The sequence below is a fragment of the Scatophagus argus genome, chromosome 6 (genome assembly GCF_020382885.2).
Source record: "Scatophagus argus isolate fScaArg1 chromosome 6, fScaArg1.pri, whole genome shotgun sequence".
Taxonomy (NCBI): Eukaryota; Metazoa; Chordata; class Actinopteri; family Scatophagidae; genus Scatophagus; species Scatophagus argus.
In genome coordinates, this window is record NC_058498.1 from 10217940 (window position 1) to 10362118 (window position 144179).

At 41.6% G+C, this 144179-nt stretch overlaps 1 protein-coding gene across 8 annotated transcripts; it reads right to left on the reverse strand.

The window, feature by feature from the left end:
* Positions 1–49733: 49733 nt before the first annotated feature.
* LOC124060262 (ephrin type-B receptor 3-like) lies at positions 49734–108768 on the reverse strand. 8 transcript variants are annotated; one of them, XM_046390986.1, is made up of 16 exons: positions 108010–108767; positions 78464–78528; positions 73416–74088; positions 69880–70035; positions 68529–68864; positions 66017–66141; positions 65203–65365; positions 64543–64651; positions 62847–62899; positions 62384–62602; positions 60126–60373; positions 59343–59558; positions 57926–58075; positions 57354–57553; positions 54521–54676; positions 49734–52379 (listed from the first exon to the last, which is right to left on the reverse strand). In XM_046390986.1, exons 1-16 carry the CDS (start codon positions 108071–108073, stop codon positions 52271–52273), a joined length of 3042 nt encoding a protein of 1013 aa, XP_046246942.1. In that variant the 5' UTR covers positions 108074–108767; the 3' UTR covers positions 49734–52270. The 8 variants fall into 8 exon arrangements, with proteins under 8 accessions (XP_046246942.1, XP_046246946.1, XP_046246943.1 ...); XM_046390990.1 differs by having other exon boundaries at positions 62468–62590; positions 66005–66141; XM_046390987.1 differs by having other exon boundaries at positions 62384–62590; positions 66005–66141.
* Positions 108769–144179: the final 35411 nt, after the last annotated feature.

Genomic DNA, 144179 nt, shown 5'->3' on the forward strand with positions numbered 1-144179 from the left:
TCTCATCATGCTAAGCGGGAAAACATTTCAGTAATGACATATAAATATCAGTCTTTTTTCTTTCATGCATCTTTTTAAAACATGTCACAATGCTTGATGAGTGCTTCATCAATTTTTAATGAATGGGCACAACTGAGGTTTGAGCCATGTTCTCGAAGGGGAGCTTTCAGTGGCATTTGTTTACTTAATTAAATCATGAGAGTCATCTCGAGTGTGACAGGTGAGCAAAACAGACGGTCGAGGGTTTCTTCCCCTAATCCTATGGAGACACTCGCATCCAGAAGTCTGGCACTAATGATTTCATTAACATGGCTAACAGGGCATCACTACACCTGTTCACAAGCGTTCCAGCAGGTACCTCGGTAACCTTGAGACAACGGTTCGAAGCCCCTGCCAACACTCTTTTTGTTTTATGACTACTGTCTCAGCTTTTATGCAGTTTTATGAAAAGCTACAGCCTGCATCTTTGGATTTTTTTCTTCAAGCATCTAGCGAAGGTCCCACATATGTGCTGCAGTCGCATCTCCTTGTGTTTGGTGCCGCAGTGATTTCAGGTGTATTGCTGTGCTTTTACAGAATAACTAAAATGGTAAATCTGTGGTAAGTGTCCTGCTGAGGGTAGGGGGAAGAGGTGTGTCCAGCTGCATTGAATTTTTGATTTTGCTTTCAGCCTCCCTGAAATAGCAGATGCGTGCCGTTTTTCACATGAAAGAGATAAATGAGTACCAAAACTTTAGACACCAACAGCAAAGTATTGCAGATTGCATCATGTTAGATCTCACTGTTTAAAAGAAATCACACCCATCTGGCCCTGCCAAATGAATCATTTGCATTTGAAATCTGACCCTTATTTTCTTTTTATTGATGTCTTTTTTTTTTTTTTTAATGATTGAGCTCTAAATTTATCAGTGTTTTTTTTTTCCTGATGCTCTTTTTGCCTTGATGTCTCGCATAGCTCGCTGTGACTCTGAGTGTGTCTCTCTCTAGACCCCTTTTCTCACATTATCTGCATACTTCAATGGTCTGTAACTTGTCAAGAAGGCCTATCTGTCTCCTAACGCACTCGTCTGGCAGTCTCTTATGTTTCCCCCCTTCCCTGCCTCAGAATGTGATCGATAGCCCTTTAGTCCCCCACCCTGTTGTCTTCACAGGTGGATATCATTAAGAGATAAACAGGCAAATCAGGAAATCATCTGCCCTCCGTATAGACTGAGTAGTTCAGAACTGTTAGACACATTCACCTAAAAACAACACGCATTCACATACACAGAAATATAAATTGTACAGATGTAGCAATGCACACTGACAACAACACTCCAATTTGAAGGAACCATTTTTGAGAAAACGTTTATTTTCTTTCATGCAGATGCAAAACGTTTATTTTCCTTCAGTGCAGTTTATTTTCATCATTACAGCGATATGTGAAGATATGACCAGCAGCCATTTAGTTTAAAACTCAAAGGCTGGATACAAAAGGAAACAACTAACCTGGCTCCGTCCACACGTCTAAAACACACAAATCAAGACTTTATCTTGCTCATTTAATCCTTACAAAATCAAAAAGTGTAAAAAACACATTGTGATTGTAGAAATGGTAATGTACCAGACTATTTCTTGGCCCAGTACAATTAATTCCTGGAGTTTCGCCATCACTGTGAGACTGTTGGGCCACCAGCTGGTAGTGCTCGAGTTTGTTACTTTTGGACAGATCGAGGCAAAATGTTCCTCCATGATTCGCCTCAGTCTCTCTGTGCTAAGCGAAGTTAACCTGCGGCTGGCTCTCGCTACGTATTGTACAGACATGACTGTTTATCAATTTTCTGAACTAACTACTGTCAAGGCATCACATTGTGTAAGTGTATTGTCCAAAATGTCAAACTATTGTTTTAGTTTAATACCAACAGACACAAATAACTCATTAGCAAAGGTGAAGAAAATTAGCCAAATTCCCTTCCCATTTTATAGAAGAAGAAGAATCAGCTTTATTGACAGTATAAATATTTTTGCATACACACACTGAATTTGTCTTCTGCATTTGACCCATCCTTAGTTGAACACACACATGCAACACCCGGCAAATTACATGCTCAGGGATGTTGTCCATAAGTCTTTGCTACTGGCTCATTTCCAAAGCCCCTTGGGTGCTGTAGTTGTTAATTGCTAAAAAAACATTGATATTACAATAGTTGCTAATTTCACAATTTGATTAATAAATAACCACTTTGTAATAAGAATAGTAAACCCTGGGAACATATGGGTGGCAATTCAGGAATATGGGACTGAGAGTGGAAGAACTTCCTGACATGAGAGTGAAAGTCAGTAAAGATTTGTTTTGTAAAAAAAAAAAAAAAGTGAAGAAAGAAGAAAAACTTTACTTGTGGTTGTATTTTGACTGGACTGATATTCAGCCAATGAACTTATGTTCCACTAAACCAAGAAGATGTCTGCTTCCAGAACAGCTCTAACTCTAACTTCTTTTTTAAAAAATAACTAAAACAAACTAAAACAATCTGAAAGTGGGTCCTTCCGTGGCTTGCTGCCAGTGAGGATACTCTTGTGAGTTTCATAGTGGGAGCACATAACCCAGACACTGCATCATACTTTGTCTAGTTCTTATGCACAGACCTCACTGCCTCTAAAGAAAAGCTCCACTTCAGTACAGTAAATCCTGATCCTTAATCCTGGTTTGTGGTTGATTGCAATTCTATTCAATTCCACTATTGTAACTGCATTCTTTTGCAAAATGTTGCTTTAATATCCATGCAGGTTATAAACACTCATTAAAATGATGTGAGTGATTGAGGTTCTGTATGAGTTTAGTGACAATTCCCTTTTATTGTACATTTGTTGTTAAGTTTTTTTTATTTAGGTCATGGCTAATACACAGCAGAAAATTAAGTTAAGACTGTATCAATTCGAGTTAAACACAATCTGTTTGCTCTGTAAAGTACAATGAAAATTTTACTGGGTTTAAAGCTCACTGAACGTCCTGGGGGAACAGTGGAACTTCCGAGGTGATATTATCAGCTCCAGGTATAAACCAGGACTCGGTATGACTATCAAGGTTTTCACAGCAGGTTCACAAAGAGACCCAGCTCAACCTAGAGAGTGGATCAGATCCAAACTGCTGTGTTTTGTGAATCCAGCTGTGCCTGAAGAAAGAAGTAAGTCAAACCTCCTCAGAACAAGCACCATATTCAGAAGTGGCATGGGTCTAGATCCATGCTGATATGCAGCGATAACAGGTTTATCACACACACACACACACACACACATGCACATGCACATGCACATGCACAGACATACAGTCACCCATGTATACACATGCACTCCGTCAGCTCTCACGTACACACACACCATCTTTCTGTCTCTCATACAGAAACACCCACATGTACACAGACACGGTCAGCTGTGTGAGATCCCATAACAGAGCAAACACTGTCCAGCAGACTACCTTGGAGGACAGAGAAGATATTTGCTTCCCCTAGTGAAAGGACTATTATTTTAATGGGCTCTTCTGTTTTCTCAACCGCTAAGGTTGCAGAAGAATAACGAAGGCTTCAGCACCAGAGATAAGAACAAGAGAAAGTATACTGCAAGAGGAGCTCAGTGTTCGTTTGTATAACCTGTGTACGGGCAACCGTCGTCGATGTAAGCGAGATTAAAGTGTTTAAATCTTGCAGAGAGTTTTTGGAGTGGTCGTGTTATGCCTCGCTACTTCATTACACTGCATGAGAAAACACAGTAGCTTCCAAAGAAATGCTGCATAATGCATAACTGTATTACTCTAGGGCTAAAGCAACTAGTTGTTCATTTGCTCAGAGGCTAAAACTCCCATCTGTATCAGAGTAATTTCCCTTTGATCCCAATTAATTGATCCTTGTTTGAACATGGAGTCACAGAGCACTGTCAGTGATTCCTACTTGTTTAAGTGTAAACACAAATTCAGATGACAGAATAAGGCAGAGATATGACTTTGACTCCCTGACATGAGAGGAGGTGAGGATGTCTACGCTGTCTGTGTTATCTGGAAACTGCAAGACTCTCCCCATGCTCTGTGAGTCCAACTATGAGAGCGATATATCAAGCAGGGAGCAGTGGTGGGAGTGTCTGCCAAGGCCCAGGTTCACTATTTCTTCTGTTTGACTTGGCCCACTGACAAAATCATCATCTTAAAAAAACAAAAAAAAAAACAAAACCCAAACTTCAAAATGTTTTTATTATTGGCCAATATCTTTATCTCTCCTACTCCTCACAACCAAGCTGTCAAAAATCATGTTGGAAATATGCTGTTTGGGGGTCAGATATGAGCTGCTTTGAATCATGGACACAATGCTGTAAAAATACGCTGAAGGTTGCGTTCTGACTTTGCTTCTCTGACAAATGTCGGTGATTTCCAAACACATGTTCACCTGGCAAAAGTAATGCACTCCCTCACATTCATACCACTTGCTATGTCATATATCTAACACAACACTTGTATTTACTTTGTGGAAGAGCATTGTGATGCCAAACCATTACACCTCTTGTGATGTATCACTTGATTTGCAACATTTTTTTAATTTCAACCACTCCTTTTCCTGAGTAAAAATCATAAGAAAAACTGTTGTTGAGCAACAAGCAGACCTTAAAGATCGACAGTGAACCCTAAACCTGCCTACGGGACTCTTCATTCAAATCAAGCTATTATTTCCAGCCCAACAGACCACCCGTGTGGTGTGTATATTGCACTTGGTGGGGTCTACATTTGAGGTTGCTCATTTAGAGAACAGTGACCCCTGTCGAGTTTTACTCTCCCGGTTGGAACGTAAATCTAGGTGGTGTCTTTCAGAATGCAAATTTATGTGTCCCCACTGGCAACTTAAGCCCTGCTCCCTTTTGAATTGGCAACACCACCAGCTGGTGCGTCCTCAGTCTCGCTGAAAGAAACATTGTCTGTGGAGCATTGAAAAAGTGCTCTGCGTTTAAAAACCTGCCCCTTATCCTGACAGAAGTGTAGGCAGAATGGGTACAGCTTAAGCACTCTTCTAATGTGTCTTTAGAAACACAGAGACCGTCTCTGTCACATGCACTGTTACACTAGAGGGTTTATTAAACAAGGGATGGTTTCCTATCGCTGGGTCCAAATGTATTCCAGGAAGGAAAATGGAGTTCAGCCCAGTCTTGCAGTGCATGCACTATTTTCTTTGAGCTATTTTGTGGTTATGTTCCACACCACTACAGGTTGGCGTGTTAATGGTTTTGCAACCCACTTTTATTTATCTGATTGTGGGGAAATACACCCTTAATGTGTCTGGTAAAAGACGCCTATTAGAGACAGGCCTCTCTTTTTGGTGCATTAGAGTTAGGGCAGTACACTTCGAAAAGACAAAATATTAATTCATTCAACTTACCAATTTCAGACTCGTATACTGTCCGAGTCCATGTTACATCAGGGCAGATATCCATGTACTCCACTTGTTAATTGTGTTGTGAAGTCAGGGTATTCTCAGATGTCTTTAGTCACGCATTGAGTGATGATGTGGTCTCTCACACTCACTGTACCAAGCAAAATACAGTTCTAGCAAATACAGAATGCCCATGCTGGTGTTTACATGCTATCTTCTGACAGTAGAAATGTTAGAGAATAGAAGTGAAGCCACAGAATACAGTAATAAATCTTTTGAAGCAGGATTTCTCAAAGTTTTGCTGGACCTTGTCCTTGTTTTACGGTCCAGTGGTCACTGTTTTGAGTTTTTCCTGTAAAAATGAAAAAAAAACACATTAATGATTTATTTCAACCTGTATAATTATAATGTATTCATGTAAAACATGTCAAACAACAATCAGTATAGACAAAAGTGCCTGACCTCACAAATGCTTGGCCCCATGAATGTGCAAAAAATTCCAAAGAAATACTCCAAAATGTTCAGAATCAGAATTCCTTTATTTATTTATCCCTGGAGGGAAATTGTTGAATTCTTGTTGTGGGAAGCCTTCCCAGAAAACTATTATAGCTACAAAGCTGTCTACGTATTTAGAATGCGATGTCAGTCCCTGTTGGTGTAATGGACTGGTGTCCCTATATTTTTGTCCATATCAGTCTTGGAAGTCACTCAGAGCTACATCCGTATGTCAGTGTGACTCCGAGTTTATGAAACACTATTATCATGTCATATGCTTCACAATTCCTGTTGCTGACTACTGTTGTGAGTGCATCTGTAGAAATAAAAACAAATGCCTTATGACAGGTGGTTGCTTTGAGTTTGTCTGTTATGACTGCACATATGAGCCTGTCAGAAAGTATTATGTTGATGACTAAACATTCAGACAGCCTGCATGTCCTTTCCTGTAATTCCTTACTTTCAATAGAAGCAACTTTAGACAGACTGCCTCCTTTCTTATGAGAAGCACAGATAGAAATCTTGCACAGCGTCTCCTGGATTAGTCGTTACTTCCAGGAACAATTTACTTGTTTTGTTCAGCGGCAGTCATTTTAGAATGCTGCCACAGGGCCAATTTAAATACCAAGCAGATTCATTACTTATATAAGACTCAAATAATTACACGGTCAGGCACAGGAGCGTTTGAATATGCCCCAAACCTCCCGAGGGTATTGTACACAAAGGGTTTAAAATAGAAAAGTAAACGAACTCAAAAAACTTGTTTAATCTGGCCTTAGCAGTTAGCTCAGTTGCTCAAATTTGAAGGCATATATTAAACCGAGTAAAGAACAAGAAAAGGAGATTCAAAGTTCTGAAATACGTGCATAAGTCCTGTGTGTATTTACACCCTGAACGCAGCTATTACTCTCAATTTAAGGAGTAATTATGCTCACTAACTCATGCTCTCGCTAAAGAAAATACCCCTCTGTGTATTGGCAGGATTTTTCCATCCTGAGTCATGGTTGTGAAAAGTACCAGTTAGGGGGGAAAAACTGGGTGGAAATACTTTTATGTCAGTGAAGGAAAAGAGTTTCAGTGTCTTTTACCTGAGTTGACCTCTAAGTCTTAAAAGGCTTAAAGAGAGGTAACAGGAAGTGAGCTGTTACAAAAGTTATTCAGTTTTCAAAGAAAACAAAAAAACAGAAAAGATAAAGAAAATCAATACCAGTACAGCAAGGGCTCAATTGTACAGGAGACCACTCACCTTTGACTTTGACACTATTTTTTGTTACATTTTAATAGTAAACAAAACTTTCTCATCTGTCTATGGCTTGTTGATGGATACAAACTAAGAAATGATGGAGTCTGAGCAGATTATTTTCCTCCTTTTGTTTTGATTTTTGTTAAAAGTCCCTGTAGTGAGAACTTTGGCATCCTGGGCTTCTGTGAATTACCAGTAAAATACAGTTTTCGAGTGAGTAATTGTCTGATGTACCATGTGAGTGCGAAGGTCGGACATCAAAGCCGAAATCCACATGTTGGTTAGAGGAAATTAAAGTGTCTTGAGATTGTCTCATATTATGTTGTGTTAACAGCTGCAGCATCTGGCCAGCTGAAGGAAAATGTCATCCAGATAAAATCACTGATATGTTATTCGTGTGATAATATTGCACACCAAATTACCGTGGGTTCATGTAACTTTTTCAAACATAACACCAGGTTATGCTCACTTTGTGCGTGATGGATCTTGTTTCAACAAACAGCCACAGAACTGAGACATTTCAGAGAGCTTTAACAGTGCTAAATAAATAACAAAATTGTTCTCAGAACAGCTGATAATTTTTTCGCTACTTCTCATGTTACATCTTTGTGTTAAACGTATCAAACCCCTCACTGTATACATATCGACATATCTAGGCTGAAAATAACACGGCCGTGAATAGGGCAATGATCACAAGACACAGCTGAGGGAGAGAAACAAAGGTTTATCCAGCACGATGTGATCAAACCGACATTTGAAGATAACAACAATGAGGGAGCAAGAGAGAGCGTCAGACACCGAGACATTGTTCAGATTTTTTTTTTCCTTAGCTATGGGAGTAAGCACGGAGACTTCTGCATGTCTAAACAGGTTTGATCCTATCTAATGTTATGCACTGAGCGCTGCATTATATCTCCACATTCTGTAACACGCTGATAGGATAAAGATAGACGAAACAGTGTGGGCCTATTTTCAAATGAGGATTATGGTAAGGTTAATGTTTTTTTCACATATTTAGCCGTTTAAGAGACTTTATGTGCGTAAATACGTTGTTCTGAGCTAATTCTTAGTTGTAATTAAAGGACTTATATGTATGGAATGTTTGGCTATTTTGGCTGCCACACCCCCACAAGCACAAATGTCTGTTCCTTTACACTATGCAAACCACCCACATACCCACGTAACAGAGGTGGACCTCGCAGAATATCCTCACCTTCAACTTCAGAGCCCCTAATGTTAATGGATACGTGCCATGAGAGTACGGTAGAACAAAAGTGGTAGGGAGTTTTGGTCTCGACAGTATCAGATAAAACAAGAACACAGCACTTTGGGTGCTGCGGGGCTGCAACAGCAAAAACAACAACAGGCAGAGAGAAGGTAAACACAACAACAAAGGACATCTCATTGCAAAAACTCACTGTGACTCAACTTTTGGCCAAGACAGTGGGCCATTATCAGCTTTTGTGTGAGCACAGGGTCTGGCAATGAGCAGCTGATGCAATTTGCTCATAAACAAAATGGATTATGATTTTTTTTTTTTTTTTTCCAAAGACCTACCTGAGCCAGCCTACAAAATGCTGTCAAAACCATTTCATAAATGATTAAGTTATATAATGTAATGACAGAATATTGTGGAAGGGCTGTTATGTACAATATTTATGTTTATAACAAGACATAACAGGACTCATAAAGTAGGGTGATCAGTTACCAAGTTACAGTCACTTTTTCAGAGTGTCGGTTACTGCTGTTTTGGCACGTCTCATCCAGACACAGAGGGTCCCCTTTAGCGTAACAAAATGTGACAGTATGGGATGAGAGGAGATGCAGGGGCCTTCACTGTACCTCAAATGTGAACCACATTGACTTCAGAAGAACTGCAGAACATTTGCACAAAGAAACACAATATCAAAAGAGAGAAAGTTCCAAAAATGGTGTAGTTTGGGGTTTAGTGGTGGGTCACATGCGTGTCAACCCAGGAAACCAGAGTTTGCATCCGATGCAAAAAACAAACACAAGTCCCAAAACCTAGCCACTGAGTTATATTTAGTTACATCTCTATGTAGTTACATCTCAAAACATCCCAGATGCATTCGCAAAATATTTGGCAGTGACTGTCATGATGTCTCCACTTTTCTTGCTAATGAAATTTTTTGGTTTGTCTTGACAACTATGGGATGGACTACCTTTGGTACATGCGTTCATGGTACCACATGAATAAATCCTGTAATGACTTTGGTGAATCCTCTGGCACCACCAAACCTTCCGCTTATTCAGTGAAATATGTTAACCTACAGATGTAATGATTATTTTTTTTTCTTTCTTCTTGCTGCTTTGCCACTTTGTAATACAGTTCAGGATTTACAGTATTTTCCCTGAGCCCTGAGAAAAAAAAATCAGTGTGTGCCAGGCAATAAATATGCTACATTCTTCATTGTAGTGCACCAAGTAAATTGAAGCTGTCGTGATGATTATTTGAATACCACAGGGGCGATGAATACAGACACAATTTACTCAATCTTCTCTCCTTTCCACAATCCAGCCTCATTGCGCCTTGTTTTACTTTTTTTTTTTTTTACTTTTTTTTTTAACTGTTGGTCTTATCACAGCAAAAAATGCTACAGTGCGTACTTTTGTGTTTCCTGATTCCAGATCCGTATCAGGCAACAGTTTTATCATTCTCACCCTCTTCTCTGTCCCGCATGCATTTTTTTTTTCTTGACCCGCATTCGCAAATCTCTCATCGCCCTGCAGTACAGTAGCCACGTGAAAGTACTCGGGATGGTGGGGGGAGAGACGGGAAACGGAAGGATGGATGGAGCAAGAGCTCAGAGGTCTACCGCAGCGATGACGGCTGTCCACACCTGTCGAGGACAACACCCATCGTGTTTACAGGAAACCAGTTTGACTTGCTGTTCAGACTTGTGGTTCACAAACATTTCTGGTCAACAGTCAGAGTGTGATTTTTCTCACACAAGCTTCTTTCCTCAGGTTGTCTCATCCTGGCGTTTCTGTCCATCCATCATCCTAGAGGATCAAACAAGCAAAACAAACAAATGTGGAACAAAATCAACCTCACCCTCTGTCCTCATTGAAACTCACTGTCCTACATGTTGTAACAAAAGACCATTATGGCACTTTGTTAGACCAGAAGATGAGAATTTGAAGAAAATGGTTCAATTGTAGAGCGTAATAATTTAGCTGTAAAACTGCCAAGATTTCACAAACCCCCAGAGCCACTTCATGTCATATTTACCCTCCTGCCCAGGCGTCAGCAAACACAAACATGTCATTTCCTGAAGTAGTTAATTAGTTCACTTTCATCTGTTTTGTTTTGTTTTTTAAATAATAACGAAATTGATTACATAACTATTCAGTGATCAGTTTATGGGGTTTTTCATTTTAGAACTGAATAGATCAAATACACTCTAAAGTTCAGGTTTAAGCTGTAGCCTACAATAATTTAAAAGGTGTCATAGGCTTGACATTAAATAATTAACACGTTAAAATAACTAGAACTGTAGGAGAAGAACAGTAAGTTGAGTGAGTTCATGTTTTGAGTCACTGAGTGCATTGAATCCAACAAAACTAATGACAGACTCTCATTTTTTTCCCATGTCAGCAGTCACACAGGTTCATCACCTGCTGAGTGGGCGTCAAAAGCTTCATAATACATAAAATTGATTAATATTTATTAATATTTATAAACTAGATATAAATCATCAGTTAATATATCATTTGTTAGACGTGTTCGCTGATGATTTATTCTGCTGCTGCATTCACTTTGTCTGGATAAGAGCATCAGCTAAATATCTGAAACGCAAGATAGAAATATAAGTTGAATGTCATCTTCGGAGCCTTTCAAGGTTTATTTGTCTTTAACTCCTGGCAATATTTGCTGTTTTGAGTGAGGGTTTAAAGATGCTAGATGCTCTTTATTGGCGTTTTTTATTCAAAGGCTTGATTGAAGCTCACTGAATGGTGATTGAAGGGTTGCCTTCCAATAAAAATGTGTCATGATGAATATTATTAACTCAGCAGGCTGACAAGCAGAGCAGCGCTGACTGTACTGTGTTAAATGATGTTCAGTGCTGTTGCTGGATCTGCAGAAATGTACTGATATGAGTGTGTGTTTTCATTCAGATTCATTAACTTTGGTCTTATTTTCATGGTTTGGCCATCATTTCTACTTGCAATAGGACATGAGAACCCTGCTACATTGCTTCAAATATGGATAAATGTGGAGAAAGATACACAAACAGACATTGAAACAGATTTTAAAAATCCACAGATTTGAAAAAGAAAACAATGGCAAAGAATGTGACACTTATACACTGACTTGTTGGCTCAGCTTAGTATACATGATGTATTTTCCCTGCGTAATGAGAAATTATTAACACATTTTGGGTGGACTCATTTTAAGTTTCAGTTTTAAATAAAGAGGTTTGGACTAGCAATTTGGCTGAAACTGATTACAACCTGCCAGATTGTTTGCCTTCTCATTTCATGCCCCATCAGACTCACTATGCTTAAACATCTTAGTAATTAAGTATGTTATATTAAGTACAGTACACAGTGTTATTATTACCAAAGTTATGACCCAACAAAGTTTTATAAACTCCAAGTCATACTCTAAGGTCCATCTGTCTGCTATCAACTGTTCCCATCAAGTACAAAAGTGACAGTCACAGACTATGAGCAATAGTGGGAGGGAGCGTAAGAAGAGGATAGAGAGTACAATACATAGTCTCTTGTACCGCCTAAAGCAATACATCTCCCTGGAGAGCACTGCTGACAACAAGACATAAAGATAGAGAGAAACAGAACAAGAGACAGAGAGAAAGGAAAGAGTGAGAAAGGCAATCACTTGTTACAGGCATGAGATGAGAGCATGCAACACTTAGACATTTCACATCACTCAAACAGACATCTTCACATAAGTACAAAATCACTAACATCAGCCGCGTACAGAACGAGTGGGGTAACACCTTGTAGCAGGAGGTCACTCATGATTATTCATAAAGAGCCCTCAATGGGAAAATTAATGCAAACTTTCTGAATTTCACAGAGGAGAAAATGTTGCCCTCACATCTGTTAGAAGCAGCTGCTCTCACAGTTTATGATCGAGAGAAATAAGTTATGGGTATGGCTGGGTCTTTGGGGCGAGAGGATCTTGTTTTGGGTAGTTGGTTTCCTTCTATTCATATGACATAATTTCAAATGAATCAAAGACTCTAAACATGCTCACATGGTGAACACTTTTGGGAACCTGTCATCACAAAAAAAAAACAACAACATATTTTCACCCACTGTAATTTTAGTGTGACATATCACAAACGCGTCTGTTTTCTCTGCATAACTTCTCTGCTGTTAATATGAAGTTCTGTGTAATTGCCAGCTCCAGATTTAGTCGCATTTCTTTTTGCTATGCCAGGATTTCAAAGCATTAGGAACTCGCTGTTATCAGATAGACATCTGTGTCCATATAAGTAACACTACCCCAAAGTATTGGGACACCTGACTTTACACCAACAGGGACTTTAATGACATGGCATTCTAAATGCATAGACAGCTTTGCTGCTAAAACAGCTTCCACTTTATTTTTGCCCATTCATGCAGTAGAACATTTGTGAGGTCAGGCACTGATGTTGGATAAAAAAAACTTGGCTTGTAGTCTCTGTTCCAGTTGAAATTGGCCTTCCCTACCCTAAAAAACAGCCTCATAAAGAGGTGTGTCTGAAAACTTCTGTCTATATTATGTATTTGGTTTCAGCTTCAATCCATTTGCAATGCATTGAAGTGTGGTTAACATAAGATGGACACGTATTCAAGAGTTTCACACAAGTTATTTACATGCAGTGTCATCCATGCTGTGGTAGCAAAAGACAATTGTTTAGCCAGATTTTCAAAACTACTTCATTTGGAAGTAAAACTGAAAGTTAGCATACCAAAATTGCTGGCAGGACCTCTTTGTACAGGAAAACCACAACAAAATAAGTAAGGTTGGTCAAAGTTGAAGCAGGAAGTCAGTCTGTAAACTGTGATGGATGTTTACAGTTTGGATGATAACTTTACTGTTTGTCTTGGAAGCCTTTTCAAAACTCATTATGCTAATCTGGCCGATTTGTTGTTAGTGTAACTTGATCTCAGCACTTAATTTACTGAGTTACTTTTTAATTGTTATCAACAAGAATGATGGACAAGTCTACAGAAATGACATCTGAGCTGTAATAAATCACAGTCATGCTTTAAGCCTTTTTTACTAAATTGCTGAACTGCTTAATATTCCAATCCGGCTCTATTTGTCATCTACATCTATGAAGAATTTCAGGCTTCACAGGAAGGCTTTGCTCTTAAACATGTCATTATGGGCTTTGAAACAGCGTCTGTAACTGCAAGCAGCTGTCTTGGTTTTCTTTGCACGTTTGAGTGACGCTTGCAGATTGACACTGACTGACTGACTGACTGCGCCTCTGGGAGACTAGCAAAGGGTGTGAACCAGTGGGTGTCGGTGTGTGTGACTGTATCTGTCTGAGCATGCGTCTCCGTGGTGACAAAAGCATGGATGTTTGTCAGGTTGACAGAACATTCTTGTCCATCAAGGTGCTTGGTTATCTGTCCTTAAACGCCTGTCAAAGCAGTTGATAACGTCAGATTTGATTTAAATATTTGGTTTAAACATTGCTGCTCCCTCAGAGTTGAAATTATGTGGGAAATATGACCTTAACTTCATCCCTTATTAATGACCACAAACACATACATTCATGTAAATACCTCAAATGTATAAATTAGCAATTTCTTTTAACACCTGAATAAACTAAGCAGTGCACAACTCACTGTTGTATTTCTGATACAATACAACACTGAGCAGTGCAGAATCCTGTGTCATCCAGGATTTAGCTTTGTTGCTTCAAGCAGCTCAACACAAACATTTAAAATTGCTGTAAGACACCCATGTATTGAATGTGGTTTGAGTTGTGATTTGAAAAAAAGAAAAAAAAAAAAAGCATCTTGATGTTTTTGCCCCCACAAAAGACCATTGAAGCTCGGCTTTGTTCCCCTGCCAAATCATTCAGGTAACTATGCACTGGCAGACAGACATAAACAGACCTTGAATGATGCAGACATAGATACAAACACAGACACAAGGCAAAAGCACGACAGAGACATGCATCAGAGGCAGAGCTGCTCAAGTAAGCTCATTAATTTACAGGACAAACATTCGTTCAATGGCAAATTGAATAAGAAGAAACTGTGGTTGGATTATGCTACATAACAGACATTTACTGTCTATAAAGGAATTTACCATTTATAGTAAGTGGTTGTAGTGTTTGTGGTGTCTGGAAAGGGTCTCAAAGGAAGCAGCAATGAGGATTCTGCTGGGACAACAAACCCTTCTTAACAAACACATGTGAACATTGTGAACATGTGAACGAAGTGTTTCAGCAGGTTATGAAGGTTAGAGAAGCTTCACTGCACATCTGTGTGAGAGGTAATGGGAGAAGTATTTTTTTAAAACCTGTGATAGCTCTACGGAGCAGTAAAACAAGTAAAGCAAGTAAACATGAATGTAAACAATGCAGGTTTCAAAATGTTCAAATGCTTTGTAAATGTTTAATGAGAAAGGAAATGTGGTCAGCGTGTTTGCTAGCCCCTGAGGATACACAGAAGTAGTGAGTAATGTTGAATGTAAACCTAACTTTTGTTTGTTTCCAAAAAGACTCCACAGAACCCCTTTAATTTGATTGGCTGTTGCTAGTCATCTGCTCAGCATCTGAGGAAAGTATGACTTCAGTGCTATTTGAATGCAAAGCCTCATTAAAAATTCTGGTAAAATATAGCTGAGTTTTAGAAAGCACCATGTAACAAAAAAACAAACAAACAAATAAAAACAAAACAAGCACCGGACAACATACTGCACTATGTATGGCTGTTATATTCATCTGCCAAGCTAGCTTGCCTGGGTTCAGTATTGCTTGTTTGACTAGAGATTGGTGATTTAATGAAATAAATAATCTAAATTAATAATTAGCGATGCTTTTTGCTCTTACTCCGTTAAAACATAAAATTATATGAAATTAATGAAGGGTGAATTCCATTTAGCTGCTTTAGTTTTAGGGTCTTGGTATTGTATATGAAGTCCAGTTGAATGCAATTTTAATGTTTCACACTGACTTGTAACCTTGCAAGGTCATCTTTGAATGTGTGCCTACAGGCACAAACACAGACACACGCGTACACACACACACACACACAATACTCGGATACACACATATGCAGCTTTTTTGCGTGGACACTCACACACCTTGCCCACAGCCAGTGTGGTCCAATTATAGGAAGGGCCCAAAGTCTTGGTACATCGGAATGAGGAGAAGAGGATTAAGACCTGAGAAGGAGAGAAGGCAGGAGTGAACTGGCAAGCAAGTGGCTGACAGGCCCTTCAAGCATCATCCTGCCCTCCCTGCCTGGGCATGTTCTGGTGCAACCTGTCTGTGTGTGTGTGTGTGTGCGTGTGTTTGTGTGTGTGTGTGTGTAGTTGTGGGTGCCACTTGTCATAATCTGCTTCCTGTACTCTCTGCTGCCAGACCTACTTGTATTAGGGCTTTCTGGGTCACAAAGGTTTGGGAAAATGGCCGCCAGATGGAATCTGTCAGTACTGAGGTTTTGACACTATTAATAGAGAGAATCTTGATTGAAATTTTCTTAAAGTAAACTACATTATGTTTGCTGCATTTTAAACATGTTCACATGCATCTAGAGATTGGAGCCCCCCACCTCCCCTGCCAGTCACATACTCAACCACATAAACACACATGCACACTGTATTTATTTATTTTTCTCACAAGCTGTGCCTGGAACAGATGGCTAGTTTCACGGGCATGTTTGTGAACTTCTGGGTTGGGTCAATCAAACTGTTTCATTTGGGCAAAGTCTGAGGGAGGAAGCACATAGAGATAGAAAACAAAATATAACAAATCACGCTCTGTTGTAGTGCTCTGCACTCACTTCCTTTTCTCTAAATGAACTGTTTTGTTTTTTTAAACTGAAGTCTATTAAAAGCGGAGTTAACTTTAACTTTTTTACTCACTTTGTCACAGTCAGACTTCAGCAATACTCTAATATTCATACCTATTAGTCAACTAGCTCTTATGGAATTATTTGAGTATGTACATCACATGATGCAATGTTTAGCATCAGGGATTTTGACTTTGTCACCCGCAAAACTAAAGCACCAGCTCAGCACGGCAAGGAGTAGGGAGTGACGATAATGACTTCCAACCGAGGGGAAGGTACACTCAGAGCCTACAGGCAGATGCTGGGGTGGAGCAGGAGGCTTTCGAAATCCTGCAATGAACAGCAAAGGCAACAGTAGCAGTATAGCAGCATGAGTAGAACATTCACAAACCTGGATATATAATGCAGTAGGATATACTGTAAGTCTCACGAGTGTAGTGCCAGACTTGAGTTGACTCCCTGAACTACCTCACAGCCTTAATTTCCACACATTCAGAAGTGAAAGCAGTTCAGTAACTATTCCTCTACTGTTAGCTAAATAGCATTCTAGCTTAGAGGAAATTTGTTTTGTTCGAACATACCAGAGGTTAATAAATAGAAGGAGTTCTTGGTTTTACCGTGTAATAAACTGAATCTGAAAAGGTCAGGTTACTTTAAAAAGGTTTAATGTGGAACTCGAATGTTATTTTTCTCTTTTTCTTACAGTGCACCCTGATTGTCACTTTTTGCTGCCGTCAAATGTTGATAAAACAGCATTTTCAAGTAAGCTTGCTGTTTTTTAACCTTGGCAAGGACCCAGCAGAATATTCCAACATGACTTGGGTTGGGTAATGAGGGTAAACTCAGGTAATGTCAGCCAGACTTAAGTTCACCTTAAATGTGACCTTTCTTATCTGAGAAACAATAGCTCGTTAAGGTACACTTTACCCTGAATGAGCTTCTCTAAATTTCACAACTTTTGAAACTACCTAGAAACTGGAAGTGTGATTACCACATTTTGCTCTGAGTTGGACCAGGGGCATAGGTCTTATTTTAGACATCAAGCTGGATGAGAGGATGAGGAGTGAGTGGGAGGGGTCAGGGCTGCTCTCCTTGCCCTGTCCCTTCCCTTACCTGACTTACCATTTCCAAATCTCTTTTTAAACCAGTTTTCACATTGTGTTTGGTTGCAGACCCAAAACAAGCCAGTCAATCAAAAATGTGTTAATTACTTCCAAGTTAGTTAGGGATGATTCTCTTTTGCAGCATACACTTTGTTGCAGGTGGATGGCTGGAGCCTATCCCATCTGACAAAGGGTGAGAGGTAAAGAAAATATAGAATTTCACTGCTGTGTGGGGTTTCCATGAATTGAATGAACTACTCTACCACCAAATATTCTTTTGATCAAATTGGAATGGTTCAATAAACACTGGTGTTTTCAAAAGATTATTAAATGGTGGGAAAACGTCCTCATCGTGCCATCTTTCTCCTGACTTTGCTGAAGGATATGACGAATTTTGTGCCTACTTTGAGAACATTTGAGTGTTTGTTTATAGCCTCATTGTTCTTCTTGGTAAAAAGCAATGTTAACAACTGAGTGTTTGTTTATAGACTCAATGTTCTTCTAGGTAAAAAGCAATGTTAACAACTGTACGTAAACCTGTTTTAATCTCTCAGATTGTCAGTTGACCCGTTGTGAGTAGAGTTGAACAAGTGTGCTTCTGACAATACCAGCGCCAGCAAGCTGCCACATGTCTTGAATTACATTATTTTCTCAACTTTGCTGTATTTTCTAGGCAGTGTTTAGTACACTGTGGTGTTTGGCTGTGAGCTGCCACGGTCAGAATCAGCTTGAGTGTGTTTGTATGTGTTGTAGGCTTTCTAGCAGATTGTACTCTCCAAGGTTGTGCCTATGGGGAGCACACTAGGAGAAGAAAATCCCACTGAGACTGCCATGGACACAAACACTTGGCAGTATTACAACTGTCTTGCTCCAAGGAATGGACTGGAATGGTAGTGCATGTGCAGGAAAAGAAAGATGCCAAAGGATCTGCTATCACAGTACGTGATACTGTATCTATAAACAACTTTGTAAGACTTTGCAGCCAACACAGAGAGAAAGAGCTGACCCATTATAACGAGGACAAGTCATGGTGATGAACAAAGAAGTCTAGAGAAAAACAAAGGCTGGGAATGTCGTAAATGGCCCTGAGGTTTTATGATCCCAGAGGGCCAAATTTGCTAAATGGAAGTTCTTGCAGCAGTACACGCTGTCTGTGAAATTGGTTCCCTTGAGACGTGATGCCTGTAAATGTCACTGTCCTCACAGGGCTCACATCTTCACGCAGCAGGAAGGACCTGCCATTGGCTCAGGGTCAGATCTCAGAGGAGATGACCTGTCTGTGTCCTGCCCCAGCTTGTTCATGCCTTCCCTCTTCAAGTCCGTCTGTCTGTTTTTGTCCCTTTCCTCTATCTCATATTCTTCTCCATCTATAACACTCTCCCTCTTCCACTGCCTTTTGCCTCTTGCTTCTTTCTAGCGCACTCTTCTCTTTTATAGTTACTTCGCACTCTGTCCTTCTTTGTCCTTGTTTCCATGGCTACTGCCTTCTTCGAATGAGATGGAGAGGCAAGAGGACTGATGGAAGATACAGGGGACTATGATACTCTTGCCATTGATCACTGTCCTTCTCCCTCTCCCTCTTAAATCTTTATCTCTTTCAAGTCTTCAATTATTTGCTGCCAGAGGAAAGTAGCGCTGAACTAGTGCCAGACACGCCTTCTTACTGCCCTGTTTGTCGAGTAATTGTTTTAGTCAGATCAAAAACTTGCAAAAAGTCACTGGTGTTTGAAAGTGTTGTCAGTGTTGTTCGAGGCAGACTTTCCTGGTGTCCAGAGAGCATTTGAAAATTATTTAGCTGGTATTACTAAGTAATCTTGGTTGTAGGTATATGAAGATGTATAATCTTTATGTATCAGGAAATGCCAGCAAGACATGGGAAAAACCCAGAAGAACAAAGGCTCATGAAACATATGAGAGAGGAAGACAGGGGATGCATGGGAGAGGAAGACAGGGGAGCAGCAAAGGAAGAACAAGAAAGGGGAAAGGGATGTGCAAGTCTGTGATGCAGATCAAAGTCTAGGTGATACCCAGGGAGGGAAAGGAAGAAAGAAAGGATGAGAAAACACACACAGTGTGTGTGTGTGTGTGTGTGTGTGTGTGTGTGTGTGTGTGTGGTTGTGTATAACCACAGAAGGAGTGAGGCCTGTAAAAAGAAAGGGCAGTGATCAAAGAAGAGATGAGCTGATGGAGAAAGAAACGGGGAGACACAGGGAAGAGTGGGAGGTGTAGTCAAAGCCACAAGGCCTTTGTGCACATTGCAACTTTATTGTTTCGTGCACACATCTTTATGAGAATGTTTTTCTTTCATGATCTCCTCTCCTTTTTTTTTTGTTTCTGGCAGATGCACACACCCACCCACCCACACACCAACAAACCGTCACCACCTTTCATACCAACTCTGCATCTGCCAGGCAAAGGAAGCACCACAGCCATAAAAAGATGTGGTCACACTGTGCCTTACAGCTATGCCTTGTTATCCTGAGCATAGACGAGCCACATCCAGAAAAGAAAACATTAACTGATGTTGCAGATGCCATACCGCCTTCCTGCATTTGCTGGGATTGCTTAACTAATGAACGGGCACCAGTGGAGGCCGAAACGAGGGAACAGCAGGAAAGTTTAAATACATGTGGCTCCCGCACAGTAGCAGAGGAAGTTATTTACATAATGCCTCCCTGATTACCCATCTCCCTGCTTTCTTGCACTTTTATGTGTTGGTCTTGTGAATGAGGTAAGAAAGAAAGAAAGAAGTAACATACACAAGATTGTGATTTCCTATGTAGCGACTAGTTGACTAATGTGATATTAATTTGCAGCTCATGGGGAGAGGATTTGCTAATGTGGGCTGAATCTTATTTCCTTACAGGTTACACGGATTTTTCCAAATTTAAGGCTTTATATTGCACAAATTTATATGCAGTAGTGTAGTACGGTCCATGTATTTTTGTTGACAATAAGTGCATTGAACAGTAGATGTAATTAGCACTACTGTTTGGACTATAAAGTAATTATTATATTTCTTTGACGACTTTAATGTTTCATAACCTGCAATTCTTTCTGCAGTTATCAGAATGTCCCAAATGAAATGTTCTGTCAACACACAAAAATAGTGAAAAATAAAAGGAGGGAGGGTGGCATGATATATTTTCTATCCTCTTTGACTAAAACGTCAGCTACTTCTAATGTACAGGAAAGAACTACTTATCAAAACATAAACACACTTTTTACCATCTTTTTTTTTTCCCTTACCATTTCCCAAATGTACAAAATTGCTCTGAGCAGGGAGGCTCTCAAGGGTTTGTTTCGAATAAAAGTTTTGTATTCCTTTCATTCAAGTTACAACCATAGACTTCCATTTTATAAAGCATTTTCTCAATTTGCTGTGCTACAATCTTTCTGGTGCTGGTGAGCGTGCGTCTGTTATCAGAATGCAAGCTTTTGAGTTTGAGTTTGTCAAGATGGCATAAAAATGGCAAAGCAATACATTTTTGTTTCAATAATGTCTTCTAAAGAAACATTCACGATTAAACTCCAGCAAAAACGGTCCTATTACAGTGGCAAAGTCCATTGTAGTAAGGCACTGTGTCTGGCAGATGGGTAAATTTTCTTCATATTTTCCATCATAATTCAAATGATCGTGTGGATGTTAGCGATTCCTTGGTATCAAATGCTGACTGCACTCCGACCTTTCAACTGACATCTCACTTGAATCAGCAGGAGCGTCCATGTGTCCATTTATTCTCAAAGGAGGTGTCTGCTCCTTTACCCTTGTGCAAAGACTGAGCCCATTGCAACCGAGTCAGCTAATGAGTAACTCTTCAAATAAGCAATGATATTCCAAAATTGACAATATTCCATTTTAATGGACCTATAAAACCACAAGTAGAAAATTATGGAAATTTAAATAATTTGCGGTCCATTACTTTTTATATATTGTTTTTGACTCATTTATATGTACTAAGAATAAATCACTCTGATGCACTCATGCTGTAGCAGGAGTCCTTTGGGGTCTGCAAATGACCTTTTTTGGTAAACATTGGGTCATAACCTTATACAACAAAACATTCAAATTTTTGTGGTCTTGTTACAATTTGAGTTTTGGACTCAGTAAGTTTAAATGTGTGGTCAGGTGCAACACACTGACACACACACACACAAGAGCCATTAAGTTCTTGAGAATAGGGCAGATTTTGTTTGACAGTTATCCCACTACGGTCACCCCAAAATAGCATGGAGCTGGAGTGCAACAACAAGGCCGTTAGCTCACACACTCTCTTAGCAGAGGTCAGTGCAACCAGCAAAGTTGTCTTATATGACAACACCTTCAGAAAGGAACGCTCCAGAGGCTCGTTCACCAAGGCTTCAAGCACCAATGGCACCACTCTTTGCATAGTCCCAGCTGAGGCACTAGAAACAGTAGATGATTCCTGGAATGGAAATGCCATTCATGGACAAAACGAAACCAGTGACCAAACTTGCCAGTTACCTAAGAGAAAAAGAATAGTTGGCATCAGTTTCATGTACATTTTTCAATGTATTCTGCTAGGCCATCCTGTTTGGCTAGCTGCATTTACGCAAATTTTAATAGCTGAAAATGTGGTTGTGATAAACAACAGCATTATATGTTGGATCTAGGTGAGGGCGGTGAGAGAACTCCATTTAACTTTCAAAAGAGACCATAGACCATGGATGTACTCCAAATGGTTCAAGAACAGCTTTCAGTTTACTTGTTATTCTTGAATACTGTTTCCTTTTGTATTTATGAATTCAGCTGGCATGTGTGGTTGTATTTTGTTTGAGTTGACCCTTTATCCATGTTTCCAATGATTTTACCATCGACTTAACCAGGTTGTAATGAAGTAATGACATTTACAGTACACACAACGTTCTAGGTTACGTGAGTAACTGAGTTAAGAAGGGGATTCTCAGTGGATATAATTAGAGCAAGTGTTAAAATAGGCACACTAATTCACATTATCTACGTCATATGAGACGATCCACCGCCTCAAACCCGGGTCCAGCTTGAGTCACTCCATACTTGTCTTTTGGTGGTCAAATTCTGTTTACCCAGATGATACTTCTACCCAGCAACTGAACACCTACAGACAGGCAGGAGAACATAACTCACAAAGGGCACCGAGGGGCCAGCCTTGGCCTAGAGGTTAGATAGCCCCACAGTTGCTGAGCTTCTCTTTACACTCCTTATGAATGATGCATGGCTGGCTGGAGTTTGGGACGGTGAGAGGAGAGAGAGTGGGAGTGAGCAACAGCAGCCATAGAAGCAAATGAGCATTGATCAAGGGCACTACAATTACACTGACCTCAGCTAGTTCCTTCCAGTGGGTGCCCCTGGAGTGGAGGAAATGGCCTTAGCCAGATGAAAAGGGCTTGGTGTGTCTGTATTTATGTGCATTAACAAGAGGGAAGCCTGTAACTGTAACTTTAGAATTTTTTTTTTTCCGTGCTTGAATTTAAAGTGCAAAACATGTTTCATAGGTCTTGGACTCTTAAAACATGGAAAAAAACAGTAATAGAAAACAAGTTCAGCCAGAATCTGAAAGGAAAGAAGCTTTTTTTCATTCCAGAAAAACATACTGAGTACACGTAAACATCCACGTTTTGTTTTTTCAGGGGGTTTTTTTTGTCCAATGGCGGAAATGTTGTATGGTAATGCCTAAAATGGCACTGTGAGTAGGTGACAGGGATGAAGTAGGATAAGAGGGGCTTGGTGAGAGAGTGAGAGTGAGGTGTGAGATAAAAGGAAAGGATGGGAGGAATGCGAGAGGGAAGAGGAAAGGTGATACGGTGGGCTGGGGAGTCGACAGATTGATGGATAGCTTCGCTGCAGATGGATACTGAGCAGAAACAGAGCTGCAAAGACACACTTTAGCACACACACCTACATGCATTATAAACAGCACAGTCACCAGTTTTCTGTGCACACACACACATGTGAATACAATCACACTGGCACATAAACAGATACTCTAATCCAAACGTGGCATTCAGGTGCAGACATATAACCCATAGTACTTCATCTCTCTCCTTCTGTGCCACGCATGTACACATGATTAATGTGTATCATGCCACACAAGGTGGACTAATAACTGTAAACAAGTATCACCACGGGTCCTATCATGCAGCACAGTAATGGTTATTACCATCATCGCTCTTCTTATAATTATCTAGGTCCATCATTAGAACATTGTTCCAAGCCAAATGTACCCGTGGCATTGCAGAAATACACAAGACCCCTCTCAGTTTTACTCGTTTAAAATCCCCAGCACATCTGGTCCCAAGGTGTCACTGCTGTGCATTAAAGGTTTCAAGCTGATCTGTCAAAGACCGACAAAATATTAACACTTGGCTGGGTATGTTTGTATCAAGCAGCAACGTACGCAACAAGACATCTGTTGATGTGTTGTAGCGCACGCTGGTGGCAACTGTGCAAGCTGAGTGTACAATAACCACATGGGGAGCAAGGGTTTGTGGGCTGTAAATGCCAGGGAAGTGTGTATACTAACCTAACAAAAACCAATTGTGAAATTCTGCATGTAGCCTGATGTGTTTTATTTTGAGACTGAACAAGCAGAGAAATCTGTCTCTGATGAGGAGACACAGCCCATGTTTGGTTGGTGTGTATTAAGTTCCCAAGTGCACATTTTGGAGATCAGAGCTCCTTTTAAGTGTTACATTCATTTATCTGCCAATATCAAAATAATCTTTTTTAGGCATTCAAAGAATGTGTCAGTGGCTTTTTACTTTACACACCTCAACTATGAAAGCTGTTGGTCTGAGAGAGACGGGAAACATGATTTATTTTTTTCCTTCTCACTTTTTATTGTCTAAATTTGCCATCCTGGCAATCAGAGACGTTCGGTCCATGATTCATTTCAGTTTATGCTGCCCTTTGACTTGAAGGCTGCACTTTATTTCTTTTACTACCCAGTGCAGTACTGCTCCTGCACAGCCTATCCTGATCAATACTTATGCAATTTGATGATGTGCTAAGTGGAAGGAATGCACAGGTATATTGGTCAGTGATTAGGCTTCTAACCGTTATGCTGTCTTCAGAAAAAAGGTTGAGATGTGCAGATTTACCTTCAATTACATGAAACATTTCTTTGTTTCTAAATGCAACTAATCTGTTAGAAGATGACTGTTATATTGTTGAGTTTGGTGCCAATAAGGTATTAAAGGTATTAAATTTCCAATCATAATGGCACTTGAAATGGTTTACCACTGTATTTTTAAGCATTACATCCATTACCTTCTAATAGTAATACTAATATTCCAGTTTCAGAGACCAGCAGAAAGAGACCAACAGAAAACAAAGCAGTCTGCATTGTTTTCACATGAACAGCCAGGACAAGGCCTCTGAAGTTGTCATGATGGTTTGCCATATGACAGGTGTAACCATTGTTGGCAACTTTTCAAGCTTAGCTGACTAGCCTACTCGGTTGCTGCTAGTATCCATGTTTTCCTGTTTCAGTCGAGAAATTAGAAGCTCTTTGGTCACTAAGGCCCAGATAATAAACTCATTCACTGTAAATTAATTAACAGGGAGGCAATTATGTAAATTACAGCATGCATACATACACAGTTCTTCATATATAGTATGCTAAAGCTGCATTTATTAGTGTGATATGTAATGTTATCCAATGAAACAAACCAATCACCCAAACAAAACAGGGCCTCATATAACTATTTATATGTCACGTATATATACCTTTGTTTATTAGAATTTGTTGATATTCTCTTTTTGTTGATTTGAGGATACTATTTTGTCTCTACAGGGATGTCAGGCTCAGCTACAGAAACATTATTGTTCTGGAAGGGATGCACAGCAGAGGCCAGTGCCCAGCAAACATTTTGGCTTTAATGAGGTTTCTCGTGACTCTGTTTTCCTCCAAACAAGTTAGTGGAAAGCAGTAGAATGGGAGAGCTCATGGAAACACAAGCTATAAGCTGGACTTGATCATGCAACAATACAAAACCCACACTAATAACTCCTACTCACTGAATCACTCTGCCTTTATTGTGCCGCAGAAATCCTGCCATTAAAATGCAAGTCATCTTTATTCTCCTGGACACTTCTGATGTCTGGTTCCCTTTGAGGAATGGTGGACAGAGGCCTGCGCACGGTTGATTATGCTTCAGAAATTTCCTCCCACATATTGTGAACATGAGGGTGGCAAGGCCATAGTTGATATTGAATAATAAAAGAATTTAGGTTACCAAATGTTGATTGCTTGAACTGAGACTGTATATTGAATAACACAAAGGTTTTGCTGCTTTAATCTTTTTCTTAAAGCTGAATCACAGCTTGCCTAGTATGAAGACCCTCAGCCTGATAGCCTCAGCATGTGAAAAGCTGCCTGTAAGTCGGCTTGTACACGCCGCCTTTTTCTGTCCTCAGTCACCTTTTGCCATAAAAACACCTGATGAAATTTCAATCTTTAACTGCTACCAAGTACATAGTCTTGCTTTCATTCTTCCTACAGTCATAGTAAGCTCACTTTGTAATGGATTAATATGGCAGCTGACCCAGAAACTACACTTACTCAAGATGATGAATATCAATACTTTCTACTTGACATAAATACACAAGATAAAATTAATTGCTTATATGAACAAGACCCCAAGAGGCAGAGAAACAGCCAAAACCCATTATAGGACCTCAGTGGCAACATGAAACACGTGCTTGTTGTTTCTGCGTAGTGTAGAGATGTATAAGCAGACATGCGCTCTTGTCGGTACACACAATCACATGTAAAAAGATGAATGTAATGTACATGCACACATAAGCTACACACACAAAGAATCAGCCACGTGCTGTTTCGTCATTAGTGGTTCTAAGGGGTGATCCTGCTGCAAGCTGACTAAAATTAGGTCATAGTCATACAGGATGGCTTCTACAGTCTCTGCTGTTACCCTCAAGTTCCACCACCCCCAAAGTTTTCCTTATGGGCTGAACCTTTGGCGCTAAAATTAAATGTTCATATAATGTCTGTTCGGGCTGTGCAGTGAATTAGTTGTTGAACCAAAATCATTCAGTTGATCGTTTAGTACATCAAAAACCAACAACTCAACATTCACAAAATTCCTTTCGATGCACCTCCTGTGCTCTGCCTGATCTTAGACAAGTTTTTACTGTATACAAAAAGTAATAAACATTTAATTCCATGATGAAAAGCATCTGTAGGATATTAACCAGCACTGTTACTGGATGCTAAGTAAGAGCTCACATTCAATTAAGGGAGTCAACTTAAAATACATTTTCACTCTCCTCCTATCAGCTCATAAAACCCAAACAGGCTTAGAATTTCCTGCATTGTCAGACATTTTTGGGATGATTGCTTGACTCTATGTGCTTGAATTTGGGTCATGAATTTGAAAACAAGAATAGTACCCAAAAAAAAAAAAACGAAAACCCTGATATTTCTTTAATAATAAGAAATCTCAGTGTCTTGGATTCTGCATCTTCCCAAATCCTCAACTGTGCTGACCTACCTGCTGCTAGTAAAACAGAAGTCTGAGAAGTCTGGAACCTCAGTAGGCCAGTAGAGTAGAGTAGATCTTTATGGCACCCTCGACCAACTGCCTCTCACTACACACTGTTGTATGTCATTGTTATATGTCTGTCCATTACTTCATGTAAACAGGGCTCTGAAAAATGTTGGACTCGTCTCTTTTAACTGTGGAATCTATAAGCACACAGTCATTCAGTCATCGATTACCCTCTATATACAGAACAGAGTGTAAATAATGAGATACACTTGGCATTTTTTAGGCAGATGTCATAAAAGAGGTTGTTCTGACGTCTTTTGGTATTTCAGGCTTTAAAATTCCCAAGAACTAGAGTAAGTGATAGCTTATTTCTTGGAAATAGATTTCCATTCCTTCAGCCATGGTACTTTATATTTGATCAAAATACACTATATAGACAGAAGTATTGGGATGGGGCTGTTTTTCAGGGGTTGGGCTCAGCACCTTACTTCCTGTCAAGGGAAATCTTAATACATCAGTATGCCAAGACATTTTGGACAATGCTATGCTTCCTACTTTGTGCCAACAGTTTGGGGAAGGCCTTTTTCTGTTCCAGCACATCTGTGCCCCAGTGTGCAAATCAAAGGTCTTGATCTCAACTCCATCCAACACCTTTGGGATAAAGTATAACAGAGGTTGTGAGTGGAAGCTGTTATGGCTGCAAAGCTGTCTATGTATTTAGAATGCAGTGTTGTTAAAGTTGGTGTCATGATGTCCCGATACTTTTGTCTATATGTCGTTCAAGATTAATTCCTGTTAGTATTGGTGCGTCATTAGAACAAAATGATTGGCAATACCTGTGCCGGCCAAGACGTGTTTGTGGACTTTACAGAGCAGCTGTTGGACTAAGCTGCTTTTCACACCACCAGCAAGAGAAACACATGAAGCCTTTAGTCACGGTGAATTCAAGCTGTAGGGGACCACTGACTGCTTCTGTGAAAGTGTGAATGTAAGAGTATTTGTGTATGTACATTCCACTGTGAGATATTGCAGTGTGAACACATCTGTGTGCACACTTCTTTATCTTTTTGTTTGATTGATTATTCAGCAGCCTGTCAGCACCTTTATATTTTCATATCTATCATTCTCTTCTGCAGATACACACACATACGCACACATATACACAAGCCATATCGTTGGTGAAGGAGGCCCAGCTAATGGCATATTAGCCACCTGTGGGCAAGCCAAGTGCTGTGTAAATACCCTGGGGAGAGAGGGGATGAGCAGTGCCACCCTGTCAGCTCTAATCTAGGAAGACACCTAATCTCCACAATCCCCCGCAGGGCCTTTTTCATCACTCCCAGATGGACAGAAATGGTACCTATAGGAATGCCATGACAGCATCACTGTAGAGAATACCAGGAAATAGTCTGGGCCACAACAGGCATCAAATTCCAGATCTGAGGATTAATTAAAAACTGCTGTCAGTGTGCATTCTTTGAGTTACACAAGCGACGTAAATCAGTTCTGCTGAAGGTCTTCACGTTTTGGCTACAGAGAAAGGTCTTGTTTTAAGAAATAATCTTTCATTATTTAACCAAATCAACCATACTCATATTTTTTTTTATCATTATCACATTCTGGTAACTGAGATAAATCACTTCATACGATTGAAAAAAATTATAATTTTTCACTGGCTGTACGTGGATATTCTATTGTAAAATATCCATCACTCTGTACTTTATACCTGATTTATGATGATACGGTTTATTCTCTTATAAATGACACATTTTCTCTTAGAAATTCTCATAGCTGATTTTATTTTCAAGGTTACGCTTGAGGGACAACTGATATCAGCCATAAATTCCAAAGAAATCATTTGTCGCTTTCAGTTAATCCTTTAAAGTGTCTGTGACGATCCACAGATGTGTGAACGCTTCATGTGATATTGTAATTTTTAACACAAACATTTCATCTCACAGTTTTAAAATGGAAATACTTAAGAGATCTTCTGTGGGTTCTTGGCAACTATTTGGCATTATTTAATGATTTTCATTCATGTAACAAAATGGAAATTAATCGACAACAGTGTGGAGACAAGGATTTAGGAGTCTTCAGACTGGTTTGTTATGGTCCATGTGATATTCTTATCTGACCCCCATATCTGTGAGAGCTAATGCAGCTTAGGATGCCCTAATAAATCATTTAGTTCAGGTTATGGAACAGACAGATTGCGAGGTCAGATCTCGCTTTTACATGTTTATCTGTTGTATCAAAACACATTTTTATGCACCAGGAAACAGCAGCTTTGCTAACCATTTGACAAATATTTAGCTTCACTTTTAGAAGATACTGTAGTTATGGTGTTTTGTGATTTTTACTAGGTGGAATTATCAGTGACAGGATTTTCTATTCTAGTATAATTTATTTATTCTTGTTACAACAGATACTTTTTTAAATTTCAGCTTACATGCTCTTTTCATGTTGAATGTTTTATATCCTATTAAGAACACACGGCCATTCGTGAAGCGGTTTCCATTCAACATCCAACCCACAAAGATTAAAATTTCAGTACAGGTTGGGGTTGGAAAAGGAACAGGAAGTAAATAAATAATACATTTCTCTGAATCCGATCCTTGTAAAATCACACCTCCAACACTTAGAATCAGATGGTGTGTAGATACAGTCTGCAAGGACAGACATTTAATAATTGAACTGACTGTTACTGAAGGACACCTAAATGCATTCATCTGGTATGAGCTTTCTGCTAAAATGACTGGCCAGTAACAAGTAGTGAAGAGCTGTGGTTTGTACAGGAACAAGCATTTATCTGTGGAAGAGCTGAACCTCCTAATCCAGTTACTCACACCCAAATGTTACTAATAGCACCGCTACACTTCAAATAGCACTTGAAAGGTGATTGGGGGAGGTGTGGGGACAACAAGCAATTTGCATTTGTCAAGCACTGCTCTGCCAGGTGGAGTGCTAATGAACATTTCTATGATCCATTTATAGGGATCTTGTTTGTGCATGGCCGTCATCACAAAGTGCCACTTGAGACTGCGTGTTTGGATGGCTCCATCAAAGGGTTAATGGAGACAATGGTTCTAATCAGTCAGAAGCAAACAGCTTTCTCTCCGGCAATCAGGTAGGTAATGGCCTTTAGGGATGTCTAGTTTAAATGTATCATTGTGCATCAATGTCATAACAACAGCCTCATGTGTAATATTTAACAGGCACAAGAGGAGGTATTTTAGGAAGTTTGATGGTCCTACTATGACTCCCATAATTATTAAATAAAACTGCATAATGCTCTTATAATTAAACGTGTGATTCCATACCACCTGAAGAAAAATCCCGCAAGTCCCATAAAGAAAAAATACTTATTTTGTCTTTATTTTACTGAAGTAAACCAGCTCTTACCTTAGATCAGGATATAGTCAAACCGCAGTGCATATCACCTCCATTATCCCCATCCATCATATGTAAACCAGTGCAGCCCATTACATTCCCTTTATCTTGCTCTACCAGTTCACAAATGCCAGTACTCCTCCTCTCCCTTCCTTGTGGGATGGCACATTGACAATTAGACCAAGCAATATGTAGTCTTTGCCGGCTATGTAGGCCACCTTTTAACCAGTGTTTGAGATTGAGATGTCAGGGAGTATTACAAGGTAAGCTGACACAATGCAGGAAGCACACACCTAGGTGGCTTTTTGCTAAACATAAAGGGAGAGTGGGGAGACATGCGGGCCCAGTCTGGACCTTATTAGGTTACCTTTAGTCAAGAGCCAGTTGGCAATGAGTGAAAAAGAAGGTGAGTAGTTGTGTGTAACAAAAGAAAGTGTTAGAAGCCCTCTGAGATGTTGAAAATAGATGGAAATGACAACTCGAGCATCACTCTATAGCCAAGACTTCCATATCATTTGAAGTTTCATCTATGTAGAATGTACATAAACAATATTAATATTTTAATGATTAGCCCAGGGTTTTTTAGATACAGCTGGTTCGCCCAAACAGTGTTTTTATACATCAGCTGTCTCATGGCTTCTTGCTTTGACTGCATTATTACATCTTCTTTGGCAACCATGGAAGTGAAATCAGTGACTGCAATGACCAATCAAGATCTTCAAAAGGATTGGATGCACATGTTTAACCAAGTTCAGTGGCTCGTCTTTGCCTCAAACTCCACACAGATTCACATGTTAATGGAACTAATGACTGAATCATTTGAAATGACTAAAACAGTCTTAGCCGAAGACGAAAACCAAGAGATGATGATTACAGCAAAATGACACAGACAGCCATTCAGCTTTACAAATTAGGTCGACAATGCCAGGTTATCTCTGTAATTGCACAGCAGTTATTTTGCGCCGCATGAATTTCCACCTCATAGAGTGAACGATATATTTATGTCACAGCCATAATATAAACACTTGACAGGGGGTAAGTCTTAATGAGTCAACATGGAGAGCTGTTAACTGTGCAGTCGTGAATGATTTATAGTCATGGGGAAGATAACGGCCACTTAAGTTAAAATATTACACAAGACAGTTTATCTCAGTTCATGGTTCTGCTGTGTTGGTCCTTTTATTTATTTTCGTCTCCTCCATTCAACCAATATTTTTTTCTCTTTATGTTCCAGTTTCTATTACTGGTATGTGCAATACATCATGCCCATAAACATATACACAGTGAGCAGTAGATAAATAAATAAATAAGTAAAAAGAAAAAAATTAATTAATTATTAGTAAAATTGTGAAAGATCAGCGGCAACCGGTATAAAATAATCATAACACGAAAGAAAAAATACATAATGATGTAAATGGAGGGCAGTGGGTAGTCAGCAAATTTCCCCATTTGGAGATTAAAGCAGCATCAATGCCCATTGTGAACATAGATTTTCTGCTTTACTGTGTGTGCCCTCTACTCTGTGGTAAATACTTGAATGAGGTCCCAGTGTTAGTCATGTGTCCCCTGCAACCGATGGGCAGTGATATGCAAAATGGGACCGATCTGCTCAGGAGACAAAAAAGGAGACAAAGCAAATGTCAGACTATTTCTCTGAACTGGGACTGGGACTAGGGGCTCAAGGGTGGGGGCTTGTTGGTGTCATGCAGAGGTTGTGCTGAATTTGTGTGTGTGTGTGTGTGTGTGCTGGCAAGAGCTCAAGTGTGCAAGCAGATGTGCGCAGACACCCATCAGTGTCCTTATGCATGTGTATATGCAATTATCAGATTCATCAGACCCTCAGTTACCTTGTCACAGCTATCTCCTCCTGTCACCCAACCATCCTTGCAAACACACACAAGCCTCATAAGGCTTGATGCTTAATGCATGGGGGAAGGAGGGTGTCTGGTGTTACTGTGGGGCCCTAAGCCTGTTAATGACGCCGGGCACCAGAAGCCCCACAGATGGCTAATCTAACCATTGTCTTCCTCACCCAGCCCTTTCGAGCAGACTCCCATCCTATTGGCCCCCCATGCAGCATGCTACTGTTTACCCCTTTCTAACCAATTCTAATCCTGTTTAGCAACATTCTCAGAACTCTGAATGGCCTTTCCCCCCCTAGCCTCTCCCCTCTCCTTTCTCTCTGCCCTCCTCTTTTGTTTTTCCAAATGATAAAACGGGATGGCTGGGTGAAGAGGGGCCGCGGTTATCCTCGCTTGTCTTTAAGGACAGATAGGGCCACTGGGGAAGGGGCTGGGTGGTGCAGAATGAAAGCATGAGGGTGGGAAGACCTTGGAATGTTCAGGGTTTCTTTCAAGGCAAGTTCATGCCCCCAGCTAATTAACGATTATGCTTCATAGTTCTTGCGTTCACTAATATGCCGGGATGATGGATACGGTGCTGACATCTTCAGCCTCCTGATGCTCTTCCCAGTGCCTCCCTCTCCCTTTTCTCACATAGTCTGTCACTCTAAGCCCGCTGCGTCATTCTGGGCCCCAGTCTGACTTACTGATATACCCAGAACTCCTTTCCCCCTTTCTGAAGGGAGTGGTGTGTGTGTGTGTGTGTGTGTGTGTGGTTATGTGTATATGTGCGTGAAGACGTTATTGTATGTGGCATATAAAAAGGTCTCATTTGTAAATCCTTTACTTCTAAGCGCACGTACGCATAACTAAATGACTACACACACTCACACACACACTCACACATGCACGCATGCTGTCTCTAACCTCTACCAAAGCGGGAATGTCACAAAGCAGCCTAGAGAGGATCAGTGGATTGGGCCTGTGTGTTCACTTTGCCCTCTCTGCTACTCTTTTTCACTTTTGTTTCCATACATATCAAAGCATTTTTCAGTTCTTGTGCCTAGCCTGCTAATATGACACATTGCCGTTTATACTGATTTGAATAAGTGGATAAGGGGCACAAAGGCCCACACAGAATAGGGAATGATTTGGAACTCTTTCATCGCCCGCTGAAAAGGACATTGTTACTGTCCGACCTCACCGCCGAGCTCCAGAGGCGTTTCAACAGCGCAGGGAGATTACAGGCGACGAAAGAATCCACTTAACATGTTTTGTTTTGTATTTTTATCTTTTCTTCTCCTCCTATTTGCTCAGCAGTGAACATATGAAAAGGAGAAATTATACACAAATGGGATTGCTGTCTATCTATTGCGCCCAGGTATTGGCACGCCACGACTTCAAAGGCCACCGTAGTGCTTTGAAGTGTTGCTTGAAGAGAGACACCTGTTTTCTTTTTCTTTTTCTTTTCTTTTTTTTCTTGTTGTAATAATTGTTCAACACAGTGATACTTAACACCCCGCTGAATGACAGGCTTGGATTCTGTGAGCATGACAATCGGTCCAGGTCACATAATCTTCGTATCCAGTGACGCGGCACAGGGGAGCAGCAGATGAGTGCCAATGTAGAGCTGCAAACTGTGATCTGGACTTTCATGATTTTAGGTGGAAAGGAAAAATCACTTAAACAGACTAATCCATTTCTGAAAGCTTTTCATTTAAACAGCGAATCACTTATAGAGAAACAAAAAAGCGAAATGTATCAATTAAATTTGTATATAGATATAGCCTATTCAGTTCCGCCTTTCACCAAAAACATGAGCGTGTTCAGTGAAGTCACTCTTATTGCACTTTTATGCACAAGAATACGAACATATTTACCAGAGCTGATAACAGAAGTAACTTGTGAGCCATCTCACTTCCTTATCACTTCTGTTGAGAGCTGCTCATGTGCAGTAGACCTTCTCCTAACATGAACCGTCATTTTCCCTTTGGAAGCCATGTGAGAAGCAGTTCGGGTAATCAGGAAAACCTACTGGTCAGCCTACATGGTTGCTGTCTGTGCATATCATTTTTTTTTGTCCTTAAATTTTTCATAAGACACCTTGAGGCAGTCGCGTTGTTAAAGGGTTGTACCCATACCTGTGACTTCTCTGACGTGCCCGTAAAGATGAAAATAAAAAGGTTTTATGTTTCTGACCTTAAGCCAAGAAATGCACCTGCACCATTCACAAATCTAAACTCTCAAATGGTTTCTCACATTCCCTCTTCTATCTCCTTGCCTCATCTTCTTTTCATGCGGCATATGTTTCTTTCAAAGCAGCTTACAGTACTGAAAGTTTGTGCATTTTTTATTATGAATGGCGTGCAAACGCTGTATGGAAGAAGTGCATGTAAACCTTGGAATGTCATCCATTGATTTGTGGATGAACGTTTTGAAACCTTGAGTTTGGCATTTTGACTGTTGCCATTGTATTTTTGGAGCCAGAGGGCTATTTAAATGTACACGGTGACATCAATACACATTGCTACATCTGATTTACAGGTCATGCAACTTTTTAATCACAAGATAGTCATATGATGAATCACACCATGCTGTATTGTCTATTTTACTTTAAATGGGACAGTATTTAACAAAACGAACATTGTGCTGTATTTAAGAAGGTGGAACTAATGGTCGAAACCATACAGTTATTACTAAACTGTTTATTGAGGTAGAAAATCGAGTGAGAAGTAGAGTCATTTTCTCATACGCTTACATACAATCAGATTTCTTTCTGAAGCCAAAGGAGTCACCCCCTGCTGGCCAGAAAGAATGCATGTTTCAGGCATTTCTGCATTAGCTTCACTTTTCAGACCCAAAGACTTTGTTGACTTCCTTTATGCATGTTGAAATTGATGCCCTGCAGGAATAAAACCTGTTCTCATTTTGCCTTCTCTCACTTTTTTGCTAAATCATACAACCCTAAATCAGAGAAACCATTCCCTGCACAGACTAATAAAATGCTTTAGTCTAATAAATCAACTATGGATATTTTTAATGTTGGCTTTATGTTAGTCCTAGCACATTGTGTAAACAAACAAACAAACAAACAAACAAAATAAAACAGCAAACACTTTCAGATCCAGTGGATGAAATATTAGCTTTCATTTGGTGTCATTCATCTCAGTCCTTACCTCCATGACACTCCACAATCAAAATAATTTAAATTTGCCTCACCCACTAATATAATCCACATTATTTACATTTTAAGACATTCTGATTCTGCTCCTTTTATTTTATTTGACCAATGGACCGTTACAAAGGTATCCCTTCCTGTACAGACCTGTAAAAGAGCACAGCAGGCCAGAAGCATCAGCAGCATGAATCTTCAATGTGCTTTCCAAGCTTAGAAATTGGAAGGCTCCAGCACAAAGAGAAGCTCTGTTCCCCCACTGATGAGCCAGCACAAACTGCCAGTCCCCTCACTGAATCATTCCCCTAGTAAATGTCCTTCACCATCGGCTTTTATGCAGCACAGCTCCCTCGCCCAGACTTCAGGCACTGTAAACGGCAAGCAGGGTCAGAGTAATTGAAATCATTAATCGTGTTTTATTCCACTTTGGGGCAAAGTAAGCTTGAATTGGAAAGAGGTAGGTAATAGCTTTGGATAATGTACCAGTCTTTGAGGGAAGTGAAAGAAACAATATTGAGTTGTATAGACTATTGAGTTTCAAAGGTGGAATAGGTGTAGATTATGTGCTATTATGGTGTCATAATAAAATCACTGATTTACCTGTTTCAATTAATCTCATAATGTATTTATTTTTTTAAAAACAGTCACCCTCCCACACACTCACACCTTGGTATCTTTTGTTATGAAAGAAAAAATGCACAGATGTACAGCAAAGGCAAATAAGAGACTAATAGTTAAAAGCATAAAAATAACTGGGCAGGTTAGTGATTCACAGTGTGGCGCTCGGGCTGAATTCAAACAGTTGGAAGGATGGACACCCCCATCAACATCTAAACTTTTGTGTCGAAATTAACATAACTTTTTAACTCTGTCACTTCCCAGGAGCCACAGCAGTTAACCACTATCATACGCGTCTAGACCGGACAGGACTTTAAAGTTCAAAGGTGACTGTCTAGTTGATTGCACCTCCACAGAGCAGAGCACCCTGGGGTGCAAAGACGCAACATGTCCTGTACCCCCATGTGAGCTGAACGGTATGCTGACCTCCGGCGCCACGCTCCCAGTTTGGCTACGACCTTGTGATGTTCCCCCACTGGTTCAGACAGGCTTACAATGTCAGGGTATGTCTGACCTGTCTCCATCTCACCATGCTCGAGTTTCAACATCGATAGACACACTGCATAGGGACTCTAAATGTGGTGGCCCGTTCATTCCCACGAAAGCTTCTCGCCATGCACAACAAAAGGTCGCCTGGCCCTTAGCACATGTTCTTTATCATTTTTCTCTGCCTTTGCCTGGCCCACTGCTGGCCCACTTGAATAAAACAAAAATATATTATTGAGGCAGCATTTGAATTATTTTTATAATTCAAATGGAATAACTCATTGAGTAAATCTTTAAAGATAAAAATGTTTATACATAAATACAATGTATGATCGAGAAACCACCAGTAAAGGTTACGCTACACATAATTTAAAAGGCAATGCAAGCCACAGACACTGTTAGAGGTGGAGTAAATGTCCAGGTGGTGCAAGTCTCTATATTAGAGAAAATAATTAGTTCAGGTGGGTGGATGACCAGGTTTCCTGGTCTCCATAGCACCCTCAATCTAACTAATCTAGACTAGTGCATGTGGCTCCTAATCTAAAAAGGTCAGATGGCTTGGAAAATGCAGGAAATCATGTTTTTTATTATTATTATTATTATTATTAACATAATTATGACATGGACTTGCAAAATCTATAGTAACAGCAAGGTTAGGAGTGTTTCGGTTATTGGCTGGAGGCCCAGAGAGGATGTTTTTTCTCATCCTCCTGTTCCGAAGCTGGAAGGTTTCCTCATGACAGGGCAAAGCATGCCTGCACCCTGACACTGTGTGGCATGGCTGAGCAAGCTTTAAGCTCTAACTGGAGATGGAATGGGATTGCTTTGCCTCCCATCGTGCTGGCTGGCACACCTGTCCTTATCAGGTTAAGTGGCTTGGGACAGGTTAAATTGAGCTCACTTCTTGGCCCACAGGGGAGTCTAGCAGCAAAGTCAAGAAAGAGAGTGACAGTCGCTCCTGAGGTGTAGTTTCTCTTTTTAGTTGTTGAAACAGTCCGTTTATGGTTTTGTTTATTCCATTTGTTTCGTGTGTATCTTTATCACATAGTTTTGTTCAAATGGAAATAGGGTTTGTCCTTGATGACATTAAGACCCAAGCATAGTGAGAAATCGGTGTGTTGAAAGGGTGCTGTAAATACAACACATAGTTCAATATAAATAAAAAGTTCAATACACATGTGGAATAGTATTTAATGTTTTTACATTAGTGAAAGTTGTGATAGATAATCATAAGTCAAAACACTACCAAATTGTAAAAGCCAGAAGTGGTACTAAATGAAGAGCAGTTTGGGAGCCTAAAGAGCCAGCTCTTCTTGCTAAGCTTAGCCAGATGATCTGGCTTATTACAAAGAGGCAGAATTCCCATCGCAACAATTTAATATAATCAAATCAATTTAATGACAGCGGAAACCAAAGCCAGGTATAAAAGACGTCATGTGTGTGCCATGATACGATGTGACAACTAGGAGAGCTAGAGGATCCCTTTTCAGTGATCTTTGAATATGTGCTTGAACACATTTTCAACCTGACGTTGATGATGTCTGAGTTCCCGTTGTCCTCGGACATTAAAAAGTGCATTCATCTGTAAGGGTAAGTATTTTTGACAAGATGAAAGACGCACAAGGCTGGTGTTTCGTGCTGAGCAAGCTAAACCAGATGTGTCATTAAGAAGGGTTGTATATACCATATTGACTATGCTTATTTTACCAAATTGCTCACGGTTTGCTGCTCACTGGTATGTTTTCATTAATCCACACTTAGCAAGTTAAAAATTACAGTAATTAGTAATAAAGAATAACATAACTTTACACAATGGTGTAATAAAAATAAATGAAACTATGACTTCAATTCAGCTTGATTAAATTCTACAGATTGATGACACGTGCTCTTATTGCCAAACCCTCAGCTGGCAAAGTATTCATTCACCTCAACAACTTTTCCACCTCACACAAATTAAGTTTAACTTTCAATGATCTTGAATGAATACAAATTATCTTAAAAGTGCATTTAAAAAGACATTCCATCTTTCACAAGGTTAAATGTTTTTTATACCTACCACTGATGAACCCCATCATACCATAATGAATTTCCCACCAAGTAATCCGAATAGCCTTTCTTCTGAACAGCAATTATATGACTAAACCCCTTCCAAGAGGTGTGTGAACCCATTTTGTGGCCTGATTGAAAGCTATTCATCACAGTTGGCAGTCTCCTCACCTCTGAGCCGTGCACGTACATGTGCCACTTCTCGGTTCTCCGTAAAAAAAACTTCTTTCATTTCTGAACAGATCATAACGGTCTGTGCCTGTATTTACTGCTCAAGGCAAGTTAAAGGCCTTTTAGCTCTAATGTGGTACACGCTCAGTGTACCTCAGGGAATAAATACAAACGTTTTTGTGGACGTGTCGATGGTGTCAACTGAAATGTTCTGTTGTGCTTCTGTCTTTGGTCATACACACAGCACCTAAAGTTGGAGTCTCCGCATATTAATATGTGTTAAGCACAGTAAAACATGGAAGTTATTACTTTGTACTGTGCTGAACAAGGCAGCTAAATAGAAGGGGGTACCTCAACATCAGAGAGACAGTAACAGACATAGGTGTATGGAAATGTGTAGAAAAACTGTTTAAATCTATATACTTGTAGATAAGCAGAGATATGGAAGGAAATGTAGGAAGCATTCAGGTGTGCATGCATCACATCACACTGAAATGGTGGGAGGAGATAGACAGTATTGGAGAGATAAAGCATGTGCATTGTATGTCCATAGGCTACAATAATAGCATGCACTCTTAATTTCCTCAATCATGAGTTTGTGTTTGCAGGGAGGATCAAGAGGAGAGAGTCCGTGAAGAATGACAAACACGATCGAGGGAAGGAACATGATAACTATATGTCATAATTTCTCACCACAGCTAAACTCCATTTTGGCAAACATGACCGCTCTTTGACCCTTGGAGCAGGGGGCAGATGGTGATGAGGATTAAAGCAAAGGCAACAGATGAGAAGGGGGGGGGGGGTCAAAGAGGAGACAACAACAAAAGAGGAGAGTGGTGAAAGATTAGCATCCCTTTCAGAGGTTAGCTGTTTTTTTTTTCCCTATATGCCATAACAAAGACATATTACCATAATCACCGCTTCTTCACTATCATCAAATCGATTCAATTCCCCTCCGCTGTTCTCAAAGTCCTTTGGGAGAAACATCAGTATCTTTGTGTTCAAGGTGAACCGCATTTGTGTGCAGGAATGTACGTTTTGTGAGAGTGTGTGTGTGTGTGTGTGTGTGTGTGTGTGGGGAGGTCTATGAGCACTGTATGTATGTGTCTGTGAGCATGTTCCTGAGCAGAGGCAATAATGTGCAGCAATAATCACATGCCCAGTGAGGAGCGTGTCCTGAGGAAAAATCCGCTCAGCTAGTAACCACAGCCATATTATCTGAGCTACACACAGAGGCAAGGTAACAGTGACAAAACTCAGCTTTTGACAGGAAGGTTGGCAGTTTAAATAATTTTGCGAAGTCTGAACGGGAATGTGTACGAGATGCCTGCCTCTCAAACCCACTGTCGTTACTATTTGAGCAAGAAGATGTTTTAGTGTTTTAATTCAATTCAATTCAATTCAATTTAATTTATTTATATAGCACCTTATACAATCAAAATTTTCTGTAGATGCTTTACAGAGACCCAGAGCCTGAACCCCAGAGCAAGCAGACAGTGGCAAGGAAAAACTCCCCTTTGACAGGAAGAAACCTTGAGCAGGACCCGGCTTGCAAGGGAGAACAAACCTGCTGATAGTCGGCCGGGTAAAGGGGGAGAAGAAGAGGTAGACAGGACAGAGAGGATGAGAGAGAGAGAGAGAGAGAAACATACATGCAGTAAACATCATAAATTACAAAGACAGACATGACAGGTTGGAATTCTGAAGACTATATATTGCATGTATTTGTTTTTTAGCTGATATGTTGTTTAAATTAGTTATAATAGCACTACATAGAAGAACAACATGGATAGATGTTGATTTTACCAGCCATTAGTACCAAAATAATGCATTTGAGTCTGCTGTTGTAAATGTGTATATCAGATTTAATATTACCACAATATCACAGTTCAGCTTTGCAAAGCATCAGTTGTAAACATCACATTTTGGTATCAGCCCTTGAGAATCAGAAGTACAATACCCTCGTTTTATGTGTACCCCACTGTTATACACAAATACACCACTGAGAATTTATTGACTGAAAATAAAAGCATGATTTTGATATCCTATTAACATATTGGACCTTCTTCTTCTTCTGCCAGTAGTAGCAGACATCTAGGTTGGCAGGTTTACGATAAGTAGGCACACCAATAAAGTCAATTCAATTAAATTTAACCAAACATTCGCTGTATCAGTTGCACAATGAAAGAGCCCAAGGCTTTTGTTTTCATGCAGGTACTGTAAAAACAATTCTATGAATGTGATATATTCATAGTCAAGGGCTGGAACATGGCAGAAAATCAAATTAAAGTAAAATATAAAATTTTACTCTTTGAGCTGAAGAATGCGGCATATTAAATTGGTGGCTTTTTAAACCATTTTGCAAGGTGCAGGTGCCGCATCTTTTTACTTCAGAGGTACACGGTGTGCTAGAAGTGATAGCTATTGGGTTGTGCAGAGACTGTGCGTGTCTTCCAACTGTCTGCCATGCCTCTCAGCCTGTGTGATGGTTTTTATCACATCACACGGGAGCACTGGAGCATGTGTGGTAGGAGGTGTTCTTGTATTGTTGTTGTCAAGCATGTCTAGATTTTTTTTTAAAACCTCCCGCTAATCCTTTTTTCTGCTCCCGTCGGGGAGGGATGATGTTCATATGTCAACACAGCAAAACAGTCTCCTCTGTAGACACGCACAGTTTTGCAGCTGAGTATGAAGACACGAAAGTAAACATGAACAGCCAGAGGTATGACCACACACAGTCATGTACAGACACACACTGTGGTCACAGGTCTGATGCAGGTGCAACCATCTGAAGTACACAAAATATCACAGTCTGTGTTCAGCAAAGACACTTGAGCGTTTGTTAAAAAACAACAAATAAATAAAATGTCAAAATCTCCATTTGACTATGATGTCACACTTTGTGTTATTAAAAGCTGCAATAGCTGAAAATCACCGGCTTTGTAATTAAATGGTCCTCTATAATTGCACACCGATATTCTCCAACGATCGAATGTAGGATTAAGGGGAGCGGGATTAAAGCTAGAACAGAAAAGCAGAACAAACAGGACATCACTGCTATTAAAATACTGATACAGCCATTTCCCCTTCAAGTTTGACATTTTCTTCCTCTTCTATCAACACTTGCAACATAGCACTAGATATTACTGCCTCGCACATTAGCACATTCTAATCTTATTACAGAAGCTGAGTTTATGGGCAGCCTTTGATGTGTGGAACATAGCTTTTATTTCACATTTTCCATGTGTTTAATATGACGGCTCTAACGATCTAGAATGTAATGAGAGGTAATTGCCGGCGCTAACTATGCCTCTATCGAAAAGCTTTATTGTTCTTTATTGGACACCATTTACACCCTGATAGTGCACTCTGCTAAATTAGGCTTGATGCAAATCTTTGCTAATGAGCGATATGTGAGCACTGTGTGTTTAGGCTTGTCTCAATACAGCTATTAAAGACAACGTTCACTGGTGTAGCATGAGGGCAACAATGATCTGTACAGCGTGAATGTCTGATTAGTTTATTTAAATCTGTGTCTAGTTTAACAGAATGATGGCTTCTCTGTTTACCAGCTGTCCTACATTTTTTGCTTTCACAACTGCCCTCCTCCTTCGTGAAAAAAAAAAAAAGAGGGCAAACTTTACCCAAGATGCACCACGATCTGGCCTTTCTATGACCTCGTCCGCCATGATGCGAGTGTCTGGCCGCGGGCGGGGTCAGTTATCGGTCACTTTTGTCCAATCAGAAGCCTGTGCTGCAGCTGACTGGCCGTGACTGGTGCTGAGACGGAGCCTGGTGACGCGATTGGAGTAGCGTGGAAGAGGAGCGAACGCGCAACAAACATTAACGGAAAAAAAAGAAATCCGACAAAACATAGCCGGTCTCTTTATCTGTAAAGTCGAACAATGCCCCGCTTTTCATTATTCGTGTTATTTTATTGGACAGAAAGCGCTTTGGCTTTCCTGCTGCGTGTGCCCTGCACTCAGCGGCACTTTTTTAAATTTTTTTTTTTTACCCTCAGCCTTTGTTTCGTGACAACTCTGGGAGACTCGTACTGTTTACAGGTCATTGGCAGTGCAGAGAGGTGAAGCCAGGCCATAATGAGTTGACACTTGGTTCCACATAAGAACACCTCACTGGCCCTCGAACCCACACAGCTGCGCGGCCCACAAGAATGTTAGCACATTATCCAACACCCCCCCCATTGCCTCACCTTTGTCTGCCTGCCACCTGACATTAGACTGCTTCACTTTGGGCTTGTTAGAGGCCCTTAGTGAGGTCAAGGGGTAACACTGGACACCTGATGTTAGTTTTTGAGTGAGCAAAAATATTAATTTGCCCCCTTGATCTGTTTTTTACAGCCTCATTGTGATCTTGTATAGGATCAGGATTGTTGAACTACTGTATTTTTTTTCCCCCAGGAAGTACAATCTCAATTTATATTACAATATAATATTATAATATAATATTATATATATATTTATATGCATATATTTATTTTCAGCTTCTGGAAATTAGTGTAAGGTTTTGACAGGGAAAATACTTCCATTTTCCTCTTTCTGTCTATCCTCCATCTCTCTATGGCTTGAGTTTTCATTTTTCCTTAAATGAATATCATTAATGATATTTTGCACTTTTGCTGATGCTATGGTTATAAGTACATGATGACAATATTTTCTATTGCTTTAGTTAGCGAATTTGGTCATTTTATTATTAAAACTGTTCCATTTTTTCATTGCATTTTCAATTCACATTGTGTGTTTTTGATCTATTACTTACTACATATTGTCATTGCTGATTTTACATTGGGGAGATGTTTACCTTGCCACACTTGTTTTCTAATGTGAACACAGTCCCGAGGTGCTGCATTGGGCCAGCAATATTCTACAGCCTGTTTTCCTTAGACAGTGATAATCAATCTGTACATCTATAATTAATGCATATACTCATTTTGAAAGGCACACAATGTTTATTTTCCCAGACAAATAAATATGCGTTTTGACAGGGGAAAGTGGTCACGGAAATAAACTCATCTTCATTCCGTTTTGAATGTAATAGAAAAACTCATGTGGCCAGCTAATGTAATGCATTTTTGAGATGTAAAATCTTGACAGTTTTCCAAACCCCATCATTCGTTGTGGTCACAGAATAATACAACCCTTTACTGAATTTTCAAGAGAGAAAACAAATAGTCTGTCATTATTGCCAAGCTTGGATGCTGATGTATTTTATCTTGTGTAGTATGTTTGCAATAAGGAGAGATAAGGCAGAAGCTGAGAATGTGCTCTTTTCAATTTCATCTTCTTTTTACATGGCCCTCTCAAACTTCCTCAAACATGCCAGACTATTTTCCCTCCGTAAATCAAGGACAGTGGGGAGGACGAGGTGTGATTGCTTTCACACCCAGGAAGTAATCACACCAGACCTGCCACAGCTCTGATTAAGACTGATAAATATCGACAAGCAGTTAATGAGATGTCAGGCGGGAACAAGGCCCTTCCCTTCATGCCTCCCGATGACACCAATGGAGAGGAAAAATGACCTCGACTTTGCAATGTCATGACCGTCATTCATAAGTGCAAAGCACATTAATTATCTTTAGTTGGAGAGCAGATTATCAATGGTGCAGCTGGATTGTTCGCATCAAAGAAATAGTGGCCAGCAGATGTTTGTTGGGGTATTATTCTTCATAATTACCTCAGCTTACCTGACAGTGATGATTCTCAATTTTCATTCAGTACAATATTTTTTGAAGTCAGCAAACCGTTTCTGCAGCCAGGTCAATTAGGCAATTAAAGGATTATCTGAAAATGTTCGTATCCTACTGAATGCAAGTTGACGCTTGTATTGGTCTAAAACTAATTTCAGTATCAATATAATTCAAATAGGTACAGATCTACATGTCCACAGAGAGATTATTTATGGTTTTCCTTATAATGACAGCGCTAGTTGTCTGAAAAGTAAAAATGCCTGAAGTCTTTTGCAAACACTGCAGTGCATAAAGCTCCCATAACGACACAGAAGCATAAGCCTGCTTGATGTCTGCTGAACTGTGATGAGGACACGAACTCAGCAGGGGGCTAGAAGAAAATAAATTCATTATCTCACCAATCATCATGTATACACTGTTGTATGTGGAAGCTCTGTTCCCCCTGAATAGCAGGCTCATGTCGGTGCGGTTTCATGCCAAGCCACGTGATTTATGCATTATGGCACTGGTATTAGGCTGTGTTTACAGTAAATTAAGGCTCTATCTTGATAACTGCAGCCATGAGGAGTTCTTATCTTCCCACAGCGGCATTTTGATGTGCTTGTTCAATGGCCTCGCCGTACCTGAAGGCCGTCATACCTCTCACATGTGACAGATTCCCACCAACTGTCCAGCTTTGACCGTGAACTCCAGGTCACCCCATGGTCCCCGGGTGCAGTCCTGTCGAATATTGTTTCCCTGGCAGACATACTCAACCCATCAGACAGAAAGACCATGCAGCTGCACCCAAACACCCAACAATAGGATGCTTGTTCTAGGACAGAAAAGGTCGGGTCCCCTTTTTGGGGAAGGAGGCGATGTGAACGGGTGGTCAAATATTTCAGGGGTTTTGCAATAGGATAATCCTTTGTGATGTTCCTTTGAATAGGAGCAGTCGTCTGCAGATTTTGGGAACATTTGATGAAGTGAAAATCCACCCTTTCACTACAGAAATATTTATTTTCTGCACTTCACTAGCAAAAATTGAGCATTCATGTTCTGCTTAAACACATTGGCTATTTTTCAAAAATGCCTTATAAGTTAATATATTAAAGAAAAGTCATATAATTCTTAACTTTTTAATTAATTGATTTGTAGTCATGGCTGGCTCGAATGGCAAGACAAATAAAGGGAGAAACATACTGAAATCATTTCAACATAATTAATGTATTGTTAAAGTAATAGGAATTAATCAAATGCCGAAAAACCGTGGGACGTAAAAATTAGTTCAGCTCTGAAAGTGAGTGCATGTGTTACAGTGTGTGGGTGTGGAAGTCTGGTATACAAAAAAAAGGAAAAAGATAAATCAACAGAGTGACGTGTGCAGAAAGTCTGGATTGAGCTAAGCTAATCAAACAGGAAATTTAATTAGCACTGTCACAAAGACAGCAAAATAATACAACAACAAAAAGAACAGTGATAAGTGACACACCGAATGCAAAGACTCCACCACTGGAAACACAATTTAAGGAAATTAACGACACATTTTGAAACTCTTTGAGGCAAACTACTCTGATGACTCATATCATGCAAACAGCTTGTTTTTTGTAAAATGTTTATGTATGCTTGTTTCATAGGATAATTATCTAAAGGACGTAAGCAAAGGTGCAGACAAACACACACATACACACAGGCACACACTCATGCTTCTTTGTTGGAAGCATTTGCCAATTAGCAAGTTGTGGGGTTGGAGTGGTAATTAGGCTTTCCAGTCGGCTGGTGTCTGTGTACAGCTTAGCTGAGACAGGTCCGAAGCTAAACGCCTCTCTATTTGTCCAGCAATTATGTCAGGTCCCCATGTCACAGTAGAGACGTGACCAATTAGCTGTGCCAAGCTAAAGTGAAAGAGAGGGATTATGGCAGAGGAGACAGGAGAGGATGAAAAAGTAGACAGTGAGCGGGTGTGGGGCTGTTAGCCGGATGTTCGTAAGAGAGGCAGAGTGAGGGATCGTCTGTAGGGAATAAGAGAAAATAAAGGGAGACAGACTTTGGCTTAAATAATGAGGAGAAGGAGTGGGTAAGGAGGGTGTAAAAGGGTATGATCATGTTTTGCACTGAACCTTGTCCTGACCGACATGTGGCAAAGACATGCTAATGCTTAGTGATGTTTATGCAAATGCTGCCTCACTAACAGGTTAAGATATTGATCTTTACTGACACTTCAATAATTCTTATATGACATATTTTGACGAAACAGGCCTGCACACAATCAATATTTTCCAGCTTGCGGTAATGTGACACTATGTCAACAGCCATAGGAAAGTATACAGTGCTCCAGTTCATCTTGGAATTGGTCCATATTTACTTCACACTGACAGATTATACTACATATAGACCTCTGAGGGAGCATTCACTGTCTGGGATAATCAAAACAACTCCTGTGATATGGTCCCCACTCTGGTTAAATTCGTATCTTCACATGGGGTTTTTAAGCTTCCTCTGGTACCATAATAGATAAATATAAACTTGATGCCAAATGACAATAAAAAATATGAGAACATTTGGCAGGACCTTCCATACTTGTCCAGTGACTCCATCATCTGACAACATCAGTGGAAAACAAAAAATTGTAGTAGTTTTGGAAATCTGAGATGAAATTTATTCTGCCTGCTGTAACACAAAAAGATATAATCCTCTGTTGAAACTTCTCCGAGTGCAACTGGAGGGGGGGGGGGCTTTTCGAAAATATCTGCTCTACCCAGACACCGAAACCACCCGATCCAAGACTCTGTATTTAATTGGACAGGGAAGGGGAGAAGAAGGGAGCCAGGGGACAAGGCGAGGGGAGGATGAGGTAGAATCTATGATCTGAGCATCTTTCCCTTTTTTGATGGAAAACAAGAACCGGTGGCTCAGCGCCTGCAGAGATGAGTCAAGCTCATATAAATTAGTGGGCTTGAAAGACAGTATGTGGGAGCTTTAGTGTTGCATTGTATTGACATAACTCTGCTTGCAAACTTTTTGATTTGATTGTGACAACATGTCTCACAAGCTTTTAAGGCTGACTGCATTGTGATGGTGACATTTGAGAAATTATATCTGATTTAGAATTATGCCGCTACACTTTGATATGCTTCTGGACGCACACGTGCAATTTAATTCTAAATTCTGGCAAGCTACTTAAAATTACAGCTGCAATCATGGCAAAGAACTTAGCCACTAAAGGGGCATTAGAAATAGATGAACTCTTGGTTTACTAGGATCAATAATCCATTCATCAGGTACCTGCAGCTATAAAGATGAAAGAAGGCATTAGGAAAAAAAAGAGTACACAGTGTTACTCTAAATGTCCTCAGGCTTTTCCGAGGCAAGGGGAATAATGCAGCCTAACATGTCTAAAACACAAACATCAAGTCAGAGAGCCTTGGATGAAAATAATCCCTGTTTACAGGTACACTGGGGACATTAACAGAAACGTTCAGAGTTAAACCTGGAAGTGTGGTGCATTTACCTGAAGCAGATAGTTTGTCTGAAGTGAGGCTTTGGAGTCAGCAAGGAATGTTATTATGGAAACTGCTGAAAAAAGTTTTGGTCATGATTATAGAAGCAATGCGATGGCCATAAATGATAAACAGGAAAAATGAATGTTTTTGTCTTGAGCAGTTACTTGACTGGAAAACAAGTGTGTTGGCATGGTACCTCATAGAAGAACATTTTAGTTCGCATGGATTCCAAGCACAACATAAAGACTCAGTCAGGAGAACGGGTCACATTTCTTAAATAATTTAATTGCAAAAGGGTCTTTTAAAAATATTTCTACAAGAATGCATCATCATTTTTTAGTAATTTGTTGTGTATGTCTGCACCATTAAATACATCTTAATGCTTTTCAAAGAGGAATTAACAATTGCATTTCTCAGCGCTTTACCCCACCCCCCCCCCCCAACCCTCCCAGTTCACTACACATGTACAGTACTGTCTGAAACATATCACTTCCTTGTATGAAAAGAGGGGGTTTTCAAAAATGACCAAAGACAAATGTAGAGTGAGCTTGTTAGAAGAAAGAAGAAAAGAAAGTACTGTATATACTTATTTAAAACAGACAACTGAAGAAAGCAAAGTTAGCAAGTGGTAAAGGGTTGCGGGCAAGTTGGGGTGTGTTTGTTTGATGATCAGTGGAGGATGAAATACAGGGAAAGAAAGGTGGAGGGAATGTTGGGATAGTTTGAATCCTGTTGGCACACATAGAAATAACCACATCTAACAAGGCCTAAACTCTGCTAATCAAAGTGTTGTCTGTATAACATGGCAATCATTATTTATTTCACACTCTCTCTCTCTCACACACACACACACACACAAACATAACAGTTCATCTTGGTTTCAGCAATGTGCAGTCAGAAGGATGAACAACAACAAAAAAACCCCACCAGAAAGTGTGTATCTTTACTCTGCGTGAATGTTGAATATTAAACACTCCCATGAAACGTGTGAAAAACCCACTGAAAGATTAATTGTTTGCAGTTGATGTGGTGGCAGTTTAATCATTCTAAGATGTGCAACAGTGCCAGTTGAGCTCATCACTCATGTCTGGTTGACTTTGGTGAACGCAGCTACAGACCCCAGTTCACCATGTGTGTCTCATCAATAGTTCATGCAAGCTCCAACGCGCTGCCATTTTTCATGAGTGGGCATGTCTGCCATCTGATTGTGTTTAGCCCCCATATGCCCCCCATCTCTGTTTTTTTCTTAATGCTCATCAACTGTGTCTTTCTTGGTGCCACATGCGACTTTGCAACACTGAGGGCTTAGCTGATTGAACGACTGAGCTGAGTGTAGGAAGAGGGAATAACGTTGTAATGTTCCTTGGGGACTCTGAGTGAAAGTGAACATCTGATTGCATTAATTCTACTCCTCTGTCATCTTTCAATGTAGACTCTATCGCCGTTTTCCAATCCAAGTGTTGGTTTGATTTGGAGAGAAACAACATAATTGTGCAGAATTCTGCTGGCGCTTTCAGCACTGTATCGTCATGATAACAAATCATGTTGACATTGACAAATCATGTTGTGATTTTCAGCCATTGGATACCAAATCTGATCTGACATTCTGACAAAAAAAAGTAAGGATACAAGACTTATTTCCTGTATAGTTTGAGTACACAACAGATACTTGATTGTGTACTACAACTGTTATAGGTTAGTAAGCCCTTTACAGAGTGTACCAGCAGTTGTGAAAATGTCTGTATGTGGATTAAAATGAAAGAATATCAAACATGTTGTTGTTTTGCATAATTTCCTCCATGACTTTTTTTGAAGGGACTTAAGAGAGGCTGACAATAGTAATATGGCAAGACACACTGCACGGCCACTAAAATCATGCTATCGTTATACACCTGACTAGTAATATTCACATATTGCATTGATCAGCTCCAACTCAAACAATATGGAGACTGTCTGGAAGATCACACCAGTGACTGAGCCCCAGCCATTAATCCTCCACATTCAAACACCCCTCTGTGTGAAGCACAAATAGTAGGGTCTCCGTGATGCAGCTGCTATCATTTAGGATGTGGGGGGGGGGGGGGTCTGCAAATTTTGCCTATCTGTGTGCCAGGGCTGTTGATCCTGCACTGTACTAATCATGCAGCAGCCTGAGCTGAGACAGGATGATTGCAGGTCAGACAGGAAATGAAGAGAGATAATGATAGGTCAGCCTGCCGTATGTCTGTCCTCGCTGCCTGCTCGTATCCTTGCGATGCCAGATTGGCTTCTGCATTAATCGACCTGACAAAGACCAATAGCTTTCTGTTCTGACAGCTCTGGATTCTCTGATGACCGTTGCACACTGCAGTTCTGGTGATGGAGCTCTGCCTTCGGGACGATTGGGGATTGATTGACAGATGGGCTGCATCATCTCTAGACCTTCTCCCTAATGACTCTTTAACACTTGAACATAAGATTGGTTGGGATTGTTCAAGCTGATTTTTAAATACGTCAAATCAAAACACAAGTATACCGCTTGTTTTTTGAGATGCAATACAGTGGTTTGCAGGAGGTTAGAAGTTGACAAAACAATGTGCCTGGAAGACGATTAGCAACAGCTCAGTGCTTCATAAATGCACTTTATGTTGAGAAAGAGAATGGGTTGGGGAAGCTTATTAATATCCAGTTCAGTTGGCACACACAGACTTGAACACACCTACGAAGACACTCACACGATAATGGACGGAAAGCAAAAAGGGTGACGGATTATTACCAGTGGTCAAACCTTTGGTGTTGTTCATCTGTTCATCTCTACTTCCTTACTTCATCCCCCTGATCTTTCCCTTTGCTTTCTGTTAATTTCGCTCTGAATCAAACATTTCACAACGGCACTTCCATTTTTTCAAAACACCATTTTTCTTGTTATTTGTGGTATTTTTGTTACAAAACATGTACAGGCTGTTTAGAACAACAACAAAAATACAATATCCAATGTATATGCAGTTTCTTTTGTTTAATATTCATCAATTTATTCGGTGAATCCTCTTGGAGTTTTCTCTTCTGATTGTTCCAAGTCCACTGTCCCAAATGGCCTGAAGTCCGTCTGTGTGTTGGTGAGGGATTGGGGTGGTTTGGCGGTACAAATAAATACATAGGGTGGGATGTCAAGAAATTAAAACAAGAATTTTGATTATTTCTAAATCCAGATAATAGTAAGTAGAAAGTAAGGTGTCCGTCATGGTTTCTCTCAGTTTCTGCATGATGCATATATATAATTATATATATATATGTATGTCCTAAGTTCATTTTTTTGGATTCAATAAAAAAGAATGTTTAACAGTTGTCCACAGAATATAGCGTAATAGTTTCAGATATATTTGCTCCTTGTCACAGTTCAGTTCATGCGTTAATTCTCCACGGTGGCAAATAGCGGAAGCTGTATGGTACAGTATACTTGTGTGCAACTTGACACACCCTCACGTCCAAGCACGCTTAATAACACATACACGCACACATGCACGCACACACATACAAAAATGCACACAAAAGGCCAAGTGGTCTTTTTTTATCATGTTGCCACAGTCCTCGTCTCCCCTTAATCACATAAAGCGTCCTGTGGGGGTACTTAGGTTTGACCGGCCATTTTGAAACCATAAATCTCCCAAAAATGTGTAAGAAAGCCAAGAAAAGAAAAGAAATTATGTGTGGACAAACAAAAATAAAACATTTTTATGTGTAAAAACACAGTTGATGAGCAGGTGATCCCAAGCTGTAGAACTATCCTGAGTCACTTTAGGTCAGGATGAAGGTTGAAGAGGTCATCTGGTGACCAAGTGAGGACTCAGCAGCCAAAACAAGCGTCCAAAAATGTGGCTGCCCTCCTTTGACCTTTTTGACCTCTGTCATCCTCTTGACCTTTGATCTCATTTTTCCTCTTCCACCACCTCTCCCTTCTCCAGCAAGTGCCCTTTTAGATAACACACCTTCAATATGAAGATGGAGAACGACACACACGTGCACAGTAAAAACAACTTCTATCAGGGAAAGAATTGTCTCTATCTCCTCTGGGTTCTTTTTCTTTTTTTTTTTCTTGTTTTGTTTTTTTATTTTTTTTTACATGTGAACTTTTGTTCACTTTTTTTATACCAGGGTGGGTCATTCTTTACTATGTAATACGTCCATTGAAGCTGGGTTAAGAGGGGAGGGACTCTTGCATGAGGATCGGAGTGCGATGCTTCAGTTACAGGGCTGAGGCCAACCTCACTAAAACACACATGCATGCAAACGTCAACCCACACCAGAGCTGGTGAGGCACGCATGGGATATAAGGGGGGTTAACTCTTCTTTCTCTTTCAAACACACACTAATTCTGACTGGATGGGGGGGATAACGATGACAAATAACAACAAAAAAAAATGCAGGAACAGGAAATGGAAGTGGTAATGAAATTAAGAAAAAAAATGAATCAGAGGCACTGCAAGCCAGTTTCATAGCGTCTAATTGGCAGAGATGGGTCAGGCAGCTAGGGTTTTCCATTGGCTCTCTCTGGCACTGTTCCTCCCCCATTTTCCTGTCTAGCTGTCCTTCGACTGCATCAGTCCGTGTGTGTGTCCTGTCGCTCACACCTGGACAGGAAGTGTTTGGTTCATCTGTAGTCTCATGTCCTGAATGCTACCAAGAATCTTCTTCTGATGGCCAGCCAACGTTACCCCTATCCGCAGCAAGTCCCTGTGGTGAGAGAGAAAAGAAGGAAGTAAGAACAGGTGGCTCAGTCATAAAAATATAAAAGCAGACAAACATGACACGTCCAAAGTTGAAGTGCAGATTTCACTTTTCACCCTCAAGTAAACACTTAGTCTTCCAGGTGGGAACAGAGACAGGCAAGCATTTTGGCAGTCATCCATAAAATGGTTGACAGAGAGAATGTCAACAAAATGGGGACACTCATACAGCTATAGTGACTGCAACATACTTCTGTTGCCTGGCAGGTGGGTAAGAGGAAGGGTGTCAAAGGACCATAATGTGATAGTTAATGATTAAAGAGTAAACTTAGCTACTGTTCAGCAGCTGGTAGACTTCACAGAGTCCACACAACTTAGCTATAGAAACAGAGAAGCAAAAGATCTTCTTTTTCTAAGATACTAAACAGATTATTCAGGAATCTGCCAGACATACTTAAAACGGTTCTGTGTGTCAGTAAATCAGCTTTAATTTGCCCACTGTTGCACAACATTCTTCACTCCTTAAAGATATCCAAGCATAGTCCATATACAAGCCATATTGGAAAATGTAAAGCAGTCTCTCAGCCATGGGCCAAGGCCACAGTTGATCCTTACAGTAAGAAGAAAGCCTTAACCTCATGTTGAGGATGCAGTGGGAAAATATGAAAATGTTGACATACAGTTGACATTACTACACCCTTTAAAAGGCCTCTGAGAGCACACCTGCTTTGGTTGTCATTAGTCATACAGCATAATCTAATCACCATGGCCTTGTTGGTTTAACACTGCACAATCATATCACAAAAACCTCTCTTTTCCGCTCGCTTGTTTGATTTCCCCAGTTGATAGTGGAGGAGAGAGCGGACGGCGTCTGGGGCAGTGATTAGCTGACTGTTGGGGCTGTGCCACAGTCTGCGTCCTCTCAGTTTAGTCACACACACATATACACACTAATACTGGATAATCTAATATTATACGCAGACACCAAACACTCTGCTTGTCTGAACGACTTTGTGGCCCCATCCATTGTAGCACAAAGGTGTGCACCTAAGCTCACACATGCACACACACACACACCATCACAGTACGTGCATGTTCACACACACACCCAAATCCACACTGCACATCCATCGCCTTCAAAAGCCAAAGAAGAGTGCATCACCACAATTTCACACAAATAAATGGTGGGGTTTTTTTCCCATATTTTGCCATCCCCATCAGTGCAGCGATGGAGGATGAAATGATAATAAATGGGCACCATTAGAGGAATTACTGGCCATTAAGGGCAACAGAGAACCACAGTACGCCACACCTGTCAGCCTGGCCAAATTGAAACAAATTACCCCCACCTCCATTGCCTATTATGGAGCTAATGAGGATAATTTATTTATCATTATAATTCTAATTCATTTATTTCATCATCACTGGCCTCCAATTTCCATGACTTACATTACATCATTTCCTGTTTGTAAACAGGGCAGAAGGTGGTTGAGACATCAAGGTCAACTGGATTTTGTAGTGATGGAATCAGCTATAGGAGTTGCTGAAAAAATGTACTGCTTCTGTTTATTGTAAGTTGTTGATTCACATTCGAAGCAGGTGATTGTTACTGGCCCCCTCCTGATTACATAATCCCCCTATTTTACAGCAAAACTATCCTGATTGGTCAATTACGCGCCAAATTACTGGAAAAGCATGGAAGATCTTGTGTTTTGTCATTTAGTATTCACTGCATAATCTCTTGGTCGTGTCTTTTGTCAGGTGGTGTTGCAAAAAATCTTTTCTTTTCCCTCTTACATCTTGGATTCTTTATACGCTACATTATTTGTGCATAGATACTGGAACAGTAAAAGGCCTAATACTACATGTCTTTAAGGCATGATTTATCTTCGTAGCACAATGAATATATTTCTGAAATGTCCACTAAATTTACCCGTATAGTAAAATATATCCTTTTTTATCCTTTAGTTATTCTTTCATGTCCAAGTCTTCTCAAAGCTTCTTTTCCACAATTTATCATGTTTAATTTTCCATGAGACTATTTTTATTCCCTTAAAGTCAATCTGTATAACATTAATTTGACTCTCAAACTCAACCCAATCAATCACTTTAGGCCTGATTAGCTGAATCTACTCCCTCTCCACTCACTCTGCTGTCATCTGGGCCACCAGGTCAAAGGAAGCAAATCCGGCGTTGACGAAGTTGTCACGGTAGCGGCTCATCTTGATGGCATCCAGCCAGTCCCCCACAGTGGTGAAAGTGGTATAGTCTGGTACACAGCGGTCAAGCAAGGGCTGAGATACCCTACATTTGGGAGAGGAAGGGAGGATGGACAAAGAGAAACAGAGAGAGAGAGAGGGTTAAGGTCGTCACTCTACTGCCTCTACCGGCCAACCTCACCCCTAAATGCACCCCGCTGAGCGCCACCTCTCCACCTCTCCATCTCTCCACCTCTCCTCCTCTCCTCCTCTCTTTTCTCCTCTCCTTTCCTCCACATGTAAGGAGTTGTATGCAGGGTGGGTGGGGGTGTGGGGCTGTGTAAGTGGGGGGGAGGGGGTCGCTTTTACGGCCGTGGAGAGACTGGCTGGAGGCTTGGGTGGTGGATGCTGGCGCTGCAGCTGGTGAGGCGAGTTGGTGTGTGTTCACAGAGCAGATGTCAAATCTGATCTTAAACAATGACTACCCACGTTGTAATTTACAAAGAGCCAGATCAGATTTAAGAAACTGTAATCATTTGCTATCATCGCACAACATGCGTCATAGCAACCAAGATTTTTTTGGTCAACATCTGTTATGTAAGAATGTGGAATGTTTCCTTATGAAACTCTTGATATATCTCTATAGCTCTCTTCCTGTTTTTCTTGTTGCAATGAGATGTCAGTGAGTTGCATGGGGACTGGCAAAACAAACAAACAAAAAAATCCACATGAAATTTGTTGTTGCATTTAAAGCACTTTGACTCATGGTGTATTTGAGGCAAAAATACAATTGAAAAATATTTGTAGAATGTAAACACAGATGCTGTTCGCATGTGTGTGGTTGCTTGGCAGGACTGACTCATGAACCTGTGGGCTCGGGGAGCACACGGAGAGAGAGTTTGATTGTGTGTATATAAATATGCTGTTTTTAGTTGTGTGATAGGTGTGTGTACGTGCGTGTGTGTATATCCATGGTTCTGCACACCTGCTGAAAGTGCAAAAGGGCCTTTCTAACGAAGAGAGTGTGTGCTGATCAATGCTGAAGATAGACAGGCCACCTTGGGAGTTTTAATAAAACTGTGCTACAACTCAGAGCAAAGTGGAGATGATGAACAAGAGAGGAGGTGGAGGGGGAGATGGGGAGGTGAAGGCGGAGAAACAGATGAGGGAGCAGGCAAAATGAAAGAGCACCACTGTCTCCTCTCTGCTCTCTTGATCCCTGTCATCCTTTTTGATAGCATTAGATTCATTAACAATTAAAGCAGGAATGAGGAGAGAAAGAGGGAGAAAAGAGAAAAGGCATGGAGGGGGAGTTAATAACGGTGATACAGAGGCTCCATTGAGTGGTGTAGATGGAGTGATTTTTAATAAGGCCTGCGCTTCGGAGCCCAAGGCCTCAGGCCGTTGTTAACGCCAGGCTCTGGCTTCTCTTAATGGAGTATTGTTAGAGCTCCTCTAAAGTTGGCTTCTAAAGGGTGCAGAACGTTGTTGGCCACATGTGAGCCACAAGCAGACACACAGCAAGAAATCTTGTGTGCCAGCTAGTGAGACACTAACAAGCCCGAATTTAAAGAAAGTGGATGGATTTGATGTAGTTTCTCCAAAGGGCTGTCCGACTGTTTTCCACTTTTAGGGTTAGAGAGTGAATGAGGTTAATTTCTCAAGTGTTAATTTCAGCATTTACGTACACTGAAATGCCTAATGCAACCAAGGCTGAATTACTCAGTACGCTTTACACCTACAACGTGCAGTCACTTCAAGTACACATAACACACCTCGGAAGACTTTTATGTCAGACAGTGTTAGCTAATATTCAGCCACCCCTCAATGCTGAACAGGACGACGCTATCATCTCTCACTTCTCCCTTGTTAAGTTTGTCGGCAGGAGGCCACCTCTCCGCTGGCCCGTTTAAAATCTCGTTAGTGGCTAATTAAAAGGCTCTCCCATCTCTTTTTTGCATCGCCTTAATCGAGCTAATTAACCGCAAGCTTAATCTTCTAAGAACGTCACTCCGGTGGCCAACCGAGACCCTAGTTTCCCCCATGAGCCCAAACCAGGATTGTCTGCGGCCCTCCCTCAAGACAGAGAGACCCTGATGCAGGGACGGATAGGTAGGTCAGCCCCCTCCCTATCACTCCAACTCTGCCACCATCTATCCTCTAAATTCTTTCCAAGAAACAGGTTCCAGGCAGAGGTAGTGCAGCTAAATGTAGATGTGACATCATTGATTGAGCTCCCAGTTGGCAGAGGAGTCGCTTTAAGGGCTGCATTGAGCTTTAGCAATTTGGATTTGCATAATGGCCCAGGCTGCATTTGTGAGAACTAAAGAGTTGTATGGGAAGAAATGTGCACTTTATAGAAGAGATTGTTACAGCTGAGTCAGAGTGACTCACGTACACTGTATCGGCTTGGATAAGGAATATTTACACAATGGAAATCATTATCAGAGTTGCTCCGGCATGGGTGCAAATGAAATGGTTTGGCCAGTACTCTCAAGGCGGAGAAATCAAGTGACTTCATTCAGTAAAAATAATAACCTGTTACTGTAAACTATCTTGAGAAAACCAGGGAAGATTTTTAGAAATCAGTCAGCGCACACTCTGATGCCTTGGCTGTAATTAGTCATTACTGGCCTTTATGAAAAACATTAATCCATCTCATAAAACTCAGCTTCACCAAAATAACACAAGATACAGCATTTGCTCTAGAGCTTTTCTTGACAGGGTTTTCACTGGACTCAGTATGACCAGCACACTTTTTATATCACAGTATTACAGCTTACCCAGTGGACTGTGTGCTGTTGGTGACCACCTTAAGGCTGGCAGCATTGCGGATAAGCTTATCCAGCGTGGCCACAATCTGAGTGAATTTGGGTCGCAGGTTCCTCTCTTTCACCCAGCAGTCCAGCATGAGCTGGTGCAGTGCTGTGGGGCAGTCCATGGGTGGGGGCAGTCGATAGTCCTGCTCCACTGCATTTATCACCTGAGGAAGGACGACAGAGAAATTACAATCAGTTCTAATCACAGAGTATGGTGTAGACGGGGGACGGACAAGACAAGGAGAGAGATGAGTCGATGAAAAGAGCGAGTGAGGGAGGATAGAAGAGGATGAATGAGGGAAATGATAGGACAATCAAAGATAAAAAGGAAAAAATGCTTTAGGGAACACATAGAAAGAAGGACCACAGACAAATTAGCTTTGAGGGGTAATTGTGGATACGTATGCAGAGAGAGGATGGCTTTTGAACAGTGATAGTAAGTCTCTACCTCTCTCTGTCTATCTATCTATCCATCGAGTCACATTAAGTATGCATACCACATTATGGTAAAAAAAAAAAAAATCATATCAGCTTACATCTTGATTGCTCATGTCCCAGTACGGCCGCTCGCCATACGACATCACTTCCCACATGACAATGCCGTAGCTCCACACGTCACTGGCCGAGGTGAACTTCCTATAGGCAATTGCCTCGGGAGCTGTCCAGCGAATGGGGATTTTTCCTCCCTGTGGATATGCGAATGAGTAGGTGAGCATGAAATACTGGGGGGGATGGAGCACAAACACAGAGTCACACACATACAACAGGAAGAGAGAGGGTGAGAATAACGTAGGAAATTGATGATGCACAACACATGGGTGCATGCTGTCAAACACCACATACACACAAGATTAGTAGCACAGTTACAGAAAATGATATGTACAAACACATGAGGTTATAAGAATATTGAATGTGCTACAAACTGTATTTTTCAACATCAACATATCATAATCATGGAATCATTTCATATGTTTACCAGACAATTTAATGAGTGACATCTTGTGCCAGCAGTGTCTCTCAAAAGAAAAAACAAAAAAACACGTCTTCCAATCAACACCATTTCTTCCTGTCACCAGGAGTCATTCCTCACTCTTCATTGGTGTTTTTGCTGTTTCGTTTGAGTTAATAAACAAGTTAGACATGTTGGGAGTGATTCTTCAATCAGCTATAATCACTTGTTTTATGATCTGTATTTTCAATATATTTAGAAAGCTTTAACTTGTTTGCACTGACAAAAGAGCCCTTTTCCTGTTCTGGGAAGTCAAGTCAGGCCCAGAAACACACAAACTATAAACTACTGATACAGGCCAGAGGATGTTGCCTGTCTTTGAACCAGAGCTCATGTTCATTTATGACAATTGCATTCATTCTCAAAGGATCCTTTCCTTTGGGCCTTAACCTGCTTTTCCAATTTTACATGTTGTCATGTGACAATAGGAGCCAGAAATTTGCTCATATTAGGTATTTCATTGATTTTTCAGATACAGATCTCGTAAAATTCCTGGAAATCTGCTGCAGCTTCTAGGGAAAAGCACTGCAACATGTCCAAGTAAAAATTTTACATCCCCACAAAAGTGTCTATAATTTTCCCCTTTGGAAGCATTTTCAAGACTCCAAAAATAAGACACAGACATTAATTCAGCCGAAGTATATTTGTCTTTGTCCATTGTTTTTAGTACTTATTTTTCCCACCTGCACCTGTCACTCACCAGGAGAAGAAAGAAAACTCTCTTTATACCCAAAATGGTCATGTCATGTGGGAACAGACTTGACACAGATCTATTTTCCAGATACACTCATTCTTGGCAATTTTTGTGATTCATTTGTAAAGGGGACCACAATTAACACAGTGATGTATTGATGTTAAAACATTACTTGTAGCACCTTTAAACACTGATTTCAAACATGAAAACACTTCAACAAACACATACACACATTTATATCTTGACTCACCAGGGAGCTGGTATAGGTGGGATCTGTTGGGTCATCCTCCAGAAAGCGAGATAGGCCAAAATCAGACACCTTACACACTAGATTACTGTTCACCAAGATGTTACGGGCAGCCAAGTCTCTGTGCACATAGTTCATGTCTGACAGATACTTCATGCCTGCTGCGATACCACGCAGCATGCCAACCAACTGGATCACTGTGAACTGACCGTCATTGAGCTGGCAAAAGAAGAGACAGAATGACAAAGATAAATTTGATTGCAGATCAAGGTTGCTTTTCTTTTTAAAAGAAATACATGTTTATCTCTTTTTTATTTCATTTGTCCTATTTTTCTTTATTTTGCCGTGTTTCGTCACGTATTATGTCCTCCTATACTCATCTGCCGTCTCCCATCACTTTACAAAGTGTCTTTACCTATCTGTCTCCATTCCTCTCTTCTCTATATCTCCTTGTATCACTCCCCTTTCTCAGGCAGACAATGTATGATGTGACTTTGAGGCAGTGATTCATTGGAGACTGATCTCTTTGTAAATGTCACCAATTGCCACAATGCAGAATCTGTCAGATATCCATTGTGGGCTCTGCAGCAGAGCTTAAGAAGACCTTTTATGGCTCCAAAGAAAGTGAGATAAATAAAAGTAAGATCAAGCAGATTTGGATGGGTTTATTTGCTCGACAGTGTTGCAGTATTGATAAAATCACAAACGCAAGCTTATAGGTTGTGGATAATAGTAGACTATTCTTGTGTGTTGTGTGATTTTGGGGTGCCTGGTTTTTTTCCTCACCCTTAGGAAAGAGTCTAGTGCTCCATTCTCCATGAACTCAGTCACAATCATCACTGGGCGGCTCTTGGTGACCACACCTTCAAGACGGATAATGTTGGGGTGGTCGAACTGGCCCATGATAGAAGCCTCGGACAGGAAGTCTCGTCTCTGGCGGTCAGTGTAGCCCACCTTGAGTGTCTTGATGGCTACAATGATCTCCCGGCGCCCAGGCAACTTGAGCCGACCGCGGCACACTTCCCCAAACTCTCCTGTGAGAGCCCAGGTGAGACAGCCAGAGAAACAGCAGAGAGAGAGAGAGAGAGAGAGAGAGAGAGAGATGGAGGGGAGAGAGGTATGACGGAAGAGTGGAGGAGAGTGGGGGAAAAGAGGGGAGAGGGGACAGTTAACTGGTTAGAACCAAGGAGCCAGGGAAGGGTAGCAGGAGGGGTGGGACAGGGGGAACTGCAAGAAAAGACACAACTCTAGGCCATTGTCAAGGGATGGTGGCGATAGGGGAAGCGTACAGTGACTTTGTACTGTTAAGCTACAAATAATAAAGGAAACAGCATGGTGAGTGTGAGGCACAATGACGGAATATGAGATGTAGAGTTGGGGAAAAAAAATGCAGGGTGAAATTTAAAAAAAATGTGGCAGCAGGGTCAGACGAGCTCAGGGGGACCGAGGGGGAAGGGGAAGGATCGGGGGGTGTTGGGAGTGCTGGGGGGGGGGGTGGGGAGGGGGGAGTGCTAAGCTTCAGAGTGGCTGGAGAAGCGGGCACAGGAGGAGGAGATAGGTGGAGAGAGAAGCTTGGGTGTTCTTGGGGTCATGGACGCTTTACGTTTAGAGTCTACACCAGGCATGTGCAAGAAGGCAAGACAAATTAGGTGATGAGAGCAATGTGTGTCAACATAGATGCAAAGGTGATTAAGTAGGGGAAGTCGGGGGAGAGGGGCCAGGGGATGGAGGAATGGAGGGATGGTTTGAGGAAGGGGTAGAGGAGAGCAGGGGGACAGGGAAGACAGGGGTTGAGGGTTCATCACTTTAAAGGCGAATGCTGGGAAGCGACGGGTTTCAAGTAGTAGCCTCAGCAGCTGTTGTAGTAGTAGTAGCAGTAGTAATGGTAGTAGCAGAAGCAGTAGTAGGGACTCCCATCTCTGCCATCACAATGTCCTCCATTTTGGTTCAGATACAGTTCTAAGAAAATCACTCTCACTTGGGACAGTCCTGCAGCTTTTGAGCAGAGATATTACTATCAAATATATCAAACACAAAAAATATTCTGCTATCTATGACATCAAATGTTGAACAGGCTTTCTAAAGGAAGGGACACAACCACATAGTGGAACAAGTGTAAGTGTCAGGAACAGGGGTAAAATATAGTGATCCAGTAGGAATCCTCTTTTATAAAGAGGTTCTTAAGACACTTAAAGGTGAGCAGGGTCAGAGACATCCAATCCTGGACTAGAAACATTTAAATATCTTATGCCCCAACCAGATAGGATTAATATCTCAGGTGGATGTAGTATTAGCCATGGTCCTTGGTAACAGGAATTGCTCTGATTCTTAGATTCCCCTAATGAGCTTTCAATAAAAACTTGACCTCAGAAATCAAATAATAGGTTTGTATAAAATAATGTAATTAAATTGTGCAAAACTCAAATGCATAGGACTGCTAAAATTCAAAATTTGGACAAGGGAAACTTCATGTCAATACTCAGAGCATACCTTAAACACAGAGTGTCTGTATAAGAAGTAAAAAAGCGGAAGCAAAAAAAAAAAAAAAAATGGAAGGCCAACAAGTGTGCCTAAAAACAACAGGTCTGTAATTAACCAGAAAAGATAAGACAAAGACCACACCAATGCACCAAATTGAAATGTCTCCCTGAGAAATAAATCCTGACTGAATGGGGCTTTAAAATCTGCTTCCATTAGATTCAGAAAGATTTTTTTCAATTAAGAATGACTGCTGTATCATATTTAGTTCAACTAAATGAATCTCCTTACACAGCATCTTTCTTGTTCCAGGATTGGGCTTAGTTTTTGGGACATGGGTAAAATGATAATCCACCATACAAAAGGTATTGGGCTATTCTAAATGCACTGGCATTGCAAACAATGTAGGGTACTCAGACTGTGAGTCACACTAACTTAAAGAGGACATATTGTAGCTAGTAATGCTTAAAACACAGTAAAGTGCTGGGGACATCTGGGGTTCATAACATGTGACGAGTGAGGGGTAGGAGCAAGGAGAGGGCTAGCGATGAATTGAGTGAAAGTACCGCTTTGTGTGAAGTCCTCTAACGGTATGGCCTGGAGGTGACTAGCAGTCTTCCCCCTGTAGCTCAGGAGCTTTGGTGGGTTACCTGCGCCGATGACCTCCTCGATCTTCACGCAGGAGACATCGATTTCCTTGGCAAACTCTCGCACTGCCTCATTGGGATCCTCATAGGTGAAGGGGTCAATGTAGACCTTCATTCCCGGCGTTACTATTGGGGATTCAGTGGCAAGAACAGGAAAGTGAATTTATGCTATCGAACAAAAATTCAGTTTACACTGTGCAAAGTTCTGAAAACATGCTTTAACAACCAAGTGTAGATCAAAGCGAGATTCTTCTTAATAATTTGTTATTGCACTGGGTGATCAAGACAATTCATGTTATGTATGTTAATGGTTTGAGATGCTGAGTTATAACCAAGTTTAAGTATGTTGTTGTTGGAGGCGCATGTCAGCAAAGAGACTTACTGTACTGCTGCAGTTTCTCTGTGTACTCTGACTCTGAACCATTTCTCTGCTTCCTGTTGAGACAGATGAAAACACAAAATGAGTCACGTGGCCTTCACACAGCATGGTGCAAATACTGGAAATGAACAAAGGCATGAGGAGAAAACAGATCCCTAATAATGTCTGCAGAGATGTAGCCGCACCATGATGTGGGTTGGTGAATGTGTCTTTATGCATTGGAAGCAAAGGATACATTGTAGATATAGATTAGATCAATGTCTGGTTGTAAAATGATTCATACTTGGGGACTGCAATACGAGTCTAAACAAAAGGCTATCATATCATTGTCTGAAGAAGCAAGTAAGAGCCATTTACTCTTGGTAACCCCAAAACGAACAGTCAAGACAAAAGCTGACACAAACAGCAAGCTCAGCTGTCTTGCCTTCCTTGCCCTTCAGACATCACACTGTTCATTTCATTTCAGTTTATCTCTTATTTTCTTCTCATGGACTCTTGCTCTCTTGCTGTCATTCTTTCTTTCCTTTTTTTTTTTTGATCAAATTTTCTACTCATTTTTTTCCTCCTTTATGCAGTCGTTCAATTTCTGTATCCTCTTCTTCTTGAAATGTGTCCCATCTACACTGGAGGTGGGGTGGTGGTGGTTGGGGGTTAAAGACGATGAGTGAGGGGGCTGGGTTGTTGAAATTATATGTTAATGTGCTTCCTTTGTTGTCTAACCAGTAACCAGGGCAATAATACCCGATGGTGATTTGCATCTCATTTCAAATTCTTATTCTGTTCCGGAATATGCCAAAGCTCTGTGTTTTGTATTATTACGATTTTCTGTTTCGTCTTCTGTGGCAGTCAGAGCAGTGGCTAAGCCAAGACCCTGAGAGAGACACAATGTAGCGGTGTGAAAATAGAAGAGAACGAAGAGGCAGGAGGGAGAAGGAGAGGAGGGGGAGCCAGGGAGATTATTATTCAGTCTAGCGTGACCGATACCCACGCTTGTCAGCCGCTGCCTGAACTGGCTTGTGGAGCAAATGCAGTGGGCGCCAGTCAGCAGTGGGTGCCAACCTTTCACACATATATACACACACGCATTGCGTTTGCTGCTTGACAAATGAGTAGTATAAGGATAAACGAGTGTGGTTAGACCCAGCTGATTCAGTGTCAGACTTTTTTGAAAGGTCTGAGCAACCGCTCGCATCTTCCCAGTCAATTGAGCCCAGCAGACAGGGGCGCATCTGGTTTCTTTGTGGTCGGGCATCCACGCAGTTGATTCTGAGTGCTGGGCCATGAGGGCAGGCCTATCAGGCCCAACAGCTGCTCCACCATGCTGTGTCCAGTGAGCAAAGTAGCATTTTGGCCAAAGCTGTTTACTACTCACAGATTCAGAGAGCTAATCTGGCATTCAGTGGCCTCACAGGTGGCATAGAAATCCGCTGAGACTGTTCTGGGTTGGTTTGGAGGACATGCAATCAAAGCTGACATTTAAAGCTATCGCAGTTTTGTTCAACTTGAAGGAAAACTATTTTCTGCAAATGTGTCTGTAAGTCCTTACTCTCTGAACATATTCTGTAGACCAAACAAAAGTTAATTAGTCGTAGAAGTGTTTTGCCACGTTGTTATTTACCATTGCTACCCAAGTTGCTCAGGCTCATCTTTCACACACTCTGAATTTTTGAGAGATTGATGGAAAAGTTAAGATTCTGACCTGAGGCAGACAATAGCAATGACCACAACTGCAATGATGAAGACCAAGGTGGCGGTGGCTGATCCCACGATGAGTGGTAGCTGCTCCTGCCATGACTTTGGAGGATCAGCTTTGGGTTTATGGAGAAAAAGTGGTTAATTGGAGAACTTATTACGAACATACACCCACACTTCCTGCAGTCCCTTTGTAGAGCTGAAGATGCCACTCCATGTGCTCTGCCTTAAGTCTAACTAAGGCTTATATGCCTCACACCTACTTCAGAATTCTCGCTTATATCAAGAAAACAATGCCCTTTTGTCTTTCAGAGAGCAAGCCTGGAACTAACAAGTACATCTATGAAAATGTAAGCTAGACAATTTTTTTTTTTTACTTTATCTTCTTATATATGAGTATGATTGTAGAGCAAGACTGAGACTGACATCTTGACTGATTGCGAAGAAATGGTAGATTTGCACCATGAGTCAACTTTTTTTCTTTTTTTACAAGGATTCAAGTTCTTCTTCCATTACAAATAGGCATAGTAGCTTCTAGCTCTGTAAGCTTTTGAGCCTCCATTATGTTCATAAGCTTTTGCACAGCACCATTATAAAGGTATTGCAGCTAAGCTACAAATATCTCAATATATCCCTGGGTAATGAAGTAAGTATGAGAGTAGCATACTTTGCAGGTTTGTGCTGAAGTCGGCTGGGCTGCTGTAACGGCCGTAACCAGCCACTGTTCGGGCACGGACCTGTACCACATAAGGCGTACCAGCCTTGAGACCTTCAATGCGAGCGTTGCTGCGTTGGGCAGTCATGGTATGGGCAATGGCCTCACCCTGATCCTGCAAAGGCAAAGAAAAGGATGAAAATAATGCCAAATAACAACCCCATATGCTGTCCCATTCATCATAATCACCCCTCTGATCTCTACCCTCCCTAAAATGGCTGTCCAATCAAACCATATAGGTCAGTGAAAAAAATTTGGAGACAAGAGCAAGTGAGAGAAAAATGGACACTGACAGATTGTAGCCAGTGTGTTAATCTGATGGGACAAGACCACAAACAGCACAAATATACACTAAGTGCCTTTGTTCTCTACCTCAGACAAATCCAGTCACAACTCTCTGGGCCTCTGGAAAATACAGAAACTTTCTAATGCATGGATTGAGAGAGGATGGGGGACAAGAGGGAGGGCGAGAGGGAGAGATGGAATTAAGAATACAGAAAAGGGCAGAACATAATAGAAATATGGGAAAGGACTGGGAGGAGAAAAAGAGAGACGAAGGAGGGGTTGAGGAATGTAAAGAGGGAAATAAGTAGGGGAGGATGATCACACAAGCTAAGATTGGAAATGGTGAATTGCCTCACTGCAACCATGTGTTTATCAGCAGAGGCATTGTTTTCCACATTTACAGAAACACAGATGAAACAGAGAGCATGCAAGTCAACGAAATTGGATTGAATTAGAGGCGTTGACTTACATTGCCGCTTACCTTCTCATGGTACTTAATCTCATAATCCAGAATGATTCCGTTGGGTTTCTCTGGAGGCAGCCAGGACAGACTCATGGTACTCGCTGTGGCCGCCATCAGGTGAACTGTAGGCACTGCAGACGGAGCTGCACAGGGCAAAACAAATAAAGGAAAATCCGCTTTATTTATCGTTTTCTATATTATGTCTTTTCAAGTTCTATGCCCTTTGTGTGTCCACAGAAGCCCAGATACAATGTCTTAGACTGTGGGCTTTGTGAAAAGCTTTAGCCAATAGTTAGTATGCAGAACCATTCCCCACTAATGTTCAAATTCTCCCTCCTGGACAACTCAGGGAGGGAGAGGGGATATCTAATTCTCCTGTGACAAGAGAATCAAACTGCAAAACTGATGGATAAGTTTCTGGTACATGCAGTTCCAGCTGCCATACAGCAAGTGTCTGCAATCTTCGGAACAAGCACACACTTACAGACGCCGAACACTTTTAACTGTACTCTTTTTGAACTTCTGCTGCACTTTTTTACCCCACGCTTCAGAGGAAGTCATGTTTTCCTTATAGCCATCTTTGTGGGTGAAAGAAGAAACTATATGTATTTTGTAATGAGCATGTAAACATGCAAATGTGGGTAGACTATATAGACTGCGCCATTTATACATATAAAGAGAACACGACAAACAATGCATGCACTGGTTCATGGAGACATAGTCACAGAAAAGTATAAACATACTGGCACCCCACCCACCTGAGCTTTGATGCTTTGCTCATATGTGCCTATTAATGGCCAAGCGTGTCTGCCTCAGTGTCTCTCTTTCTTCTTTTGTAAGTTCAGGCTTGTTCTGTACCTCTGACTCACTCCCTCCTCTCAGTCTACTCCATTGCTTTGGTTTCATAACTTCAACTGTATCTCCAGTGGTATCTTCTCTTCAAAATGAAGTTCCTCACTTTTTTCTTATACTCACACAATCACCTTTAATTTCCCCGTCCTCTTCAGCTCTTCACTTTTCATCTTCCTTTTCACCACTACAGATCTCCAGCTCTGCTCTGTCTCAGTCTCGTTCCCTTCCTTCAAGCTTTATAATCCCCAGTTTTTAGTTCTTTGATCCTCCCCCTTGCATTTCCTTTCTCCCTCCTGCTTGTGTTTGTGAACAGACCTTCTGTTTCTCTCTCTCTCTCTCCCTCTCCCTCCCTCTCCCTCCCTCTCCCTCCCTCTCTTTGCATCCCAAACCTTCCCTGCCTCTTTCCCACCCATGCCAGCCCCATCCACCAAGGCCCTCCACATCTCTCTTTCTCCCCCAGAAGACAATGCTTCCTGGACAGATCCCCTGGTTACTCAAGCCAGAGGATTAGGGGCCCTCCTCTGGGAGAAGACATTGCAGTAACCATGGAGGTGGCCTCTGTGGCTTATCACCACCCTGCTATTTATTTTGCTTCTTAAAAGGTGAATGCACAGACAGGGATGGTCCGGGGACTACACCAGAGGATAATCTGATCACGGTTGATGCTCTCTGGCCCCCTCCTTTCCCTTTACTACTTCTCTGCACCCAACTGACCCCAAATACCCAAAGGTGGACAGTGGCCCCCGTGAGCCCATTGCTGGACCCCTCATAAAGTAATTATGCCCTCACTTGGGGCCTTTGCGTCCTAGACCCTCAAACAGAAGGCATTCCTAAAGCTTTTAAGGGCAGGAACACAAGGTTAGGGGTGAGGAGGACAAGTGCAAGAAGAGGGAGATGATGGAGAAAGGAGCAAGGGATAATCCTTGGTGTTGTCTAAGCCTGCAGAAATTTAACATAGCGACTAAACACATCCAAGGCACAACTTAAGGGCCCTGGGAGAACCTCAACAAAGAGACCAACTCACAAAAAGAAAAAAGGAAGAGTGAGCTCAACAACATTGATATTTAGTAAGGTCATTTAAGATAAACGGAACCAAGTAAACTTAACAATATCTTAACAAAGATAACCCCCATACCTATGTATCTATTTTAATTTGATGGTATTTAATTTACACTGTACATCTTAGTGTTATAAGAAGCACATGTAATTACTACCCCAAGTTATTTTATCCATGCATCAACTGGGTTTCTCCTGATCCCATAAAATTTAATCTCAGCACTGATTGCTATATTGGCCTAGTTACTGTTGATGCTGTGGGCTGGAGGAGCGGTGGGTTGGAAGCAGTGGGCAGCTCAAATACTGAAGGTTCAACACTTTGAATACACACTGCCTCGCTATTGCTATTTGTAGCAATGTTAGTACAGAGAATGCTGTGGGCGTGTGAACAAGGTCTCGTTCTAAGCTCATTCAGAAGAATGTCTTCCTTCTCCATTCCTGTTCAAAGGGAAAATATGTAACATACTCCTACATGCATGCAAGAAATTGATCTCTTCTTCTTAAATGCAGAACATATACTCAAATCTTCTTTTGTATCTTTTCCAGTCTTTGAAACTTAGCAGTGCCTACAAGTTCAATATTGATCTTTGACAGATAACCACGCGGCTGCAGCTATACCTACCGGCCTGATTTGTGGTGATGTTCACTGTAGAAAACTGAGGTGTATAGGGGCTCTTGTTGGAAACACCATTGACCGCCTGGATCTCGAAGCTGTACTGTGTGTGGGCTTGTAGGTTACGGACAGCCACGCGGCGCTGGGTCAGGCCGAGGTGGCGTGGCGAGATTTCAACATTGTCGTCACACCTTGAGCACATTCCTCGCTCCGGCAGACACTTCTTACAGATGACATTGTAGAAGATGTCTTCACGACCACCCAAGTCACGTGGATCGCTCCATTCCAGCACAAGCGAGGTTTCGTTCACACTTGAGATGACATTGCGTGGTGCCGAAGGAACAGCTGCGAAATGGAGGTAAAGTGTGGATGAGATGAGGAAAATAGGTTTGGATTGGGAAAGAATTTAATCTCCATGCACAATAGGTGTAAAGAAATTTGCCTTGGTGACAGTGCAGAAACATACTGACAATAGACAGAGATTCATATTGCCAAATACAGTTTACATATCATTATAAACACAAACATTCATTATTCCATAGCTGCTATCAACACAATTCATGGCCCAAGAATTTTTTTTATGCTGTGATATTAGCACATTTTTCGTGCATTAACAAGAACATTTTTCCCCTCATAACAAGAGACTGTTCCAGCAGTTCTTCAGAAAAAAAAGAGGACAGGAGTTCAATTTTGAATTGTATGCTCATTTCCACTGTGTGTCTGTGTCTATGTATGCGTGTGTATGTGTGTAAGTGCTGGGGGGGAGCGAGCGAGACAAACTATTGGCAGAGCCTTGGCAATTCTTATCCAATTACCGGCGCCTTATCTCTCACTGCACTGTGGGAGAATCAGACCCCCACCCCAGCAACAGAAAAAAGGATCTTCTTCTCTCTTCACTGACAAATGAATTAGTTCCTACGTGTGCATCTTTGCTCTTAACGAAGGCACTGCTACTTGAAAAATTCCTCCACTGTCTGTTTGTAAAGGGGTGGCAGCCTTGAGAACAGATAGCCTTCACGGAGAGGCGTGGGAGGGGTTTGATGATAAAGATTTGGATAACGTTGGGGAAGCAAGCACAGTTGTTTGCCATACATGTGGTGTGGTGGGAAAAATATTCCTAAAGGCTTTTTATCAGCCATTAAGGGCATAATACAAAGACATAAGTTTGGAAGAACATTCACCACAAGGTCAAGAATTTTGTTTGATGGCTACTTATCGTTTCATGACTGTCTGAATATGAGATATGAAGCCCTTTCTGTGTTTTGACTGGGGACATGAACATGCAGAAGTTGTCTGTTTTTAAAAGAGTTGCAATAGCAGCATTTTGTTATACATTCAGTTGAACAGAGTCTTTTCTTACTGGTGCACGCGGAGTCTGGAGAATCTGTATCCGAGCGGTAGTAACCGTTTCGACAGGAACAAACACTGGATGCTCCTGAGCTGGCGCGGCTGTTGGCTGGACAGGGCAAGCAGAAGCCATCTCCCTGTTTGGACTTGAAGGTGCCAGGGCTGCAAGCTGATGGCAAAAGAGAGAAAAATAGAGGAAGAAAAGTGTGAATAACAACTGGAAATGTTTACACTGAATTTAATTGTTTGGAAAATAGCCATGGAGCAGTTAAAAGGCTGTATAGTTAAGGTTAAATTATTTTTAGTACATGTATATTAGATTTGCGTGACAGACATTTTCCATCAGTTAGCCTTCTCATTATGGAATGAAAACACAAAATCTTACACTAATCCCGAACTTTGGTATGCACAACATTCACAACAGGATGTAATCTCTTAACTATAATGGGTAATTATATGGTCACACTGCCTGCATTGAGCATGTGTTTGTTTATGTACGTGACTGCCTGTGCACATGATTTGTTTTTGTACCCTCAAACCAACATGTTCCCCTTTTCTTCACTTATGGAGACTGCATTTTCAGCAGACTGCACTGGAAAATGAGAGGGGTTTTTGATCAGCGTGCAGTGACTTGTCAACCCAAATTTCATACATGACCCTCAGAGCCAAAATGCTGGCATGTTGCTTTCATCCGAATTCAGTCTTTTATGAAATATAAACATACACACAGAGAGGCATACATAACACATGCTGTGTACACAATCATGGGTCTGTGCCCCACTGTAGAAAGATATATGTCTGTGTACACACCTACATCCACCATCCTGTCCTCAATTAACTTAATGTTAAGAGCGTTTGCATCCAACTGTCTTGAAGATCATTCTCTGTGCAAACCACCTTAGCTTACCTAAACTGATTTTTGATTGGTGAAAACGCAAAATCAAATGAAAACACTGCTAGCCTTTGTAAAGGCCCTATCTCAATTTATGGCAGTTGTCTAGACATTTATAACTCAGGTAATAAGTTGCAGACTTACAGGGAAACACTGACAGCGGCACTGTGATCCAGAACACTTTGGCAGGCTCGTTAAAAGATGAATGAGTTTGCCGCAGAGCAGGTAAGACAGGCAAAGTTTACAGGGGCCAGTTGATTAGCTGGCCCACTAGTACTTTTAGTTCATCAAAGTCAAGGATACACTGCTGTGTTTGTCCCTCTGAAGGATAATAATCACCACAGCTCCTATATTTGTTTTTCGCTCCCTGTTGAAAACAGCCAAGGTTGGAGGTCAAATATACAGCAGATCACTTCCTGCCCCTGCTGTTTTCCCTTTTTTTAAAGTTCAATATTAGCACAAAACTGCCCGTTGACTGATCAGTGTACATTAGCACTGAGTGTATTTGTTCTTCCACCATTAATCAGAGCGATCCACACCACTGGCTAACAGGAAGCACTGCTCGATAAAGAGATAAGAAATGACCTCGAGTTTTAGCAGGTGAGAGCACAGCTTCTTCAATTTGGCGTCGTGACCCTTGCAAGTCCATTTAAGATGATTTAACACAAAGTAAAGTTCAAGCTATTTCTCAGCTCACAAGGTGTGAGGATTGGTTTTTAAACATGTTAACCTAATGAAAGGTGTTGAGATAGCGTTTCCATTAAACAAAGTTTTTATTTTTTTAAGGAAGGGCTAGAACTGCTGATCAATCACTTCCAGTGAGGAAAAAGGGTCGTCCTCTTCCTTTCATCCATTTTCCCCTTAGAGGAACCACTAAAGAATGAGAAAAAGAGAGAGACAAGGGACTAGAGAAAAAGGGGAGGGAGAGGTGGAAGAGGTGGCAGCATAGAAAATGCTAATCCTGCATGCCCCCCTTTCCCCACTCCCCTGTGTCTTATCCTCTCGTGCAGAACATAGAGCTTAAGGAACTGATTTGAATGTATGCTGAAACTGGAAAGTGTGGAGCATGAAGAAAAAAAGTGAAGAATATTGGGAGTGAAAAATGTGCAATACAGGAGTGGAAAGGCAAAAAAAAAAAAAAAAAAGATTCATCGATTAATATTAATGCAGACATCTTTACTGTAACACTGGTGAGGTATTAATGAGAGCAATGGCCTTCAGACTAGGAAGGAGAGGGAGAGGGAGAGGGAGCTGAAGGAGATACTGCATGTTGGAACCAGGACAAAAGAAGCAGAGAAAAGAAGATCCATAGCCAATACATGGTGAGAAATGAGTACATGGTAAAATAGTGGCCAAGGAGAGAAGACCTGAGGAGATGTGATGTAAGAAGAGAAGAAGAAAGGGAGATGTTTCCCCTTGTGGTTTCCAGTGAAATCCTGATTAGAGAACATTTTATCAAGGCACAGTCACCAAAGCTTTAACCTTGAGCTGCCAGGAACAAACACATGAGTTTTTAACCACACACAAGACTTTAAATTTACTATCATCTCTCTCTCTCGCTTTCGCCACACACACACACACAATAAGCATACATTCTAAATTTAGGGTCTGCCAATGTAAAGTATTCACTTACTCTATGATTCACCAGTATGAGCGCTAAACAAAAGATCTCTTCAGCCTCATCGCTCTCTGCTATGAGAAGAAGAATGAGCCCTCTGGACTCAGGCAAGCGAGGATGATGCACTAGCCATACTTAAATTGTCCATGCACAGACACCTCAAACTCAGCACAGCTGATCAATAACCCTGCCAGCTCCCATCTCTCTGCCACTCTGCTGTCTCCATTTGACCGACACATCCTAAGCCTGATTTTTCCCCCTCATACCCTTTAACACGAGCACATTTTCCATTATACTTCCCACTCCTCCAGCTGTCACCTGTACTTCATTTTAGCTGAGACCTTGCTGTTTAAATTCACCTTGCTCTCAACCCTTGTGAACCCGTCATGTTTTCCATCAGAGCTGAAACCATCATAAGGCCTCCCAGCTCTCAAAATGAACAGTCTCCCCTGCATTTCCATTTATTTAGCAACCAGCTGCCAGGCAAAACTGAGGTCAGAGGAGTGAACAGCTGCCTGCTGACAGTGTTGACACTGTATTACTCTAACTTGTAGTCATTGGATTAATGTGTCAGACAGTACAAGGTAAATAAACGGCTTATAATAATGTGGCAGCTGGACAATCTAGTGATAGAGGCTGTAACCTGTAACCAAAACAATACTGATTCAATCTCTCTAACAAAGGATTTGTCGACGTGCTCAGATAGAGCGTCCTTCAGCAAGACTTTGACCCCTTACAACTCACTCATTGAAATTCACTCTGCATAGAACCATCATATACTATGTGTCTAAAATGCAAATGTAACTTTTCTCTGCAGTAATAATGTGATACATTATCGATTGCCATGGGGAAATCCCCCAAAAACCACCTTCCAGGAAGGCAAGCTACAAAATAGCTGATTTATAAAAATCAGTTAGGATTTGAACCTTGTGAACACTTTTGAAGTGTGTTTCTCTAACTTCTAGATCAATCCACCATCACAAACACTGAGTTATAAAATCCTGGACTTACCCAAAATAACTGTTGTGAAAACACTCACCTTGACATTGGCTATCCTTCATGGCTGGTTCAAAACCAGCTGAGCAGGTGCAGGCTCCCACAGGAACCATCCACTCGCCATCTCCGTTGCAATAAAGCTTCAGTGGCACAGAAACCTCCAGAGCGTTGGGGACGCAAGTTCCTGGTGCAATAACTAAGGATGTTGCTTCGGCACCAGTTGCTGTCTCTGGGAAAACAGCAAAGTTGGCAATGGTAGTGGAGCACTTCTTGTAAAAGACCCTAACTGAGATGAGTGACATGCAAGCACCGAGGTCCTGGAAGGCCAAGTAGAACCCAGCTTTGGACAATGGCCCAAAACTTCTGACTTTTGTGTTTACGCGTCCAGACTCAAGCATGGAAAAGCTCTCATCCGGGGCAATAGTGTCCACCTTCACATAAGGGTTCTCCATCCAGAAAGGGCTGGTGGCTGTGGCTGAATCTGAGTCAGATTCATAGTAGAAGAGGTTGAAGGTCTCTTTGCAGGAACCTGGGATGTTAGGAATGCTGTTGCAGTCGCGCACTGTAAATTTCATCTCCACATATACGCGCAGCACATCCTTTCGTGGGATGAAGTCACTGCGTAGCCAGTTGTTCTGGTTGAGCTCACGAACATTGCAGACTTGGTATGTCCGGATGGGGTTCATGGCGTCATCGTAGCCGCTCACCTCTTCCCACTGAAAGGTATAACAGAAACATCATTAGGTTAGAGGCTCTAAATATTTGATGGCATCTTTAACAGATACTACCTTGCAAGATAATGAAACTGGGCAAAGATTAGGACCTCGAGAGAAAGAAGCAATTGGTATTTTTTTCAGTCCTGTTTGGTTATTTTCAATTACATTCCCTTGCTGTTGCCATGCTACCCCTTTCATTTCTAGTTAGTGTAGTGAAAAGCCAGCGACAAGGACTGCCAATTCATCACAATTACAGCAACCTGTCACCTCCTCGCCAGAGAGCCACCACAGCATGTTTACTTCATATCTGTTTGGAAGTAGCAGCCACATTGCTTCACAAGCAATTACAGTTCAATTACGGGGCAATGATCGCAACGTCCTCTAATAAACACAGGGAAAAGGCGCCGGTTAACCTTCATGCTTTTCTCTTTTTACACTCCTCTACATCTTTCAATGCTACTACAGTACCCAGGGGGTGAATTACATCGGATAAAATGGGATTAAATTTTCTAAACTTTGATTACCAGCTTCATTAAATGAGCACAAGCAAACTAGACTGTAAAAGCTTTGCTGCGAGACACTGTAATCTAATGCATTTTCAATCTCGAATGAGGACACCGCGATTAAATCATTTCACTTCAAATAGCGATTCCTGTGTGTATAATATATCTTTGTGTGTGTGCTGAGGGATCTGCTCCCCTTTTCTATCAGACAAACAGAGTGCATTTATTTATTTTTTTTAGCTAAGCCAAGGCCTCGTAAGTTTATTTGCATAGTACCTTTCTAATACAAAGGCAATTCAAAGTGTTTTGCATGAGCCGTGTCAATACATTAAAGACAATGAGGAAGGAAATTAAATAGAACAAAATAAAACTAGACAAAGGAATAAAAGTCTGAACTACTTTACATGGCCGTCATTGGATTTGCTGCCTAAATCCATGAGATTGAACCTGTGACCTTCTGATTACAGGATGGTCTTTCACATCACTCAGCCCCCCTGCCACTTTAAAGGCCAAGACACATCTATAATAAAATTAAATGTCTACAGTTGCACTCTCGGGACAGAAGTTTGCCGCAGAACATCTGACTGTCTTGAAACTCTGGCATAAAGGCACCAATTTGCTCTCCAGAGCCAGTTGTTTCCATCTGAGCTCTAAGCATCTTAATTAAGGCTGTGATATGGATGTGGTGGAGACAAGGCTATTCATCCAAGACCCTGGAGGCCACGAGGTAGAGAGGGAGAATGGGCGTATCTTGGCCGTGGCATTAAAATGATGGCCCAGTGAGAGCAAGAGAGAAAGAAGCAACCAGAGACAATCGATAATCACCAGCCAGGTCAATGAGATGGCTAAAAGCATGAAGTGTCAATGGGTATTTAGTTTAGTGTAATAAATCACTCTCTGCAAAAGAGCAATACAGCCAAGTTTTTTTTCGGTGTATTTGTTTAAATGTGCTTGTGTGAGTCTTTCTGCCTGAGTATGTGCTTGCACTGTGTTTGTTTTAGTGTACATACAGTTTACGTAGGTGTGTCTTTTTGTTGTATGCGAGAGAGGTCATCTTCCCAAGACACGCACCAGTGGCTAAACACTCCGAGCGCCTGCTTACCAAGCCTGAATGAATTAAGTAGGTCATGTGAAAAAGGGTCAAGTTTCTTGGCATCGATTTCCAGCAAGATGAATCGTTATGCGAGATTTGCCATCCACTCCATTTTCTCTTTGTCCTTTCCAATCAAAGCTTTAAATTTTACTTTCAGATGACAATGAACAATGCTTGTGTGACGCACGATCACACTCCTTGAAGGTCCAAAGCCTGGCTGAAAAATATATTTTGCAATATTTTGGCAAATCTCTTTGGAACAGTCTACAGATATGAATAAAGAATGAGGAGGCAGGCTGTGTTGCTGGAGTTCTTTAAGATCTTGATCCCCTTTTTTTTTTAATTCTCGAATCTTGAATTCAAGCTAAACATTAGCCACTTTGATGGCAACTTAGAAAAACTAGCATTATTAGCTTTAGGCATTAGCTGAAATGCTGGAGCCCCAACAAGCTTAGTGCTAGCAATTAGAATGCTTTTATTTTTCTGTTTGTTGTTAGTGTGAATAAGCTCTCCGAGGCTAATTTTAAGGACATTTTAGCTTGTTCATAACATGTTTTAGCATGCTGGGGGTCTGTGAAGCACACAGTGATACACCAACAATAGTTATTATCTCCACATGCTGACTAACTTGGTATATTGTTTTAAGTGTATGGTTATAGAAAACCTTGTGGGTGTTATTCCAGGTATCAGGAGAACCCTGCTATAAAGTGGAATTTCCCTTCCATCACCCATCTGTTTTCGAAGATAAATGATAAGGTACATGGACAAACACACACACACACACACACAATACCAGGAGATGTCATGAATGTTGAAAAAAAAATCCACAACACAAATGCAACTTGAGATATTCACATTCACACACCTGAACAGAGACGTGCATGCTGCACAAATGCTACAGGCTATACAGACAGATACAGACAATGTGGCTGAGAAATCCACATACCAATGTGCAGACACAGACGTGAAAGAATATGACAGAATGCATGTACATGCATGCACCCACATAACATGGAATGTAAAGGCCTTGCACACATCAGTAAGTGAATGTGCTTTTAGAAAACTGGCTTTCACACTTTTACACCAAGAGCAGTGGCATTATTATCACCTATATGCCAGTTGTCTATGGAATTCTTGTCACAAATAGACACAGCTTATGTTCCCTCTTTGTAGCTTTATGTCTGTTGCTTTATCAGTATGTGTTGTGCAACACAAAACAAGACAGAGATGCTGTGACTCAGACTTGGCTGGACAGCATCCCTGGGAGAGAGTGCATAGTCTGTTTGTGAGTGGGTTTATTTAAAAGATTTTTTTTTTTCTTAGAGATTGATTTTTTTTTCTGTCTCTCTTATTGGCTCTCTCCCTTTCTCTGTATGGACATTTCTCTGGATTTTACTTAATCTCAGTCTCACTGCACTCCCCCTCCTATCCCGCTCTCTCTGTATGTTGCTTTGTTTTTCCTCTCAGCCACTGTATCGGTTCCTCTTAACCAGTCGTCACCCCTAACAAAAACAGGCTGCACGAAGCTGAAGCAAAGAAATAAACACCCATATGATACATGGTGCATAATGATACAAGCTGTGAGGATTGATTCTTCTGTGTGAAAGAAAAATACAAGGAGGGAAAACATAAAGGGTCGTTCCTTCACTTTCGGTTGGTAATGTGGGGAATCTGAAGTGCAAAAGGCTCTTCACTGTATGTGTATCTCTTGAAAAGGAGCATCTGTTGTGGGTTTGCTTAGAAAATAAATGGGGAGGCATTTTATAGTTCCTATTCCATTCTGTATGAGACCAGAGGGAGCATTGCTGTTGTATTGTAGCTTAATGAAGGAGAGCGTGGGGGTGGTGGGGGTGTGTATGTGTGTGGTTGGGGGGGGGCAGAAAGAAGCAATGGAAGATGGACAGACAGGAAGAGGGAAGGTGGGCACAAAAGGCTGTGAGGGGGTTTGTCCTACTGATTGTTGCCTCTCATGAGGCTAGTGTGTCTGGCTTCACTAGTGCTTAGTTACTTGGAAGTAAAAGAAGGGGAGAATACAAAGGGTGGGTGACTTCCAACAGCTGGGGTGAAATCTCTCTGCAAGGGCATTGGGGTAAAAACAAAATAAAAAATGGGGTCCCACCTTTCAAAACACAAGCACCAAGTCAGAGAGACACACAAAGCTGAGGGGAGGAGTGCTGGGGGTCTTTGAAGTATAGCTGCTCCTCTTTAGGCCATTGTGAAGACCACATGGGAAAGCAAGATGAGGCTGTCACTGGCACTTTGTGTGTGGTAGATTTGGACGCCTGGCCTTGCAATGGGTCAATGCCAAGAAATATTTTAGCGTTTAAAAGGTTAATTTATGAGGAAATCCGTTTTTTCACATGTTTTAAGTGAGGCAAAGGGAAGGGAACATCTGTGACTGGGCGGGTCAGTGAAATTGGATTGCAGTGTATCTTTTTCTGCTCACTAAAAAGCACATCGTGTTGAATACTAAAACATATCCCGTTGAGTGATTTTCTGATAAAAGTGTACAGGAGACACTCTACATGTAGTGGAACATGCATTCCCACTCAAAACTGAATTTATTCCTTGAATACACGTAGAGAGTCAAAGTGACTGTCCACAGCTGAACATATGTGCATAAAATAACATTTAAAGGACAAAAACAAAATCCAGCAGCAGTAATGCTGGGCACACAGTGTTCTCTTGTCTCTCACCGTCTGTGTCTTAATTAATGAGTCAGTTTTATTCAGTTTTTAAACAAAGGCATGCAAACACACACACTGCACAATAAACTCACCCCAGTCTCAGGGTGTGCAGTCCAGGCTAATTCTGTCGTGGCCCACTTCGTGTCCATCAGTGTCTCTGTAACGGAGGCAGAAAGAAAGCAAACAGGTCAGACCAAGAGGAACAGGGTGACGGAGGAGATCAATAGAAACTTTCAATAGTTTTACAACAATGTCATAAAGTTTGTTCTGCGGAAGAGATAAGATGCTTTGACCAAGTTCGTTTTCAGATAACTGGGTGAATAACTCAATGGCAGAAAGCGCGGGCTCAGAGCAATATTATGTTCAGTTAGACAAAGGAGAACTGTATGCCCACGAGACAGTGGGAGAGACAGATATCTAGGTGGGTGATCCATTGCGGTATTGTGTGACATTTTATTGTGGCTCCTTGTCTGGATAATTAGCCTCAGTTAGACGTTTGCTTTTATACAAGGGAAAGGAAACAACGGCAAGTCTCTCTGAGAAACAGTTCCGCTTCCTGCAGGGCACTGCGAGACACACGAGTGCACGTGCACACACGCACGCACACACACACACACACACACACACACACTTAATGACACGCACACATGGCGTAAGTAACAGGTTGTAAAACTCCACAAGATATATAACCTAACAGAAGACTTGAATGGGGAGGGGGGGTTATAAAGTTAGGTGCCACAAAAGAGGAGCTCTTGAGCAGAACGGAGGTCAATACACTTCAATTGGATTCACTTTCTGTCAATACTTTGAGTTTGCCTAACTTTTATGTCTCTCTCTATGTGCACACATCGTATACGCAGTAAACACAAAACTGAGTCTCCTGCAAATCCTTTCCCTCCTTGCCATGTTCAACTCTCGTTCCTAGTGGCAAAGATGCCAGCTTTGTGAGAGTGGGGAAGGAAGACTATAAAAGTTGAATCTTTTACTACCTGGCGCTCAGGGCGCAGTATGCAGCCACCATTATTATCGCAACCACTGCGCTGTTCTACAAGATAGTAAAAGATGATGAAACAGCACTGCTAGGAACTGAGTTTACACTGTCCCTGGTCATGGAAGGAGGTGTGAGATGTTTCATTTTCCTTGCATCAGTTGCGGAGGACACACCTGATGATGTCTCTCAGTCTGCCCTCATATCCTGGGCTTTTTCTGCTTCTGTCTCTCTTTCTTTTTCATCTTTCAAAAATAAATGCCCAGTAAGCTAACAGGAAACGAGACTTGGGAGCAAAATAAAAGAGTAAATTCTAGGATTTTGCTACCAAATACCTGCCTCTATCACCGCTGCGTTCAGGAGCACCAGCAATGACAAACGCAAACACTCAGACTCAAAGACCCCTGGCTCTGTCTGGCTCTGTAGAGACAACAAGGTCCTGAAGCTGGGAATTCCGGTTGAATTGCAACCTATCATGCTTTGAGTGACAGCGTCTCTGACATGTGTATGCGCCTATTACAGCGGTGCACACAACTTCCGAGAGGGTTCCTGCCAAAGGGAGATATCACCCTGTGCAAAAAAAAAAAAAACAACACATACAATCAGATTTCAAACGTAGCTTTGGCTTGTTGGCCTCAGGCGAAATGGTCCAGAATCTTCTCTGTGACACATTTCATGCAGTGAGGACTGTCTTTCTGGCAGTGGCACTGGAAGCTGAAGTGAATATCATGTGCTTGTCACAGCACGGGGTCAAATCCAGCTTGCAATCTTACACCCCTTTTTTCTCCCGTCAGTCTCTAATATACTCTGCGCTGGAAGTGGAAAAGCTTTACAACAAATCATGAATGCAGTCTGCTTTTGCCAAGAGCTCTTTTTTGTAAACAAATGCAATGAGCCACATTTGTCACTTGAGCAAACAAGGGTCTACTAGTGTTTTCATCTCAGAAACTGTGTCAGTGCGTATTAGCTGCGGGACTTCCCATGACTCCTACTGTGTGAACGGTGTGTGATTTGGGACCTGTTACCTACAACTATACAGGTAGGTAAGCCAGTGTGGTGGAAATGATACACCTCGGCTGCCTGGTGTTTATTGTTACGACTAGGCCGTGTGTATGGTACATTGGCTTGTCATTAGAGCTGACCTTGCTGAAAATGACAACAGGTTGAAACACAATGACAGACTGGGAGACTCAAAGAGAGGAGTGAAGGGGGAGACAGAGATGAGAGGGAGAAAGAACGAGAGTCGGGGAGCAGAAAGGGATATATGCAAAGCACACACACACAGCTGTGCGGTCTGACTCAGTGGTTTAAACAGTGGCTCATTTGGGAGTGCATGTGCAGCAGTAACCCTTTCCATCTCGACGCATCTGCATTGTTTAACCTCTGTGCTTGTGTGTGAATGCACGTCTGTGTGGGAAGGTAATTGTGTGTGTTTGTGTTTGGTGCAAAGCCCTGTATTGTGCCCAAAGTGGAGCACCAATCCTGTGTCAATGGGCCAAAAGCAAAAGCACTGAATGACCCTGACCTAACCTGGCCTCTCCCTCTCTGTCAGTGCGTACGTGAATGTGGTTGACTCATTTCATGCTCATTTGTCTATGCACACCATGTTTATGTGTGTGTGTGACACACCAGGCAATAGAAGCATACTGCAATATTCAAAACACCAAATTCAGACACCGCACACATCAAGGAGACAAAATCAAGAAAATAAAGTGCTACGTGCCCACGCACAACACAGCCATTTTAATGTACCACACTGACAAATTTGTGCTTTATGGGTGATAAGGGATGAGAGAGAGAGAGAGGACAGATTAAAAGGAGAGACAGGTATTTTTTAAAGCAACAACCTCTGAAAGCCTCTAAGACCATGCTGGCGGCTTGCCTAATGGGCCTCGTCGAGAAATAAAAAAAAAAGCAAAGACAAATAGGAAGAAAACCAGAAGGACGAGTTGCGGGAGCAACAATCACTGTCAAACTGTAAGACCTTCGCTTAAAAGAGAAAGTCCCCTCGGCTGCCTTTTAGTTTTATTTCATAATTTCAAATCCTGGTAGTGTAAAATGAGCAAAGGAAAAGTTGTAGTTTGCAGGGGGAAAGAACAAACCGAGTAAATTAGGCAAATGAACATGCAAATGACACAGAGGGAACGAGAGTGAAGCTGCAGAGGTGGGAGGCAGCACGGGATCGGGACACACAGATTTGCAAAGCTGTTTAATCCATCTTCCTCACATGCACTCTCACTTTTATCTCATTCATTCTCAATTTCTTTGTTATCATCCCTCCGAAATGACGGATCTGATCCACCATTGTTTCCTTATATCAATCTCTTTCTCTTCATATACTCCCTTTTTGTCACAGACTTTCTCTAACTAATTTCTCCCTCTCTCGTCCCTCCACTGGGAAGCAATAGATTGGACATCTTTTTTTTGTCTTTTTGCTTTCTTTTTTCTCGCTGATCTCTGTTTTCACACTGTGCTGTGATGGATGTGACATGCAGCATACAGGGGAATGTTATTCGACCTCCTACTACTCACGAAGACTATTCAATTAGCGAGTCGCTGTTTGAATAACTTAAGGGTTCCTTTAGTATGGTGTTATTTATGACAGAGTTCGAATGCACCTGGGAATTAGCGTAACAAACACCGAAAAATGGCAGCGACGTTTGTTTTCTCTGCAAACTGATTGTGTGAGCACATGTGCAGAAATACAAACAGGCTCAGAAAGATCATATGGAGGCAAATAAATGTGTACACGCACATGCACAAACATACATGCACACACGCAAATCCAACCCCTGCACTCTAATCCTGTAATGACAGGGCAGGCCTAATAACAGGGGAGGGCACTGAAGCATTCGTCCCTATATGGCCGTATCCAACACACACTCATGCATGCACACACACACACACACACACACACAGAGCACCCAGAGTTACAAGCCTCTTAAAATATTTCTTTGTTCAAACAAGCAGACGTCTTTAAAGAAAGAAAAAAGAGGAGGACAGAAAGAGGAAAGGGGAAGAAAGACTATTATTGAGAGAGAGGAATGCGAAATCGTTTCACAGGGCTAAGTCCCCGGGACGCAAGGAGCAGACAGGTGAGGGATTTAGCCTGGATCTTGCCGCAGCCTCTTTGAGCTTTTTTAGCATGTTCGTCTTTGTTAGCGTGACCCTGTCGGATGACAAGTGAAAGATAACTGAACCAAAACCCCTGAGGGTTTTTTGCTAAAAGGTACTTCTCAACAACTTTGGAGATATGGGTGTTGCAGAAATGCTTGAAATGTGAACCAAAAGCTTTTTTTTGCTGATGTTAGCTTATATTCATGCTACAAGCCCCAAAACAAAATGGCTCCTCCTCATGCTAGCACTGACTGCTCGATTATTGAAACACAACAACAACAACAACAGGATTTTGTTTTCAGCCAGAAAAAGCAATTTAAGAAAACTTCAAACCCCCTAATGGCTCCTTCCCCTAAATCCTTCCCCTTAGGCATCTCCACTAGTTAATTATCTTCTCCCCACCTCTTCTCCGAGTTGCTTTTGTTGTGTTCTACGGTCAAACAGACCAAGCACATGGCAACCTGGCATGGGGTAGCCACTCCATTAAAATACTATGCCGTCTGGTTGCCAAACACTTGAGCCTCTGTTTAGTCACAGAAACAGTGAAATGTGTCAACACTGAGAGCGAGGACCCCACGCTCAACTTATTAGCGCTATTAGCTTGATTGCTTTGTGTGCTATCTTTGTTGGCTCGGCTTTTGTCGTCCAAAGTGAAGGAGAGGCAGAGAAAGAGGAAGAGAGATACAGAAAAAGAGAGCAGGAGGAGAGATGCTATTCAAATTCAAATTGTCCAAGCAGCCTTTTTGCCTTTGTGCAGGGCCAGAGTGCGATGATTAGGAGAAGTCCCCTCCATTTTATGGTGAGACCTCCCCTTCAGCTCTCTCTCTCTCTCTCTCTCTCTCTCACACACACACACACACACACACACGGTCACGGTAATTGGTTGCTGCGACATGGACAGGCCAAGGAGGTGATTCCTCTGTGGAAATCCTGAAGGTACTCTCCTCCCATGACAACCCCCCCCCCCCTCCTCCTCCACGTCCCACCCACCCGCCACCCACTCCCCATCAGCACACACACACACACACACATACTTTCTACCCTGCTACCACTCACTGTCAGTCATCCCACAATGGCTGTCACACAAGAGGTTTGTCCTGTGTGTGTGTGTGTGTGTGTGTGTGTGCGTGCTAACGGGTTTGCCATCAATGCCTATAGGAAATAAGCTCTCTTTCTATCTCTTTCTCTTTCCTTGTCTCCTACTTTTTCTTTCCCTCACACGCAAGCCTAACTTTTTAATCATTTCTCCTCGTAGAGAAGTCTAATGAACACAAGTCTTTGCCCTCTGCATTTGCCACTGGGCCCCTGCCCTCAATTATTTTCCCCTCATCAAAAGATACCTTGGGGCCGAATGCTATTTGGGTTTTTTCTTCTTCTTCTTTTTTCTGGTCCGTCTGCCTGCTTGACCCATCTTGTCTGCTGAGGCAATTTCTAACAAGCAGCTCTTACCCAGTGACACTGGGACTTGTGATAAATAAACAAAAACAAACACAGCCATGTTCTTTTCTGTGAGAGGCTTTGAGGGAGCAGAACAGAGCAGTTGAAATGGAAAAGGAAAGCTTTGATCGCAGAAAGGAGGTCATTGTGAGCCTGTTCAGCTGCTTTTTGAAATTACATATATGTGCTTGTGAGTATGTGTGTGTGTGTGTGTGTGTGTGTGTCCGCTGCCACCAAGGATTGTAATGCCTTTTTCAAGGGCTCACGAAGTCTAGTCTAGTTCCTGTACTGCCAATGGAATGGGCCTCTTTGTCTTTATCCCCTCCCTTCTTCTCTTGCTCTCTCTCTCTACCCCTCCCTATCCCCTTCTCTCACTAACTCTTCTAATTACAAAGCACAGAGCATCTGACGAACAGGTAGCCCTCAGGGCAGCTGTCTACAAAACCAGGTGTGCCTGTGTGTGTGTGTGTGCGTGCGTGTATGTGAATAGATGTGCGTCAGCATGTGTGTGTGTGTGTGTGAACGTTCAGTCTTTTGAAGCTGTCGTCTTGCTATGACAAGCGTGAGTGATTGTACTTGTACCTGTTTGAGTCATCGATACATGCGGAAATATGGTTAAAACTAGACAGTCTTTGTTTACTTTGTGGTCACTGTGGCTTTTACCCTTGTACCTCTTGGATTAATCACTCTAATGTTGACCATTTAGGAATAGAAGCTTATCTCGTTGTTTCAACCGTTTTCTATGTCTGACTAAAAACTGAACAAACAGCAGCTCCTCCGGACTCCTTCTCTTTGCTTTCTGATTTTGCTTTTGTGCACATGTGCATTTGTGACCATTCTGTGCACATTCTCTCCCTTCTTTTCCCCCAACTTCCTTGTTAACCACCCAGCCCCTCGCCCTGCTCGAGACCCAGGCATTCACAGCTGTCTGCATTGTCCCGGGGGTTCATTGAATGGCTCTGTGTTCGAGTTGCTATTGAATAAGCCACAGCTCCTTCATCAACAGTACTGACAACATAACACATACACGCACAAACACACACATTCACGGTTGGGGGTGAACCATTAGCACTTGTTTTATCGGCTACTTGCTCTCTGACACAAGCACTTTAGAATAAGTCCAGTTCTGGAAAGGTTCAATGGGAAGCCTCGACAGTGTGGCTTTCTTTTGTGTCATTGATCACTTGTAAATGAAAATACAGATGTAATAACAGCAAAGCAGATTTGCAAAAGAAACGCAGTCACACTTACAGCCGACTTACATTGTTTTCAGCTGAATGCTTTAACAAGCGTTGAACCAGCAAACTTTTAGTTGCCTTTGTATCTGCCATACAGTGGAGAGCTGCACTTAACATGTTGCTCTCCGAAGGGATTGAGAAAGTTTCTGTTCACTATCCGTAACGTTCCACGTTTATCTTTATGTCTCTCCGTGCCCCTTTTACACAACACATACACATGTTCACGTGCATGTGCTGTTTCCACAAAACTGCTGATGCTAACCATGGTAACTTAATAACAGAGTTCTGGGCCTTTGTCTAAGGAGTCCTAACCACCTTTTTTTTTTTTTAACAATCATGCCTCCCTGCGTGCAATGAAGTTTACTGTGTTTCATTCCCCACTAAAATATTCCTCTGAAGGAGTCCCAAACCATGCTGATTTATGACTCCGAGATGTTTGGCCTTGTCAAATAAAATCTAATTAGGACTGCTGGTGCTTTAACTCAGATCTAGATGGAAACCAAGCATGGGGCCACATATTTGATCCTGACATCATCTGAAGTGGAAACTCCTAAATTAACAGGAAATTACAACATTATCACTACCGTTTTCCCTTTTTTTGTATTTTTTAACAAGTTGAAAAAGGTCTTAAAAGTCACAGCAATAATCCACCAAGTATTGTTTCAAGTATTGTTTCATTATAGCAATGATTTTATGAGGCTTAGTGTCACATTTACCACTTAGATTTCGTTTTGGAGAGGCATGTTCCTCATTTGCAAATGATTATGTTAAAGTCATCGGGTCTGCCTGTGTTTAACCCCCACCAGGAAATGGGCACTAAACCAGATTTCTGTTGGGAGACGCAATGTTTACATCACCTGACATGCAAACTATTGCCTCAACTTTTACCATAAAAGAAGCACTTTTTACTTACAACCTTTTCTGGAAATTCTCCACACTGTGATCTGTGTTTCTCTCTTTGCTTTACAGCGTTTTATAATTCAGTTCAAGTTGTGATTTTGTTTTTCCTCTAACAAAACTCGGTGTCATACGCTGACAGCAAACACTGTTTAAGCGTGACACTTAAGTCATGAATTAGATTACCAAATCTAAGCACAGGGTGACTTATGCAGTGCGTGTCTTTGCGTGAGATGCCTCGATGCCGCCATCTGATTTGCTGGGAAATGACTCAGCCAGTCGCAACTGAAAAATGCAAACAAGCAGACGAGAAGCAGAGTTGCTTTTGCCCCAAGGATCTGCATATTGAAATGTGGATCTCCTTGTCAAGTTTTGTGGGTATTTGTGTGTATGTTTGTACTAGTCAGAGTCAGAAAGGAAGCGAGACAGAGTAATTTGCGGTCTATTTGGGTGTGTATGAGTCTGTGTGTGTGTGTGTGTGCATGTGCATCTGTGACACTACAGCTGTTGATTTCATTCCTTTCCATCTCGCGCTTCCTGGAGAGAGGGGGGGGCAGCAGTACCTGGAATACGATTCATATTTAAAACACATTATAGTGTAGATGCAACCTCAGCAAGCTCTGACTGATTTACTAGTCTGTCACACAGATGAAAGGCAAACAAATACACTGCACATGAACACATGTGGGGGCACATTTAACTTCTGTCTCTTCAGCCTCTAAATACTTGTTCGACACTTACCAAAATAACAAGCAGGCAACACGCCTCTTAACATCAGCTCCACCATTACCTGGCTTTCGAACGCACCTGTCAGTAACATACGCTTTAAAAACTGCACTCGGCTGCTGTTTTCAGGCGATGTCTTCCTTTATAAGTGGGAGTTCAAAGCTGTGTTCAAGGGCATCGCAGTAGGAGCAGAAAGAAGGTGTTCTGTATTGTTTTGCATACAACTTATTGTACAAAAAACCAAAAACCTGACAAATCTCTTGACCTCTTATTTAGCTTGCTAAATGGATGGATGGATTTTCATTCACGCTATCCTTTACTTTAATGCAGCCAATGTTCATCAAGAATTCAGTCAACATAACAAAAAAATGTTCTCTCACAGTTTCCAAAACAGATACATATCTCTTTATCTATATATCTCATATTCCATGTTCTTTGGCTTGTACTTAAAGCTTGATGTTATATGTTCATCTACAAAGAGAGAGGCATGAAAGGGAGGCGGAGTAATTGTCTCAGTGAGATAACGCAATGCTGATAGTCTTTGATTCGCTGCTTTGTCAGGCCAAACTGTTCTGATGACCCCTCAGTGGATGTGGCTAATGAAAAAACAGTGCTTTGTCACTCGCAACTCTGATAAGGATCGTGTGAGGTAGCGTGGACGCTAATAAATATGAAGTGCCTCAAAGGCCAGATGAGAACTGGGAAAGATATACTGTGATTTAATTAGTCTAGAAATTATCTCCATTCTTACTCAACAGCATTTAAATGTAAGGATTCTCAGGAGGCATACAGATATGAGAGGCAGACATTTACAATTATATGCACAAACTGTCTTTACAAAATGATGTATGTATGTATCTATATTTCTTACTCTATTCAAGGAGTACAGCATCCTAGAAATATGTTAGTCTCGCCATGTGTCTGTCTATGAGCAGAAATTCACCTGGCGCCGCTGCCACTCTAAGGGATTTTGGGTATTAGTGGTGAAGGCTAATGTTGTGACAGGTGAGTGTCAGGACTTGCTAACCCCGTCCAAGTCACATTTAGCATATCAAGTCTGCCAGTGAGGTTTTGCCAGCCAACAATCTTCCCTTATACATCACTTTCATCAGCCCCACCTGTGACATTTCTGTAGACTGAATGTGCATCCATTAGCAGACTGTTAAAATGTCATTGAGAAAGGAAATGAGCCTCCATTTGCTCAGTGATTGTAAGTCACTAGGTCAAAGCAGCAGGAAAAAATTGACTGTTTGCAGTAAAAATTAAATGTTGGGACATCCGTGCCAGATACAAAAAGCAATGAATGAAGACTGACCCATGTGAAAACAATCATTGATCATGTGTCAGCAGTCTCTTTCATTTTTAATGCATTATTTGCCGGTCTGATACAGCCACAGCACAAAAGAAATGGGTGCTGAATACGGGTTTATTTGTTAGATAAGCAATGGAGAGGCGGGTGGAGAGAGAGAGAGAGAGAGAGAGAGAGAGAGAGAGAGGGAGAGATTCCCAGCTTCGGGTGTGGCTGCTTGTGCACACTCATTTATGCCAGTGATGCTTGTAAATCTCAATAGATTTCAGCAAAAGAAGAGAGAGAGAGAGAGAAAAAGAGGAAGAGTAGGAGTCAAGAAAAAACAGCGGGAGGGAAGGGGGAGCAAGAGATGGTAGTGCAAAAGAAAAGAATAGATATTCAAAGAGGAGACGGAGGGAGCAAAGCAGAGAAAGACATGGGAATGAAAGGCAAGGGGGTCCAGTAAGGTAACAAAAGGGGGAGCAGGAGGGAGGAATGAACACAGAGAGGAGAAAAAGGAGGGAGAGCAGAGGATGGAGGGCTGGTACACGCTCTCTTGTATTCCCCACAGCCCCTGTGCTTCTTTCATTGCCACTGTGTTTTTGGCATGTCGACATGCGGCGGCCTTCAGAGGCTCTGTGCGAATGTGTGTGCAGAAGTCTACAATGTCCTGGGCACGTTTGTGTGTCTGCCTTTAAGTGTCTGTGTTCAGCCTGATGAGAACTGCCTTTGCTCATTGCCTTGCTGCAGCCAGGGAGCTATCGTTTATTTCACTGCTGTCCTTTTCTTTGCTCCTCTCCTGCTTTCCTCTGCCCTTGTGCCATCCAGGGCATCCATTCACAACAGCTCGATAGCTCTGGCAACAGACTGTGTAGGGTAAACCAGCACAGATTCCCAGACCAAATATATGCAAAAAATGTGATAGTAGCAAGTTGTCCTTGGGGAGCTATGTGTGAATTTCAATGGCAACGTTTCATTGCTGCTGAGAATGGAGTTTGTATGTGCATGCACACACACACTCACCTGTGAGAATGAATGAGTATTTGCTTGTAAGGGTGGAAGCTTATGATTATCTGAGTGTCTCAGAGGCACTAGAAGCATAAGCATGCACAAATACACACACACACACACACACGCTCTTCTGTTCAACTGGAGGTATTGTGCTGATAGTGTTTGAGCAGTTACCTCACAGCTCTAATAGCAGGTTTCATGAAATTTTGTGTGTCAGCAATGGCTGACTCAACAAACAGAGCTCTATCACATGGGAACACAGACCCATACTGTAGACTTACATAATGCTAATGCATACACATTATCCATAACACGCTATTTAAACAATAATGACACTAAAACACATACAAATAGAAAATGAGACATGTTATTAAGACACACACACACACATATATATATACACACACACATATGCATGCATGCACACATACACGCACACAAATCCTGTTTGTTCACTGGGGGTGTAGCCTAGAAAGAGCTGGAACCGGGCACTGAATAAAAGCCGTGGCTTTTTGAATGGCTGAGCACCACAAGAAAAGGGCTTAGCACCCAGCTTTGCCATTCTGTTTCAATAGCCACTCAGTCTGTCTCACAAACACATCCTCTCTCTCTCTCTCTACCATCATTTCTCTTAATACAGTCATCTGCCAGCATATCAGGTCAACTTACAATGTAACCTTACAGTGCAGCATGTAATGATCATTCTGAATCTAATTAAAGATGGCTACTTCCTTAAGCACCCAGAACAGCTGCCCGTGAGTCTGCAGCAAGGGCCAAAGTCCCAATGCGGTCCACATTTTTCACATGGCGGTGGCTTCCAATTACTTTAAAACATCTTTAAAAAATATTGTGATGGTAATGACCGAAAATCTGTCAGGTTTTCTTGTTTCTTTTCTGCTTCTCCTCAGAAATCCACAGACAGGCTAGACAAAAAAAATAACTTAACCAAAATATGTGCTAGGGAATATTCTACTGGCTCCAGATAGACATAATAAAATCCATCTCAAGGAGCGAGGGTTGATGATTTATGAAGATGTTTCAGGGTAATTATCAAGCCAATTATCACCGCCAGTCATGTTAATTTCCCAGGTATGCCCTCGTTTACCTGTGAGAAAGAAAAAAAAGGGAGGGGGGGATAAAGAAAGGGAGAAAAAAGTAGCAGATGGGAATTTTAGTAGATGAGTAATTATACTCTTCCCCAACCACCTTCACAAGTACACATCATCACACCCCCACTTCCCTGTCCTGTCTTTTCAAACGAAAGATAAAGAGAACCAGGTGAGGTACAAACCCCGCTGGCAGGCTAGTACTTCTCACACCAGCTCGTTAAGCAGACAGAGGGCTTGTTACAGTTTACCTGCTTGCCCAGTCATTAGCCATTCAGGTCAAAGACATGGAGAACAAAAGGGAGGTTAGGGCAGTTGAAGTCAGGAATGTAACCCGCCAGGTCGGGGCTCTGAGGGCATGTATGACTGAGACACTCTCACACATGCACACACCCTGTTGGTTACAGCCATGTAAATCCGTATACACAAAGATCACATAATAGCACAAATAACTCTTTCTCTGTACCATCACACGCCAAGAAGCTAGGGAGCGGCGTTTTATGTAAAACAATTAGAAATCCATTGCATGTATACTACAATCGGGTACAGGAACAATGAACCAGGTGCACTCACACGACAGATGTTGTTAATATGAAACACTGGGCAAGGTAAACTGTGAAGGTCCTTCCTTCCGTTTGCGTTTGTTTCTCTGTTGCCTTTTATGTTAGAGTCTCTTCTTAGCTACCACTCCTATTCTTCTCTTTTTCTGCTGACTAGATGCGTGTGTTCGGCTATAACTAACCAACCAGCGTTGGAGCTTTGGAGTAAAGTAGCTCAGGTTTCCACCATGCAAAACCTCGCCAATAGAGTTTCTCTTTTGCATGAGATAGCTGGATACAACCTAATTTCTGCCTGACTTTTCTCATCCTTTGTACCGTGGACAACGGGTTAATGGTCTATAATGACAAACAGCTGTGGATTGATTACTGAAAAAGGGTTTATATATTTAAATTGGGAACCAGGCTTTTATTTCATTTCTGAAGCGGGTGGTGGCAGATAAATGTGTTCATTTGTTATTTGGCATCATTAACTTAGAGTAAGAGGTGCAAAGAAGAGATCATTATTATTTATGGCTATTTTGTTTTTCAGTACCACATATACCAGCAAATGGCTGGGTGAGATTAATCATGTTGATCTGTTTTAGAGTGGAGCCTCTCTCTCACACTATCTTCGAGTCTCTCTCTCTTTCTCGACCTCCCCTCCCGTCGCTCCCAGAGATTCTCGTCGGACCCGCATTCTTAATCGCCACAGAGTTAATTAATCTCACACTTGGCTGCTGTAATAACTTGACTTGTTAGACCTCCTATGTGCAAATGGACTTCGCCTCTTTAGCAGCTAAAAGCACCAGTAATGAACCAGCCAGGAGACAGGAAGAGAAAGAGGGAGAGAGTGACAGAGAGAGTCAGGAGCATCCAGAAAAAGCTTAAAACATGGCCCTGTCAATGCTGTTATCAGCTTACAAGAGCATTGCATTTACATTTTAGCCATTTAGCTTACATCCCTGCAAAGTGGCTTCTTGGAAGTGTAGCAGTCTTGTAAAACAAGCTCCAGTTTCTTGACTGCCAACATTGCAAGATGATATGTGAAAATTCAAGCCTCAGCTACAGCATTCCGACAACAGATGCAACAAAACCTTCCTGTGACTCCAGAGTTATGATGCAGTTTAAAGGAAGTAAATAAACGCAGAGGGGAAGGACGAGATGTTTCTGGCCACTTTTAGCTGTTGTACTGTCTCAGTAAATCATCACCATGTTTATTTTAAAGCATTAGTATAATTCTCACAATAAACAAAATCACTTCTATAAAGATTGGCAGCCTCTAACCTCCAAAATAATCCTCACATTTTGTGCCACACAGATTCCAGGAACCTGGCTATATAACTTTACAGTACACAAGGGGATTCACTTTAAGACACAAAACAGTGATGACATTTATACTGCGAACAATACAAAACGTTATTCTTAATTTTAACGACATGATGTCAATAAATGATGGATCGTTTATGGTCTCTGTTTTTTTTTGTGTTTACTCTTAAAAACAAACAAGGAGGTGGAGGGGAGAAGTAAAAGGAGGAGCTTGGCAGTAGCTTTGAGAAACACATTTTACTGCTTATATCTCTCCTATAGATAAAAAGAGAGGTGGAAAAAAAGATGTTAAGTGGGGACGACAACAACAGGATAGGGAAAATCACAGCCAGACCAAAGCGCTTAGCATCTAGATGCTACCTGTTTTCGGCCCAACTCAGCATTATCTGGTCAATCTCATGGTCAGGGAATGGTGAAGTCCCAAACCTTATTACATATTAATGTATTTAAGCTGTGGAGAAACCACTCAATAGGTAGTCGTGGCACAGAATTCCGGCTCTGGGCAATTAAAAGAAATTGACGGATGGACAGACAGACATCCAAGGCTGCTGGGCTCCATATGGCAGGGGGCTTTCAGAGGCCCACTTCAATTACATAAAGACCTCTGCGCATAGGCATGACACACAGAGGGCCCCAGACAGCAACATCAGAGAGAAATGGAATAAACCATACAGCAGTTAGTAATGCACAGACATGGACGCACATTCAGGCACATACACATACACAGAGGCACACTGGAAAGGACACAAATCTCAAAATGCTTCACACACACAACACAAGCCAACATAGAAAACAGACAGAATGAGCTTTCTGTCTTTCTCTAACACACATACAGAAACACAAAGTCATCCTGTCACTGTCCAAGTAAGACGGATGTGTAAATAATCGCGCCATGATTACAAAAGCACTTGCATCACCGACCCTCACAGCGAGTCTGCTAAACCCGAGCCAGCTGAATGGCCTAGAGTTAATACCTCGACTCCTCTTTGATCTGAAGGTGTCCTGTTGTCCTTAAAGCACCTAAACAGCAACATAAATCTAAGAGAAAGAACCTGATCGTACATCAGGATAGGGGAGGAAGAGAGGGACACTATCTAAACAAGAAGTGAAGCGAGTTGAAGTTTGATGGTTTAGCTGAATGATGTGAACGACAAAGCAGATTAGGGAGAGAACCGGGAACTCTGGGTTAAATAACTTTTCTCTCCTTGCTTGTTTGTTTTTCTCTGTTATAGCTATAGTACAGATATTTTTTCATTTTGTCATCTGTTTACCTCTCTATCCCTCTGTCTTTGTAGGGGGGGAATTTGGGCTACCCTGGATAATGAATTATTCACCCTTCATTGATGTGTAACTAAAGCTGGCAGTTTGGAAGGAGCAGGGTGTCACCAATTACCCCCACGCTATTACTACCTACACACACACACATACACTGTAGCCACTTCTGCCACAAGGCTGCCAGGCACACATTGATTTATTTGCTAACACACAGTTCATGTCTGTGGACACATGTACACAATCATACACACATATTTTCTTCTATCTAAAACATGAATTTCCATTCTGAATCTGTGAGTATATACATGAGTATTCTGGTGTGTGAAGACATACTAGAAAACTAAATACAATGCCTAATATATCTCAAGAAGAAAGACAAATGAAATAAAAATTATATTTATATAAACAAAAAGGGAAGATGGTAAGTAGATCAAAAGGACACCGATTTTGTTAATACATTTGCAGTGGTTAAAAAAGGTCAGGTTACAGGGAAATCACTAGTCAGCTTATACATTAACCTTTGCTGCTCTGACAGCCTTCTCAGTTTTGAAATTAAATTATTGGGACAATTTGACTACCAGAGAGGCTGGTAGCATAAATGCTGTGATGAAAAATAGAAGGGACAACAGGATCAGAGGTGAAGCTACTCTGTAGGGAGCTATGAACGAATTCAGACTCAGCTCTACTGGCCAGACACATGTTCATATACAAGATTTGACTCACAGTACAATTTACAGGAAAATGGAAACAGACAAAGCCGAACAAATATGGGTAAAATAAACATAGAACGTTTATGTGTAAAATAAGAAATAAGAGGAATCTAGTTTTGTACCCAGGTTGTTCAAAAGAAACAATGGTTAATCTTTTCATAACTCACCCAGAAGTTTCCCCCACCTACCCACCTGTCATACTGTGATCCTTATAACACAGCCTCTAGCGAATTTAGCTAGTTAAAAAATAACAATGCCAATGTTTATGCCTAAGCTCACCCATTAGCACAAGTGTTCAGCTGGGTTCAGCTCTGTTGTGGCCTGTGGCAATTCAGTCTGAAGGGAATAAACAACAACGAGGTGCAAGTTTATTTTTCTCTCCAAATGGGGAGAGGCGGAAATGAGATGTACCAAAAATATCAGCATGTTTCCGTCCAGCTCATATGTGTTTCATCTACCTTCGACACACGCACAAATACACAAGCCAGATTTCTTGGTGGAGCAAGTGAGCTTGGTGGGGTTGGTAATGCTCCAACCGCAGGGTGTGGATCAGCACCGACCTGTCGTCGGCCCTGACCCTGAACCAGCCAAAGTGGGTAGAATACAAATGAATCCCCAGGGCCACTGGCCAGTAAATCTGACTCAGGACCCGTGTTTATGGGAGACAAACCTCACCAAACAAGGCCACAGCGGATGGGCTTACTGACCCTGAACAGTGACTTCATTTAAGGGAAGGGGAAAGGCAGGCTGTGGGGCAGGGTTTCTGCTGGACTGATTAGCTTTCACAGGAATTAGAAGACTGGGGTTATAACAAAGATGTCTGCTGGTACACTCCATTCAAAAAGGTGTTACGAAGTCAACAGAACACATCTGTTGTTTTTCCCTGCTTGCAACAAGCCTTGTTTGAGTGAGGATACACATATCAATAAACCATGGCAGAGTTAAATCTGCAAAGCCCTTGCTGCTCAGGGAAATTGTTAATATTTCACCAATGTGAAGCCATCCTGCTCTGTTCCTTCAGTTTCTCTTCCATATCTAATGGCTGTTGAGGTTCAGCATATTCGGGCTGCTCTATTCTTAGGTTAATGAACAGGTGAGGAATTACTAAAACAGACGGGGATGGAAATTGATTTTTTAAGTGTTGCCTCATTATCCCATGCGGGGTACTTTATCCTGCACCACAGAAACACAACACCCAGACAATGTGGGTTGTGTAACGTCAAGGTCATATGGGTGTTATGATTCTGTGTGTGCACTGATAGAATGGAAGATGGTGGTCCGGATTGAGACTGTATGGATTGTCTGGAAGTAGGGCCATTAGTGAGGGACTAATTAGAGGAGACCAAGTGGTCTCCAGTACCGGTCGAAGCCAAGATTCATAAATAAGTAAGTGCAGGGGCAGCTTGGTCGCTTAATTAACAAAGCGTGAAAAAAGGGCGTGAATCCCAAGAGACGCACCCAATCTGGTTGCAAGGATGGGCTATCGGCAGCAATCCTGTCTATCTTGGTGGCATTGATTGATGGCAAGCCAAATTGAATCTCTAATCATCACCACCCTTTTATATCTACACCCATGGGGATTTACACAGGCCAAAATCAGCACAGGGGGTAATGCTGTTGTATCAATTTCCTGACACTAGTGGCATAAACATTGCGACTCCCCACATAACCTTTTTCCCCTGCTCACTTGACCATCCCCATCTGGCCAGGGGTTATCTGACCCCTGTGTGTGTTTCACTCACACTTTCATGTCTCAGCCGATTGTTTTCACACTCTAAGCTGTTTGGCTGAGGTATTTAAAACCCAGACACCTCACATGACTCCCACTTAGACACCTTCTGCCACCTAAAGCAACATATTGTGTTACAGCCCGCTCAGGCACTCTTGCCTTTCTTTTTAGTAGCTGTTCCTTGTGCGCTAATCTTTTTTATTGTCCAAGCTGACAGGCAAGGAGCATGTTTTGTGGACATGGCTGAGGGCGACAGTGACATGTTGAAAGAAAAGCGCACGTCAGACCTGTCATGCAAGGAAATATTTTTTGGTCAGCGGAATGAGGGGAGATGACATGCATTTGCCATGCCTTTCAACTGCTGACTTTCCACTCTCTATACACAATAGGGGAAGTCATCTTGACAGTCAAGACCTTATCAAGTAGTGCACAACAGCAAAGGGTCTCCAAGCAGTAAATAGCATCTGTTCTCCCAGGTCCTTACTGTCACTGTTGGGAGTTTGATATCACAAGGGTGTGAGATAACAGGGAAAGGAAAATAATACTGCAATTAGGACCTACAGTAACTGTGATAAGCTGCGTTCACAGAAGAGGGAACTGAAGAGGGGCAGAGGCCAGAACGATGGACAAAAAGGATGGGATGAAAGACGAAAGGACAAGACTGACAGCTAGAGGGAGGTGAGGGGGAGATCATAGCTGTGAGCTAGGCTGGGAAAGGGACAAGGCTAAAGAGAGCGACAGGGAGGTGAAGAAAGGGAAGGTAAACAGCGTATAAAAGGAGTCTTTGTCTGCAGAGGATTTTGCTTAATGCCCACCTTTTTTGGTGGAAAGCCTTGAATCTTTCAGTTCCTCCTCTTTGGCAGGCCAGAGCGCCAAGCTGTCTGGCTGGCACAATACATACAGGGACCTTGAAGTTAGTTGTACCTGATTAACTTGTACAACCTCAGGCTTCTTACAATCAATTGACAATAAAATATATTGGTCCATATAAATCAATGACCATCTGAACCTGAAAGGTAAACTTTGCCACCCTATAAAAAGAAACCAAATGTTGAAAAATGACACCATGCTTTGTTCCTGTTGATAAACTAGTTTAACAAGGCTTTGGATTTCTCGGACATTTAGCCGTGAGCAGGTAATAAAACCACGATGCACAGCTAGAGTTTAATTTTGCAGTTATAGCTCATATGAGATTGCTGTTTACTCACTCCCTCCCTCTGCCTTTTGTTCAACTCTAATTATTTCATTCCATCTGCCACTGACTCACCCATTCTGACATTATCGAAGATTGCATCTTGAAATTGTCACACAATGTTTCCATTGATCGGCACTGGCTTGTTTGTCAGATTCATTAAAAAAACGTTGGCAGATTCTTTCCAGACTTCATCAGTGTCTGGATCTTTCATCTGGGACTACTGTGACTTTATATGTGAGGGAAATGTGGATACTGAGGGTGAAATATAGTGAAAGATTGAAAGCAATGACACAATCCTGTATCTTGGAGGAGGCTCCATAGTGTATAAGTCGAGACTTGAACGATAGGGTGGTGGAAAGCATCCAAGACAGGAGATTACAGTTTCTGTGCTCAGATGGATCTCACAGTCTCAGGACCTACTGCTGCTAAGTTCCTCAGCTCCTCACACACCTTCCTCCTCTTCTTCCGTCTCCTGCCTACCTCAACATAATTGACCTTGGCTCCCGGCAACCTCTCTGCAACTTCTGTCCTGCATAGTTGCTTCCCTCAACACCTTTTGAAATGAAACGACTGACCAATAAACATAACTAAGTGGCTTTTGAAAATGTAAGTCCTCTTTCCTTGCCTCCTTCTCTCGTTCACTCGCTCTGTGCGGCCTCACACACACAGCTCCCACTTTGAGGGGCTTTAATAACTGATAACCTTTCTGACTTTGACTCAGTAGGCGGGGAGAGGAGCATGGCGAGAGTTGGACCCACCATCGCATCGCTCATGTAGCCAAGCTAGAGGCTCAAATGCCAGGATAGGGTGGGGCACTTTCTACCTCATGGCAAAGAAGGGGCATCCCTGGAAGTGAATGAGCTTGCACCTGGCTGAAATCCACCACCTGCTATGTCCAGCATTCCTGTGATTTTGGATTCAACAGTACTAACTTTGCTAGCCTCGCAGAGGTAAAAGGAAGGTCAGGTACCATGTATAAACTCTAGGAGAAGATGTCTTGCCTTCTTGATCTTTTTTAATCTCTTCTCTCTCTCTTTGATTTCACACACGTACATACACACAGAGAGAGATACGCACACGCAGATGCACACTGCTACACACCATCAAAACACCATATTTCTGAGGAACCAAAGCGGATAAGAAATGAGGAGTCTTTGAACTGCTTGGATGTTTCAAGCCCCTTCTTCTCCTCTCGATGTCTGAGCTCCCCTGCTGCTCTGTTGGGACGACGAGAAAGAGGCTGATCGATGGGGTCTGACAGCAATGAAATGAATGGGACCAGCTGATTGATTCATTAGCAGAGCAGTGAGTGGATGTGGGTTCTGACCCTAAGAAGCAAGCGAGTGTGCGGGTGAAGATTTCGCAGGGGCTTATGTGCATGTGTATTAGGCGGACATAATGTGTGATTGCGTGTGAATGGCCATATGATTCAGCAACTGTCACCATTCATGTGTGTTGTGTGTGTGTGTGTGTGTGTGTTCGTGTGTTCGTGAGGGTTGAGAGGTCAGAAGGGATTTCCATTGGGTGTGAGAGGGGGAAAGGGAAGCTGTTTATGGCCTGACTTGGCACAGAGGGAGGGGGTCAGTCTATATTGTCCGGTGCTTTCATCTGACTCATTGCAATTAGTCTTTCACAGCACTCGTTGTCAAATCCCTGTTAAAATCACAGCTAACAACCACCGTGTCACAAAGGGATACAGACATGGAAATTTTTAATTCCCTGACATATATGTAGCAGTAAGGTGAAAATACTGTATTTAGGTAGGGACACATATTATGTAGACGTCATTTTAAAAAAGTCCTTTCTGAAATGACACTTAAATTATGTCACCAGTTGCGGTAGATTACATCTTCTATGAAAATGAAAAACAAAATTTCTTTTAAAAGGTGAAGAACAGCTCCATAAACTGAATGAGGGTGATGGCAAAGCCACCAGGGTGGCCGACCTCCCTTCCCTTCCCCTGTCTGCTGCTGAAAACACACATGATGAGTGTATCTGTGTCTCACACACACACACACACACACACACACTTTAAAGTTCTCTGTCATTTATAGTTCTACCAAATGGGCAGGTGTTAAGGCCATCTGAGTAAGAAAAGACCAAAAGCAACACCTCCACATTTGCTGGATTGCCCCCATGGAGCGCTTGTCTTAATAATAGCCAGTCAGACTTCTTCTTTCTTTCTTTGCCCTCTAAATATTACACTCACTTAGACATTAAAGTCACAGTGTCACTGAAACTCCATTTTAACTTGAGATGAGGTTAAATAAATACTGCCCACAGCTGGCAGTGCATCCAGGAGACTGCAGTGTGGAGCCATGGGGATTATGTAAATATCTGGACAAAAGGTCAGGAGTGATTGGTGCTGCTGCCACAGAAATGTGTTGGATTTACCATGCGTGAGCTGTGCGGTAAAGAGTATGTTTAAGATGTTCACAGTGAATTTGCTGCAATTTTGATAAGAGGGCAGGGGTCTGGTTGAACCTGCTGCTGTTCTCAAGAAGACAAAAATGGAAAGGGAGAAATATTTAACGGAAGTGGGGAGCCCTTCTCGTTGCTGCGGGGCTTTTGAAGTGTAGATGAAGTACAGGTGGTGTTTTTGACATCAAGGATTAGAAGTGGGGCAGAATAAGGTGTAATGGTGGCCGGCTGCAACACTGCACCCAATGAGACCCCTTACCAAGTAAAATATACAGTGTTCAAACACTCCAGTTTTCACACATTCATTATTGTTAATTACAGTGGACATTTGAGCCCATCACATCGGTCATGGGTTCGGCTTTTCCCTTGAAGCCGTTCCTATCATCACCCATAGGCTCAGTATAGTGTTTGAAAATTAGCAAAAGCTGGTTTTCCTGCACTTTAAAGCTACAGGGCATGGAGCTAGGCCCTGGGCCTCAAAAACTCAACAAATAAATTTCCCCCATCTGTCTGTCCTTCTTCTAGTTAACAAGGCAAAGGCTGAAACCATGTGGCCTTTGTCCGCCCCCCCAGACTCAAGGCGCACTGTTTTACAGCAGCGTCCACTCTCAAGACATATGTGACTGGCTATTTTTTAAAGACAAATATCAAAGAACCGTTTCTGCTCCATCAGCAAAAGTTGTTACAAGCCTGTAGCTTGTAAAGAAGTGGTGGGAGGAGGCCGTGATCAAACTGCTGCTCGAGTTTTACTCCCCCAAACTCCACCCTGTGTTCCTTCAAATATCCCTGCCTCTTCTGTGCTCGCCAAATGACGAGCCACATAGTGACCCTCACATGTCCACAGGCTTCAGTCATCTCGCTTAAGTGATCCAGGTACCTTATAAATAGCACGGCCCTAATGTGCAGGCAGGCCACGATGACAAACAGTAGTCATCTCTCCACTCCAGTCTCCGTGCTTTTTGACCTCGCCTGTTTGTGTGTGTTTTTATTGTGTGTCAGTGATATTTGGAAAGTTGCACAGGCAGACCTCCTAAATGTACACATGCTCTTTCAGTGTATTATTATTCACCACTGGAAAAGGATAACCCCTGGAGCTTGATTGTGCTAGGACAGCTATTGTTGAGAATGAACAAGACTGGCCTTGGGAAGTAAGCCCCCTCCAAAATTCAGGACCCCCCCCCCCTCCCATGACCTCTGGATAGGGGTCATGAGACGTGGGCTGAGCGTGGGTGGAAAGCACAGCAGGCACTAACTCACTTATAATCTGGACATTTTGACACATGGTAATTTCAGCTACACTTTATGGACATCCGGTGCCGACAGGGCCTATAAAACGCCAACTCTAATGGCCATTAATATTATGTCAGACATTTCATCAGTATTTTGAAAGCCGTTAATATAGTTCAGTAAGGACCAAAGAGGGGGGACATCCCTGTCTGAGTGATCTGATCTATGTGAAAACCCATCATATATTCACGTACATGCACACACACACTATGAAACTTTCAGATGCTGGGCCTTCCCACGACAAAAATGAGCAGGTTCCAAATATGTTTATACCAAAATTAAAAATCAGTGGCTATAGATTAACTTTTTGTCTATTATCCTGAGCAGGGAAAACAATTATATGAGAAACATTGTATTTTTGGCACATGAAAATGGTCTGAAACCTTTAAGCAAAAGTTTTACAGTTTAGTTTCACCTGAATTTAGAAATCTTAGTTATCACAAAGACTAATACAGAGTGTGGTGTCTCTGTCTCTCCATGTTGCCATTGCATTGCTTTATTTTTAAATTCAATTCACTTTAGCTGGAGGAGTAGACATACTGTGACAAACTGTGCTCCCAGCAATACACACACACACACACACACTTGCTGACCCCTGTAACCTCCCAAACACACACACGCATACACACTCCTTCCACCCAAGACGCACCACCCATCTTGCTCTCCCTGCAAGTGCAAAATCTCTCCTTTGCTATCTTTCTCACCCTGTGTCTGTGTCTCTGCCTTGTTCTGCTCAGCTGACTGCAGACACCAGCAGTGTGTCTGTGCACTGGGCAGGCCGAGACACATTCGACCTACTCTGCTTCCTCTCGACAGTGTGTGTCAAAGACCTGCCAACCCGCAAGGCCCCTCTGTCGGATGCCGGGATGGACTGCACACACAAGCGCCGTTTACAAAAAGAGCCATGCACATGAGCTGCATATGCAGCTTTGGAAAATATCCAGAAAATATCCTTAGGAATATTCTGTTCTCATAAAGCTGACATTCTGCACACTACGGCTTGCTTCACTAACACAAATATTTAAGTTGAAACAATAGCTGCAGTGTAACAATGATAATAATAATAATAATAAATAATGGAGCTGAATTGCCCAATAAACTATTTTGAGTATTAGCATTAGGGGCTTGAGGTTTTTGCTATTATAAACATAACCTTTAACATTTCTATCAAAATATTTATATCAGCTGGCTGAAAAACTTGATTTACCATATAAGATAACACTAATAACCTACAAAATGTGTTGTCTTACTATACTAAAAATATGTTAATACTTAGATTTTTTTAAAGAGTATAATTTCTCTGCTCGTGTTATATTCTGACTCTCTAGAGACTCGCTAAGATAGACACAGCTTTTCTGTTTCAAATCCCTAAACAAATACGGTAAAAAAGGACATAACTTGACAACATTCCCGTGTCATATTTTGTCTCATTGACAATTAAGAATCCACAGTATAGTGCTACAGATTCGAAACTGAGTTGACAACATCCCTGCAGCCATATTTTCACTGGTCATCCTGCCTAGTCCACGTCCTGGCGTGTGAAGGCCCCAGCAGGCCTGACACGGCTGTTGCTTGCCTACATGTGAAATTCCAGCTCGGTGAATCTTTCCACACCGCCATATGAGCCATGAATGATCCATCGGTGCATACGAGTGCTCCCGCAGGCCCGTTGCATCTGTAAAGTCTGTCAACTCTGCCGCTCCCTTAGGTCACTGATCCAAATCCCCATATCCTCACCACCACCTCAGTGACCCCCCCCCCACCCCCCATACCATCCCACCTCATCTCCCAACATGTTGTCATCCACTCCCCCCTTCTTCATGAGCGCTTTACGCCAATCTGAACGTAAGTCACTATACATCTGTTCAACATGGCTGCTGCCTAGCGTGTGACCTACCGACTGCAAGGTCTCTCTTTTGAGGTCAACACGAACAAGTGATACTTCTGTTTTCTCCAGTGTCTTTATGGTTTCGTTTTCTCTTTTAAACGAGTGCACGGCTGTGTGATATTGAGATCGACTTGTGTTGCTTTGCAAATTTGAAGAATTTGGTTGATTTGCGAATTTTAAAGCAAACGTTTGAAACAAAGCACTACCATCGGAACGTACAGCAAAAATATAAGACATATACACTGTAAGTTAAATGTAAAGTGACTGAAATAATAATAATAATAGTGTGGTGTCATATTTGATATGCCTATTATATATTTTTAGAAATATTTATTTTTTTCTGCTTATAAATAAATACCTGACTTGATTTTATTGTCTATAACCATATTATTGATATTATTGTTATTACTGTTGTTGTTGTGCCTTCGTGCACAGTCGCAGCCAACCCTCACCCAGCCAACTGATTGAGGACGAACTGATAAATATCCTCATGAATTGCTAATTGCGTGCAGCGAGAAGGCAGCCCCGCCCCCACCCGAACCTGATTCTGCGGTTTTAAAAGGCTGAGCAGCGCTGATTCTCTCGATCAATAAGACCCATTCAATTGACACATTGAACGCAGTTTAGTTTGATGTGTGTGTTCACCAAGCCTCTTTATATCTCTGCTTACATTATCTTACATCCTATGACGAAAAGTAATTGAGGTTTTTTTATGTTTGATAAGCCTACTTAATAATTAATAATTAGGTAACAATTACATCAACATAGATAGATAGATAGATAGGGTCTTTTCAGCATTTTGCTGACCTCCACGTTTCCTCCGGGAATGATTCATCAGTACAATTGCTAGAATGACTTTGCTTTTATTTTGCAAATTCACTTTCACGCCTCTTTAGTAAGTTTCCACTCGGCTCCTGAATGGTCTGAGTGATTGCCACCATAGAGCCACTAATAGTTCCCTTTGTCACTTCAATTGTGACCCTAAATACATTTGTTCAGTCGAGGAGCTCCTGGAGTAAAGCTTAACATAGCAGCGTCACTGTGAGTCCTGCTCAGGCCACACACACACACGCACGCACGCACACACACACTGCTGCTGCTGCTGCTCTCTTAAATGAAGTCTGGTGTTTTAGGGCCTTCGGACAGAAAGTGTGCCGGACAAAATGGCCTCTTTGCTCTCCATCGTTAATGTTAGACGAGTTTTAGCAGGATCAGACGCCCTAAAACCCATTCAAAGGCCCGAATTTATTTCTCGCACTTTTTACTAACAGTCAAAAACAACACATAATCAAACAGTCCGCCACATGAGCTTCGAGCGCCATTTGCTGTAAAAGTGAAAAAGAAAAACCGAAAAATATAGAAAATCAACTGACTTATCAGAATTATTCTGAAATCGCGTGAAATTACCTGAATTCTAGTATAACAACTTTTTGTATTTGTGGGAACCGAATTTACACACATTTCATTCCCTCTTCACGCGATATCCTACGAAGTAACGAGACAGAAGAGAGATTATTTTTGAGTTTCCCTTTTGCAAATTGTCTGTAAATGTTTTTGCCTGCTTATCGCCAACTAAAATAAAATATATAATAAATTATACATCCCATTCCTTCAAATTTTATGATTTGCCAGTGCCTCGGTGTCTGATAATGTGTTTAATGATAATAATAATGATGAAGATGATGATTAGGAGGGGACCTCCTCTGCTAAAGAAAGACTAGGGGGAGAATAAATAATTCGAGAGCTGGGTGAGAAATGTGCCAACTGCAAACAGGCACAGGGAAGCTCCTGTGGAGGTGTGATCTCACCCACGTAAACACATAAACATGTGCGCTTCAAAAAATAAATAAATAAATTAAAAAAATCGCTGCCCGAAAACGCACCACCATAAATAGAAAAGAAAGGGGTGGTGGGGGGGTGGTGCGTGGGGAAGCCTGAGCTGCTGCCACAGAAGCCCATTTGTCTTAGTTTAGACAGAAAATTATTTCAGGTGAGATTTGCTCAAGTGAAACTCGTCCCAGGAGGTTTGGGTTTTCTTTACGCACAGCGGCTTTGACGTTCTCCTTGTCATTATAAATACATACAAAACTTTTTCACTGAAATTAATGCTGTCTACTTGTGACACCTAAACTGGGGCCCTGCGTGCGATCGTTCATCTTTAAACTCCAATGCTCGTATGCAAACAAAACGAAACCAAACAGTGATCTATCTTCTTTCAGCATCACGGAAACTGTCGAACGCATCAAGACGATGAGCTCAGATAAGCCGCGCTGAAGTGCTGCGCTGCTCTCAGGTCTGGCCTGAGTCTAATTACGGTTCCTATGTTGCGTACGTGCCCCTTTTGCTGTGCTTCAGCCCTCCATCACAAGTAATTCACACCCAGGAGTAACCACACCGCCTGTGCGCTACAGAGGACTGTCATCGACGCGATTTGTCTCCTCAGCACACTGATAGCAGCACTGAGATCAGCAGTCAAGGCCTGTCTCACACCGACAGAGGCCATCGGATATTCCGAACAGCGCTTGCAAAGATTCTCAGTTTGACAAAAACATGATGAATTTAACTTTCTAACGAAGACAGAAGATGGCTGATGTTAAATTGAGAGGTCGTGATGCTCAGACAATTGACACATTAAACACGTTGTAATATTCAGGCTCTAGAAATGACGCAATTCTGTCAAATTAAGAAAAATGGATTAGAGGGATATGTAATCCTGCGCAAAACAACTGGTCATTCTTTTATGGGCCACATTTGAACCACGTAATCTAAATCAACTAAATGAAATAAAGTGTATGAACAGATTCAGATTACTGTTTAGCTCTGATGTTTGCAGTCGTTGGGAACCCACTAGCGGGCGAAATGGCTGTAACGGACCCATAATTCATCAGTCATAAGCAAACTAAATGTACTAGATTGAAAACGCTGCCTTCAATTACTGCACATCAAATTATGGAGCGGGTGGGAGAAGATAAAAACACGGGAAAGGAAGAAGGAAAAAAGAAAAACAAAACATGAATTCGTTAAGAGCCTTTCCCCGGGCTGTGTGACCCCGGGACCTGCGAGACGCACAGTGGGGCCGTGGAAACTTCCCCACCAGGCCGTTTGTTTCTGCCCAAATCGCTATAAAGCCAGATATCCCAGAAAGAAGTTCCAGGGGTGACCATAAATCATCCGCTTGTATTAAAAGCTTTGGTAAAACCCCAGCCAGGTCAGTCGGGTGCAATTTATGGCAACACAAATGTGGGGAATAGATTGTTCTGACTAAATACATCAACTTCAAGCCTGTGCGCTGCAGCCAAGTCGCTAATATTGTCAAGAAAACACCAAGCTCTGTCTCTCTCTCTCTCCACCTCCCCCCTCTCTCTCACTCTCTCTCCATTTTCTCTTCTTCTTCTTCTTCTCTCTGTCTACCCCTGGACCCCACAACTTCTGCACATCAAGAATCCACTCATCCATTCATGCCATGTGTTTTAAGTCAGTGATTTCTAAATGGGGTCCGGTGACCTACGGGGTCACCGCAAGGGGTCCGTGGTGGGGGTCCCTAGCACAATTACGAACTACAATTTAAAACTTATTTTGGTCACGGTAAATTGATTTTAGAAAATTAAAACGCCGGCCATAACTCTCCATCTACAGAAAGGGGCGTAAATTAACTAATTCAGCAACATCACAACTGCCTCTAAATTTGATTCTGGTTCTAATAGAAGAGAATAAGTTACTTGTGTGTTTGGAATCTTATCTTAACTTACTTTGGACGCCCTGATTATTTAGACAAAAACTTAGTTGGATAAGTTTTCCTCTGTTATACCCACGGTAAGCCTTGCTGTGTATTCTTTGCGCCCGGTCGTGGCAGGAGGAAACACTAATGAAAATGAATTTAATCACAACGGTGATTTCGTGAGGGGCTCGAGCAGCAGTGTGAGCTTTACCTCAGCACCGACTGTAACAAGCCTATGGATGTGTTGTCAGATTAGGGTCATGACATTGAAAAGTGAGTGGAGAAACAGCCTTGAGTCAAATGCGCACGGAGTGATGTCGTGCCAGGCTGCAAAACATAGCCGCAAGTTTTGTGGATGTCTAAGAAGCAACACATCCTTCAACTGGAGTGAAATAAATTAACGTTTCCGTTTAGAGGAATGATTTCTGTTTTTGTTGTTTCAGCAGCTCGTGTGTGTAGACAACCTATCACTATAAATGATTGGTATTTTCAATGTACACCAAGCAGAAAATTGTCATGCAAACTAAAACTTGCTGTGAAAAAAAAAAACGACAGTTGGTCCTTTTAACTCAGTGAAAGGCGTATTTCACATGTTTTACGGAAAAAAAACATCTTAATATATCGTGCGGACTGGTCGAGAAACAAGCTGCAAGAGAGAGAGAGAGAGAGAGAGAAAGAGAGAGAGAGAAAGGCGTTTACTGAGCCAGTGGCCCACTGTCCTACTTTCCTACTGGCATCGCTATGGCCAACCAGGAGCCTCGCCTTGGCTCCGGCATTCACAGTTCAAGCTATAGGCCCCTTTCAACCTTATTTCCATCACTCCTTATTCTCATTTCCCCGAACACAGCTGAGTGGGACATGCACAAAATGTGGGGAAGGAATAACAGAAGAGTAGGACACAACCTCGCTGAGCAGTAAAAAAAAAAAAAAAAGGGAGAGAATTTCCCATCGATTTTACGCACGGGCCAACATCAACACTCAGCTTAAACAGATGGCTTTGTTATCGGATGCAACTGTTATAAAATATATAGAATCAATAGAGGCCACTTTAGGAAACAAAAACAATCAGTTCAAACTAAAAATAAAGCTAACGCAAAGAGAAATGAACGGCAGTTAAGCTGACTTTGTTTAGGCGAATTAAATTGCATTTTGCGCTTCCAAACAGCTGTAGATAATTTGAATAGTCAGATAGCAGCTTGATGAATTGAGTATTAAAGTGATTTTTTTTTAATGTATATACTTTGATCACAAACTGATGGTCCACATGTCTAAAAGGCCACAGCCCTAAAATACGCTCAGCCGACCTGAGGAAACTATCTGGGGGGGCTCTGATCCGCGACTCCCCGAGGAGATACAATGTGACGCTTATTTCTTTTAAGCGACGAAGAAAGCACCAGCAGCCGGCAATAGTTGATCTAACAAAAAGGAATACACAACTACCATTGAAATGGATGAGCTTTCGTTGACGCGCATAACAATTGTGTACTGAAACCTGCACCGGCTACAGCGCTTGGCTGCGTAAAGCCCATAATGCCATTAGTGTTCCCTAAAAAGAAGCCAGATGGCCACTTTGAAAATGAAACGCTGGTTTTATTTAGGGAATGATGAAGATTTTGGGTATACAGTAGCCTCACCCGCTGCGGCGCCCAGCCTCCGAGAGGCAATGGGTGCTGGCTGACTTGGTGTGAACGGAATAATAGGCTTTCGGCATCGCAACAACAACTGAAGATGAAATTTCTTACCTTCAACGGCGGACACCACAGGCAGCAAGAGGCTGCATAAAAGCAGAAAGTAATCCATTGTCATAAAGCAGTCACGTCGGACATGTAAATAGACCAACAAGAGAGAGGAGGGTATAGAATCCTGGGTGATTCGACGCTCCACGCACCCAGTCCCGTCCCAGTCCCTGTCCCAGTCCCAGCTGTGTCAAACCTCCAGGAGCAGAGTCAGTCTACCCCCATTCACCAAAAACACTTAAAGGTGAGGGGGAAGTAACACCCTCGGTGTACAGTGTGTGAAGACAGCAGTCTCTCTCCCCTTTCAGTGATCTCCAACGTGCCTTAATAAACCAGAGGAAAGGCAACGGGCGCAAGTCTTCCAGTCCCTTTCCCTCGCATTGAGCGAATCAGCTGAAAACAGGTAGTCCAGTCCTCGGTCACCATCCGGAGAATACTTCCAGCAATATTTCGATTATAGTCACTGAAAGGTAAAGGAAGAAGCAAAAAAAGCCTTCCCGAGGAGATCCCAAGACTTTCTCTGTGGTCAGAGGAGCAGAGGCAGAGATAGCCACACTTGTGTCAGAACCATGGTGTGTGTGTGTGCAGTCCCAGTGTGCACGCTCACATGCGTCCACGTTCAAGTGGTATTCCTGTAAAGAAACAGCCGCGCGGTTTATGGATATATATATATTTTTTTCCCTGAGCGAATTTATCAGCTTCGGCTGCTGCGTGAACCGTCTGCTTCGCTCGGCTTGTGCACTGGAATGAAGCACACGGCTGTGGAGGAATAACGGGTGAGAGAGACAGCGAGGAGGGGTGGGGTGGAGGGGGGAGACCAGCAGGAGGAGGGGTTACGGTTAAAGCGACTACACTGACAATCAATTGGTTTCATACATACTATCAAAATGAAATCGTTCTTATAGACAAATGTGTGTTGGTAATGTTTACGCGTCTTCCCACAGCAGCCGTCGTTTCTCCCTCGTCTGTTGACACCGTTAAGGCAGCATAACAAACGTCGACACACTTGATTTTTAAACACCTTTGTGATAATAAAATAAAATAAAATAAATAATTTGGGATTTAAAATTGAAACAAACAAAAAAAAGTTATTCGCGCAGTATTTTCGAAGCTCTTCTTCACTTCAATTATTTCAGGGATTTGAATCTTAATCGTCAAGCTCTTATTTTTTCTATTCCACTTGTTTTTTTTTCCCTTGCAGCGTGTCACTCTGCCTTCCCTCCCCGGGACTCTCAGCCAATGCACAGGCATGGACGCACAGCGCCTCCCCGCGGGTCGCGCCGTTTGCATTCAGAGGAGGAAGGGAGTTTCTTCCTAGGTGTTGCTCAAGTTAAAACGAGTTTCTTTAAAGGTGCGGCAGTTAAAGAAAAATACTCAAACGTTTCTAAATAGCTCAGTTGGACACCGGACAGTCCCTTCAAAAAGCACATCGGCGCTTTTGAGTTTTTCTGTGAGTATCAAAGTGACATCATCGCAGTGCGTTTGTATTTTAGGCTCCTTTTTATGTTTTGTTTTTTTTTTTAGAAAAGAGAAAAAAAAATCGGATGAATAAGCATTTTTAAACAATCTGTCACGAATCACGAAAAAACACGAACGTTTTTTCACTCATTTTCATTCCCGCGGTCCCCGGCATCGATTCTTTCTGTTTAATCTGGAGCGATAACAAAGCTGAGAAACTTTGCCAGATGGGACGCTGGTGCTTGAGCGGAACATGACGATTGCACAGTTGTCTACATCACTCGTTCGTGTTTATAATATAGTGAGACATTTAACCCGATTGCTCGGGCAAACAGCAGCAGTCTGTGCGTGTGTGTGCGTGTGTGTGTGTGTTTTCCCCCTGCAGGACCATAGACCTGCAATTTACTTTTCCTCATGCTTGAATGTGTTGAGGAAGGGCGCATCAGTCACGACCGGGCTTTTACAGCCCCTCTCCTCATTCTCTTCACTGGCTTTATTGTATCAGTGAGTGCTTCAGTCTACTTTCAAAACAGCAGTAAACAAAGTGGAGGAATCTGCCAAGAAATCATGCAAAACGCCAACCCTTAGTGTAAGTGTAACTTTTTATTTACAGAAAATAATGGCGGATGGTGCGCTTTAAACGAGCGGAAATAGCCAAATAAAATCCTGTGATCCGTTGGGGAATAACAGAAGTGCTGACAAAACAAAAGCCTATACAGTAACCCAGGTTATAGACACCTCCTGATGTATGGGGAATATTTCAGTAATAATGCCACTTAGTAATACTGTGTCCAGTTTGTTTTGTTTAATTTAGTATAACCAATTGATGCGTTAAATTAGGTCAGACGTGTATAACAGAAGCAGAGATGACAGGCACACTTCTATGAGATGCTGAAGTTGGCACAGTCAGCATTAATGCCAGGCTGCTAAATAGCAGAAGTCGATTACATTATTAATTATGTTGAATATTGATGTGCTCTCTGCTGTATTTGGAGATAAGAAAGAAGTGGAGAGCTGAACAACCACTCCTCAAACAAAGTTATTAAAGTTAATGCAAGGGATTTGCAGCATATTGTCAGGCCGCTTCTCCTCTGAACTTCATTGCGTATGAAAGGAATAATAATTATGTGAACGCAATGGAATTTGTCGCCTGTTCTCCAGGTATAGGAATGTTTTAGGTGTGTCATGAGAAAAGCAGCCCTGTGAAATGTCAGAGTGAAGCCAAATGACTGGTCTGTTGGTGGGAAGTTGAAAGGTGATTGGATGCCATTTCCTGAGAGGTGCAGGCAGACAGATGGAACCGTGTGGTCTGTTGTGTGTCTCTCTGTTTTATGTGTCAGTGTCGTCACTGTCACAAGAGTTGGCTCACAATAAATAGTTTAAAGAGGTAATTTTGTGCCATTTGGCTGCTTTGTCCAACTACTTTTCAGAATTGTAGTGATCAGCAGAGGTGTTGCTGTTGTCATCAACAAAACCCTCATCTTCCTCACAATAATTCTTTGGATTTGTTTGGTTTTCTTTCCTTGTACATCTGTGTGAAACAGTAGAGCTGTTTACTTTAGGGAGAAATATTGCCAGTGTTTTTATTGATCAGATGATGAAATTGTATACCAGTGCACAATGGTTCCCCAGATAATTCATGTTTTTAAAGTGATAATGCAACCAACCATATGTTGTCAAAATATTGCAAAGAAAATATTTTTTTTAAAAAAGTATACGTTTAAAGGGTTGTTAATATGTGTCAATTCTGTTTTAAGTGTTAAGATTCAATCGTCTACAATATTGCAGCACTTGTAAAAGTGCTATAAGAAAATAATTTGATTTAAACAGTTCTTAGGCTCTTTCCATCTGCCGTCGCTGTGGTTGGATGACGTATTAGCCCAGCATGTGGGACAGACTGTTAGAAATTGTAGTTTAACAGTAATAATACAGTAATAACTGTATTATTAACAGTTATTTGCTGATGGATACAGGACATTGCTGTACAGTTATACACACTTGCTGTAATTTTAACAACAGCACTGCGTGACTGACGATGCTTTGCTGGTCGTGTCATATATTTTTGTTTTCAGTAGTAAATGAGGGATTGATTTCATATTAACATTTATTTAAACAGGCAAAAAATAAATGCCATGCTTTAATATATTTTATACAATTAAAAATTTTAGTGTTTTTAGTCTTGTGATGTGTTAAAATACTCAGAAACTGAAAGCCAAGAAGGAAACTGCATCAAAGATTGCCTCAGATTTAGTTAAGGTATTATTCGAGGTGGGTCTCGCAGACACAATATTTGTCAGATTCTCGTATAAATTCCTGAAGACATCCCAACGATGTCGTCCTTTTCAAAGGAAAAATCATTTTATGAGTGAAGCAACGTGGGTAAGAGGATCTGTGGCAGCTTCAAAGAAGACTGTTTCGTTTGTTGCCAAAACCGCTGAAGCCCCAGCGCTCCTGCCTGGCCGCCATTAAAGGGCAACCAGAAGCACGTTGAGTTCATGTCTGCCACCTTTGTTACTTCTATGCACTTATGACTTCTCTTAAAAGGAAATGAGGTAGAAAGACTTTAGAGCACTTTTTTTTCTGAAAAACTAAAACAGATTTTTGTTTTTGTCAGGAGTTACATCTTTTAAAGAAATCCAGACAGCAAATATCTCAGTTATGACAAACAATATTAAACAGGGGTGAGTCTCAGAGAATTCCTGAACCCCTCGGTTGTTTGCCAATGTAAAAAATAAGCGTCTCATACCATAAATATGGGCTTGGTATAAACCAACACACTGGGGGAAACTTTTTCCAATGACTGGAACGTCCACTTTAATAAATCAACAGTTGTGTGCTTTATAGCTAGGATTGGGTTTTTACAAATCTTAAGGAGCAGGTTTATTTTTCTACGTTTTATAGCGTTTGACGCTTGAGAGGTTTTTTTTTTTCTTGTCTATGAATGGCAGCAGTAAAAATGTACATGCATGCTTGCTGTTATAGAACGACTGTAAGTGATCAAGATTGGTGCTGAAAAAAACCCACCAACGCACAGATAGCTTATATTTCTATTTCTATTTCCTTGAAGCTTACTGTGACATTGCTGACCCAAACCGTTGCCCTTACCTTTACCCTATAATCTAACCCCAGTGAGGACGAGAAGCCAAACTGGAAATCAGTTTTGTCCTGAAACAGTGGCTGGTCTGCAATTTGTTCCAAATGCGACTTAAAACCAACTCATACACACACACATGTACAGCACAGACACAGAGAAACGGTTTGCTCAGTGCTCATCAGAAGCACCTGGCACACATTAGAAAGTCAATAAGTAAAGTGGTAGACATCTTACTGCCATATGGAAATTTCTCAAGCTTACACCTACTGCACCCTCACCAGACCTCCGCTAACCTCATCCATCCTTCCTCCCACTCATCTCGTGCCAGGATATCGGTGTCCCTACTTTCTCTCTTAAAATGCAAGACATACGCAGACACACACACACACACAAATAGACCTCAGACTTTTCTGACACACACTAAACCTCTCTAACCTTTCCTCCCTCACAAATCACATACCCGGACACAAACAGAAACACACACACACACGGTCATCTCCTCTAGCATGCATAAAACTCTGGCAGACTTCACACAGACACACACACACACACACACACACACACAATCTGTAGCTCTTATGTCTGGGTATGGTCTAATAGCAGCACTAATGTGATGTGAGTGTGAGGGGATCGCTTTACTCTGGCAATATTAAGGGAATGGTGAGCCGTTGGTATGTTAAAGTGTCCTTTGACGTGTGTGTGTGTGCGCACTTGTGCGTGTGTTTGCATGTGTGTGAGTGAGCAAGGAAAGAGTGCTGGTAGTGCTGGTTTAGGAGGAATTGGGTGGCTCTGGAGAATCTCACAAGGGCTCAAAGCTGGAATCCAGGCAGAGAGGAGGTTCGCATGTGTGTGTGTGTGTGTGTGTGTGTGTGTGGGAGAGAGGGGGGCTGTTTACAAGAGTTTTAAGGTAGGGAGGGGTTGGGGTCTAATCCTAAAGGCCTTCACCACTGACCAAGCACTTAACACAGGATCACAAATGCAGCCCAGACTGAACCGCCTCAAGACCACCATCATCCACCCTCCTCCACACACCAGCACAAACACACACACACACACACCCAATACTACATCCAACACCACATCCACTGTCTCACCTCCAGATAAGGTCCTCTAGCTGTAAATCAGCAACTCCTTGACAACCAACCCCCCTCCCAAACACACACACACACACAGTCTCCTCTTCCCTTACCACCATCAACACCCCAACTTCTGCCACAACCAGCTACTGTCTGTCTCTGGCGAGTATCTATCACCTTTCAACACCCCCCCTTTACCTAACAGAGAAAAGATATACTTCACTGTCTCATCTGACTGCAGATTTATGACTCAACCTCCCATCACCCCGACCCCGCTGTCTTTGTGCCGACAGAAAGACAGACACGCAGGCATTTAGGCAGACAGGCAGTCACAGATAGACGCCGTCATACACGTATGAGGAACGCTGTGTCATGCAGGCTCACGCATGTGTAGCTGACAAATAGCCTGTGCATGTAAATTACATGATGTGTAGAGAGCAAGTGAGAGAAATATCCCTTGATGGGAATACGCTGAGAACATGAACAGAATCAGCTTTAGGTATTGAGGTTAAGCTGATGGTTAGGTGATTACCTTTGCTTCCAACCCAATTTCAGTTCCTGACTTCAAGGGAAGTTTGCAACTGTAGACCAGTATTTTATGCCAAAAGGAAGCCTCAGCCTCATCAAGGTTTCAGCTGCCTTAACTGAAGTTGTTTAACTTGCTTAAATTCAATTAGCTAGTATTTTTCTACACAGCTTGAAATTGGCACGTCCAATTTGTTACATGCACGATATAGACAAAAGTGTTCAGACACACCTTTTTATTATTGAAATCAGGTGTGGGACGGGGCTGTTTTTCAGGGGTTGGTCTTGACCCCTTACTTCCAGTGAAGGGAAATCTTAATGCTTCAGCATACCAAGACATTTTGGACACAATTCTTTGCTTCCAACTCTGTCGCAGCTGTTTGGGTAAGGTCCTTTTCTATTCCAGCATGACTGTGCCCCAGTGCACACAGCAAGGTCCATAACGACATGGTTGGATGAGTTTGGAGTGGAAGACCTTGACTGGCCCACACAGAGCCCTGACCTCAACCCTTTCAAATACCTTTGGGATGAACTGGAACAGAAATTGTGAGCCAGGCCTTTTCATCCAACATTGGTGTCTGACTTCAGTATTGCTCTACTGCATGAACGGACAAAAAATTCCCCATAGAAACACTCCAAAACCTTCCCAGAAGAGTGGAAGTTGTTAGAGGTGCAAAGCTGTCTGTGTATTTAGAATGCAATGTCAGTATGCTATGACAACCTAATTTCCCCTCAGGGATGGATAAAGTCATCTATCTATCCATCTATCTATAGTTCCTGTTGATGTAATGGTCAAATGTCCCAATACCTTTGTCTATATATTGTGTTGTATGTCACAAGATTTGAGTCTACATTCATGATTTGGATGAGTCTCTTCTCTGCTTCTCTATAAAAGTTGAGAAAAATGCAGAAGTCTGTATAATTTTTATCATTATAGACTGTAGGAGAATTTAGGAAAATTAAAAAAAAATGCCATTCAAAAACATACTTTGCTTATTGCTCCTTCACTTGAATGTTTGACCTTAGCTGTTCAGAATGATGTATGTGCAGAGTCTGACATTCGAAGGCTGTTTTCACATTCATCTGTTGTGGAGGAAGTCAGTTTGTTTCCAGAACGGATCTGGTCTTAATTCAAAAGCACTTGCTAAAGGTTTTACACAAAAGCAAACAAACATCAGTCCGTACACCTCTCTCAACCCTTAATTTTTCAAACATGTTTTGCTTGTTTTTCTCTGCATGCTCTTTTCCCACCGTGCCTTTGTTCTCTGTATTACAGTATTTTGTCTGGCCTCAGTGGCAGTGTGTGTGGGGGGAGGTCATGCAAGTGCACTGGCCAGCAGAAACACTATTGTACGCTTCACAACTTTTCCCATTAACACAATGAAAAAACCCTGTGTGTAGCATGTGTTGCGACTATCATTGCCTTTGCAAATCCATGCCCCCCCCGTGTGCGACCCGCTCCCTTTTTTCTACTCAGGTATGCTTTTCTGTTCATTCCAGATTTATATGCTGTCTCCTTACATCCATGCTTGAGCTTGAAATATCTCGAGCTTAACCTGTGCCAACAAAATCGCTTTTGATTCATAAATATTCCGGATGTTTCCGTCGGAACGGTGGAGTACTTTCCCGGTGGACTGAGAAAAGAACACTTAATTTACTTTCACAACTAAATGTTTTGATGAAAATACAGCCTTGACAAATTCCCAAGGACAAAGTCCAGAAGAGAGGGAAAAGGAGGCTCGTGCAGGACTCATTTGACGCAGCTAATATCAAAGGTCCAGGATGAATAATCACCAGTGTTGGTCCAATAACAGAATGATTGATTGGCCCTGAGCCCCTCACTGTCTGAGATAACATTGTTCAAAGTGTCCAAACACAATGTCAACACAGTGCCTCCCTTGTGGGCGCCGTTCTTCCTCCATACCCAGAAACCCACTGTTGACCCTTAACCTTTCAGCATGTCCAGCTGCAAAATGCAATCTTCCATGCAGTCTTTGAGCCTGAGGCCTGCCAACAGTGGCAAATGGTGGCAGACGCTCTCTACTGTAGGTTACTGGAGGTCACTACAAACATCTGACAAAAACAAGCTGGGAGATTAACTTATTAAACAGACCTGGAGGAATTTTCTGCTAGTTGAAGGAACATCAAAATCTCTGATAGTGTAGTTACTGCTACTCTCATATCTCATAGAGAAGTCTTACTTGAGGCCATTGACAGAAGCATAGGTCAATAGCTTTGGTGTCTACTGTTTATGAGCATCAAATCACAACAAATCGTCCCTGTCTAGTTACTGTCAGTCAGGTGAAAAAGGATTTTTTTCCCCCACAGTGTCCAGCTCTATTCTGGTTCTCCCAGAGGTAGTTTGTCATGACAAAGTTTCTAACCGCAAAAGCACATGGTTTCAGTTTAGCTCTTGCTACCATTCAACATGGCTCCCATCCGGGTGCTCTGTCTCTCTCTCTCTCTCTCTCTCTGCATGATCACACAACTCATATACAACATACCATGAACCAAAAGCTGCGTAATGGGAAGCAGAGAGCCTTAACCACCACCACCCTCAAATCTGGACACCCAATAGGAAATGTCATCCAAATCTCAGGGTAAATGGTTGAAGTATTTCTAATAACTTTGCCTTTATGGGTAAAAGAGCTCTGTGGAATGATCTGAAACCTGAATAAATGCATCTAGATGAGAGTGGTTTGTTGTGTAGAAGGTACAGTTTGTTAGCTGGTCTTTTCCTTTGCTTGGGCATGAGGTGAGGGAGCAGACACTTGGCAATATGGTGCAAGACTGTAGTCATTCAGTGTGTATGTCTGTGAGTGTGTTTATGTGTAAGCCAAGCCCTTATTACCTCAGTGTGGGTGAGTGTGAGCTGGTATGTGTATGAGTGTGTGTGTGCACTAAGTGCTTATTACCTTAACACATGCGTAATGTAACCAAAGTACTTATTACCTTGCATGGCATTGCATATGTGTGCGTGCATGTGTTTGTCCTTATTAGCTCCTTCCTCGATACCAGATACTCCCTGAGTACTAGTTAGCATGTAAAGCAAAGACGGACAACAGATCCCTGTCAGGACTGCCACAACAATTAAGAAAAAGCATAATTTACCCCATTACAGGTTAGTAACTGTCATGACGATCCAACAAGCTGAAGACTCCTTTGATGTGGGAACTAATGCTGATTGTTGGATACAGATTGACGTTTTAGATACGGAAATGGTCAGACGCGCCCCCAGAAGTGACTGGAAATACTTATCATATATCTGAACATATCTGAACACAAAACTGAATTTAAATCAAGCTGCAAACTCTTCCAGTAGTTAAAATTGCATCTTTCATGTCTTTGCACAGTTCCATGTTCACGTGACTGCATTGTCTGTACTGCATGTTATTTCAGCCTTTGTGAATATATTGCTCAGATAAGAAGCTACCCTAATGCTTAAAACTCTAGCCACGGATGAAACAAACACTCACAACCACCCAGCAGTTTCGCAGTTGTCTCGGTCTCCACTAAGAGTCGAGGCAGACAAAGAGGGGCAGCGTTATTGTTTTTCCTCAAGGCTCTGACTTGTCCGTGCACTTACACATGATTACATCATCAATATTTGGGGCAACAAGTAAAACTAGTGTTGCCAGGCTGCAACTCATATTATTTCACCTGCGTATGAGTCAGTACAAGTTATATCGGTATACATGCAGATGGATTGTTTGTGGATTGTAGTCAATATTGTATTGTCTGGTATCAGACAAAGCGGCTACTTTAACCTGTAATCAATGACTGACTGGAGATGTCTTTCGGCAAACTTGTGTTGCTGCTCATGACTCAGCTTTTCTTTTCAATTTGAATTTGTTAATGCTAGGAGTGGGACTAAAATGAAATTTTAAGTGCATGTTAGTATATATAGTTTAGATCATATATAATGTATAATTTCGTACTTTCTGCCTCTTAAAATCTACTATGCTTTGCTATCCTTGTACTGCACAAAAACCTACGGTAAAAGCTCATTGAAGGTTGAAGCTGGATGTATGGTTTGAATATGAGGTAACACATTTCTTTCTCACTTCCTCTACTCATGCATACTGTGACATTCAACTGGCAGACTAAGAGAAAGATCCTGTGAGGGTAATTTGGTAAAGCGAATATGTAATTCAAGAACGTGCGCCCATGCACAGACAAGCCTGCACAGTGTGCACATGGCAGTAGGGATGAATGCATGCAGTTGTGCAGGCGTACACACACACGCCCACACAAACACATGACTGTACCCAACAAGCATTTGATAGACAGCAACACGCAGGAGGTGGCCAAGTTCAGCCACTTTCCAATCCCCAGTGACATTTACATGACACACAGTTTGACTCTCCAAGAAAACATTAAGGCAGCTTTGGAAAATGCTGGGAGATGATATTATAATGTTTTTTCAGATTTTATTAAGCAATGCATGCAGCATAACCAGAAAACATATAAAAATTTGCCATATTTACACGAATGCAGTCCTTCCTATGTATTCATGCTTGCACACACACGTACAGACAGAGAGACTAGTTATGAATGTGCAGACTTTTTCCTCTCCTAAGTGGCCACACCCATCTTTATGGCACCGACACACACACACACAAGGAAACAGTTGCACTGCCAGCGCTTACCCACACACAACCGTAACCACCAGTCAGCCGCCTTATGCCTGCCGCTGATACAAACAGACAACACAAAGCGCTCTGCCAAGAAGCAATCAGTCAGAAAGAGCGCCTCAGTGATTTGTTATGAGCAGGTGTGGTGAAGAAAATTGACAGGCAATGTTTTATCAAGACAGAGTGAATTTACTGCCTGAAAATTGATAGTAGACATAATGAAACAATAAAAATGTCTAAAGCACCAGTCAGGACGAGGTGCTCTGTGGTTGTGTGTGTGTGTGCATACGTGTGTGCGTGTGTGTGTGTATGTCTTAGGAGATCCATTGCCTTGCAATTCACCAAACTTCCACATTAGATACTCATTCATGGCTCATTGTTTTCTTAACTGATAAGGAAGTACTTGAGCTGTCTGCAAACAGAGTTTCAACAATGGAAGAGGACAATAGAGCCATTCAAAAGCTAGAGCGAAGGAGAATGGGGTAATATGGATGGACGAGGGTAACAGAAACAGAGAGAAAAGCATGAGTATGTGTTATTGAGGTGTGTGTTTGTCGGTGCAGTTTTGTGGGAACAGAAAATGGGTGCCGTTCAAACAAACAAACTTCACCAAAGTGGCTAATTTTCATTGTATTGCATTGTTGCATTATATCATGTCGCCCTGCTGCAAGCCATCATAGGGTGTTAAGTGACTTTGCCCAGCGCTCTCTACTCCTACCCCTCCCACACTCACACACACACACACACACACATGTACACATGTACAGGTCTGTCACCCAGGGCGTTGTGAGTGATCTCTGTATGGCTGCTGCTGAGCAGCTCAAGGGGGCATCTGGTCTTTTTCCCTTCTCAGTCACTGAAATGTAAACACCCCAGTTGCCTGGATTTACCAAATGAGCACCTGGTATTTCAAAGTGGCCTCTTGGCTGTGACTTTTTTTTTTTTTTCTGAAACTTGGGACGGAAGGAAAGGCTGTTCTGCATTATGTGGACATACGCATAAGCACGCTTGCACGCACACTTGCTGTTGTTCACCAAAAATGCATAGTGGGAGTGGCGACACAGTGTGAGACAGGCCAGAAGGCCTACACATGCACATGTACACACACTGACATAACAACGTTAACTCAAGAAAAAAAAGAAAAAGGAATGCTTAGAACCTTGCATACTATGCATTCACACGCACATACAGCACACACTCTGTCATTCCCTCACCTGGCCTTGTGTTTAGTCTGTACCAAGTGTAATGGTATACGATAGGATTACTGCGACCCTCTGAGGTGCTGCAATACAGTGGTGTGGTGTGTGTCAAGACCGTCTGTCCTGGTCGCTGCAGGCTGCTGCGACTTGTCATCTGAGCATTTAGTCACACAACACTAAGCCAGACCCCAAATCTTCACACTCTTAATCTGAGAAAAATAACTGGGGTCATCACACAGTATGTATATGTATTGTAATGATAAAAAATAAATAGAAAGAATAGACAGGAAAAAGTCTTGTTACATGGTAAAAGAAAAACAGACATTTTTCATCCAATTTAAGTTTTTCTCACCAAGAAACCCAAACGCAGAATGTTGCCTGAGCTTTAAATCAGATGACTGCTCACTGGAGGATGAGGTATCCAAACATTCACAAGAGTAAAGTGGGAAAGACCATCCTTTCTTTTCTTGACTAATTGACAGTACAAAATAAAACTAAATTGCTCAGAGGAAACTGTAGTGAACACACTGGCTTCTTGAGGACTTAACGGTGGATTCCTGAACTGCAGCGGGCTCAACTGAAAGTTGAAATACTTACTCATTAGCTGATTTTCTTGTTCTTATGATAATCACACATGTTAATATGTACAACAAAAGCACAAAGTAATCCTAATGAACATACTTTTTTCAAATAACAGTTTATTCATTTTCCAGCACCATTTTGAAAACCATCAGCCTTGTTAAATTTAAAGTTTTTCTTATGTGAATTAATCTGTGGCGTTTAACATAAATAAAACTGCATTTTTACATATATTTACAATTTTGTGCAACCATGCTGTCAATTTCTGGCAAAACAATTACAGCCCTTTCATTTACTCCCTCTGAAGCCTTTTTATACTGTCTTTTTCTTACACCTCTGACCCTCTGCATCAGGCAGTGGAGGCTCTGAGCAGCTCCTTCAGCAGCAGACTGCTACACCCTCAGTGTAGGAAGGAGCTACCGCAGGTCCTTCATTCCCACTGCTGTCAGACTATATAATTCTATGGTCTAGTCCTCTTTTCCTCCCTTATGAGGACTTGTATATAGCTGTATATTGTACTGTGGTTACTGTACTTGTAAATTGTTAATTTATTACCTCTATATTTTTTTTGTAGCTGTTTTTGCACACTTTTTGCCTTTTGCACTCTTTTTCTGTTCTTGTGAGCTGCCACGACAAGTGAATTTCCCCACTGCGGGATCAATAAAGTTCATCTTATCTTATCTTATGACGAGCACCACTCCACCTGGCTGAATGTTTGCTAAGTTACTAGAAGCAGCAATGAGTCCAAATTGATAGAAGATGCAGTGTTTGAACTAAAGTGAGTTCCCTGCATCATAATGGAAGATACAGTTCTCAGTGGTGTAATTGCTCATTGTGTTATTTACGGTGACACTGCCAAGCCAACTCTTGGCCAGAGTCTTATTTTGATATAAAAAGCAGAGCGATTGTTATTCTTGTGCTTTTTGCCAAAATGAAAAAGAATAAGAATGAGTATAAAAGCCATCTTTCAGTATAACAAAACAAATGAAAATAAATTATGTTGTGCACAGCCGCAATGTTCGCAAATCATTCATATGACAAAACTGCAGGCTGCCGCAAAGAATACATATACAGACAGCATCTCCATTTGGCCCGGGGAGCCTTTTACTCATCTCCCTCTAACCTCTTCCTAAAATGGAAAATGTTGTCTTGTTGCTTTCGCTGATGTGATTTGTGGTCTGCTGCTTTTGGGGCTGATTCACATTCACGTGATAACAGACTATGTCATGCCACGGCTTGACTCGACGTTGACATTGCAGGGCCATCACTGACTGTCTGTCATCGGTGCGCTCTGACACATCCTGGCCTACGCTCACTCAGACTAAAATGAGGCATCGTGCATAGAAAGCAAGGTGTCTCCCAAACGCATTCCACTGCACTTAATCACAGGTATCACGAGTTTGGAGTAGGAGTGAGAGTCTGGGTTGTGTTTATTATTTATGTGTGTATGCGTAAGTGGTGACTGGTTTGTGTTTACTTGACTGGATGGTACAAAATTTGTGCTTGTGTGGGTGTGTGGGTCTGGGTTTGATCTGTTTTGTGGGACAAGTGTTTGGTGTGTAAGATCATAGATCAAAGTATGTTTTCACGTCTGTGTATGTGTGTGAGCATGTGGGTCTCGATGTATGTGAGTATTGAGACACGTCTCAGTGAACAACAGGCACACTACTCCTCTCACTTTCAGGAAACTTTTCACGAGGGACTGTGATACTCTCCTCTACCCACTCCAACACAAAAGTGGTGTTCTGCCTTTGTAGCAAATCCCTGTTTTCTCAACTGGCTGCATCCACTGGGGAAACAGAACACATTCTGCAGACAAGCGTGAGAAACACCCTAACAAAACAGACTACAAACAACGAGCATGGATACAGAAATGCTGATAACGTCAGCCTTTTTTTTTTTTTCATCTCTTCTCCCCATCAGGGAAAAACTGCAGTATCTGTCATTGTTTGTCATTTTGTCTTGGGTGTTTTACTGCTGTTCTGTGTGAATGTTCAGATGTTTCCCATGGGTGCTGATGGGGAAAAAATAAAACAAATCCTGGCAGCATTTCTTCGAAATTCATCCAAGGTTGCAGGACCTTCAGTGTTTCTCCTGCCCCCAACAACGGCCCACCTTTGCCTTTCATCACTTCTCTCTGTCTTCCTTTCCTTCTCCTTTTGCCCTTCCTTTTACTCTTTCTCATCAAAACTTCAGCGAAAAGGAAGCTCTGTGGTCTCCTCCTATGCGCTGGGGGCAAAGGTGCTCTAGATTAAAAAGAACCTCGCAAATTGAATTCACACTTGATGAAACAAACAGATTTGCATGTGTCTATCCACCTGAGACGGGATGGCCAGCTCCAGGCAAAGAACTGTCCCACCTCTGAACATTGTAATGCGTTCAACTAATTAATGGGCTGTTATTGAAGAAATGTGTCACAGAGTTTGAGGTGAGGTGGTGTAGAGCGGTGCGACCCCAGTCCAATAAAAGTCGAGGTCCTTGCTAATAGGATGGAACCAGGTCATTTCCTAACCTAATGAAAGTTTCTAACCCAAGTTTGCAGTGATCCATTTTGTATCAGTCCACCTTATCCACATCTCTGACTGAAAGCAAAGACTCATTCTAGTCCTGTGGGTCTTTCTTGTCAAACGACTTACGTTCTCATTTCTTTGTATTATGGTGGCAATATGTAAAGTATTCATGCTGGTTCGAAGCCATATTGTGGTGGCAGCTGTGCATTCGAGTTGACAGCTGAATCTATTATCCCCTTCCGTTTTTCATCAAAAGACGAGTTTCTTCACATTACGTCAACTTATAAATTACAGTGATTTGCTGTGGCAAGAAGTGTGCTAGAATTCTGTGAGCGTTTTGGCTCATTTGTGTGATGCATTTTCTTAATTTTTGTCTCTTTGATCCCAACTCGTGGTGTTATTTTGCGATTAAACTCTAAGCTATATCTGTAACAGCCCAGGCCGCACACAGGCACAACAAGGCCTCTTCGTCTAGTGTTATGTTGGCCTTTCTGGAATTGTCAGTGCTGGCTGACAACAGCGGTCAGTGGGGAGATTGGTTGGGCATCAGCGACCACAGATAAACCCTCCTCTCTTCCTGGGTATGATAGGAAGGCTCATGGGTGCAGTGTGGGCAGACAGACTGACGCTTTTCCTCTCCCCCTCTGTCCCTTCAGCTATTTTACCAGATGGAGGTCCCATCCATGCAGGAATTTCACACCCTATTGACAATGTGGCTTCTGTCAGCTGCCGCTCCAGCACCCATTACCAAGGGCTCATCCTTTCTTCCGTCCCCTCCTTGTTTCCGTCCCTACCTCTCTCTTCCTTATTTTAATCCTTCGAGGGGGTTCTGTCCTGCAGATTGTTAGAAGAAAAGGCAGGATCCGGACTTTGAAAGGGTTGATGGCTGGTCGGTGATGTGTTGCTACGGTGTGGCTTTGTTTTCAACATGCTGTGTTGGTTAAGCAGAGGGAAGAGGTTGTTGAGTGTCAGGGTGTTGAAAACAGACAAAATTATAAGTCATGCAATCTTATGGAAACTAAATAAACTATTGCTGTTCTCAATAGGCTTTTGGATGATGTGTGTGCGAGTAATGTCATGAAAAAACATTTTGACAGGTTGTTTATTGACCTTTTGTGAAAAGGGGTTTTATTCTCAACACTGACTTTCTGATCAGGCTGTGAGGTTATTCACAGCTACCAGTTATCCAGTATTCTCATGTGGGTGTTAACCGCTTACTGTCCCTTTCCCAGGGGAGGGGATTAGAGGTTCTTAAATTCCCTAAAATGCACCATAAGGGTATAGTTTACTTTACTGAAATTAAAGAGAACTTAACACCTGGTTAAAAGGGGGTGATTTGCTGTCCTTTCTATAAAGTTTACAGCCCAGTTTACCTCTGATTACTCCAAGGATTATTGATGGGTGTGGTTGGAATTGTGCTTTCTGGCACCTGTAACCACACCCAACAGTGATGTCATGGGGTCCTGAAGTTCACCTGTACATTACTGCAGCCAGGTGAAAACTTAAACCACTGGAGGTCAGCAGAATCAAGATTCACAACTGTGTTAAGTTAGTATTTAAATATCTTTGTTGTTCAGACTGATTTTTCAGATAGCTTTTGGACTGGAGATTTGAAGAGACTAACTGCCCATTTAGATCTTCTCCAAGTCAAACCACAATACATACAATCATAGAAAATCATCAAAATCTTCAGAAACGAAAAATAAGGAAAGATAATGTGTATACAGACAGTGCAACTCCTATTGCACCCCCAGCTGCAGCTTGGTTGCATATCAGGTATCACAATTGCATAAATGAAAATGTCACAATTAAAAGTAGCAGGTTTATGACAAGTGCCGCTACCATTATGTTATACTTAATAACTCCAATAAGTCCCACATAATGAGTGTAATATCCCTTCTTCATACCATTTAATCTCAGGGTCTGGTAGGGTGGAGTACATGGGTGGCTGTCAGCCATGTTGGAAGATAGAAAAGGCCCAAGGCGTGTGAGAGGGAGAGGGTGGATCCAAAAGTGTCAGAAATAGTTTTCCCAAGAATGAAAAACAAGAGCTGGAGAGAGAAGTTCAAGCCTGAACTCCTTATTTACCTTTGCACAGCTGGCAGATCTCGACGTGATGAGTATGCGTGAATGCTGAATCATCTGTTTCGGAAATGGTCACAATGCAGCTAGTTAATCATGGCTCACCCTCAAACAAAACAATGTTGTGTGGCAAACTAATCTCAGCTCAAAGGTCTACTTACTAGGTTTTTGGGTTTTTTTTTGCTTTCAATTGTATTTCACAGCCTTCATCAGCACAATAAGCTGGTTCAGGTGTCTCCAAACACAACATTTTTCTTGAAATTGAAGTGAGGGAGTGATTCGTGGGATGGTTGAATGCTTTGATTTGCAGTTTGTGGTGTGTTTCAGCTGCAAAAACCTGCACACGGGGTAAAGGCTCCAATATACTCATTTCGAAATCAAATCTGGAACATTCTCAAAGGCTGATGAATATGCTGCTCGGTGCAAATACCAGTATATTCATTCAGTAAGGATCATTCCTCCCACATAAGAATAAGGACTTGGCAGGTCATGGCGAGGAAGATGACAAATAATCCTGAGGGTAAAATCCAGGCAAAGACGACATGAACAGCGAGGGCAGTTACAGTAAAGTTACAGCTAATAACTCATATAAAATTGGATAAAATTACAGTAAACCAGCCAAATCAATATTGCAAAGTCAAATTTTGAGCTGGCCTGCTTCTTTGACTTGGTTACCTCCTTCCAACGCAATGACCTGTTTTCTGGTGAGGGCATTAACAGGAAGCTGGCTGTATGTGTTTGTGAAGGCGACGTAAAACATACCGTACCTAAATCATCTTTCCTACACGATTGTTATTCTAAAGGAGGGCAACCTGTATTCCCTTGACTAACACTGTCATAAAATGTCTCTCATCACACATAAGTGTTCCTTCCTGAAAAGGAAAGGTCATATCCTCTCCTGCAATGAGACGTGTGCTGCGGGGAAGGGGAGAGTTGCTTTCTCTTCCCTCTGTGTTTATGTGTTGGTGTAAACACCAAGAGTGAAAAGATTAAAGGTAGACTGCACCTGTTTATTTTAAATTTCAAATAACAATCTGTGGTATGTGGCGTGATCGATGGACATGTCAAGGTAAGCTAAATTCAAGGTGTGGTTTTTGGTTTGTGAGGGAAATATTACAAAGATTCCAAGAGCAAATAACCTGGCTTGTGTAAAATACACAGAGAACTTCACTGCATACTTTATATGCTGTCTACCCACTTGAATCATGATAAATAATACAGCTGTACTTTGGGGACACTGTAGGCAGAAGCCCTTTCACACATGCAGCGCACAACAGGAGATAGTCCATGTCAGATGCATTATCACCTAATGGAAATACTCCTTTTGGTTTAGGTGAGGTGTGGTGCCTGGGTAGAATGTCCCGGCAGGGGAAGACTCATCCGTATAGACAAATGTTTTTTGATATCAGTACTGCATATATTTTGACGCATCTGCAATATCAATAAAAGACTGGAAGGCAATATGGAAGCAAGCAAAAAACAGTATGACGCAGCTACAGTATGTAACAGATACACTCAAATATGGGCTCATATTGTTAGTGATTAGTGATTACTGTATTATTTCATAATATTATAGAGTATACTCTATAATATTAAATATAGACACAATATATATGTTTGGAGAATTTTTACTGAAAAAGTTCTATAATTTAGTACCATCTGTTCATTCTGGTGTTGCAAGTTTGAAATAGTGTTGCTTTATTCTACTGGTTAATGTCTCATTTTGGGACATTAATATCATTTCAAGTGTATGAATGCATACATCCTCAGCTAGCTGCTACTATAAGGCTGAAATATAGGTTAAAAAAAATATATAATTGTATGAGAATGTGTTCAGCCAGCAGCATCTTCTGCTGGCTCCCTTGCTTGATAAAAAGTCAAACCTAAAACACTCATAAAGTATGCTACTTGAAGCTTGACTAAGACCATATTGCCATGGAAACAGAATATTTTTTGGTCACAAAGAGCCTTTTTTTTCCCCTTTTCAGGAGAGACAGTTTGAGCTAACACACTCATAATGGCAAGCTCATCTCTGTCGCTCACTGCTCACACGATGCCCGAGAGCAAGGGTTCTGGTAGAGGCGCATTAAGTTTACCTTAAACGTGATTAAAGAAGAGGTCAGGGATGGCAGCAACTAAACGAGATGGAATGAAATTGGCGGAGGGGGAAAGAGTTAATTAGCTTAATAAGATTGGGGAGACGGGGAGTGGTCGGAGCAGCAAAGGTGAGGATCGGCAGCTATGCTGGTGTTTTGGAGGAGGTTGCTGTGCCACTGCGTATCTCTGGAACACGCCAGAGGTACAATAGGGGTGCTAATCTGGCAAATTGAAAGATGCTCACAGGGACGGGTGTGGGTACGGGAGTGGCGCTCGGGCTCTCATCCCTGGAATGAGAAAAACAAATTAAATTTCTGTAGCCCCGGAATAGCCCCCCCTTCCACCTTCCACTCGTTTCCTTGATTGAATTTGTGCCTTGCGCACAAGCCTGGGTGTAATTTCATGAGGGAGAGAAGGCTATAAAGGTAAAATTATGTCCAACATTTTGGAAGTTGTGTTTATACTCACACCTTACCAAAAAAAATTTCCGCGTAAGGAAAGAGTGCAACCAGTTATTCCCTAGCTTGCATAATTCACGGTGAGTGTTCTGCTCTCAAAATTCAGTCTCTGAACTCCTTCTTCAGTCTTCAGAAATTACTACAGAAATATCAACCATAATCCACAACAGTTAAGTCACAACATTTACAGCAGCCCTTTTGTTGTGCCTGTGGCTTTGATGCAGTAAAAGCACTTCATTCAAGAAGTGCTCCAAGAGCCATAAAAGCCCCATCTGCAACTTTGAGCATTTCCACTCTGCCTTTTAACATTAATCAATACTTACCAACCTTCCCAATCTCACATTTATTAAGATAGCCTGTCATTTCTTATTTAAAAGCCAGATCAGCTCTTTTAGGATGCACCTGTTTGATAAAATCACTGCCCCTCCCCCCTAGAGATGTGTCTATTCTGTCAAATCTGAACCCAGGGAGACTGTCTGTCTGTGGCCACTGTCAAATTAGTCATAATTATCCACTTGTTGTCAGAATTAGACATATTTTGTCCTCCGCCTCATTTGCAATAAAATGAAGGAGATGTATGACAAATTGAATCCACAGGCTTAATTGTGGGGTCCTTGATGAACGAGGGTCCATCCAAATAGATGGATAATGAATGAGAGAAGAGATGGGAGAGCTGTGATGAGGACAGATAACTTCAGTGCTCTGAAGAAAGCGCTAATTGGTGGTACTTGTTTGTCAGTTTGACTGCCAGCAAGAAAACTTCTAGTGGAAGGTCCCAACAGGAGGAATAAACCTGAAAGAACATTAAGATGTCGCTGGGTTTTACAGTGTGGTTTGTTGCTGACAAGTTCAGTGGTAGGATATTTTTGCTTAGTGTGATATATTTCATGTATAGCATTGTTCCAGCAAGATTCATGGTTGAATGGAATATGTCAGTCATGCTGTAATATTATCACAAAAGTGCAGCTATATTGCCGGAGGTTGGACAATTTTCCATATATACACTTTAGTATAACAAATTAATATGAAGGAGAAACATAGCCGACACTTTGACTGTCTCTTATGTTGCTGCATTACAGAAAAGACACAAAGAATCAGCTTTAACAGTTTTAACACTGACAACCCAGAATCTGAAGGCCCCACATAGCCGCATAAGTAAAGTCTTTCAAATAATTAAATAGGTGTTACGTCGTTTGACAGATTTTTCAGGTCATAGAGAGGTCTGATGAGAAAATAGTTTATGTCTAACTGGACTACAGTGTCATCTACCTTTAACAAAACCATTATGTGGCGTTGCCAGTGGCTACCACAGAAACAAGAAGAGCTGATCCAATGCCAAAATTTTGTAACAGAGATGAGCATTTCCGTCATGATCCCAGTCCTTCTAAATATATTCATGTTATGTTGTAATCATATTCACACCATCTTTCTGTCTCTCATTCTTTCTCTTCTTCTCCTTCCAGTGACTCTACAATATGTTGTCCTAGAAAAAGGCAAATCAATAATGCATTGCATGATTAAATTACAATGTCCGTTGTAAATGCACTAGTGTAAATGCGAAAAATAACTTGTTGGCAAGTAACTATAAAATGGGGCTTATGTGATCATGTAAAGAAGCACTCTCAGTAGTCAAGAAAAAGAAGTTGGCAATGACCTGTTGGAAGTGTGGGTGGGGATCATTATCTTGTGTGTATTGGCTAGCCTAAACTAGCAAAATGTTAATGAGGCCATTTTGTAAAAAGCATTATGACATACATGATGGGTTTTATTTTGTATTTACTTTGTGCATTCCAGTAAAACATATGATCGGAGGTTTCTACTGTCCATGGAATCGCTTTGCTGCCATACCGTAAAAAATAAAAATAACAGTGTTCACTTGGTGGCTGTCAGTAAAATGCACATCCATCCCATGAAATAGACCATTGACAATAAGACTGGATGTCAATCAGATGGAGAGTGAGATGCCAACAGGGTGGGGGAGATGAAGAAACCTGAAGTGAAAATTCTTCAATTGAAATTCCAACTTTGGATTTAAATGTCTGAGTGGAGGCTCAGTGGGGATTTGTCATTGAAATGCAAACCGTTTTGCTTGCAGTGCTGTATACAAAGGGATGAAAATTAACATAAATTTTGATTTTCAACACATAAAACCTGTGCTTTTTCAGCCAACATGCCAGGATTGAAAATGCATTTATTCAGCATGCAGTCATTCATTATTCATGTTTATATGTGAGCACCTCATAATTGCTTTATTCAGAGTCATGTCTTGTTCGGCATGGGGCCTTTTGATGGCTTACAGACTAACTGCATGAATTGGGTCGCTTTAACTGTAATGAGAGTCTAATGGACACCTGCACTCAGACTGCTGGGACGACCAGCCATCCAAAAACAGCTTGGCCACTATCCCTTTGAAAATGAGTCACACAGGACGTCCTGGTGGCCAAGTGGCTCGCACTTCCTCATCTGTCACCTCAGGTTTTAGGGCCCACTCTCAGTTACATCAGTATGGTTCACAACACAAAGCTGTGTGGTATTGCAAATCCTCTAACCCCTGACCATCTGTGCCTTTTCGTCACCACAAGGACATACCAGACACATTTTGTATATGGGTGAAATTTTTGCAAGTGACAAAGGGTGAGCCATTTTCTACCTACCTTTAACCATCATGTGTAAGGTGTCCTGGTTCACGTGTAATTAAAGGGAAAAATTGTACCAAGGCTGAGTGGGGTAGAGGATTATTCCACTTGATCCCCTTGTGTTCTTTTATTCATTCTTTTTTTATGGACCAGTACATTCCTTTAATATGATGAATGGAAACGCAACAGCCCAGTAATTTCATTCTACAGCGATGGCCATTTTATTATTTCTTAGGGCTTAAAAAAACGCTGCTGAAATTTTTTTTGGAACAAAACCACTTCAAAGTCAGACCAGACCTCAGGGCTATGGAGACTAAGAGCAAACAGTCTCCAGAATTGAGTTGATACATAGTGAGCATTGAATTTAATCCTTGACAAAATTCAGACCAACATTCACACGGAGAAGAGAGCAAAAACGCATCATGGTTATTACTTCCCATTTATGTTAACTTTGCATTTCAAAGGCACGGCCTCTCCTACTTGTCACACCCTAGTTAACAGTTTAATCCTCGCACGAATGAAGTACACGACCCCCCTTTGTGAGTGGACTACCAAATGTCCAACGGTTGGATGGTAGGGCAGTGATGAAATCAGCAGGAAGGGATGGAAAGGAAGGACAGGGAGGGGGAAATGATCTGAGGGCTACTTTATCTGCCAGAAGTCACACCGAGTGATTGCCATCAATGAGGCAAGGAGATTAGCGAGTGGGTGTTTGGGTGGGTGGACAGGGAGAATAAAGGAAAGCATCTGCTGGAAGTCAGGAGGTGTGTGTGTGTGTGGGTATGTCTTCGGTGAAAGGTGGCAGTTAAAACCAATGTGTCCGATCCTACCATAGTTAACCTCAATGCATTTTTCATAAACTAACCTCATTATAATCAATCCATCACCTGCAACCCCCGGGATTCCAAAAGCAAGAATTTTCCTTTCATCTAAAGGAAGATAAATGTTAACCACTGATAAAATATGAAATGCAGCAGTAATAAGTCATTTGTAAGATAATGTTTGCTCTGTACCTTGGATAATAACCTGCAAAAATGTATATCATCGTCTCATGTGACTGCATTGATATTACTCTGTGCTCCCATGGAAAAGGCAAGTCTTAATGAAACTTATGTGCATGAAAATGTACCAAGTCTGTTAGTTTGTTGAATTCCTTACTTTCTAACAATGGTAACAGGCCAGTTCATGGTTGCCACATCCACAAGGCTGAGCAGTTGTGCGTGATGCATGATGATTTTTGGGAGGAGACGGTTTTATTTAGAGTTCCTGAAAACCTTTAAACAACTATTAAAGTTAATTAGGAAATCATTTTTTGCTAAGAGTTAAATTAACATTCAAAAGACAATAATCTTCTTTATAAGGACCATGTAGGTCTGGTTTGATCATATTTGGTTAACAATGTCCTTGAAATATATGCTTGTGTAAATAAGAAGCCTAAATGCTGCTCTCTCTCTCATGTGAAAAAGTAAACAAACACCATCAGTGCATGGCTGGCACTTTTTGTGAGCCAAATTCTTAATGATGTTCAGTTTGGGTTGTCTTTTTCTGTTGAATTAGCAAGAATCATTTGCCTTTTAGTGAAGAGATATATGACTGAAGCACTGAAAAGACGGTGACTGATAAATACTTTTATGCAGCAAAAGAACCCCCAATCATTACTTTTTGTAAGAGATAGAAAGCGTCCCCTTCTTACAGATGACACACATCAAATGACTTCAGTCTGAACATCTTGGGTGGTGTCAAGTCAAATTGCAAACACCAGCCAATAACAATAGCACATCTATTTTGGGGAGTTCATTCTTATGGTAGTAAAATAAAATACAATCTTGCTTTGGCAGACACTGAATTTTTGTCAGGATCTTCAGATCTTCAGATGGTCATAGAGGACAGTGTGGCCATGAAAGCAGACACATGGTGGGGTGAAAAAGGAACACATCTGGATATACAGTACATATGTTTAGATTTATTTATTATTATTATTTTAAAAATTTCATGATAATGAGGTTTGTTTATGTGAGGTAAAATAAAATGCAGTAGCCCATCAATATGAACATCCTGGCCTACCGATATATTCAATTCTTGAATGAATCTGATGTTAAATGACAGCCAGTGGAAAGCAAGTGAAGGCTCTTTTTCAGTTTTGAGAGAAAAATCTGAATCTTAATTGGTATGCAGTGTAGAGTACTAGGCAGGTGGAGTCAAACCATAATGTTTGAATCTTATCAAAATTCACCAGACCTGCAAACTCCAGATTCATCAGCTCATTCCATGTGCTTTTGAATGTCTGCAAAGTGTCTATGAAGCCTGGATAAATGAGCAGGAAAGATATTATTATTTCAATAGGAGACATCAGGAAATCAAACCATGTGGCAGGTTGTGTGAGTGAAGAGAGGAAGTGAGACTGACTGTGTATGTGTGTGGGCATGTCTGTCAACATTTTGTGTGTGTGTGTGTGTGTGTGTGTGTGTGCACATAATGTACACCTGCACGTGTTTGTGAATGTATGTGCAGTTGTGTGTGCGACTATATGAAATGAGAGAAGAAATGAAAAACAGGAGATCAAGAAGTTGATCAAAGAAGAAAAGGAAAAGAAATTCATGTATGCATATTGACACACTTGAGAGTCCTTGTGTGATTTTGTGAGTGTGTGTGTGTGTGTGCATGTGTGTGCCAATGATCGTCTTTGAAGTCAGAAGAAAAGAGGCGTGTATTTCTGTGCCTATGCTTTATTCAGCAGGACACACACATCCACAGGCCTAAACATATCCATAATGAACCGTGACTGCGCTCGTTTGGGCAGAGAGAAGAAAGAGTTTTATTTATTCATTTATTCTAAAGAGCATATGCACATACAAAGCATAAACCAGTGTATGTTGTTTATGGAGCAACACGACACCTTGACCATTACTAGCATACCCTTGTGACTGAATCCACCATGCCGGTGCCCCTAAACTCTAGCCTCTGTGGAAGTGGACTTGATCTTTTAACCTCTCCCCTGTGACACCCACCCCCTCACCCCCGGTCACATGGTTAGCTAAGCTGTGACCCTTCGCAACCTTGTTGGTTAAAGGGGGAGGCAGCAGCTGCGTTGGAGAGGTCAGCCAGAGCTACTGCTAATAACACTTTACACACCTTTAACACTTGAAGTAGCTGGGTGAAGCAACGCATGCTTAATCACTCCCCATGTGGACAGACCCACCAGAAATGAGTTTAAGACCGTGTCAGACTCTTTGTGGATGTCCACATGGCTTAAAAGGCAGCCACGGGGACATTTTTTAAGCGTCATTAATTTTTCTCGCTCAAGCAAAGTCTGAGTACCTATTTTACTGAATTGAATCAATACATTTCGCTTTGCCTCAGATTTTAATGTAAATTGTGTTCATCTCATTGCTACAACATAAAAAAAGTGTCTGCAGTTAAATCTGCAACAGAGAATAAAATGAACTCTTACTGATGTATTTTAATACGGCCGCGTGGACATTTGTGCTTGTTTATATTGTTTATATACAACAAATGTAGATTCTGATGTATTTATTATAGTATATTGTAGATTTGTCTAAGAGATTTGAAAACTCTTGACTGCAGACTTGATTGTGCTGGTGTAAATGCAACAGTTTAACCAGAAAAACTTAACATAACTTAAGAATCACTTTATTGGCAGTATATATATTTTTACATACACACACTGAATTTGTCCTCTGCATTTAACCCATCCTTAGTTGAACACACATGCAACACCTGGCAAATTACATGCAGTGAAACACACACAGGAGCAGTGGGCTGCATCAAGCGCCCGGGGAGCATACTGGGGGTTAAGTGCCTTGCTCAAGGGCACATCAGCCAACTAATAGAGGGAATGGGGGGCATTTTTTTTGCATTAATCACTCCACCACACCTAAATTTTTCCTGCCCATCTGGCAGGGGAATCAAACCGGCGACCCTCCAATCACAAGCCGCTTCTCCAACCTGTATATGAGAAACTTGTAGGCTTGTAGTCCAACCTGCTGTGAGATGTGTGATGGTCCTGAGAAGTGTCAGAACGCCTTTGTTTAATTTCTTTCATGAGCTTCTGACCTTATCTGCAACATCCCAGTTATTTCATCACATTTTTCTCAGTAGTTTTGTAGCGTGAGCAATGGAACGTGCCAATTTGTCACTCTGGCCAATGTCAAGAGAGTGATTACAGTAGGGTCCTGACCTCATGCTGTCTTGGCTACAATGATGGACCACACTGTTCACACTGTGAACAAGTGGACTCTGTGAAGACAGTGAAAACACTGTGTACTGTACAGGCTTATGCACACACGTAGCACATACAGTCATTTTATATGACTTGGTTTTGTCTATAAACACATGCAGCCATAGGTTACTCAGACACACACAAACATATTACTGCACTCCAGGTCTGCCAATTTTTTAACTCTGCATTGAGGAGTGAACCCAAACAAATCCAGAGCACGGAGTGTTTCAAGAAGTAAAACCTGACATTTATTGAATCAAATTGAAATAAAAATATTGAAATACGAGCCAAACCTCGGTAACCTTCTCTTGGCCTCCACACAAAGATTTGAGCTGTAAGAAGGGTATTCAGTGTTCCACAGACATCTCTCCACTGCCACACACATGCACACACACACACATAAAAACTCAACCACGATGTACTGCTCTGTACAATTTGTTACATATTGCTGCAGTTACTAGATACAGCAGAAAAGGATTTCACAGAGCACTTACAGAAAATCCTCACTTATTCCCCATAATCCACGATAGACCTGATGTTAAAGGGTCCTCATAGTATTTTCGCTCAGGGCAAGTTCACTTTACACCCAGATTAGGTTCAGGCTAGGACTTCAGTCTACTTTATGTGCAGGTTTTTCTCTTAAGAGCTGAACTGGCTCACTTTAACCTGTGTGCAATAAGAACAGTCTATTTTAAGAGTAAAGAACTGTTTGTTTCAACTTATTAGTCTGACTTGGCAGAACTTAAAAACAGCAGGATCCCGCAATGCAGACGAGCCCTAGTGGCACAAAATCAGCACCATGGCTGGTTTCTTTCAGAAGAGTAATACAGTGTGATATTGGGGTCAGTGCCATCGGCTGTCTGCTTCAACCCTATGCTCAGAAAAACATGACTGTTTTCGTTTCTCTGTGTACGTTTTCTGAGCTATGTAATTACCCCTGTCATCTCTATCGCGCAGCCACGGCAGTCGAGCCAACACAAATGTACAACAGCAACCTGGAATTGGGTAAAAAAAAAAAGAAAAAGAAATGTGTTGGCTCATAAAATCCTGCGAGGAGGAGTTTCAGTCTTCTTTCTTTGTTCAAAGTGTATGCTGCAGAAAGAAAAAAAAAGAAAATGTGGATTGCCCCATGGGTTTAATTCTCTCTCTGTGCTGTCAGTGGAAGGGATGGGTGGGTGGCCCCAGGAATGCTGCACAAATAACATGCTTGTTTATGCTGCTTGCATGCAAATGATAGACTGAGGTCACAAACTTGGAGACTTTCGGAGACAAAAGGCGTCTTACATGCAGCCACACTTTGCGGATGAGACCGAGTTTTTCACCCTGAGATTCACCATTACTCCCTTAGGGGTGCGTTTGATCTGGCCTCTCCTCGCCCTGGTCTGATGTGCACCACTCTGTTATGGCAACATCTTCTTTGCTTTGCTGCGTATCGTTACAAATTCTGATTCTGAAAGTTCAAACATGCAGTCCCCAAGGAGGACGGCTGATTCTACAACAGAGCAGAGCAGAGAGAGAGCAAGAGAAAGAGAGAGAGTGCACCCCGCTGAGACTTCCCCTGCTTTTCTGAAAACTGGGGAAGACGAGGGTGGTTGGGTGGGGTGGGAGGGGGGGTCTAGAGAGCGAGAGGAATGTTTGAGTAGTTGATCATCCTCCCATCTTCTGAACAGCTGTGCAGCAAGACAGGCCTGAGTTCACAAGTGTGTGAACAAGTCTGTGCCATACAATGTACGAGTGTATGGTACTGGAGCGAATGTGGATTGATCTCACAACACACAATTTGGAAGTTCACTCTTGTGCATTTTATTTCAATTGCGTAGACAGTTGCCTCCACAGAAACACATATATGCAGCGGCCAGTAGCTCCTTCAAACTCTTCAACAATGGGGAAGGAGGCCCAGGGTTTTGATTAACTGCGGCTGACTTTTTGGACAATCACTGCCCATAGCATTTTTCGACCAATCAACTAGACCAGTCGTAGGAGAGGAATGAGATCCAGGATGTGAGCCATGTTAGTCCGTCTTGGACTTAAGGCTGCTCCTGGCTAATGTGCAGTCACAGGAAAATGAAACGGGGCTCTGGCTGGCCAAGAAAAGAAAAATCAGAGACTGTTGTGCCCACATCTATGCAGAGCCCTGTCTCCACCGCAACATCCCAGCTGTTACCCTCGACAGGCAGAACCATGTCCTGAGCCAACGGAGTGCAGGACTCTGGCAGGACAAGGGGAGTATTCTGTGTCTACATCACTGATGCTTGGTTGATAGGCAGTGTTGAACTTTTAATGTGAAGGTGTTGACCACATTATCATCACCATGTTGTTACTGCTGTTTACACTCACACAAAATCAATTTAAGAAAATACAGTTATTTCCTTGATGTATTCATACATATGTATATGTATATAAATAACTGTATATATCCTCTTTTTGTTTGCATTAGTTTATTCTAAATTTAATTATCTGTGTATAGGTTCTATGCTTGCAGCGTGAAGTAGACTACAAACTTCAATTTAGTTGTGCAGCCTTGGGTTGCACAAGGACAAATAAATTACCTTGAATCCTTGAATACTAATGAAAAGGACGCCACTCTGTTCTATATTGTGTGGGGAAAAATACACAAAGAGAGTACTGCAAAAGAACGTACAGCAACTGCAGCAGTCATAAAAAGAAAAAGCACACCGGTTCAGCAGAAATTCCACTTCAGTCCTCCATGATCACTGCTAAGACTAAACGGGCTACATTGCAAACAGACTGGACCTACATGCCAAGTGCATCAATTTCAAAATGTGGAGAGATGATGAAAGACAGAGGGAAAGGCTGGAGGCAGACGAACAGAGAGGGAGACAGAGAAGGAGAGCAGACCTCTGTGTCAAGAACATCAATTGTAGGATGTGGAGAAATGATGAGAGACAGCCAGAGTGAGGGATGGATGGAGAAAGAGAAAGACAATGAGGTGGAGAGAGAGAGAGAGTGAGACAAAACATAGAGGAAAAAACTTCAGAGAGAGAACAGGCCGCCATGTCAGGAGTGTCAACAGCAGGAAGTGCAGTTTTGAAGACGGGCAGAGGCAGAGAGGGAAACAGTGGAAGGCAAATGTGTAAGTAGATTGATGTCACTTCATGATAGCTTATTGCATGTTTCTATGCTTTTGTTATTTCTCAAACTAGAAGAGGAAAGCAGATTGATTTGTCCTGCAGAAAGATCTGGCCACATGCCTCCAAGACAAATTCCCGTGTTTTCAAAGATTAAAGTGATTGTGGTTGTAAAATGACAGCAAATTGAATGTCCATGTGCTGCATCATGTCAGCCTGAATGATACAAAAACATCTAAGAAGGGATAATGAGCAATAATCTCAACACACGTTTCAGTCTCTTGACTGAATAGCACAACATCCACAATGTATCAGTAAAATGAGACTAAATGAAGTGAACATGTGCATGGCATTTTGAGTGATTCTGTTACTGAATCTTTCATTTGCATGGCACATGCCACTGTTAGCTGTGTGTGGATGACGAGAGGGGAGGTGGGCTCAAAGAAATGAGTAAGGAAGAGAGAATTGTGTGTATGTATGGGTGTGTGTGTGTGTGTGTGGGGGGGGGGGGTCTTCATCCCCTGGAGAGCCTAGCCAGGCATTAATCTTCCCCCTTTGACAGCTCTCTGAAAGTTTCTCAAGAAGGGCCATTTCCTTGAGCTATTATAATGCTTCACTCAAGCACAACCCCTGTGCTGAGTGTTTGGGGGGAGAAGAGAGGTGGAGAGTGGAGAGGTTTGTGGGACATCAGGAAGAGAATATAGGGATCATTTAGTGGATTTAGCAGCAGTCTGTCACACAGGGAGAAAACAAGTATTGGAACTATTGTTTGTTTTGGATTCACAGTGTTTAAAGTACTTCATATCAACTGACAAGAGCATTTGATCAAAGCAAATCTAACCACAATGGAATTGAAAAAAGAAGATAAGTATAATAAATGTAAGTAATACATGGCAATATTGGTATTATCACATGCCACATTTTTCTAAGATTTTATAGTTGCATGCATCACAATTGTATGTTTCTGGGCTGCTAAGCCAACGCCATTGTTCTCTTAAGTTTGTAAAGTTATACACCAGAGGGAATGTGTACCTCACTTATAAAAGAGTACTTCTGTCTTAAAATCAAATCCAGGATTTGACATGCCTTACTCATCTTGTGCATTGATTTTGCGGTTGTTCTACAATGAGAAATAACAAAGTCCGATCTCAGCAACCACAGAATTCATGCAAATTAGAATTAATTCTGAACATTGCTGAATCGCTGCACTGATTATAAAATACTGTTTTCCATATCAGCATAAGTGTTGCAGTTCTGCCTTGAAAAACATACATAACAAAACAACATAAGTCTTCTGTCCCGTTATAGGAATATTTTCTGTTTTGTAGAAAACAGGATATTGAGGTAAATAATTTTCTGAGCAGGGGCACCTGATGTGTCTTTGGAATAAGCTGGATCCTAATGGTACTGAAATCAGAATCTCTGGCTCACTGTTGATGTTTTGAAACCCCAGTGTGAACTGTGTTTAGTTTCAAAACATAAATAGTGAGGTGAAAGGAAATTTTGGTTTTAGCACCGTGACAAATCTTGCTAGGTTTGGGAATATATCTAGCGCTATTGGGGGTTGGACAAAATCAGGGAGTGCATCTTCAAGCACAGAGCAAAACACAAATTCAATTGAAATTGAAATGAAAATCTGCACTTTTGTCTGCAATGATCCTATCAGATTTGCGTGTCCAGACATCACCAGGCTGTTTGCATATCTTTCTGATTCGCAGGCATAAACATGGATTCAACCACTCTGATGCACTTTCGTGACTCTGGACTTAACGTTATCCTTGTGAGTTGGTTTGCGGTTGATGAAAAAGACACTTTAAAATCTGTTTTGAGTGGTCAGATTGTTTGGACTGAGCCGAATCTGTAGAAATCTGATTGGAATTGCGTTTCAAACCACCTCCAAATGTGGCTTGGTGTCAGTCTGCAAAAATCATATTTCATGTGTGTTTTCGCTGTCCAGAGTGTCTGTAACCTGCATATAATCTGAATATGATAAAAAAAAATGGATTTGAGCTGGCAGTCTGAACAAGGTAGAAGAGACAGACAGCAGAATCGATCTTCTCATCTAACTCTAACAAAAAAGTATTTCCCAAGATGATGAACTGTTCCTTTATATATAAAGCCCTTCATTGTCACTTTTTTTTTTTGGATAAAACTGCAATAAAAATTGCCTACACCTCACTAAAATTATCCATGTTCAGAAAGAGTACAGGAAAAGAAGTTCCTTAAACAAGCTCACATTGATTCACAAACACCTGCTTGGCTAACATCCATAAACCTGCGTGCCTCTGCAAAGACAAGAATAATTCTGGTTTCCCTTTCACTTCCTTCGCCTGAGGGCTATCACACACCAACACTTAATAATCAGCAAATCTCTTCATCTCTTTTTTTCTGTCACTGTGATTTTCTAACTCATGTCGAGTGATACCGGCACTTTATCATCGCTTTGCACTGCAGCGTGAGGTCTCATTGCGCAATGTGACGTTATGCACTGTGAATCTCTGCAAGTCTGTCGATGCCTGATTCCAATTCACCGCACATACACAATTTGTCCTCCTCACAATGCCGTCAGGACTGGTACTAGTAGTGATGGCCCGCACAGATTGTCCTTCAGGTATGGACAAACCTGGCACGATTACCTACCTCCAACTTCAGTTGTGATTAAAATTCACCACGGCTCCCACGGGGTCGGGGCCACTGACTGGGCTGGGTAGCTTCGAAATCAGACAACAAATTAGTTTCATGACCCCCCTCCAGTTCAAGGACAGTAGTCTAGCCTCCCCTGGAAGACCAGGCATGGCGATGGTGATAATTTGACAAAGCAGAGTAGACAGAATATAGGATGGCAAAATGATACAGAAGGGGGCAAAGGACATCACTGGCCATACAGAAAAATGGGAGCACATGGAGATGTAAAAATAAATACAGGAGAAGCAAAAGACATAGAGAGCCTTAATTAGGAAGGAAGAGCGAGAGGGAAGAGAAGTTAGCGGCAAAGTTAGGTTATAGAGGCCGAGTGGGCAGGAGAAGCATACGAGAAAAGTATTTAATATGAGAATGTTGCAAGATCCTGTAAAATCTTGGTAACCCTGTGCCTAAAAAGCAGACAGGACATATTGTTGGCATAATCAAACGAGGGAGTGCAAGAAAATGTGATGAATCACCTTGAAACAAGTGAAAATTAGATACTGTGTTGAACTGCAGTGCAGGAGGGAATTAAAATATTCAGCCACTGGCAGAATAGAAGTCGAAACGATCTTTTAAAGCTTACAGGAGGGCTTTAAATTAAAGTTTGTTGATTATGTTTTAGCCCATCTATAAGACTTCACACTTTGCTTCATTAAGTCACTTCATTAATCATTAATTAATTTCTTTTCTTCACAAAGTGAAAATTTTGGATTTTATTGTGGTCCTGCATCCAGACAAAAATTTAAAGAATAATAAAATAAAATACTAATTTATTATTTATATTAAGAAATATCAACAACGTCTCATCTTTATCTTCAGTGCCTCTTTATTTTTTTCATTTCATTTCATTTCATTTCACAAATCTAAAGTCATACATTCACTAACTCTAAGTGTATGAATGGTTGGTGTGGTTCATGAATTTAATCACTTCTCTGTTTTTAAATTCTGTTCTATCTATTCTATTCTTAAGTATCTATTTTTAATATTAATTTTTTTTGTATTATCCAAGGCAGCAGGCATAGTCACAGAAATACCAATGCCATGCTTATTTGAATCAGCTTTTTCTCAAGGCCATGACTCCTTCATAAGATGATTTTATTGGTTTTCAACTCAATGTGTTTTCTGCAGGGGGTTCAAGTAACCTTTTTCCAATGTGCATTCAGCAATTTGTTCAGTGGGCCATCCTGCAGTCAGTATTCAAACCCTGCTGCGCAGTCACTCATTCAGCCTTTTGTGCACATCTTTTGTGGACCAAGGTTGACAAAAGATGTGCACCAGAACATATCCTGAGATAGGATGCGTTTTCAACAGCAGAGAAAGTGTTTCCTTTTTCAATGGCTTTAATTATTTCCCAATTGGGAAATAATAACCTCTCAAAGCTGTAGGGCTGAAAAGATGTAAGGTGACACAAATATTCACTGTTATGCTTACAGCCATGCAGATGGACACATTCATATGTGCAGTATACTTGACTTTCACAGCAAAGAACAAATGTATTTTTATGCAAATGTGAACACAGTAAACATACATAAAATATGTATACGTGAAACTTGACATGAAGCTTCATGGCTTAAGGAATGGACCAATCAACATCACAAAGCTAAGTGAGGCCCAACTGTGATACAGAGTGCTTAGGAGGCCATCAAGCATACCAAAGTAAACTGTGGGTACACAATGATCCTGCACATTTACAATGCACTGTTAGTTTGACTGAACATTTCAGCTGAGAGGAGTGAATTCAGAAAGCTGTGACTGACATCAAAAGTCCAACTTGCCATGCGGAAAAGTGTGCTTAATGAGTTCATTAACATCCAATGTGAAACAGTAAGAGAATAATTAAGCCTTTAAAGCTGAACACTTTTTAGGTAAAGCAACCCAAAGAGAAATTCAAAGCTGAAATTTCACAAACAGCAGGCCTGTGATAAGTAGATGTCTGGAGTAAATCAAACCTCAGAAGAATAACACAGGAGACAGATATCCCGTAGGTGATGCGTGACCGTCCGGTAAATTGATATTTAAGTATCAGGCCTCACTCTCTATTTTCCATATCATCATTCAACAAGGGGTAGTGAGAGAAAAAAGAGCACAGATTTCAGCCTGAAGATCATAGACAAGTCTTCACCGTCATGGTGCTGGGGCGAAGAAGGTATCTTCTCTGACCCTGGGGTGCTCTGCTCATCAATCTTCAGCAGGTCATCAAATGGGCAGGGACAGAGAAGTCCAAGGCAATTGGATTCGCCAAAAGTGATGGATACACTGCTGGTTGCTGGGTGGCTTTTCTTTTTTGGACGGTGATGGAAACAATGGGACAGAGAGCTAGGATTTTAAGTCTGAGTCTTTGGTATGTAATAACAGGCAGGTTTTATCGATGTTTAAAGAAAAGTGTGTGTTTTCTTGAAATAGTATGTATGTTTCGGTTTCATGTTACATAACTGATTTGCATGTCACACACAAACACACGCTCACACAACTTGGCCTTTAAACAAGGTCAACCCTGGAGCCGGGTAACAATCAGAATTCATTAACATCCAGGAAGATCCATTGCCCTCGATATTGGCTTGGACAGTCCCTCTGAAGCAGATTGTCTTTGGACGTTTCAAGCCTGTCAGTTCCATCCCATACAGCCTGTATAGCTCAGAGACATCTGCAGCCCAGAAAGATAACTTTGTGTGTTCCTTCTACTCCCTTATCTGTCCTTCACTGTTAAACCAAACTCAGAACTAAAGCTGAATTATACTTGTTTATCAAGAAATTGATGTAACCGTTAAAGGTCCGGTGGCAGTTCTGTGTAGGCTTCACCCAGTGACTGCTGCACCATAAAACGAGATGGCAGGTTTTTCATTTTACATGCTAAGTAAGTGCCTTCACATTCCCCCACAGCAGTAACAATGACGGTAATGAGAAGGCTTATAATGGAAATTGCTCTGCGAGTTGAGGAAGAGCTAATTGGTTAAGCATTATTGGAAAGGAGCAACTAGCCCTTCTTCCACCTGCTCCACATCATAATGGAGTGCCATCAGTGTCTATGAACAAACATGGAATATAATGGAAACATTTAGGGAAAAATACAAATTGACTCAAGCAGACTAATTCGTGTAGCTCCACATATAATGACACAATCCTCTGTGTCCCTGCACACATACTGTAGACACCCGTGGCACAGGTATAGTTACCGTCTGGGCGTCTAACCCAAAAGGCTACAGCTGGGAAAGCATGCTTTGCAGCCTTATTGCTATCTTTAAACTGAGTGTTTTTCTCGCTCCCAAAACTGTGTCCGAAATCAGAAATTTACCTTCTGTCATTTTATGCAAAATGGCATGAACTCCTGCTAACAATCCCACAATTGGCTGCATTTTATAGATTGAGAATGACCATTATGCGACTCAACATCAGCAGTGGCACTCAGTGGCATACTGGTTTTGAACTGTGCATGGGAAGAATGAACATGTGAGAGTCTGTCGATTCTTTGTCTGCTTTTCTCTTTTAAGAGCATGCTATGTGAAATTGCTTTTCACTGTCTCATTTATTTCTGATAATTAATATTTTATCTGTGTGTGAATTTACCTCACTCATTGACTCTTGCCATGGAACACACATGAACAGATTTGATTGGCTGAGATGGATCACTTAAGACAACACATTCAATTAGAAATGCCCCATCAAACTTTAATAATTATCAATTGTTGATATATTTTTTGAGGCGAACTATCAGCCTGGATCTGGACCTGGTCTGCCTGTTAGTGACTTTTGGGGATTGAGCAGGATAGCAGATTAACAAATGGGATGCATTTTGGTCATTTTGCAAACAAAGGGC

Excerpts from the sequence above, each read along its gene's own strand:
- LOC124060262 (XM_046390984.1), bottom strand. The coding sequence starts at position 108,073 with ATGACAATGGATTACTTTCTGCTTTTATGCAGCCTCTTGCTGCCTGTG. Across the intron at positions 74,089-78,463 it reads CTGCACACCCTGAGACTGGG|TGGGAAGAGGTGAGCGGCTA; the intron begins GTGAGTTTATTG and ends TATACCTTTCAG. Across the intron at positions 62,900-64,542 it reads ATTGCTATTGTCTGCCTCAG|GAAGCAGAGAAATGGTTCAG; the intron begins GTCAGAATCTTA and ends CTGTCTCAACAG.